This window comes from Carassius auratus, unplaced genomic scaffold (genome assembly GCF_003368295.1).
Source record: "Carassius auratus strain Wakin unplaced genomic scaffold, ASM336829v1 scaf_tig00215913, whole genome shotgun sequence".
Taxonomy (NCBI): domain Eukaryota; kingdom Metazoa; phylum Chordata; class Actinopteri; order Cypriniformes; family Cyprinidae; genus Carassius; species Carassius auratus.
Window position 1 is genome coordinate 144,180 of NW_020528307.1, and position 142,100 is coordinate 286,279.

Here is a 142,100-nt window from a genome sequence, read left to right on the forward strand (position 1 = left end):
CACTGTTTTCCAAATGAATGTTGTTCAGTGCTTTGGCGCAATGTATTTTGTTTAAAGCACTATATAAATAAAGGTGATTGATTGATTGATAAGAATTTCTAGGAGTGTCCTTAATTGAGTGTCCTTAAAAAAAAAGATCAAAAGGATTAACAATGCAGATTCATTTTCACAGCCATATTTACATTTACATTTACATTTAATCATTTAGCAGACGCTTTTATCCAAAGCGACTTACAAATGAGAACAATAGAAGCAGTCAGGTCAACAAGAGAACAACAACAGAATACAAGTGCCATGACAAGTCTCAGTTAGTCTAGTATAGAACGCATAGCCAGGTGTATATAATTTTTTTTTTTTTTTTTAATTAAATGAAAAAGACAAGAAAAGGAAAAGTACTGGTGTTAGTAGGTTAAGTGCAGGCGAAAAAGATGAGTCTTAAGATGTTTCTTGAAAATGAGTAAAGACTCCACTGTACGAATTGAGATTGGGAGGTCATTCCACCAGCTGGGCACAGTCCAGGAAAAGGTCCGTGAGAGTGATTTTGAATTTCTTTGGGATGGCACCACAAGGCGTTGTTCACTTGCAGAGCGCAAGCTTCTGGAGGGCACATAGGATTTAACCAGTGAGTTTAATCCTATGTGTTGAGGAAGCTGTCCTCAGCAAAATGTGCTGCACATAGTTTTAAATGTGGATTATAATTTTCTGGAACCGAGTTAAACATAAATTGTAACCGTTAATCTACAAGTACAGCATCCCTGGGAAGCCCAAACAAAGGTGATTGGACTCCGAGATGAAAATAAAAGCGTTTCGATGACATGGCGACAAATACTTTTTCTTCTTCTTCTTTGATGTTTAACGGCGGTTGGCATCCAACTTCAATGGTGCATTACCGCCACCTACTGTACTGGAGTGTGAACCGGAGCTAGACAGAGAGAAACTATAACTAAAATGGAGACTTCCAACTTTCTTCCCCCACCCTTTAAATAAATAATAAATATTTCCCAAATTGTGATCTATATTCTCTTTGCTATTCCTGTGTCCTTCATGAAGGTAAATATATGTGTACTAATATCATTTGAAGTGAATCCCAGAAGTTCCTTGAGTGAATTCCCTTGCACCCCCAAATTCATTATGTTCTCTTTCATCTTTATCCTTTCTCTATAATATTTTTGGCATTCAAGTACCACGTGTTCAACAGATTCAATACTACCACAAAATTCACATTGTCCTGTTACATGCTTACCTAAAATATGTAAGCACTTATTCAACCCACAATGGCCAATCCTTAACCTATTAAAAATGATTTCTTCCCTTCGATTCCTTCCAGTGATCCTCCATGTCCCAACCTTCTGTTGTATTCTATATAAATGTCTCCCTTTCTCCGCTCTATCCCAACCATTCTGCCACTTTTTCATAATTTCCATCCAGATTTTTGTTTTAGCCTCTGTTTTACTTATTAAGATTGATATTTCCACATCTTCTCTTTTACTGGCTTGTTTTGCCAAACCATCTAACATTTCATTTCCTTTAACACCAACATGAGCTGGTACCCATGTAAATTTTACCTTCACCCCCAACTGAGAAATCCTTGTGTAACATTCTAGTACCTCATACACGATGTCTAGTCTTGATTTTGACTTAAATGATTGCAAACTCTTTAGTACTGCACTAGAGTCTGAGCAAATTACTACTTTATCTGGTTTTGTTTCTTCTACCCACTGTACAGCCAACCAGATACCCATCAATTCCACTGTAAATACAGATACTTTATCAGACAGTCTCTTCTGTACCTTAATTCCCATTTTTGGTATTCCAAATGCAGCACCTGTTTGCCCAGATTTAGGATCTTTAGACCCATCTGTGTAAATATCCAGATACCCATTAAACTCCTCATTCATATGTTCACAAAAAACTCTTTGTTTGAATCCTCTTTGAATCCATCTCTGCTCTACTCTTTAAGTTTCTATTTAATAACTCCAGATCCACTATAGGTTCCACAAACAACCATGGTGGTCTGACAGGCAACAGAACGGTTGGGCTAAATTCTATACCCTCTAAACCCAAGTCTTGGCCAATAGCACCACATACCCATCCAAACTCTGACTTTTAACCCTTTCGTGCTCCCAGCAAACCTCCATTACTACTCTAGTTGGGTGGGACCTACCATGTCCTTGTAAGTTTGCCCAATAGTTAGCTGCTAACTGTTCCCTCCTTAAATGTAAAGGCATCTCACCCACCTCTACTTGCAACGCCACAACAGGTGATGTCCGAAACGCCCCACTACATATCCTAAGTGCTTGAGTTTGTATTACTTCCAGTTTAGCCAGTGTAGTTCTTGCTGCATCTCTATATGCTATACAACCATAATCTATAACAGACTTAATCAGTGAAACATCTCCATCAGTGATTGCCTGCCTCATCACATTTAATACTTTTTTGCACTTTACTAAAACTTTCTCTATGTGACCCGCCCATGTTAAACCATTCCCAAAAACCTAAACGACTCTACTTTCTCCAGAACATGTCCATATAATTTAAGATTAATTTCCTCCCCTATCTTTCTCCTTGTAAAGAAATCCACTTGAGATTTTTCTTTTGAAAATCTAAAACCCCATCTCATTGACCATCGTTCTACCTGTTCTATTGCTTCTTGAACTTTACTTACTGTGTATTTTATATTTCTTCCCCTCTTCCACAAGGCCCCGTCATCTGCAAACAGCGATCTTCCAATCCCAGGCCCTACATCTGAAAATACATCATTTATCATGATGATAAAGAACAGTGGGCTGATAACACTACCCTGAGGTGTTCCATTTTCTACCATATAACTATCAGATAGTTCTTTCCCAATTCTCTTTTCTACAAAAAATAGACCAGTCTCTCTGTTACCATAAGTTCCATAATTTTACCTACATGGGATGTCAGTGCAATTGGTCTATAACTATTAGGTTCCGAAGGATCTTTCCCTGGTTTCCTAATAGGAACTAAAATTGCTTCCTTCCAACATTTTGGAAGTTGTCCTTCCTCCCATACTCTATTATACAATCTAAGCAGTCTTCCTAACGCAATCTCACCCATAAAAATCAACATAGTATAACACAGTTCATCTCCTCCTGGTGCTGTCATCCCTGCCCGCTTAATTGCTCTCTCCATCTCTGCCTTAGAAAATGGTGCACTCAATGCATCATCCACTTCCGCTCTTTTTTTTAAGACTCCAGGATATGTCCTCAATGTCCTTTCCCTTCCTTTCTTCCATTCAGAACTGATGCCAATAATCTCTCTTAGCCTGTCGAACAGTCTTTCTTACTAATGCTTGAGCTCTTTTATATTGAATTAAATGCTCAAAATATGAGTCCATCTCAACTGCCTAAAAGCCCTATTCCTATTCCTATTCCTTACTACTCCTCTACATTCCTCTGTCCACCATGACACTGCTTTCCTTCTCCTAATTCCAGAGCTCTTAGGAATGGTTTAATCTGCCACTCCTTTAATAATTTTTCCACCCCAAAGTGGGCTGTGAGTGTTAAAGTCCCCACACCATACTACCTTTTGTCTATCCTGTCCCTCAACCCCATCCATTGAATTTAAATCCAATCTCCTACATGGGTTGTAAAAGTTAATTATTGCTATACTGTCCATCCCTATCCACACTTCCACCACCACATATTTCAACTCTTTTCCCAGTCCCAGAATCCTATATGGAAGCCCCTGTCTAATAAATGTAATACACCCTCCCCCACCACCTTCTTTTCTATCTCGACTAACCCCTACATATCCCTGTATCACAAAATCCAAATGTGGATTAAGACACATTTCCTGAATACAAATAACATCTGGATTTTCCACCATTCCCTCAATGAAAGATTTAAACTCTTGTCCATTTGCTATCAGGCTTCGGGCATTCCATTGTATAATTAAAAACATAATTAATATTAACCAACACATGAATCCTGACTAGACTGTTGCTTGAGATCATCTCTCACTATTTCCCATGTCAGTCCGGTTATATCAAGATGCTGCCATAACTATCAACTGTACCCTTTCGGTCTTAGATTTTACCTCTGTTGTTCCATTAATTACACCAGCTATAAATGTCACTAATTTCCTTACATTGACTATCATCATTTCCCCCTCATTCTCCTTTACTTGCCTTGTTTCACCTTCCACACTACCCCCACTGCTACTTCCTGCTGACTGATTTCGTACCATTTTTACTGCTTCTGCATATGATACCTTCTGCCCCACTCTTACTTGCTGCACCTGCACTGCTTCCTTCATCACCGCACATCCCCCATAATCCACACAAAATCTTCGAGCTAGAGCGCATTGAATCAGTGCGATAAAAAGCGGAGCTAGTGTGAGAGTGAGTCATTTTATCTGACCAATATTGTCAACGTCAGCTAGTATTGGCATTAGATTATTATTATTGTCATTTATTATTATTACCTAATGGCATCAATAAAGCTTCAATAAAGCCGCAAGGAAGTGTTGGGACTTCTATTCACGGACACTGATTCTGAAGGGGAATATCTGCATTCAAAAAAGTGAAAGTGAAAGTGACGTGACATTCAGCCAAGTATGGTGACCCATTCTCAGAATTTGTGCTCTGCATTTAACCTATCCGAAGTGCACACACACTGAACAGTGAACACACACACACACTGTGAACACACACACCCGGAGCAGTGGGCAGCCATTTATGCTGCGGCACCCGGGGAGCAGTTGGGGGTTCAATGCCTTGCTCAAGGGCACCTAAGTCGTGGTATTGAGGGGGGAGAGAAAACTGTACATGCACTCCCCCCACCCACAATTCCTGCCGGCCCGAGACTCGAACTCACAACCTTTTGATTGCGAGTCCGACTCTCTAACCATCATTCAGAAGATGACGGTGATACTGAAAGTGAAAGTATACCCCTACACCAAGCACAAATGGTAAATCCTTTGCCCAATGTAAATGGTTCTTTGCCAAATGTCAGAGGTGTGAACAATGTTTGCAGGGGTCGGAGTGTTCATCGCGAAATTAGCATGCATGTTATTGTTGCATTTTTGGGGCGAAAGAAGTGCTGCATTTTATTATTTAAACGTGACTTTTCATGAAAATTCTATAATTCAAGATGGCCACCCCCTTATGACGTCATAATATGCAAATTAGATGGGAAATGTAATCCCTACATAAACATTGGATCATCCTTAATATTTTTATAATTGACAGAAAGTCTCTATCTTTTATACATTTTAAGATATAGCCTTTTGAAATTAAGATGTCAAAATCGAACGTTTTAGGAAAAAACCTCTTGCGCCTAAAGGGTTAAACTTAATAATTACTTTTTATCATCTCGTTCTTCTAAAGTACACATATCACTCTCCTCTCCTCTGAAATCCGAGTTACTGTTAATACCTAGTGTATTTGCCTTCCCTTTCTTATTCTGATTTTCAATTTTACTCCCTATCTGCTTTCCCTTACCACTTTTCTCCTTATCTAGTCCTCTTCCATCTCCTTCTTCCATCTCCGGTCCAGTCACAGTATAGCTGTGCCAAACTGCCGTCTCTCTCTCAAAAAACCCTCCTGTCACAGCTTGTATCGTCCTCCTAAACGCGACGGCTCCCGACTGAGTGAAGCTAGCGACCCCAATCGCACTTCTGTTCGAGAAAAAATAAACTAGCTGTCTCGGCGACAAACACAAACGCAGCTCTTCCTCTTCTCCGTTGGAGAGCAACAAGACCACGCCCCCTGTTTGTGAATTCATGTGGGCGGAGGTTATTCAAAAAACTGTTTTAGTGACGTCATTAATGCAGGAACTAAAGGGATGTAGTCCAAACAAGTCATTTTTTTTGTAGCCGAATTCTTTTAAATAAAATATCTTGCTTGGCACTGAACTTTGAGCTTTAGAATTTTACAGAAATTATTTATACTCTAACAACAACATTACACACTAACTAAAGTTTAAAACATGGGATCACGAAGAACATGACCTTTAATGTGTTGTAAAGCTGTGTAACTGGCTATGCTGCATCTCTAGTACATGATGCACTACAAATATGGCAATTATTTTTCTCTCTAAATAAAAAGACAAAAATATCAGTGCTCTGTGACAATTGAAGTTTATTGCCACATCAGCTTCACACAGACTATTTCATGGCAAAGATTATACATTAAACATATAGTAGAACACAAAATACAAATACAAACAAACATAAATTAATTAATAACAGTTATATAACAAAGTATAACACAGACATTTCTATAAAAATATTTTAAATTTACTTTTGAAATAAGTTGTAAAAAAAAAAAGTCCTACAGAGGTTGTCCTGTTGATAATCTTTGTCTCATGACATTAAATATTGCACACACCAAAAGCACATGTTTCACTCTCACGTGCGATACTGCGATACTGACATTTTGGTTCTTCCTCACCAACCAATAAATCTCCATGAGTTAATCTATTATGTCCAATACACCTTTATACACTTATAAACTTGGTCATGGCTAGATTTAAAACAATAAATATATCTTCCTACAATAGAATTGATTTCAAATTGTGTTATTTTGACATTCTTTAAAGTTTTCAACACAAATATTTCACGATATGATTAAAATCATTACCAAATGGTTTCCAGTCTCATGATTGTCAGGTTCATGGTTTTATAGTGGAATTGAGTTGCTTGAGAACTGTTGATAATTTCCCCTGTGGTTTTTCATAAATTAAAAAAAAAAGACAAACTCCTTCTGGTTCCTTTTTACATCAGTAGTTATATTAATGAGATATTACATATAATATGGCAATAGATTTTAGGGTTTTGGACATTGTGTTGGTTCAGAAATGAGGATGTGTACTTTGCTAAATATATTTTGAAGTTAATACATAATATAATATACAGTAAACATTCTCAAGTTTTCTCAGATCAAATTTGAATAAGCTGTTTTGTCCTTCAGGGCACAGGTAATCAAATGCAGCATGATCACATGGTTTCTGTGATCTTGTCCTCATTTGGCCGCACTAATCCATGTGAATATTTCCCTACACCTGATTGTGCAAATCATTGGACTGGATGTAAAAGTTAGCTCAAATTATTTTGCCTATGTAAATAATGTTCACTTCCTTTATTGATAGTTAAGAAGCAAGCTGAGAAAAGGACTGCTGATGACATGCATGAAACACAAGATGTATGCCTTTTCCTTTTCCTTAAATTAAATTCAGAGTCAGCAATTTCACTCCAGAATGAGAAAACGGTTTCTGAGAACGATTCTGTTTGTGTCAGCAGATTCTTCATTGATCATCACAGGCTTTAAACAATCACCTCAGGTCCACACGTAATTGCTCCAAGTTTCAGTTTGAAAGGTCACAGGTAAAAGCACATTTAGTGACACAGTTTCACAGGGAAATCCTCTAGCTGCAGAAATTCTGAAATGCATTAAAATAATGCATAATCAGAATTTAACACTGTACTGATGCTAACAGTTCACTCATCTTCAACTTTCTCTAAATTATTTTTTTTATGAGTTGCAAAAATTAGTTATCTTTTACATCTGAAATTGATTGTAGGATGGAAAACACTAGTCTGACTACGTAAGACTTCGTAATTCTGCTCAATTTAGTTTCACTTCTGTACTCAGTCTGAGATAGCGACCTATCTCCCAGTTTTCCTCCAGCCTCAAAACAGCCGGCCAATCAACGAAAAACTAAGCGCGTAATGTAAGATTGTAGTTTAGGTTAAGGAAATCGAAAACGACAGTGGACATGGAGACATGGGATGCTATTTGAAGAGTGTTTGTTTCACATTTTGAATGGAGGTGATGTTGTGGCCCTACTCGTGACAGGTTTTGGGAAAATTTTAAAGTGACGTGACATTCAGCCAAGTATGGTGACCCATACTCAGAATTTGTGCTCTGCATTTAACCCATCCTAATTGCACACACACAGAGCAGTGAACACACACACACTGTGAACACACACCCAGAGCAGTGGGCAGCCATTTAGGGGTTCGATGCCTTGCTCAAGGGCACCTAAGTTGTGGTACTGAGGGTGGAGAGAGCACTGTACATGCACTCCCCCCACCTACAATTCCTGCCGACCCAAGACTCGAACTCACAACCAGTGGAGAAACAGAAAATTCAGGGCAGGAGAAGATATACTAAAGGGTACTTTTAATAATCATGTGAGAATAAGGGCACATCCAACATAATACAACACATAAACTTAGGATACAATATGAACATCAACAAAGAGGAACTCAAAAGATAGGGTTATTAAACATGACTGAGAAATCAGGTGAATTAACCAAACAAGAAAAGGAAGATGACCTAATAAGGAAACAGAAAGTCACTGAATGTAACAGGTGCTGCTTCACCATTAGAGTCTCTGTATTTTTTTGATAAACATGAAAAGCACTGCAACATATTTTATCAAGTTTTTTTCAATTCAACATAGCTGAAACATGAGTGACATGAGAGCGTTGCAACTTCGTGAAATACAGTCTGTATACATAATGAGATTTTGTCTGAAATTACAACAGGAGCTGTTTATGGTTTCTCACAGCATTAAACTATGTCAAGACTACCACTAATGATGGTCAATCATTCATGGACATTTGTAGTCGCTGTATGGTTGTCTCTGAAACTAATCTGGGAAAGTTTGTTGACATCCCACACTGGAGTTTTATATGAGACAATTCTGGATTTCCTATGTCAATGGCCGCTTGACATCATCTTGAGAAAGTGCCAGAGAAGTTGTGGGAAACATGGAGGAGTGATCATCAGACTTAAACCCTATCTGCAAACTGGCGTCCCACCCAGTTTATGTTATTTTCCTTCGACTATGGATTATTTATATGGTGTTTACTGGTCCTGTTGTCCTTGCCTCAATACACCGGTCCCTCAGGCCTTTTCGGATTCTCAAGATCGTTTATATCCTCGGATTAGCCTTTAGCGTCACGCGGTGGGACTAAACCCTGCTAATCTTGAATCTGTGATTAAAACCCAGGTTCACAAAACACTCTGTGTTCTCCAAAAATGGTGCTGATCCACCGTAAATCTCTGGTTAACAAGACCTTCATTCTTAATGATTTTATGTCCTCTTACAATCTGGACTTCTTGTTTATTACTAAATTTGTGGGTGAAGAAATTAAATGTAAGCCTCTATTCTGAACTTGTTCCAGCAGATTACTGTTTTTACCTACATCTACTGGTAGGGGAAGAGGATTGTCTATTATCACAAGGAAAACTTTTAAATTTTACTGTCATCTATTATCCTCTGCCACAAATACAAGCTTTGAATCTCAATGTTTTTTGTGGAATTTTCTGAAATTAGTAAAGACTCGGCTGTTCGAATTGAGATTGGGAGGTCATTCCACCAGCTGGGAACAGTCCAGGAAATGGTCTTTGAGAGTGATTTTGAACCTCTTTGGGATCGCAGCACAAGGCACTGTTCACTTGCAGAACACAAGTGAAAGTGAAGTGAAAAGTGAAAGTGAAAGTGAAAGTGACAGTGACATTCAGCCAAGTATGGTGACCCATACTCAGAATTTGTGCTCTGCATTTAACCCATCCGAAATGCACACACACAGAGCAGTGAACACACACACACACTGTGAGCACACACCCATTTATGCTGCGGCGCCCGGGGAGCAGTTGGGGGTTCGGAAGTCATGGTATTGAAGGTGGAGAGAGAACTGTTCATGCACTCCACCCACCTACAATTCCGTCCGGCCCGAGACTAGAACTCACAACCCTTCGATTGGGAGTCCAACCCTCTAACCATTAGGCCACGACTTCCCCCTTAAAAACACAAGCTTCTGGAGGGCACATAAGTTTGAACTAGTGAGTTTAGGTATACTGGTGCCGGGCCAGTGGTCGTCCTGTATGCAAGTCAAAGGCAGGACCAGGTCATTGTAGCAATATGGTCTGTGAAGCTTAACTGATAATTGATCACAACTCCTTGGTTTCTGGCTGTCCTGGAAGGAGTTATGGTTGATAAACCATACGGACTTTGAAGTGACTGAATACCTCATATCTGACCACCTTCCCAATGTATTTATTATGTCTTCCTGAGATTCCTGATATAAGACAAACTTGCATATACTCGGCACATTTTTGCAAAGATTTTACTGAGCTTTACAATAAACTGTTGAGTTATCATTTGCTGATCTTGATGCTGAACATCATTTCAATTCTTTAAATAAAGTTTGGACTAACATATTAAATTCCATTGTACCTTTAAAGCATCTTAAACTAAAACCCAAATCAGAACCTTGGATTGATAATAACATTTGCTTCTTGAAACAATCCTGCAAAAAAGCAGAAAGAAAATGGAAAAAAAGACAAATTGCAAATCTCTTTTGATATTCTGAAGAATTGTTTGTCCTTATATCAGAGAGCTGTGAAGGAAGGCTTTCTATTTTTTTTAGATCCTATTGAAAAGCGTCACTGTACTCCTAAAATACTTTTCTCTGTTATTATATCTGCTCTATTTTTTTCTACTTTTTAAAACTCCTTCATTTGCACTTTCTGACAGTGTCAGAGAAAGTTACTTTTAAAAATAATGCATTACAATATTGTGTAACTCCCTTAAAAGTAACTAATTACGTTACTTACAGTAGTTACTTTTTATGGAAAGTAATGCATTGTTACTTTTGTGTTACTTTTTCAATCTGGACAGGGCTTACTTGTTTGTTTTTAAAATAAAAAGTAATATTGTTTGGTAAATGTAAAAGCCCTTTCACAACAAAAGCTAAATTAATAAGTTTCCAGCTGAAGAGAAAGTATTTTCACACCTGGACAACGTGAAAATTCAAGTTCAACACACTTAAGCAATAAAAAAGAAGCACAATGTATTAATCTCACATCTCTCCCAATGTTCGAAATCTGGGTGTGGTGTTTGATAATTTCTTAACATTTGATAAACAAATTAGTGCTGTAGTAGGATTTAGCTTTTTCCATCTTCGCTTCCTTTCTAAAATCAAGTCATTTCTCTCAAAAAGCTCTCTAGAGGTTGCTATCCATGCCTTTATTATGTCTCAGCTGGATTATTGCAACACCCTCTATTATGGTATATCAAAGTCCCAATCTCTCATTTACAAATAGTTAAAAATGCAGCAACTAGATTCTTGATGGGGTGTAAAAAGTTTGATCATGCCACTCCCCTCTTGCAATCATTGCACTGGCTGCCAGTTCACTATTAAATTGTTTAAAACCGTGCTGTCTATTAATCACTTCCACAATCACAATCAAGCTCCATTTTATTTGTCTAAATTACTCCACCCCTATTCTTCGACGTGGGGACTAAGATCAGAGAGCAAATTGTGCTCCAGACCCCTAGAACCCGATTAAAACCAAAGGATCTAGAGCCTTTGAAGTGGCTGGTCCCACCCTCTGGAGCAACATTACGGGGAAGTCATGGCCTAATGGTTAGAGAGTCGGACTCGCAATCATAGGGTTGTGAGTTCAAGTCTCGGGCTGGCAGGAATTGTAGGTGGGGGGAGTGCATGTGCAGTGAGCAAGGCATTGAACCCACAACTGCTCCCTGGGTGCCACAGCATAAATGGCTGCCCACTGCTCCGGTTGTGTGTTCACAGTGTGTGTGTTCCCTGTTGTGTGTGTGCACTTTGGATGGGCACGAATTCTGAGTATGGGTCTACATACTTGGCTGTATGTCACGTCACTTCACTTACCAGTTCACATCAGAATGGCTTCCACTTTATCTGAGTTTAAGTCATAGAAATAGCACATAGTACTGTAATATATTCTTTTGAATTGTTCTCGTTGTTGTATGGGTTTTGAAGTGTTTGTGTATGTTAACTGATTTTCTCTGCATTATATATTACTGTCTGCTGTGCAGCAATTTGGTGGGCTTTGTTTCGTGCTTAAATAAAACTGAACTTGAACTATATATATATATATATATATATATATATATATATATATATATATATATACATATTTTTACAGGCAACATGTGCATGGTACTCTCCTTTACATTTTTCTTTCAAACATAAATTGTACAGGTATTGTACACTTAATACACCCTTTTTACCCATTTAATATATTTTAGTGTTTCTTTTAAATTTCAGAGAACTCATAGCAGTAAAATATAGAACAATAGTCACCATATATATGCATATACAAACCCGATTCCAAAAAAGTTGGAACACTGAATAAAAACAGAATGCAATGATGTGGAAGTTTCAAATTTCAATAATTTATTCAGAATAAAACATAGATGACACATCAAATTTTTAAACTGAGAAAATGTATCATTTTACCAATGTTTTCTGGAAGTATTCCTGAGCCCGTGTTGTGATTTCCATTACAGTAGAATTCCTGTATATGATGCAGTGCTGTCTAAGGGCCTGAAGATCACGGGAATCCAGTATGGTTTTCCGGCCTTTACCCTTACACACAGAAATTGTTCCAGATTCTCTGAATCTTTGGATGATATTATGCACTGAAGATGATGATAACTTCAAACTCTTAGCAATTTTTCTCTGAGAAACTCCTTTTCTGATATTGCTCCACTATTTTTCGCTGCAGCATTGGGGGGATTGGTGATCCTCTGCCCATCTTGACTTCTGAGAGACACTGTCACTCTGAGAGACTCTTTTTATACCCAATCATGTTCTCAATTGACCTAATAAGTTGCAAATTGGTCCTCCAGCTGTTCCTTGTATGTACATTTAACTTTTCCGGCCTCTTATTGATACCTGTCCCAACTTTTTTGGAATGTGTAGCTCTCATGAAATCCAAAATGAGTCAATATTTTTATGACATTTCAAAATGTCTCACTTTCAACATTTGATATGTTATCTATATTCTATTATGAATAAAATACAAGTTTATGAGATTTGTAAAATATCACATTCCTTTTTTACTCTCAATTTGTACAGTGTCCCAACTTTTTTTGGAATCGGGTTTGCATATTTTTTATATCCTCGCATAATGTAAACATCACTTGGACTGTTAAATAACAGACTGTTACAATCGCTTTGTTTTAAACATTCTAACTTATTAGCACTTCAGGATGCCATTTGTATTTTTTTTATAAAACTCCATTTAATCAACTCTTTAACTATTAGAACACAAAGGGTTGTCACACTTTGGTTAACTTCAAATTCAAGAACCTTTCAAGGACTTTCCAGGTCAAATACTCTCAAATTCAAGGACTTAAACCACATAAGCACAGGTAAGTTTTTTGGTATTTTCACCTAAATTTTAATGTTTACCCTACAAACATAAAAAAAAAAAAAAAAAATTAAAAGGTTTAATTTGAAAGAAAACCCTTTAAAATACAATATATGGGTGAAATTCTTTATAAATAACATTATATATGTTTCAAACATTACAATAAACACAAAAAATGCGCTTTCTGAATTTGAAATTGTTTTTAAATTTTTTTATCTGTAATTTAGGTTCTATTAGGAACATGTTAATATGTCGTTGTCAAAAGATATGAATTTGTGGGAAAATCATATTAACTCGTGGTAAGTTCATATTATGTCGTGGCCACAATATCATTTTGATGAGGTAATGATATTATATTTAACAGAATTCGCCTCCAACGAATGACCCGTTTGGACTACATCCCTCTAGTTCCTGAAGTAATGATGTCACTAAAACAGTTTTTTGACTAACCTCCGCCCACAGGAATACACAAAAAAATGGGGGGGGGGGGGGGGGGTCTTGTTGTGCTCCGACGGCAGAAAAAAATATGCATCATACATACATTTCTTAGTTAATGTTCAAACTGTAATCTAAACACATAAATCTTTAATTTAGACCTAAATATATTTTGAATGTTGTGTGATTAACCTCACAAAAGAAGATATCAATCATGTGAAGGAAAATAATGTTGAAGGAAAACATTCCAGTTGATCCTTGTCACAAAAAAGTGTCTTTCTGAACACTTGACAGTGTTAGGGACCTCTGTTTCCTTGTTTTACTTCTGTCTTAGTTTCTGTTTTCCTTTTTTTGGTCATGTATCCTGGTCCTGTTTGGTTGATTGATTATTCCTCTCAGCTGTGTTTGGAATTATTCTGTCGTTATTAGTTCCTGTCTGTTCTTTAGTTGGTTGTCTGGTCTACTAAGTTACTAAGTTATTTTTTTTTTGTGTGAGCTTGCTGAAAAGTTTCCTTTGTTGGATTTCCCCAGCGTGTTTGTATTAAAAACTGTTCAAATGGATTATTGACTCCTGCGTTCTCCCTGCAACTGTGCACACTGTGACAAACTCTAATAGCTTACAGCAGTGCTTAAGTCTGCATCAAAACAGCCAAAAATGAGATCTGTCTGAGATCTCTATGAAGTGACGGCTCTTTGTTTGACATTTGAGCAGATGATGTACACCTGTGGAGCACCTGATTTACATCCTGCCTGAGATCATACAAATACACACAAAACAACATGGAAATTATCAGTGATTAGACTGATGGAGTGGAAATCATGAACTAAAGGTCTGTGTGTTCATCTGGAGCTACTATAGTTAACATACTGTACATCAAGTCAACATAGAGAAGATATTATGACATGCAGTATAAAGGCGCGGTCACACTAGACTTTAAACGTGCGACATTATTTTGGACGCCGCTGCGAATACGGGTGGGAGCAAGATAAAATGGTCTATCTTCAATTATCACAACATGGATTAATATGTGCTTGTACTGTGTCTTTTGCGACGGCGTCGAAAGTGTCTTATATTGTACTCTCTGGGCCCTATTTAAACGATCTGAAACGCAAGTGTCAAAGCGCGAAGCGCAAGTAAGTTTGTGGGCGGGTCTCGGCGCTGTTGCTATTTTCCCGGCGGGATAAATGGCCCCTGCGCCCGGCGCAAATCTAAAATGGGTGGGTCTGAAGTAGCTTCATTATTCATAGGTGTGGTTTGGGCGTAACGTGAAATAAACCAATCAGAACGTCATCCAACATTCCCTTTAAAAGCAGGTGCGCAAGTTCCATTATGGATTGCTATTATTATGGTGTATTTACCAGGCGCACGCCAGGAGCGGTTCACAGCCGAGGAGACTGATGTTCTTGTAAGAGCAGTGAAAGACAGAGAAGTTGTGTTGTATGGGGATGGGAGAAACCCACCCAAAATAGCGTCGGTTAAACAGGCGTGGGAGGAAATAGCCACAACTGTTTCATCGATTTTTTTTCCTGGTTCTTGACGGACAAACATATTTGTCAGATGTCCTTATATACATATATGTATTGCCACTATTGGGCAAACAGGTCTGATCCTTAATTACTACAATTAGCCTGAATAATTTGTAAGCAAGATTTATGCCTATTTTTTCACATCTTCGTGGCACACCACAATGATTTCCGTCATCTCATGTGTTAATATTTTTTTAGTGTAACAATTTATGAATCTTAATAAAAATCTGTGTAGATTATATGAGCAAAGTGTATGCGCGTTGTGCACGCTATATACATTAAGGTCAAGCATGCGCCCTTAAAATAGCATAATGAACAGCGCGCAACGCGCCACTGACTTTAGACTAGGTTTTTTCTGGTCAGTGGCGCAATTGTTTAATGGAACAGCAAAATAGCACCAGGGATTGTTTGCGCCGGAACACGCCTCCTTTTTTGCGCTGAACCGCCCAGGGAGCGCAAGTTCATTCACTAGTTTAGCGACGTGCTTCTGTGGAGGGAAAAGCGCGCTTTGCGCGGGTGCAAAATAGGAATGACACATGCGTCGGTCTACAAAGTCAATTGCGCTGGGTGCAAGATAGGGCCCTCTGTATCTCTCTCTATATAAATATATACACCCTAAGCAATAAAAAATTATAATACATCCTCATTCAAATGTATCATCTGTTCCTGTTGACACTACAAACCATGCAGCTTCTTTTTTTATTTTATTTTTATAATCTTTTAAATATGTATTATATAAAATAGGACGCTGCTCTACAGCTAAAGTTATATAGCGCTTCCTTCATTTTTGAATTTCTGTACAGAGAGGTCACGATCACGATCTTCTACTGGTCCCACATCTCCACGTGATGCGAATTCACAGGTCAGAGTTCACAAAACTTGAACTTTGGAACGCAGTGAAATGCGACATTTTTCGCATGAGCTTGCGTTTCCGGTCTGACGCATTCGCATGCGTATGAATGGAAGTCAATGGAGAGAAAAGTGCAGTGTGACGCCCCATAAGTCATCATCACAGTTTTGTGAGCTGGCGAGTGTGCCAATATTCTTTTGTTCCTTGTAAATATTGTAAATAGTACTGTAGGGATTTGGTGCCAGTTTTCTTTATTGTTTTTTTATTGTTTTTTTTAAATATATACTTTATTTTAAGGGTTTTTCAAAAATAACACACAACAGACAAACAACAGTGTCTCGGACTACACAAGCGAAAAAACAAAAAACAAAACAAGTAGTACTGTGGTAAAAACCTGCAAGGTGCCCAGAAAGATGTTCAGCTTGAGCCACTAGGTGCTGGTTGATCAGTTGATTTGTCCAAATGGCCCAGAAATTGACCCCAGACAGCGGAACATTTTTCAATGGAATTTGTCATCAAGAATTTGAGTTTTTCCATTTGATTAACAGAGATCAAGTCCATAATCCACATTCAAAATGAAGGGAGTGAGGTTCAAAAGGAAGGGAGTGAGGGTGACTTCCAGTTCTTAAGCACAAGTCTCTTAGACACAATCATACTTAGGCCGGGCATACACTGTGCGATTTTCATCCGATTTTGAGTCGAATTCTGACTTGTGCGACTCTTTTTCGGGTTGGGCCGAATTTCAGCATTTTCGTGCATCTTTTGTCGTGCAGTGTTCGTGCAGTGTACAAGGGGAAACGAGAGGCGATAAGCCTTGACATGTCAGAAATTTTGGTCGCCTCTCGTGAGGTATCGAACTATTGAAGCAGGGCTACGAACCGATTTTCCGCGTTTCCCTCACTGCGCGTGCGTGAAACCATAAACGAAACCATGGTGACACCTGACACAGCTTGTAGTGTGGACTGAAGTGATGGAGGGATAACTTGTGGAGTTATGGCAAAGAAAAAGAAAAATAAAAGAGGGGAAAAAACGCCTGCTTCCCTCCAGTTCACGTTGCAAAATTGATTGACCATATTGGCCACGTCTTCCCAGCCAATTTTTTTTTTTGGACGTTTCAGCACACATAATTGCGCTTTGCGCATATCACCAAAGCAGTGTGTTTATCCCGGGAAAGCATGTTTATTCTGAAACAGCCACAAACATCTGGGTTCTGAGGGATCCTACCTGTTGATTCGGTTGATTCCTCACGTATAGTGTGAGCAGTCAAATCACAACTCTGCAATCGGACCGTACAGTGAGCGCACAAAAACGTGAGCTTTGGCTTTACATCGCATGCGATCTACCCGTACAGTGTGAGTTGGTAACTTGCCGAAATCGCACAGAAATCGCACAGTGTATGCCCGCCTTTAGGGTTAAAGACTGTTGTATTGTCCCTGGGATGCAGGAGGTGTGCTGTGAAAACCAAAGATAGCAAGTCCTGCATCTGGTGGAAGATGCATATTGTAAACCTTCGAGTACCAGTCAAATATGCCTCACTAAAGCCCAGACAATAAAGGGTAAAACCAGAAATGATTATAACAAATATATGCATATGAACAGAGGTCGCTGGACAAGACTTTCCTCACCTGATTTAAGTTTTTTACTGAATTCGTTAACACAAAATTTCGTTCTGGGCCTATCCAACTTGGAGAACAGCATGGCTGCTAAGGAAGTGCCAACAGCCAGGCCAGTCTCTATTTGTACCCACAGTGGGACATCAGGGGTCAAACTGGTCAGAGTCCCCTCCACCCAATACATTAAAGCCCTAACATTGGTGGCCCAATAATAATAATGCTTAAATACAGGCATACACAGACAACCTCCAGATTGGAATTTTTGTAGATGCATTTTAGAGATCCTACTGTATGTGTCTTAAAGTTCCAAACATAAGAGAGGATTCCAGTGTTTCCAGTACACCGATCGTGACAGAAGGACTCCGGCACCCTAGGAACCAGCGGTATGTCGTTTTTCCGTGCCCCAGCCAAGATGGCGGAGAGGCGAGCCAAGTATCTTAGGTTAACCGCCCTCCGCCAAGAGGGCAATGAAGTGGGTGCCCTGGCTCAGGTGTTCTGGTCCCTGGCCGAGGGCATGGGCTATAATGATGCGGCCTTTAAGGACTATTTTAATGACGGGCTGGATGATCCAGTGTCTCAGGAGGAGATGGCGCAGTTAGAGACACTGGAAATCTGGGAATATGTGTGCTACCTGCAGCATCGGTGTCGGTGGGATGCCCCAGCCACTCCTGGCGGGGTGGTTGTCAGCCCAGCACCACTGCCCAGGATGGCTACCAGCCAAGCGCCACAGCACAAGATGGCCGCTAACCCAGCGCCAATGCCCACATTGGCCACTGGTCCAGCGCCACAGCCCAAGATGGCCGTCAGCCTAGCGCCACAGCACAAAATGGCCGTCAGTCCAGCGCCACCGCACAAGATGGGCGCTAACCCAGCGCCAATGCCCAAATTGGCCACCGGTCCGGCGCCAAAGCCCAAGATGGCCGCCAGCCTAGCGCCACCGCACAAGATGGCTGCTAACCCAGCGCCAATGCCAAATTGGCAACCGGTCCAGCGCCACAGCCCAAGATGGCTGCCAGCCTAGCGCCACAGCACAAGATGGCCGCTAACTCAGCGCCAATGCCCAAATTGGCCACCGGTCCAGCGCTCCAGTACAAGGTGGTCGCCAGCCCAGCACCACAGCACAAGATGGCCGCCTGTCCAGAGTCATGGCCCAAGATGGCTGCTTGCTCAGCGCCGCTGCACAGGATGACACTCACAGCTGACCCTCTGGAGTCGAGTCAGGTTCCAATTGACCCTCCAGAGTCGAGTCAGGTGCCAGTTGACCCTCCAGAGTCGAGTCAGGTTCCAGTGAACTCTCCAGAGTCGAGTCAGGTTCCAGTGAACTCTCCAGAGTCGAGTCAGATGCCAGTTGACCCTCCGGAGTCGAGTCAGATGCCAGTTGACCCTCCGGAGTCGAGTCAGGTTCCAGTTGACCCTCCGGAGTCGAGTCAGATTCCAGTTGACCCTCCAGAGTCGAGTCAGGTTCCGGTGAACCCTCCGGAGTCGAGTCGGGTTCCGGTGAACACTCCGGAGTCGAGTCGGGTTCCGGTGAACACTCCGGAGTCGAGTCGGGTTCCGGTGAACTCTCCGGAGTCGAGTCGGGTTCCGGTGAACTCTCCGGAGTCGAGTCGGGTTCCGGTGGACTCTCCGGAGTCGAGTCGGGTTCCGGTGGACTCTCCGGAGTCGAGTCGGTTCCGGTGGACTCTCCGGAGTCAAGGCTAGTCACCACTGACCTTCCTGAGTCAGGGCGAGTCACCGCTGACCCTCCAGAGTCAGGGCTAGTCACCGCTGACCCTCCAGAGTCAGGTCAAGTCACCGTTGACCTTTCAGATTCAAGTCAAGTCACTGGTGATCTTCAAGGACTGAGTCAAGTCATGGTTGATCTTCTAGGACTGAGTCAAGTCACTGGTGATCTTCAGGAACAAAGGCAAGTCACCAATGGTCTTCATGAACAAATGCCAGTCACCAATAATCTTCTCGAGCAGAGTCAGGCCAGCACCGATCTTCTGGAGTCCAGTAAAGACACCAGGGGATTACCAGAGTTTCGTAGTCTCGTTGGTCCGGCCGCACGGAGGTCTGCTCCGCCTTGGGGGGCTCTCGTCCTGACCACATGACTGTGGTGGTCTTCTGCTTCGCCCTGGGGGGCTCTCGCCCTGACCACACGGTTGTGGTGGTCTTCTGCTCTGCCCTGGTGGACTCCATCCTTGACCACAAGGATGTGGTGGTCTTCTGCTCTGCCCTGGGGGGCTTCCGCCCTGACCACACAGTTGTGGTGGTCTTTCGCTCCGCCCTGGAGGACTCTGGCTTCGACCACAGGGCTGTGGTGGTCTTCTGCTCTGCCCTGGGGGGCTTCTGTTCTGACCTCACAGTTGTGGTGGTCTTCTGCTCTGCCCTGGGGGGCTTCCGTCCTGACCACATGGTGGTGGTGGTCTTCTGCTCCACCCTGGGGGGCTTCCGTCCTGACCACATGGTTGTGGTGGTCTTCCACTCCCCCCAGGAGGACTCTGGCTTCGAACACAAGGATGTGGTGGTCTTTTGCTCTGCCCTGGGGGGTTTCTGTCCTGACCTCACGGTTGTGGTGGTTTTCTGCTCTGCCCTGGGGGGCTTCCGCCCTGACCACACAGCTGTGGTGGTCTTCTGCTCCACCCTGGTGGGCGCCACATGATGTCCTTCATGGACTTCTGTTTTGTGTTCTTGGTTTCTGTTATGTTTCTGTCTGTTCCCCTCAGTTAGTGTGGCTCTCCGTCCCTCCCCCTGAACCTCCTCCAGTCCTCCTCCCTCCTGGTCTCCCTGTTTTGTGTTTACACTTCTTGTTTCTGTTCCCCATGTTTTTCTTTTCCGGCCCTCCGTCCCTCCCCCTGAGCCTCCACCTGTCCGCCTCCCTCCTGGTCTCTGTTTTGTGTCTTGTCATGGAGCGTCTGGGAGCCGCTCCATAGAGGGGGGTATTGTCACAGTGTCTGGGTGGTGTTCCCTGGGGTTCCACTAGATGTCCTCCTTTCTCACGGTGTCTGTCACCTTATCACTTCCTGTTCCCTTATTTGGTCACCTTCCTCCTTGTTGAGTAATTGATTGTTCCCCACCTGTCTCCTGTTCCCTCATTATCCTTCCGTGTATTTATACCCTGTCTGTCTGAGTCTGTGTTACAGAGTCCTTGTTTAATGTTTGAAGATTAATTCATGTTCGTCAATTCTTGCCTTGCCTTTGCCTTGTGTTCGTGTCTTGTTTATGTTGTTTGGATCTTCTGGTTTTGACCCTGCCTGGATTGTTTACCCTTTTGGATTACCCTTAATAAATGACTTACCTGCTATTGGTTCCCTCTCCCGTGTTTCCAGTACACCGATCGTGACAGATCCCCATTAGCTGCTGCAAAAGCAGTAGCTATTCTTCCTGCGGTCTATAGACTTATAATATAAACATATTCTTATAATATAAATCAATGCATTACACAGACAAAAATGGAGTGCACACATTCATACATAACAATACAACAACGTACTAAAAATAAAACAATAAAACAACAAAACAACAGCTCTACATTATTCATTATCACAGTGCACAGTTACAGCTATACTACTATAGGGTTCATAATTTTCACAATGTTTTCCCTCTCTTCAACCATTCATATAAAAAAGCAACAAATATTAATAATAACAATTATTCTAATGTAAATAAATAAAGTCTTAATCTTTTACGAAAAGTCATTGCATTCATTCCCAAAGTCAAAAACTGCGGAAGAGAATTCCATAACACCAATTGCTCTATACAGCACTGTCCTTTGCATGAGGTTAGTTCGACACGGAGGTAACAAAAATCGACTCTCTGTTGACTGGCTTGCTTAGTTGGGGCTTGCTTAGTTGGGGTCACTTCATCTACAGCGATATCGTTGACTTGATTGCAAATAAATGCACAGACACTATTTAACTGAACAGAGATGACATCACTGAATTCAATGATGAACTGCCTTTAACTATCATTTTGCATTATGGACACACTGTTTTCCTAATGAATGTTGTTCAGTTGCTTTGACGCAATGTATTTTGTTTAAAGCGCTACATAAATAAAGGTGACTTTGACTTTGACTGACGAGTGGAATATTGATGCACAGCACTAAAAAAGACTTTTTCTTTTTTCTAACAAAGTTAACAATACAATAATTAATCCTACTTTTTACACTTAGCCACAGAGTCCAGTTCCCATAAGAAAGCAGAGGTAAGAAAAACAGGGAGATTCTGGCAAAGATAAAGGAATCTGGGAAGATAAATTATTTTTACTTGACAAAGGTAAAAGTTTCCAGTGCCTTATATTGAGTTGACTCTTTCAGTTTGATGGTAATCTATTCTACAAATTTACGCAGGTTATTTAAAACTTGTACCGATGCATTTCCAGGGGGTGGACGGGTTGATTGTTTGTCTGAATAGGGGTCTAAATAACTATTTAAATGGAAGTATGTCAAAAACCTTCTTGTAAAAATTAGGATCGTCAGTATTTGGACAGTAGATATTTAAGAAAGTCAAGGGGAAATAATTTATGGTACCAGAAGCAATAATATATCTAACATAAGGATCTGTAAACATAGAAGAAAATTAAAATTGAATATTTTTCCGAAAGAGAATGGCCACCCCACGGGCGTGAGAAGTGAATGGAGATTGATAAACTTGAGATATCCAACTGCAACTTTTGCTGCTCAGTTGTTTTAATATGAGTCTCCTGTAGAAAAATCACATCTGCTGATAATGATTTAAGGTTTCTAAATACGTTTTCTCTCTTTTTAGCATGTCCTAGCCCCTTAACATGTTCAAACATAATTGAGTTAACTTTCCTTAGTTCACATCGTACCTTTCCATGAATCGTGCTGCCTCCGTCAGATCTTCAAGTATTGTAGGTGCCTCCGCTTCGTGTGAATGGATTTGCAGCCTGGCTGGGTATCGCAGCGTGAACTTCTTTCCCTTTTTGCAAATGGTTTGGATCATATCCTGAAAAGCCTTCTGTTGAGACATCACCTCAGTGGTATAATCAGGAAAAATCAGGAGTGGTGGCACTGTCTCGCGATGCAGAATCAGCTCCTCTTGAAAGTGGTGAAAGCGCACCAGGATTGTGCGCGGTTTCTCACCAACTACCAGTTTAGGCTGAGAGAACGATGTGCTTGATCCACTTTAACCAGGCAAGGAAAATGCTCTTCTCTGAGCTGATGGGGAATCAGCCTGGAGACAAATTCAGTGAGTTTACCCTCCTCCTCGCACTCTTGTATCCCCACAATCTTAATATTATGCCTTCTTGACTGAGCTTCTAGATCCAACACTTTAGCACAGAACTGATTATTTTGCTAAGACAGCTCTGAGTATTTGGTTTCCAACTCTTGCATCCGTGCTTCATAGTTGTTCGTAGCCAGCTCTTCATTAGCCACATGAGCCTTTAGCTCAGCCTCCGATGTCTCAAGCTTCTGGAAGTTGAGTTTGAAAGCATCAAAGTGGGGTTAACTCCGCAAGATTGACTCGGACATCTCTTTATATACTGTATCTCCTTGCACAGAGCATAAGCATTATCCGGTATTTTTTCCACCGTGTCAAGTGAGCTAGCTTTAGTGTTAGCTCCCGATACTTGGTCGTGAGAGTTCTTTACTTTGGAGGCATTTGACTTCAGCATTATTGAATTGAGACAGAAATTCACATTAAATAGCAAAGTAGAAACTTTTTGATCACATAAAACTAAATAAAAACATGGATTATTAAAAACTCTGTTAAGGCCTTGGAGAGGAGCCCTAACAAAACGAGCGTCTGTACCTCAGACATATCACAACCGGTTTTCTTTATTGTAAATGTCATTTTTTTCTCCTGTTTATGCTTCAGATCGGGATTTGGCGGAGACTGCTAACATTTGTTTCTTTTTCTTTGGCATAGGCTACTTAGAGTCCCTGGGTTTAGTTAGTGACATGTTTTGTTTATTATTTTATTATTAAAAAAAAATTCCCCAAGATGGAAACAGCTCAGATTTCCCATAAAACATGAAAAACAACTGTATGTGTGTTTAATATAATTGGAATTACATGGGAATAAAAACACAAATACTGTTCATGTCAAGCTGAAAAACTATAGTAAAAAAAAAAAAAGATTTGTTTAGTAAATCAGACTTGACCTGAGATGTCTGCTGAGAAAAGGATGTCTGGAGTTCCTATGATGTGTGAAATATATTCAGCAAACATCCAGTCAGATTTTCCTAAGGGTGGAGACTCAAGCTGCGAAGAGAAACACAAATAAAAAGAGGGATTCATAGTAGAAGAGAGAGCAGAAGGGGAAACTCACACCCTTGTCATATCTGACCATCACAGCTATTTGATTAATGTTCTTTAAAAACAAGATGGAGAGACTCTCTTATCTGTTCTTACTTTTGGGTGAGTAAAAATGACACACATCAATCAAATTATGTACAATTATAGATGCAGTTTAGCTATTCTTTATGAAAATATTTAAAGAATCAAATACAACATAAACTTGATCCACATCCCAGAAAGCAATGGAAATATTGTGTTTTTGTAACAGGTGTCTTTTCCATTCAGGGGAGTTCAGAAAACTTGAAAGGTAAAAAGTAGTAACTAATGTCCCATTAATTTACATGCATCCATTAACATCCAAAAAAAAAAAAACTTTTTTAATGTTGGTTAATAAAGTACAACTGCTCATTGTAAGTTCATAGTAAGTGTAGATCCATTCAAATATTAACTTCAGATTTTAATGTAGTAGTAAATGGAAATAAGTGTTTTGGGTTGGAATTTAATATCTGAACCCAAAATGTAATGTACTGAAACTTCACACATTTGAGTCTTGAACTCAAAGACTTAGAGTCACATTTCCAGCTAAATGACTCCCGACGCATGTTGCAAGGACTAAGGACCATCTGTGACTTTGGAAATAAATCCTCTGCAGAGGTGAGAGCAGATCCGTCGCTGGCTGACGAGCTAAACACTTTCTACGGCCGCTTTGAAAGCAATCTAAGCAGTGTGAGTCTGCCGATCAGCGAGTCAGGAAGCAGCAGTCAGAGCAGCGATCACCATGCGATCACCGTGTCGGAGGACGAGGTGCGGAGGGCACTAAAGCGAGTGAATGTAAGGAAAGCAACTGGACCTGATGGGATTTCTGGCCGTACTCTGCGGTCCTGCGCTTATCAGCTCGCTGGTTTGTTTACATCCATTTTTAATGAGTCTCTTGCTACATCGGTGGTTCCCACCTCATTCAAAAAATCGGTCATCATCCCTGTGCCTAAGAACAATAAACCCTCTTGTCTGAATGACTATCGTCCAGTAGCCCTCACATCAATAGTCATGAAGGTCTTTGAGGGACTGGTTAAAAACGTCATCTGCTCCTCCATCCCGGATACTTTGGACCCTCTTCAGTTTGCCTATCGCCCAAACAGATCCACAGATGATGCCATCTCTCACATCCTGCACTCTTCTCTCACACACATTGACAGCAATAACAGGAACTATGTAAGGCTGCTATTTATTGACTATAGCTCAGCTTTTAAAACTATAGTCCCCATAGTATGATCAGTGGGACCCCTGTGGAGAGGGTGAGCAGCTTCAAGTACCTTGGTGTAAACATCTCTGAGGACCTGACTTGGACTACTCACATTCAAACACAGGTTAATAAAGCCAGGCAAAGACTGTACCATCTGATACAGCTGAGGAAATTCAGGGTCTCACCAGCAATCCTGAAAACTTTCGATTCTGGGGCTATAGAAAGTGTATTGACTTAGTGTATCTCAGTGTGGTATGGGAACAGCTCCAGTCAAGACTGCAAAGCCCTGCAGAGAGTTGTGCGCTTAGCTGAGCGCATTTCAGGGTCTGCTCTCCCCTCTCTGCAGGACATCTACCTCAAACGCTGCAGAAGTAGAGCTGCAAAAATCATCAAATACTCCACCCACCCCAGTAATCATATTTTCACTTTGCTGCCATCTGGTAAGCGCTACCGTAGCCTGATGGCAAAAACTGAGAGACTCAGGAGGAGTTTCTTCCCCCAGGCCATCAGGCTCCTAAACTCTAAACCAGCCTGTTAACATCCTCATGCCTCAACTTAATGTTCACTTTATCTTTTTACTATATTCACTACCTCACATAGACACACTGACAGTGTCGCCCTGTTTTGCACATTTGCTTCTTGTACATTCCTGTGTATCTTACTATTTAAGACTACAGTAAAATGCATATATGCACATTGTACATCCCTGTACATCTTAATATTTAAGACTACAGTTTACATTCATGCACATTATTTTGCGTTCTATATTTAATTCTACAATATACATTTTTTATATTTTATTCTTATATTTTTATTGTTTACTTTTGTTTCATTCTTACATAGCTATATTTATGTATATTTTCATCTGTGTTGTTTTCTTCAATAATTTCACTGTCCATGGAGCGGACCTGACTCACATTTCACTGCTGATTATATATGCTATATATCATTTTGTATGTGACGAATAAAAAAAAAATCTTGAACCTCTGTCTCTTTAAATGTTTTCAGAGAATTTGTCATTAAAAGGGATGTTCTGTACAGTCATCCACATATTACAGTTCTGGAGCTGCACAGGCCATCGACGGCATCAGATACTCTCCTTCAGGTTCAGGTACACCCAGTTCAAATGAAAGCCATACATACTGCTCAATCACATCAAATCAACTCAACCCGTGGTGGAGGCTGGACCTGCTGAATTCTTACAACATTTACAAAGTGACCGTCACCAACAGAGCCGACTGCTGTCCGGATCAAACGACTGGAGTAGAGATCCGCATCGGAAACTCTCTGGAAAACAACGGCAACAACAATCCCAGGTGAAGTTATGAAAACAGTTATGAATGTGTCAGGAGAACTGTATTTGAGCAGGTCAGCTGATTGTGTTGTGGTTTCTCTCTTTCTCTCTGTAGATGTAGTGTCACTTCACTTGTCCCAGCAGGCAGTTCTGTCAGTTTCTCTTGTGGTGGAATGGAAGGTCGTTATGTGAACATGTACATTCCTAACATCCAGCAGCATCTCACACTGTGTGAGGTGGAGGTTTATGGAACAGGTAATTTCTGACACCTCAGTCTAGATTGCTGTTGCATTAGTGGAATTTCACGTGGAAAAACATAGGTCCATTGTCAATAACATATGTAACACAATAGTGATGTACGAAGCACAGCTCACAAAGTCTAAAGTATCAAGCCCAAAGAAATATTCTTTATAAAAGTTAAGACTCGCCATGCCCTCCCAAAATGCCTTGTTTTAAAACACCCCCACGTTTACTGACTGTGGGAAGATTTGCATAACGCCGCCCAAATATTCACGCAGAGAAAGAAGGCGTAACTTTAATTCTCGCTGTAGTACTGTTGCCACCGCCGTCATGTAGTGGAGACACTGTTTCGTTTGGTCTTCCAAAAGAGGACACAACTAGAAATCAGTGATTAAGTTATGTTAATAACACTGTACCAGAATAGGTCAACCCAAATATTTGTGTGTGCATATACATATATATATAATATATAATATAAATATATATATGTTTTTTTTTTTTATCCAGCCTCCTGTGAAGAGTCCATATGACCCAGGACCTGTGAGTAGATGATGGCTACCCTGCAAGGACTCCAGATACAAAATTATGACATTTTCATTGCTTTAAAATGCACAAGTTAGCTTGAATGCATATCTTGTATTTGTAAATATTATAATTTCAATTAGATTTAGATTTCAACTGCTCTTTCTGATACAAGCTCATATAAAGACTATAAAGGATTTTGAAAAACGTGCATTTTCTGTAAAGCTGAATATGTCTCAGTATGTGTTGTGAAATGTGTAATACAAAAAAAAAAAAAATGAATTAAACTGAATGAGCCATTGCATTGTTGTTATCTCCGACATTTTTTTTTTTTTTTAGTTTCCCAGGGGGATTTTTATACAGTGTGCTTGTTCATAAAAAAATATATAGGCTACACACACAGACACACAGCAGGATGGACTATTGTAATGGGCTCCTCACCAGCCTTCCCAAAAACACCATTAGACAGCTACAGCTCATCAAGAACGCTGCTGCCAGGATTTTGACTAGAACCAGAAAATCTGAGCATATCACACCAGTCCTCAGGTCCTTACACTGGCTTCCAGTTACATTTAGGATTGATTTTAAAGTACTTTTACTCATATATAAGTCACTAAAAGACCTAGGACCGAAATTTATTTCAGATATGCTGTCACGTAACGTGTTAAGGGAAACACAGGAGAAGGAACCAATTGCAGGTAAGTATCTTTTATTAAGGGATAATCCAAAGGGGTAAACAGTCCAGGCAGGGTCAAAACCAGAGAATCCAAATCCAACATAAACATGAAAGCAAGACAAGACGACAAGGCAAGAGTGACGGACAATGAATAACATTCGACATTAAACAAGGACTCCGTAACACAGACTAAGACAGACTGGGTATTTATACACAGAAGGATAATGAGGAAACAGGAGACAGGTGGGGAAACAATCAATTACACAACAAGGAGGAAGGTGACCAAATAAGGGAACAGGAAGTGATCTGGTGACAGACACCGTGAGAAAGGAGGACATCTAGTGGAACCCCAGGGAACACAACCCAGACACTGTGACAGTACCCCCCCTCTACGGAGCGGCTCCCAGACGCTCCAAGACAAGACACAACACAGAGACCAGGAGGGAGGCGGACAGGTGGAGGCTCAGGGGGAGGGACGGAGGGCCGGAATAGAAAAACATGGGGAATAAACACCAGAAATGTAACATAAAATGGGAGAACCAGGAGGGAGGAGGACCGGAGGAGGTTCAGGGGGAGGGACGGAGGGCCAGACTAACTGAGGGGAACAGACAGAAACATACCAGAAACCAAAACAACACACAGAAATCCATGAAGGACCTGTTGAGGCGCCCACCCGGGCGGAGCGGAAGACCACCACGGCCTTGTGGTCAAAGTCAAAACCCTCCAGGGCGGAGCGGAAGACCACCACAGCCTTGTGGTCAAAGTCAGAGCCCTCCAGGGCGGAGCGGAAGACCACCACGGCCTTGTGGTCAAAGTCAAAGCCCTCCAGGGTGGAGCGGAAGACCACCACAGCCTTGTGGTCAAAGTCAGAGCCCTCCAGGGCGGAGCGGAAGACCACCACAGCCTTGTGGTCAAAGTCAGAGCCCTCCAGGGCGGAGCGGAAGACCACCACAGCCTTGTGGTCAAAGCCAAAGTCCCCCAGGGCGGAGCAGACGACCACCACATCCACGTGGTCGAGACAGGAGTCCCCCAGAATGGAGCAGCAGACCATCCAGTGACTTGACTTGGCTCTGGAGGGTCCAATGGCACCCGACTCGACTCCTGAGAGTCCACCGGAACCTGACCCGACTCCGGAGAGTCCACGGAACTCCGAATAGACTCTGGACTGTCTGTGAAGACCTGAGGTGCCTCGGCTTCGGGCACTGCCTCTGGAACGGCCTCGGACACCACCTCGGTAACGGCCTCGGGAGTGGCCTCGAGCACCGCCTCGGCCTCTGGAACAGCCTCGGGCACCGCCTCGGCATCAGGCACCGCCTCGGCATCCGGAACAGCGTCGGGCACCTCCTCGGCCTCCGGAACAGCATCGAGCACCGACTCGGCATCGGGCGCTGCCTCGGCATCGGGTGCCACCTCGGCCTCTGGAACAGCGTCGGGGCACCGCCTCGGCCTCTGGAACAGCGTCGGGCACCGCCTCGGCCTCTGGAACAGCGTCGGGCACCGCCTCGACCTCCGGAACAGCGTCGAGCACCGACTCAGCATCGGGCGCTGCCTCGGTATCGGGTGCCACCTCGGCCTCTGGAACAGCGTCGTGCACCGCCTCGACCTCCGGAACAGCCTCTGGCACCGCCTCGGTAACTGCAATGGGAACAGCCTCGGGCACTGCCTCGGCCTCCAGAACAGGATCGAGCACCGCCTCGGCCTCCCAGAACAGCAACGGGCACTGCCTCGACCTCGGACACCACCTCGGCCTCCGGAACAGCCTCGGCATCGGGCGCCGCCTCGGCCTCCGGAACAGCGTCGGGCACCGCCTCGGCCTCTGGAACAGCGTCGGGCACCGCCTCGGCCTCTGGAACAGCGTCGGGCACCGCCTCTGCCTCTGGAACAGCGTCGGGCACCGCCTCTGCCTCCGGGACAGCATCGTGCACCTTATCTGGAGACTCAGGCTTTGAGTCGGCCATCTTGTGCTGTGGCGCTGGCTGGTGGCCATCTTGTGCTGTGGCGCTGGGCTGGCGGCCATCTTGTGTTGTGGCGCTGGGCTGGCAGCCCTCTTGTACTGTGGCGCTGGACCGGTGGCCAATTTGGGCATTGGCGCCGGGTTAGCGGCCATCTTGTACTGTGGCGCTGGGCTGGCGGCCATCTCGTGCTGTGGCACTGGGCTGGCGGCCATTTTGTGTTGTGGCGCTGGACTGGCGGCCATCTTGTACTGTGGCGCTGGACCGGTGGCCAATTTGGGCATTGGCGCTGGGTTAGCGGCCATCTTGTACTGTGGCGCTGGGCTGATGGCCTTCCTGGGCAGTGGTGCTGGGCTGACGACCACCCTGCCGGAAGAGACAGGAGTGGCTGGGGCATCCCACCGACACCGAAACTGCAGGTAGCGCACAAATTACCAGAACTCCAGCGTCTCCAACTGCGCCATCTCTTCCTGAGGCACTGGATCATCCAGCCCGCCATTGAAGTGGTCTTTAAGGGCCGCATCATTGTATCCCATGCCTTCAGCCAGGGACCAGAACACTTGAGCCAGGGCACCCACTTCGTTGCCCTCTTGACGGAGGGCGGTCAACCGAAGATACTTGACCCGCCTCTCCGCCATCTTGGCTGGGGAATGGAAAAGTGACATACCGCTGGTTCCTACGTTGACGGAGTCCTTCTGTCACGTAACGTGTTAAGGGAAACACAGGAGAAGGAACCAATTGCAGGTAAGTATCTTTTATTAAGGGATAATCAAAAGGGGTAAACAGTCCAGGCAGGGTCAAAAACAGAGAATCCAAATCCAACATAAACATGAAAGCAAGACAAGACGACAAGGCAAGAGTGACTGACAATGAATAACATTCGACATTAAACAAGGACTCCGTAACACAGACTAAGACAGACTGGGTATTTATACACAGAAGGATAATGAGGAAACAGGAGACAGGTGGGGAAACAATCAATTACACAACAAGGAGGAAGGTGACCAAATAAGGGAAGAGGAAGTGATCTGGTGACAGACACCGTGAGAAAGGAGGACATCTAGTGGAACCCCAGGGAACACAACCCAGACACTGTGACATATGAACACTGAATATAAGCCTAACAGACCACTCAGATCATTAGGATCGAGTCAGTTAGAAATACAAAGGGTTCACACAGAACAAGGGTAGTCCTCCTTTAGTTACTATGCCACCCGCAGTTGGAATCAGCTTCCAGAAGAGATCATATGTGCTAAAACACTAGTCACATTTAAATCTATACTTAAAACTCATCTGTTTAGCTGTGCATTTATTGAATGAGCACTGTGCAATGTCCGAACTGATTGCACTACATTTTCACCTTTTTTAAATTTTATTTTATGTAAAATCATTTTCCGTTTTAAATTCATTTTAAATAAGTAAAATATTTAATAATTTAAAAGTTTTAAAATTGCTTGTTTTATTTGTGTTATTATTTTTCTTCATGATTATTTTTCTTTCTTTTATGTAAAGCACTTTGAATTACCATTGTGTACGAAATGTGCTATACAAATAAACTTGCCTTGCCTTGCCTTGATCATATCACAGTCCCAAAACACATGCATGACCGTACCAATATTAGACTTACATATGAAACACAGTTGGGAAGCATTAGGAAAGATCTTGTGGAGGCGAATCGGCATTAAATAAGTCCTGTAAATTAACTTGAAACTTTGCTCATGGTTTGATCTTGATGCGCCTCTAAAGTAGATGCCAGAACAGGCCGAAACCCAATCCTCGTCACTGAGATTAGTTCCAAAATCTTTTTCCCATACTAGTTTCAAAGGATCTAAGGAGGAGGAACCGACATTAGACAACATGCCGTAAAAAAACAGAGATCCTATTTTTAGGAGAAGCTGAAGAGTAGTTGTTTTTCTATGTCAAAGAGATCTAAGCGTATTCTCTCGTCCTTTAGAAGTGATTCCAGAAAATGTCGTAGTTGCAAAAATTTTTAGAAATCGTTATTAGGTAAATTAAATTCCTGTTTTAACAATTTAAAAAATTTGAGATGGACCTTGTCAAATAGCTGACCTAGCTCCAAAATTCCCCTCAATCTCCAAGAACAAAGACCAATGTTCTGGATAGCAGGGGATAGATCAGGGTTGAATGAAATTGGAGATTTTAAAGATGGGATGCTTGGAATGTTCAAATACTTTAAAATATCTTTCCATGCTAGGAGAGTGTTTGATACAGTAAAAATATTAGATACTGATTCAATTTTATGTACATTGTAAATAAATGGTAGGGAGGGTACACAACAAATTTGCAAAACATCGCAAAGCCTCAATCCCTACCCACTGTGAGTCCATTCTGTTTAGAAACTAATTGATCATATTTTTAATCTGGGCAGACCAAAAATATAACTGGAAATTAGGGAGTGCGACCCCTCCTAATTCTCTGGGTTTCAGTAAACTAGAAATTTTTTTTAATTCCAGATAAATTTTGATATACTGAAATTTACATTTTTAAAGAAAACAGCAGTTAAATAACAGGGCAGATTTTGAAATAAAAAGTTTAACCTAGGTAAGATGTTCATCTTTATGACGTTAATCTTGCCCAAAAAAGAAATAGGGAGATTTGACAAGTCGGACAGGTCCTGGCAAATTTTGGTAACTAATGGGATGTAATTAGCTTTGAATAAATCACACAAATTGGGTGTAATGTTTATTCCTAAATATTGAAAACCTGAGCGAGCAGAGCGAAGAGGAGAGCCCAAAGCAGCTTCGTGGGAAGCATTCAGGTATAAAGCCTGAGATTTATTCAGATTAATTTTATACCCAGACAAAGTACTGTATTCACTAATAATTGAGAGAATTGTGTCAATGGAATTCTCTGTATATTTAAAATATAATAACACATCATCGGCATTAAGAGAAATACGATGCTCTTCTGAGTCTACTCAGATACCCTGTATATTAGTATTGGCCCTCATTGCTGCAGCCAGAGGTTCAATTACCAAAGAAAATAAAAGAGGTGAGAGTGGACAACCTTGGAGGCAGCCTCTACCAACCGGACATCTGCCAGACACTAGGCGGTTCGTATTAACCGCCGCCATAGGCTGGGAATAAAAGAGTTTAATCAAATTAACAGAGATGGGACCAAGTCACACATGTGCAAGTCTCAAGTAAGTCTCAAGTCTTAACCTTCAAGTCTCAAGTAAGTCCCAAGTATTTTTTTCTTGGGCAAGTCAAGTCAAGTCAAGTCACAAGCTATGTCAAGTCAAGTCCAAGTCAAGTCACCTTAATATTGTTATTTTACCTGCAGAATCTGATCTTAATAAAGTTAAAAGACAAGATATAAGTAACTGTCAGTAAATTAAAATAATTTGGATTTGCATTGTAAATACTCATGTTCAGTAAAATACATCATGGAATCAAACAAAATTGTAAGTTCCTAAAATTATTTATTTTTCACTTCTGCCAACAGTGTTTGAAATGTTTTACATATTCAACATTGAGTCCATAAAACTAAACATCCAACAGACTCCTCTCTGAACACCTCTCTCTCTCTCTCTCTCAAACACAGTTTACATACAACATTAAACTGTTACATTTCTCCTCTCTCTCTCTCTCTCTCTCTCTCTCTCTCTCTCAGAGTATAGAATATAAATATGACGTATTTTCAGTTGTTTCATACTTTTTTGTTATGTACAGTACAGACCAAAAGTTTGGACACACCTTCTCATTCAAAGAGTTTTCTTTATTTTCATGACTATGAAAATTGTAGATTCACACTGAAGGCATCAAAACTATGAATTAACACATGTGGAATTATATATGGAATTATATACATAACAAAAATGTGTGAAACAACTGAAAATATGTCATATTCTTGGTTCTTCAAAGTAGCCACTTTTTGCTTTGATTACTGCTTTGCACACTCTTGGCTTTCTCTTGATGAGCTTCAAGAGGTCGTCACCTGAAATGGTCTTCAACAGTCTTGAAGGAGTTCCCCGAAAAGATGCTTAGCACTTGTTGGCCCTTTTGCCTTCTGTCGGCGGTCCAGCTCACCCCTAAACCATCTGGATTGGGTTCAGGTCCGGTGACTGTGGAGGCCAGGTCATCTGGTGCAGCACCCCATCACTCTCCTTCTTGCTCAAATAGCCCTTGATGCCTTCAGTGTGACTCTACAATAGTCAATAGTCATGAAAATAAAGAAAACTCTTTGAATGAGAAGGTGTGTCCAAACTTTTGGTCTGTACTGTACATAACAAAAAAGTATGAAACAACTGAAAATACGTCATATTTATATTCTGTACTGTATATATATATATATATGTATGTAATATGCACTTGTCATGACTGGGTAATCGCGGCAGCTACATTTGTTTTTCTGATTAATTGTTTTGCTCTATGAGAAAGACGAGGTAACAAAATATTCGGGGCTTATACCCCCTTAGCCCAGCCCTAGCGCCGCCCCTGGAATGCGTTTTTTTGACGGCCTGCTAGCGGATCATTAGGGGCCGTTCACATCACATCTTTTGTGCGCGCAAGTTCGTTATTTCCAATGTAGGCGCGCGGTATGCGCGCTCATAATGGAAGCAACGCGCTCAACATCTAAACTTTTCAGAATGCCGCAAGCGCACCGCAGGTCATGTGACAATAACTAACCAATCAGCTTCATCCTTTCTCGTATCAACGTTGAAAGCTCAGCTAAGATGAAGGAACAGCTGTTCATAGCTGTATATGGATTGCCATTTTGAAATGAATTTAGTAGCAGAGCTACTGCGAGCGATTTTTAGTGCTGCAAATCCATTTATCCTTTGCTGATATTGTAGCGGCCCCTCGGATATAGATTGTTCAAGACGCAGAGAGTTTCAAACTTGTGTCAATTTATTTCTTCCTCTCAACGAGCACCATGCACCTGGACACCGTGAAAACTACAGAATAAACAGAAATACAAAATGCTTCCATGTAGTTTCACAAATAATTTGCATATAAATAATCTTCACATATTAATCATGTTTACACCCAATACAAATTATTTTAACAAATGACCAATATGAAATATGAAGTGTGTTTAAGCCTTTATGACAAATGAAATATCACATGCTTCTTTTAAATTGAACAGAATATATTATAATTGACGAATATACGTTTTATATTGATGACGTGCAATAAACCCATAAGCAAATGAAGTACTGACATTCTCTTTTTTCCTTAAATAATATCCCTTTTGATAATAATACAAACTCCACAAATTTTCCTTCATACCTCATTCCGCTTGTCCAAGGGCGCTAATCAAAGAGTTTCTGCCATCAGCTACCATGTGCTCTAGCTTGACACACCCTCACAGTTCGGAGCTCTTAAAAATAACATGTACGAGCAATACAAAAATAATAAAGTAAATTACAATGTAAACTCTTTCTTTACAAGATTCAAATGGATGAACATGATAAATAACTTGAGTGTTTAAAGGTTTTTACCGTTCTTCCGACGATATGTGAACACCACATTGTGACGAGAGAATAGCGGAAGTTTAGCGTCACAAAAAAAAAACATCCGAAGAAGAAAACAGCGCTTTTTCAAAATAAAAGCGAACAGACATAGCGACACTGTTAAATATAAAATGCCTTAAAATATTAATATAAAATGTTATATATGTTGTATATATACGGTGTAGGATATTAATGCGATTTATAAAGACATTTACACTCCCACCAAATCCTGGTACAATGAATGAACGAATATTCAAAGAGTAAGTGAATTGTGCAGGATTTCTTGCTAAGAAATTAATAGCCTGAAGTTAAGCTATCAGAGGCGTAACTATATGGCATCATGCATAATAAAGCAGTTTGTGCAGTGTTGTGAATCGCTTTCTTTTAATCAGTTCTCTAGGAGGAGCACCAATTTTTGATTGGTCTCTCAATAACTGAGGGCTTGGAGGGTGGATCTTGTTTTTTATGAGGTTTCCGCTCACCAACTTGCACTTTAACTCGACGAACCAAGCCATCACTACTTTGAACAGTTTCAATCACCCGTCCAAGTTGCCACTGATTTCTTGGGAGGTTATCGTCTTTAATAATGACAATGTCATCGACTTTGAGGTTGCGCTGAGGTGAGTGCCATTTCTGTCTCAAGGATATGTTCAGCAGATACTCCTTTTTCCAGCGGCTCCAAAACTGTTCGATGAGATACTGAACTCTTCTCCACCTTTTTGACGCATACAGGTCCTCCTTGACAAATACTCCAGGAGGAGGAAGAGCAACTTTAGATTTCATCATAATGAGATGATTCGGTGTTATAGTCTCCAGTGCCTGTGGATCATTTATCCCATCCACTGTTAACGGGCGGCTGTTAACGATAGCCATGGTCTCATATAGCAGTGTTCTGAGGGAAGCGTCGTCAAGTCGACCTGGGCACTGTACAAAGGCGGCATTCAGCACATTTCTAACAGTTCTGATCTGGCGTTCCCAGACACCACCTGCAGGACTGTCAGAAGGAGCATTGAAGACAAATTCGCACTGCTTCTCTGTCAGGAAGATTTCCAGAAGCTTAATGTCACATTGTTTAAGTGCTTCCTTGAGCTCATTCCTTGCGCCAACAAAATTAGAGCCTTGGTCAAAGCGAAGTTGTTGAACAGCTCCTCTCAGGCTGATGAAGCATCTCAATGAGTTGATGAATGAGTCTGTTGACAAATCTTCGAGCATTTCAATATGAACAGCTCTAGAGTACATACATGTGAAAATCACGCCGTATCTTTTGTATTCTTTGCGGGCTTTCTTTACAATGAAAGGACCGAAACAGTCCGTGCCGCAGTATGTGAAAGGTGCTGAGGCTTCAACGCGTTCTGTGGGAAGTTCAGCCATTCGTTGTCTTTCTGTTGGCCTTCGCAGTTTCCTGCAAAGCACACAAGTGTGTATCACCTTAGCAACCAACTTGCTCCCACCAATTACCCAGAATCCATTGGCCCGAAGCTCCATTAGAGTCTGGGCTCGACCCTGATGGCATGTCTTAGCGTGAAAATGAGACACAATAAGCTTAGAAATGTGGCTGCTATTCGGTAGGATGACTGGGTGCTTGACTTTATGACAGAGCGATGACTGGTTCAATCTGCCACCAACACAGAGGAGTCCTTCAGACCAGATAGGGTCGAGACGGAAAAGAGAGCTTGAGTTTGGAAGGTCCTTTTTACCCTGAAGCATCTTTATCTCTTCGGGGAAAGCTTGCTGCTGTACGATCTTAATCACTTCATCTGCAGCCTTCTCAATCTCCTTAACAGTCACATACTCACTGTGTTGTCTCTGTTTAGACCCCAGCCTCTTGATTCTTGCCACCACCTTAAGAATTTTTGTCCAGGAGGAAAACTGACACAGACGGCTGAGGATGTCATTGTAGTTTTTGATTTCTGTTGCAAACACCTGAATTGTCTTGACTTCAGGATCACCAACAAGTAATTCTGATGGAGCGTTGGGTGCTAGAAGTAAATTACTCTCCCAGAGAAACTTCGGTCCTCGAAGCCAGTTTGTTGAATGAAGGTCTGAAGCACTAAGACCTCGGGAAGCATGATCTGCCGGGTTTTCTGCGGTGTCCACATAATGCCACTGACTGGGATCACTGTTATCCCTTATCATCTGAACACGGTTCGCAACAAATATGTGGAACCTACGGGCATCATTCTTAATATACCCAAGCACCACCTTTGAATCGGTCCAGAAAACCTCTTCATCAATCTTTATGTCAAGTTCACCTTTTAACATGACACTGACTTTCGTAGAAACCACAGCTGCTGCAAGTTCTAGTCTGGGGATACTTGTGACCTTTGAGGGTGCAACCCTTGCTTTCGCCAGCACGAGACTGCAATGGACTTCATCCTTGTCATTTTTTAACCTGAGGTAAGAACATGCACCATATCCCACGCAGCTGGCATCCGAAAAATGGTGCAACTCTACTCTGACAATGTTATGGAAGTCATATGGGTGGTAACATCTCGGAATTGAAACCTCTTTCAACCTCTGAAGCCCATTTATCCACTCCTCCCACCGTGGCCTCATATCTTCTGGTAGTGGATCATCCCATCCGATGCCTCTGTGACACAGCTCTTGAAGTATACGCTTTCCAGTTAGGCTGAATGGAGCAATGAATCCAAGTGGATCATAAAGAGAGGCAATGACAGAAAGGCAACCACGCCGGGTGGAAGGCTGATCTTTCAAGCTGCTGTTAAAACTAAAAGTGTCAGTTTTAATCGACCATTGAATGCCGAGTGCACGCTCTGATGGAGTTGGATCCAGTCCTAGAGGTTCAATGGTTGCTGCTCTTTCTGAAGGATCTAAGCAGGCGAGGGCTGCTTCCTCATTAGAGTTGAATTTATGAAGGCGTAGGCCTCCTCTTTTGCACAACTCCTGTGACTCAGTGATCAGTTTCTTGGCTTCCTCGACCGATGGAACACTGACTAGCCCGTCATCAACATAAAAGTTTTTCTCTATGAATGTTGATGCTAGTGGATAGGTAGCTTTGTGTTGGCGTGCCAGATGTTTCAAGCCAAAGTTGGCACATCCTGGAGACGAGGCAGCTCCAAAGAGATGAACTGCCATCCTGTATTCCTGTGGTTCTTTCTCCAGATCTCCACCTCCCCACCAGAGGAATTTCAGATAATTCCGGGATTCAGGAGTGACAGAGAACTGATAAAACATTCTTTCGATATCACAAATGATCGCTACAGCCTCCTTCCTGAAGCGGCAGAGAACTCCTACCAGAGGATTGATAAGATCAGGCCCAGTCAGTAAAGTGTCATTTAGAGAAACACCATGGAATTTGGCTGAACAGTCGAATACAACTCTCAGCTTGTCTGGTTTTCTGGGGTGATAAATGCCATGATGCGGAAGGTACCACTCAGTCTCTCCTGCAAATGTTGTAGGGGCAGGCTCTGCATCACCCTTGCTAATTGTTTCTTCCATGAATGTTTTGTACTGATCATAATATTTTTTATTGGTCTTTAACTTCTTCTTAAGACACTGTAGGCGAACTGTGGCTAGCTTCTTGTTGTTTGGTAGGTTGGGTGGACTGTTGCCCTTGAAAGGGAGGGGCATCTCATAATGTCCATCTTTCTTCTGCGTGATGTTGTCACTGAGGAACTGTATGAAATGAACATCGTTCTGGGACACATATTTATCTTCATATGTTCTCTCGGTGAAGTCTGATTCTAGGGCTTTTAGAACATCTGTTGTCGATGGAATTGGCAGTTCTTTTACCGTGAGCCGATGCACAAAGCTCTGACTTCCTTGTCAGTCTAGGTGAGGATTTGATGAGCCTATGATACTCCATCCTAGTATTGATCTCTGTGCAAACGGTTGATCTTTGTCTCCAATGATAACCTCAAGAGGAGTTAATGCTGCTGGACAGTCATATCCTATCAGGAGCCCTACATCACAGTCTAGAAGGGGTGGTAGCTTATCTGCTAAATGTCTGAGATGAGGCCAGAGTAAGGCGGTTTCATTTGTTGGAACGTAAGACTTGTCCACTGGTATAAAATCACGGCTGTAGGCCTGCTGTAATTGAATGTGGTCCTTAGAGTGCAGTCCTCGAACTTGTAGACCACGGACGTTCTTGCTAGATATGATTGTGTCAATAGCCGTCATAGTACTCAATTTTAATTTTACTGGTTGGGCATCAACATTCAGTTTGTCAAGTACATCTTCTAAGACAAACGTTGAGTCACTCTGTGTGTCCAGTATTGCATACGTAAGTACTTCTCTGTGTGGCTCTTGTATTGAAGACACAAGGACTGGGACGATACTTGAGGTAGCTGAAGAACGTTGCGTTGATGCATGGGATACGACATTGTGAGTTTCCAAGCTTGCATGGTTTTCTGTGGAAGTGGAACTATTCGTTGTTGCTTCCACAGATCTTTGTTTCCTGTCATCGTGCAAGCAGGTTGGGTGACGACGGCTGCATATGCTGCATGTGTGTCGTCTCTTACAATCTTTTGTCATGTGACCCTTCCTCTAGCACCCAAAGCAGAGCCGATTTTCACAGATGAATGCCTTTTTATCTTCAATACTCTTTGCTGCGAAGGTGGGACACTTGGTGATGTTATGATCTTCACTTTTACACATGAAGCAAGGTGATTTTGGTTTACTACCATTTGTTTCTTGTTTCTCCTGAGCGAAACTCTTTGTTTGTGTATTTGTGTTGAGAGCTTTGGCTCTCTTTGGTGATCTTTCATTTGTGGCCCTGAAGTTCATCAACAATGGAGAAGCAATAGGGTTACAGGCTATCCGTGCCTCTTTGCTCAGGAAATTTGTGAAGCATGCAAGATCTGGATAGCTTCCGGATGTGTCAAGTTCCTCCACAACAACTCGACTCCACTTGCGCACGATCCATTCTGGTAGTTTTCTGAGCAACTTGTGGTTTTCCTCACAATCGTTAAGGATAGCTAGTCCTTTGACGTGAGGCATCGCCTCAGTGCAGCCTTGGAGGAAGTCAGCAAACTCTTGTAGTGCTAGTGGATCATTTGTGTTGATCTTTGGCCATCTCATGAGCTTATCTCGGAAAGCTTTTTGTATGATGAACGGGTTCCCATATCTGTCTTGTAAGACTTTCCATGCTCCATTGTATGCACTTTCTGAATCTCGATAAAAGAAACCTTCTACTGCTTTACGCGCCTCTCCAGCAAGATAATTTTTTAGATAAAACATCTTCTCACTTGGTGGGAGGGGTTTTCTGTCAATAAGAGCTATAAATGACATCTTCCAATCTGTAAACTGTAGAGGGTCACCACGGAACGTAGTTGGTTCAGGGACCGGCAAGCGGTTCATGCTTAATGAGCTGGCGATTGCCTGGGCTAGACTGACAGACTCCTGGGCCATTGTCACCTCAGGAGCAGTTTGGTGAGGTTGGAATGATGCGGCATCAGGATTTAATCGAGGTTCATTTTGATTTCTGTAGCAAGCAGAGTTAGTTTGGTCATTAATCTCCTCATCATGGTTCTCAAACCCTTCAAAATTGTCATATGCTCTCACACGAGCTGCTGCTATGGCAACGTCTTTTGCTGCTTGTAACTGCTGCAATTTGGATCTCTCTTGTTCCAACTGTTGTTGCATTTCCCACTCTTTTTGCTTCATTTCTACTAACATTTTTGCTTCTCTAAGTTTCCATTCACCTTCTAACTTGTGAAGATATGCTTGCTGAGCTTGGATTTCTTTTATGGCTTTTGATTGTTCCAGCTTAGCCGCAAACTCTGCTTGTGCATCTACTCTACTGCTGTGAGTACTGGCTGAGCTGGAGTGGTTGCTCAATCTCTCCGGTGACTTTGCTGAACTTACCGTTTCAGTTTTAGTGTGGCCAAAGACAGACCCATATTCATCTTTGTTTAAGATTTCTCTTACCCTTTCCTTCTCAAGTTGATCATTATATTCTTGATTAACAGTCTCTAGACGGTTACTAATAAGGTCAAGAATGTCTTTTGTTAGCGTAACACAGGCATCCATCTTCTTTACAATCTCTGGTGTGGTGTTACTGTTACGAAGTATAGGTTCATACTGCTGGGCTACACCATCATGCTTTGCTTGAATGTCTTGCTGTAATTTAATAAGGTCTTCTGATGAACAGAGGGTTTTTAATTTTTTCCTAGTCTCCCTAGCTACCAGCTTCCAAGTGTCATAGGACTTGTTAAATGCTTTCTCACGTTTTTTGGTGTCTTGTTCATGCATCTCTTGGCCTTTCTCTGTTAGCTTTCTTTCTCGTGAGCTGGACCTGCAAGGTGTATCTTTAAGTGACATCTTGTTTGTTTGTGCTGCTGCTTTAAGTCGAGTGTAGCCTTTGATTTTCCAACGCCTGAATTTACACTTGTAAGCTGTAGTTATCCTTTACTACAGAGTAATGTTTATGCTACGCATTAACAGATAATGGACATCTAAAAGGATTTTTAGCTTAAAACAGTAACAACAAAACACTCCTTTTAACCTTTTCATAAACAGATATGACCAAAGAGCATGGGCTAGTTTCTTTCACCAGTTTTAGAAGCTTTAAGAACGGAGAATTAGTTTGCAAGATATTTTGACCTTATAATACCATATTATTATTAAGTCATTCAGTTATGCTGCAAGCATGTGTGTAGAAATTGTCCCTTTTCAGCTTTCTTGCTCCTTGGCATCCAGTGTCTCTTTTTGCAGCACTAGCTGTACCTTAAGTATGCTGTCCATTTTAAGTCTTGCCTGTGTGCAGGAGTTCAATGCAAGCGAAGTAAACTGGCTTGGTATTAGGTTGGTGTTTGGACCTCAGATGTGATGGCCTCAACTTCTCAGCAGAGATGGCAGGACTGGTGCAGCGATGAGTTTTCACTATAGCGGCCCCTCGGATGTAGATTGTTCAAGACGCAGAGAGTTTCAAACGGGTGTCAATTTATTTCTTCCTCTCAACGAGCACCATGCACCTGGACACCGTGAAAACTACAGAATAAACAGAAATACAAAATGCTTCCATGTAGTTTCACAAATAATTTGCATATAAATAATCTTCACATATTAATCATGTTTACACCCAATACAAATTATTTTAACAAATGACCAATATGAAATATGAAGTGTGTTTAAGCCTTTATGACAAATGAAATATCACATGCTTCTTTTAAATTGAACAGAATATATTATAATTGACGAATATACGTTTTATATTGATGACGTGCAATAAACCCATAAACAAATGAAGTACTGACATTCTCTTTTTTCCTTAAATAATATCCCTTTTGATAATAATACAAACTCCACAAATTTTCCTTCATACCTCATTCCGCTTGTCCAAGGGCGCTAATCAAAGAGTTTCTGCCATCAGCTACCATGTGCTCTAGCTTGACACACCCTCACAGTTCGGAGCTCTTAAAAATAACATGTACGAGCAATACAAAAATAATAAAGTAAATTACAATGTAAACTCTTTCTTTACAAGATTCAAATGGATGAACATGATAAATAACTTGAGTGTTTAAAGGTTTTTACCGTTCTTCCGACGATATGTGAACACCACATTGTGACGAGAGAATAGCGAAAGTTTAGCGTCACAAAAAAAAACATCCGAAGAAGAAAACAGCGCTTTTTCAAAATAAAAGCGAACAGACATAGCGACACTGTTAAATATAAAATGCCTTAAAATATTAATATAAAATGTTATATATGTTGTATATATACGGTGTAGGATATTAATGCGATTTATAAAGACATTTACAGATATTTCAGCGTCTTCATTGAGAGAGAGTGTGTCATGGATGCTTAGCAACGACAGACGCCCCAGGAGCACTTCTGTCCGAGCGCTTTGGAAAGAAGTAGAAAGCGGCGCGACTAGCGTTTTCCACGCGTTTTTAGGCGCGAACTATTGAAGACAAAAGCGATGACCCTCGGTACCTCTCAGGCTGACATGTTGATGTGATGTGATATCTGATTTAAGTGGGCGTGGTGTGTGTAAGGTAAAGAGGGCATGACTGATGATAGTGTCCTGATCCAGTCACGACGCTATTCTCAGCCTGCGCTCCAGCTGAGTAATCAACTTTATTTTAAAAAATAATTTATATATTTTATATTCAAACTGAAAACATGATGTAATTAACACTCAAGTCATTCAGGTCATCGTGTCTCAAGTCAAGTCAAGTCCCGAGTCTTTAACTTCCAAGTCCAAGTCAAGTCTCAAGTCCTAAAAATAGCGACTCGAGTCGACTGGAGTCCAAGTCACCAAGTCACAAGTCCCCATGTCTGCAAATTAATAAAATTTTGCCCTAAATTTATCTTCTCCAATATGGCAAAAAGAAAAGGCCACTCCACCCTATCGAATGCCTTTTCGGCATCAAGCGAAACAATTAATGTGGCATCTTGGTCATATGTACATAATCTAGAATATTCAGTAATCTACGGATATTTTCAGAACCATATCTAGATTTTACAAACCTGGGCCCATATGTATAAAACTTCTAAGAAATGCTCTTAAGAATAGTCTTAAGCTTTCACTTAAGTGTCAGAAAATACTTAGTAAAGAGTAGGACTTTTCTAAGAGTAGGAGACATTTATAAAGCAGCTAAAAGCAACTTTCAGTAAAGTATAAGACTGATTCTTAAGTGCTGACTGAAGTGGGACTTAAGTGCTGTGAACTAAGGACTACAATGATGTGAACCCAAAATGTCCGCCCTGAACCTTTGAATCAGCCAATAGTGAGCCTGCAAGGGTGAGGTCACAGCAGCATGACACAATTATTTAATTATTTTATCAAGACATAACAATTTTTTCAATATTTCAATTTATTTAGAATAATTCGTTTTTGCTTTGTGCAAAAAAAAAAAAAAAATTACAAATAAGTACATCCATTTATTTCACACAATTTTAATAGAGTTTCAACATATTAATTAAATGGACAAATGTGATGCTATTTAAGTAATTAGGCTGATGAATCACATAATTCAAAATTGCACTCACAGCTGTATATAAAGGGAAGACAAAAGTTGCAAATTGTTTAAAAAAATGGATGGAAAAAGAAAACCAAACTGGTCCAAGGAAGAAAATCTTCTTCTAGTGCAGTCAGTCCTTAAATGGAAGGATGTGATAAGAGGAAAATTCAGTCCAACTTTAACAAGCAAAGAAAAAAAAATGCATGACAACAGATTGTACTGACAGTAAATGCAGCATTTCCTCGGACAAGACGTTCAGCAGAGGATTGCGAGAAAAGGTGGTACAATGTGTTGGCAACAACACGCAAGGAAATTGCAGCATATAAAGAAAGCATGCAAGCCACAGGTACATTTTATTTTGGCTTATTAAACCATTTTTTATTAAATGATTGTCTCCATGTGGTCAGCAGCTTCTTGTCAAACAGGTGGGGGCCCTTCATGTAAACCTCTGTCTGAGATTGGTGAAATAGTAGAGGAGATACTTGGAATGGCCAATCCATCTATTTGTGGCATTCCAGATGCCCCAGACCCTGCACTTCTCAAATTGAAGGAGTTACAAAGATGGTAAGAAGAAAATTATGCATGTAATAATGTATGCATGTAATGTGTCTTTTTAATAAATTGATAGTATTTCAGTCACCACAATGAATTGAATAAACATGTTTGCACTGTTTAATATTTTCTGCATGTGAATATAGTGTGGATAATTCTGGAGCCGGTCGATCAGATGCATCTTCTCCTGTATCATCTCAGGACATCTCCGTGTGTCCTCCAGATGAGCCTTCTGCCTCACAAGACACTGGATTTGCACAGGGCACAGCCACTGAGGATGACATTGAGTCCCTTAAAAGAAAAAAGCTCAAATTGCAAAATAAGTTGCTGGAAATTCAAAATGAATATTACTCATTAAAACTGAAAAGAATTAAGAATACTCAATGATTGTACATATGCTTTGTGTAATAAAATTTTGTAAGGAAATATTTTGTTTGTTGTTACTTATTGTCTACAAGTTTGCTTACCCAAAATGTGAGTTAGCAAAGCAGTCCCTGAATGATGCTCTCTCCGAAATGCTTTGTAATGTGTATTCGGTGGTATTGTCATCATTCTCATCATAATCATGATCACTGTCATCATCACCATGGTTGTCATTTTCATCGTCATCATCATTATCATCATCATCAAGCAATGGGAGGTTATGAGCTTTGCAAATATTGTGCAAAATGCCACAAGCCATAATAATGCGACAAGCACGCTCGGGTGAATGTCGAATCTCTCCATGAAGAACATGGAATCTTCTCTTCAGCTGTCCAATTCCTCTCTCCACCACGGCTCGTGTTACTTTGTGTGCTCTTCATGACGCAAAAACAATAAACGAACATAGGTCAGATAAGTCAAGAATTGAACAAAATTGGTATCTTGTCTACAGTTCAGTCCAGTACAGTACCTGTTATAATTGAGCTGCTGTTCTCCTTGAGGTCTTCTGTAAGGGGTGAGAAGCCAGTGTTTTAAAGGGTAACCCGAGTCTCCCAGCAGATGACATCCAGGGCGAACATAATTTTGTTCGAATAACCCAGTGAGGCCACTCTGGGAAAGAACCCGAGCTTCATGTGTTGACCCTGGCCATTTTGGCACAAGATCGAGGATCTTGTAATTGGCATCAAATACGACTTGAACACTGATGCTATGGAATCCTTTTCGATTGATGTATGTCTCCTCATTTACAGTTGGAGCAATGATCCGTACATGGGTGCCATCGATGGTTCCTAAAACTCCAGGGAAACCCGCAATCCTCATAAAATCTGCTTGCTTTTGCCGTATAGTTTGGGTCAGTTGGGAGGTCAGTTGGGAAGTCAATGAACTGCCTCACTATGTCTGGTATGGTTAGTGCAGCAACAGTGGTATTTAAGACCCTGCTAACTGTGGACTGTGATGGCCCCAAGTCATCACTGGTGCACTGCTGCATTTTTCCAGTTGCCAAGAAAAGCAGTGTCATTATAACTTTCATTTCAGCAGTTAAAGCATAGTTTCTTACAGTGGGAGAAGTTATTGAATTTCTAACTAGGTCAGTAACAAAAAGAATACCCTGACGATCAAGCCTGTATCGTTTGATCAACTCTCTGTCATCATATAATTCCAACACATTCTTACGTTGTTGGAAACTGCACGGCCTCCTCCTCTCTGCTGCCATCTTGTTACTCCTAACTGGTTAGGAGACCTCTCCAGCTTTCTTAAATAATTTAGGAGCAGAGACCTAGTCTTAACACTTAGGAACCTTTATGAATCACACTTATTCTTAAGTCTAGGAATAAAAGTAAAATGACGTCATTCTTAGAATTTTGACAGACTTGAGACTAAATTTTTACTCTGAGTGGCTTTACACATACGGCCCCTCGTCTGAACAAGGGAAATGATAGAAGGAAGGACGGATTCGAGGTGTCGAGACATTGCTTTAACTATGATTTTGTAATCAACATTCAATAAACTGATTGGGCGGTAAGAGGAGCAACCCAAAGGGTCTTTATCTTTTTTTTAAAAAGTGGCTGATGATGGCAGAGGACCAAGACTCAGGCATTGAGGTTTGGCTAATATCTTGCCAAAATTGCTTGTAGAATTCAAGCGGGAACCCATCTGGGCCTGGGGCTTTGCCTGATGGCATGGACTGAATAGCTTGCCAGATTTCCTCCTTAGTGAAAGGGGCATTTAAAAGAACTCTGTTTGTTTCAGAAACAACAGGAAGAGAAAATTACACAGATAATCTGATACATCTTTCATTAAACAACAGCCTTCAGCTTTGTATAAAGTCCTGTAAAAATCTGAAAAAGTATTGTTAATTGTCTGAGGATCAAAAGAGACCTTGCCCTCTGGTGTCCTGATTGCCTTTATAACTCTTTCTTGTTGTGTTTTTTTTAAGTTGATATGCAAGTAAACTACTAGGTTTATTTCCGAATTCATAATATTTTTGCTTACTAAAAAAACAGTAATTTCTTGATATGCTCTGTGTGGTCTAAATTTAATTTTGCTCTTGTCTGTTTAGCTGAATCCAATTGATTTGATTTGGTGTTTGTTTGTGTTGATTTTCTAGGTGAATCACTTTGGTCTAGGTGAAGACACTTGAGAGTTATGGTTTTCCTGCCAGTACTGAACTATTTTCTGTTTTAGGAACATACAGAAGCTGTCATTATTCAAATGTGAAATATTAAACTTCCAATAATTGGATTTAGGAATGGACAAATTGATATCATAGTCTAAATATACAGGGCTGTGGTCGTACAAAGCAATGGGGCCAATTTAGCAGGATTTCACTTGGTGAATACATTTAGATGGTGCAAAGAAATAGTCCAACCTGGAATAAGAATTATGAGGGTGAGAATAGAATGTGTACTTTCTGTCTTTCGGGTGTAGCTCCCTCCAAATATCTGCTAGGCCTAAATCTTTACAAACATTCCATAAAGTACGGGAGGATTTGTGTCCTGTCGTGGTCTGCGGAGTGGATTTATCCAAATTATTATCAATTATACAATTAAAATCAACACCTAAGAACCCTAGGTTTCCACAAAACTGGTTAAAATGCAAAACGGTCTCAGATATAAAATTGGGGCAATCAATATTTGGGGCATATACATTTCCAATCGTGAAATGCACACCGAAAATATAGCCCGAGATTAGTACAAATCTGCCCTCAGAGTCAGACTCTACATAATCCAGATTAAATGGAATGTTCTTGTGAATTAAAATTGCTACCCCCCTACTATTTGACGTATAAGAGGAGTAATATATCTGACCCACCCAATCTCTTTTGAGTTTACAATGTTCAGTGTCCGATAAGTGGGTTTCTTGTAACAAAGCAATGGACACATGTTCCTTTTTGAGAAATGTCAAAATTTTCTTCCTCTTCATGCATGTAAACAATTTTTTTTTTTTAAGATGCTGATGAGCTGATAATGATAAACGTAGATCTTGTATATAAACGACATCAAGTTTGAACAGAACAGTACCACAAATTGAACACTGAGTTACCCCAAAAAATCCACCCCCCAGGCCCCATCCCCAAATGATAAGGAACAAAGAACATCAAGTCACAAAATGAAATAGGGAACATAAATAAAGATATCATCTTAATAATGCCACTGAGGAAAAAAGCCCCCTCAAGAATCACTCCTATATAAATAAAATGCAATACGTAATTAAAATTACTGAGCCCAGTAATTAAAAAAAAGAAAATAAATAATAATAATAAATAAAAAAGGGGGTACAGGAAAGGGAAAATTGAGCCTACAACATCTAGATCCCCTTTAAAAAAAGACAGTGATCCAAGGTAGCGAATATTACAAGCAACACAAAGTAACAACAAAAATATAACCTTAAAAAAATAAAGTATATATATATATATATATATATATATATATATATATATATAGTGGGGCTCGAAAGTTTGGGCACCCCTTGCAGAATCTGTGAAAATATGAGTACTTTTCAAAAAATAAGAGAGATCATACTAAATGCATGTTATTTTTTATTTAGTACTATCCTGAGTAAGATATTGTACATAAAAGATATTAACATTTAGTCCACAAGACAAAAAAAGTGCTGAAATTATTAAAATAACCCCACTCAAAAGTTTGGGAACCCTTGGTTCTTAGTACTGTGTTCTGTTACCTGTTGATCCTCGACTGTCTTTCTGTTTTGTGATGGTTGTGCATAAGTCCCTTGTTTGTTCTGAACAGTTAAACTGAGCAGCGTTCTTCAGAAAAATCTTTAAGGTCCTGCAGATTCTTCAGTTTTCCAGCATCTTTGCATATTTGAACCATTTCCAGCAGTGACTGTATGATTTTGAGATGCATCTTTTTAGACTGAGGACATTTGAGGGACTCAAACACAACTATTTAAAAAGATTCAAACATTCACTGATGCTCCAGAAGACAACAAGATGCATTAAGAGCTGGGGGGTGGATCTCGCCTCCTACTAGATCCACGTTTTCGCATGGGGGGGCGCATTTTCATGAGGACCTTGGTCATGATCATGCAATGATCTGTCCTGCATTCCGCACCTCTCTGAGGTCACAACGTCTCACGGAGACATAATCAATCAGGTGCCAATGTTTGGAACATGGGTGCATCCATGATGTTTTGTATTCGGTTCTTTGCTGGAAGATGGTGTTGGTTATGATCAGGTTGTGCTCAGAGCAGAGGGTAAGTAACTTCATGCCATTTGAGTTGGCCTGACCAATCCCATGCCTGCCAAGTACTCCTTTCCATATCCCACTGTTCTGCCCAACACGAGAATTGAATTCTCCAAGCAGGAGGATCTTGTCGTTCTTGGGGATCTGGAGGAGAGCCTCATCTAGTGTTTGGTTAAAAGAATCTTTAGACTCACTGTCAGATGGTAGAGTTGGAGCATTCACACTTAGAAGTGTGGCATAGCGGTTCTTCACCAGGGGGGATATGGAGAGTCATAGGTCTTTCACTGATGCCCACAGGAGTTTCAGTGAGTCTTGGCAGTATTGTGTTCTTAATTGCCTGTCTCACACCATGCAGATGTTGTCCACCTGTGGGATAGCCTTTCCAGTAGAAGGTTTAGCCCATGCCCTCCTCTGCTAGAGACACCTCATCAAGGAGCCTGGTTTCACTCAGGGCAGCAATATGGATATCATAGCGGTGCAGCTTGGCTGCAACCAGCGTTGTCCTTCTATGGGGTCTTTCAGACCTGCCATAGGAGTCCAAGAGAGTTCTTATGTTCCATGTTGCCAGTTTAAGGTTGTAGGATTTGTTTCTTCTGTTTCGCCCGCAGAAGTGGAATGACCCAACAGGTGGGGTATGCTGTCCAGGTATGAGTTGAGTGGGCATTTTTTAGGCCACCTTTTCTAGACCCTTCCTTAACTTGAGGTGAGCAGTGTGGTCCCTGAATAGGGCTGCTCAGTCGCACAGGGGTCTGCCGAGAACAGCTGCCACTCAACCCCAGCTCTTAGCGACCAATACCCTGTGCCGCTGACGTGCAGGGCTCTGACTAAGAGCTTCCAGCCTATGCAAACCTGCCCCCGTTGTCAGACACCCCATCGCCGCCAGACTTCAACCAGATGTAGATCCAGGTAATATTCACCATTACCATTACCATATAGTAGAAGACAAAATACAAATACAAACATCAATTAATTAATAACAGTTATATAACAAAGTATAACATTTCTATAAAAATATTTTACATTTACTTTTGAAATAAATTGTAAAAAAAAAAAAAAAAAAAAAAACATTATAAAATGTCTTCTGAAACATGTCCTTCAGAGGTTGCCCTGTTGATAATCTTTGTCTCATGACATTAAATATTGGACAGACCAAAAGCACATGTTTCACTCTCACATGAGTCCTGCGATACTGACATTTTGGTGCTTCTTCACCAACAATATGTCCAATACACCTTTATACACTTATAAAATTGGTCATGGCTGGATTTAAAATAATAAATATATCTTCCTACAGTAGAATTTATTTCAAATTGTGTTATTTTGACATTCTTTAAAGTTTTCTACACAAATATTTCATGATATGATTAAAACCATTACCAAATGGTTTCCAGTCTCATGATTGTCAAGTTCATGGTTTCCCACAGAATCAAGTTACTTGAGAACTGTTGATTATTTCCCCTGTGGTTTTTCATGAATTCAAAAAAAAATGACAAGCTCCTTCTGGTTCTTTTTTTACATCAGTAGTTATATTAATGAGATATTACATATAATATGACAATAAATTGTAGGGTATTGGACCTTTTGGTGGTGTAGAAATGAGTATGTACTTTGCTAAATATATTTTGATCACTTAATACATAATATAATATACAGTAAACATTCTCAAGTGTTCTCAGATCAAGCTGTTTTGAATAAGCTGTTTTGTCCTTCAGGGCACAGGTAATCAAATGCAGCATGATCACATGGTTTCTGTGATCTTGTCCTCATTTGGCCGCACTAATCCATGTGAACATTTCCCTACACTTTTTTTTTTTTTTTTTTTTTGCATCTGTGCAAATAATTGGACTGGATGTAAAAGTTAGCTCAATTTATTTTGCCTATGTAAATAATGTTCACTTCCTTTATTGATAGTTAAGAAGCAAGCTGAGAAAAGGACTACTGATGACATGCATTAGAAACAGAAGATGTATGCCTTTTCCTTAAATTAAATTCAGAGTCAGCAATTTCACTCCGGAATGAGAAAACAGTTTCTGAGAACGATTCTGTTTGTGTCAGCAGATACTTCATTGATCATCACAGGCTTTAAACAATCACCTAAGGTCCACACGTAATTGCTCCAAGTTTCAGTTTGAAAGGTCACAGGTAAAAGCACATTTAGTGACACAGTTTCACAGGGAAATTCCTCTAGCTGCAAAAATTCTGAAATGCATTAAAATTATGCATAATCAGAATTTAACACTGTACTAATGCTAACAGTTCTTTCCTCTTCAACTGATTTTCTCAAATTTATTTTTATTATGAGCTGCAAAAATCCTTGGGATCTCTTCAGATGAGTTCTCTTTTACATCTGAAATTGATTGAAGGATGGAAAACACTAGCCTGAATACGTCAGACTTTGTATTTCCGCTCAATTTCATTTCACTTCTGTACTCAATCTGAGATAGCGACCTATCTCCCAGTTTTCCTCCAGCTCCAAAACAGCCAGCCAATCAACGAACAGAGGGCGGGCTTAGAGCCATGACGTAGATGCTAAATGTGTAATGTAAGATCATAGTTTAGGTTATGGAAATTAAAAATTACAGCGGACATGGAGAAACGGGATGCTATTCGAAGAGTGTTTGTTTCACATTTTGAATGGAGGTGATTCTACTCACGACATGTTTTGGGAAAAGTTTAATTTATCAACTGTTACAGATCGTCAGTGAGAAACTGGGGAGGCCAAAGTCTGGTAAGGTGATAATTGTGATTGTGTCCCCCTTGGTTGTTCTTATGGAGGATCAGGTTAAGGAGGCAGCGAAACTTGCTTGATGGTTTTGTTTTCGTAGCATACATTTGTTTACAGCGGAAGTTCAAGGCTGCTGAGCCTTGAAGGCCGAGCCTTAATAAAACACAGGACACCGAGCTGCTGCTTCACCATCAGAGTCTCTGTATTTTTTTGATAAACATTAAAAGCACTACAACATATTTTATCAATTTTTTTTCAATTCAACATAGCTGAAACATGAGTGACATGAGAGCGTTGCAACTTCATGAAATACAGTCTGTATACATAATGAGATTTTGTCTGGAATTACAACAGGAGCTGTTTATGGTTTCTCACAGCATTAAACTATGTCAAGACTACACTGTTGATCGTAAATCACTCCTGGACATTTGTAGTCGCTGTATGGTTGTCTCTGAAACTAATCTGGGAAAGTTTGTGGACATCCCACACAGGAGTATTATAAGAGACATTCCGGATTTTCTTTGTCAATGGCCGCTTGACATCATCCTGAGAAATTGCCAGAGAAGTTGCGGGAAACATGGAGGAGTGATCATCAGACTAAAACCCTGCAAGCTGGTTTATTGTCCTTTGCCTTTGACTATGGATTATTTATGTTTTGTGGTTCGGTATTTACTGGTCCTGTTGTGCTTGCCTCGATACACTGGTCCCTCAGGCCTTTTCAGATTCTCCAGATCGTCTATATCCTTGGATTAACTGGGACCGGCGGATTAATGGGTGAATGAAAAACGGGCTTTAATTTGGATACATTTAACAACGGATTAATTCTCCTCTACGCCGGAGGGAGTTTGAGGCGGACTGCCACTTGACTAATAAATTTGGTGACAGTAAATGGGCCAATAAATTTGGGTTCAAGCTTATTACTGACGGATCGGAGAGGAATATTCTTTGATGAAAGCCACACTTTTTGAACTGCGACATAGACGGGAGGTTTCGACCGGTGGCGATCAGCCTGGACCTTGGTGCACGCCCCCACCCGGAGCAGGGTCAATCTTGCCCAGGTGCATCGGCACCTCTGGATAAATGTGTGGGCAGAGGGGACCGCGACTTCGGATTCCAATTCTGTAAAAAGTGGTGTCTGGTACCTTAAACTACACTGAAAAGGCGATAGGCCCGTAGCTGAAACTGGTAACGAGATATGTGCGTACTCAACCCATGAGAGCTGCTGGCTCCAAGAGGAGGGGTTCTGAGAAACCAAACATCGCAAAACTCATTCTAGATCTTGGTTGGCCCTCTCCGTCTGACCATTACTCTGAGGATGAAATCCAGAAGAAAGACTAACAGTCGCCCCCAGCAATTAACAAAATTCTCTCCAAAATTTGGAAACAAACTGAGGCCCCGTGTCAGAGACCACATCCATCAGGAGGCCATGTAAGCGATAAACGTGATGCATGACAGCAACCGCTGTTTCTCTGGCAGAAGGTAATTTAGGCAGAGGAATGAAATGAGTTGCCTTTGAGAACCGGTCCACCATGGTCAAAACCACCGCGTTTCCCTGTGACGTAGGGAGGCCCGAAACGAAATCTAGCGAAATGTGGGACCAGGGTCTCGAAGGAGCTAAAAACGGCTGAAGGAGTCCAGCAGGGGGTCGATTGGAAGACTTCGAAACAGCACAGACAGAGCAAGCCAAAACAAAAAGACGAATGTCACGAGCCGTGGCTGGCAACCAAAACTGCTGTTTAACGGGAAACATGGTACGATTAACCCCAGGATGGCAAGCTACCTTAGAATAATGACCCCATCGGATAACTTCATACCTTAAAGCCTCTGGCACAAACAACTGACCCGGTGGGCCTCTGGGCGGTGACATTACCCCAGAAATAATGGCTTTCTGCGGTGCAATGGGTTCGGAAAAAGATGGGTGATCCGAAACATAAAAAATACGGGATAACGCGTCTGGTTTGATGTTCTTAGAATCTGGACAATAAGAAATAGAAAAATCTAAATGATCAAAAAAAAAAAAAGAGCCCACCGAGCCTGCCTAGAGTTTAATCTTTCAGCGGACTTGATGTATTCAAGATTTTTGTGATCGGTCCAGACAATAAAAGGAACCCCCAAACCTTCCAACCAATGACACCACTCTTCCAAAGCGAGCTTGACTGCCAACAGCCCTCTGTTACCAATGTCATAATTACACACAAGTATGCATCTTACCGTCCGTGAAGGAATGCTGGGATAGAACCGTGCCAACCCCCACCTCTGAGGAGTCAACATCCACCACGAACTGCCGGGAAGGATCAGGGGCAATGAGGATGGGAGCTGAAATGAAGCAACTTTTCATTTTGGAAACTCAGTCTTGAAGGAGGTTAAGGAAATCAAAGGGGCGACTAGCTGGCTGAAATTGCGAATCAACCGCTGGTAGAAATTGGCAAAGCCCAGAAACCTCTGCAGGGCCTTACGAGTCTATTCATGCGCACTCCCTAGGCTGAGATGATGTATCCCAAAAAAGGAACAGACTGTGCATGGAAATCGCATTTCTCCGCCTTGAAAAAAGCCCATTCTCTAACAGCCTCTGAAGCACTCGCCTGACATGTTGAACATGTTCCTGTAGAGAATGAGAAAATATCAGTATGTCATCCAGGTATACATAAATGAACTGATCTACCATATCTCTCAATACATTGTTGACAAGTGCTTGGAATACTGCAGGGCGTTAGAAAGGCTAAAAGGAAGAACAAGATATTCAAAGTGCCCCCTGGGGGTGTTAAAAGCGGTCTTCCATTCATCCCCCTCTCTTATGCGAGATAAATGATAAGCGTTACTTAGATCCAATTTTCGTGAAAAATGACGCCCCCTGCAGCAAAGGAGAAGTATTCTTCACCTTGATGTCATTCAACCCTTGATAATCAATACAGGGACGAAGAGAGCCGTCTTTCTTTTTTACAAAAAAAATTCCCGTACCCGCTGGAGAGGAAGAGGGGCAGATGATCTTGGCTGCAAGAGAATCAGAAATATATTTCTCCATGACCTCCCTCTCCGGGAAAGTGAATATAATTTGCCTTTAGGCGGAAACGTACCTGACAATAACTCTATAGCACAGTCATAGGGATGATGCAGAGGTAGAGAAGCAGCCCGAGACTTACTGAAAACTCTCTTCAGGTCAAGGTACTCACATGGGACGTTAGACAGGTCAGTGTGATCATCCTGAAACACAGAACAAGACACAGGAGAACATGACAGAATTTTTTCCCCATTTTATGTGGGGATTATGGAGCACTAGCCAGGGATGCCCCAAAACCACAGGAGCAGCAGGAGTGTCAGTTAAGAGAAAGTCAATGTTCTCAGTGTGTTGTCCAGAGATGATGAGTTTGACGGAGACTGTGGAATGTGTGACAGAGGGTAACGGCTGACCATTTAGTGCCATCGCAGAGATGGGCTGAGAGAGTTCTACAAATGGTATCTTAAGTCTTTTTGTGACATTAAAGGGTTAGTTCGCCCACAAATGAAAATTATCCACCCTTATGCTGTTCCAAACATGTAAGGCCTCCTTTTATCTTCGGAACACAGTTTAAGATATTTTAGATTTAGTCCGAGAGCTCTCAGTCCCTCCATTGAAGCTGTGTGTACGGTATACTGTCCATGTCCAGAAAGGTAAGAAAAACATAATCAAAGTAGTCCATGTGACATCAGAGTGTCCGTTGGAATTTTTTGAAGCATCGAAAATACATTTTGGTCCCAAAATAGCAAAAACGATGACTTTATTCAGCATTGTCTTCTCTTCCGTGTCTCTGTGAGAGAGAGTTCAAATCAAAGCAGCTGGATTTCCAGTTCGCGAATGAATCATTCAGTTCACCAAATCGAACTGAATCATTTTAAACGGTTCGCATCTCTAATACGCATTAATCCACAAATGACTTGAGCTGTTAACTTTTTTAATGTGGCTGACACTTCCTCTGAGTTCAAACAAACCAATATCCCAGAGTAATTCATGTACTCAAACAGTACACTGACTGAACTGCTGTGATGAACACCGAGCCGAGCCAGATAACGAACAATAGACTGACTCGTTCACTTTTTTTTTTTGAAAACGAGTAAAGACTTGGCTGTTTGAATTGAGATTGGGAGGTCATTCCACCAGCTGGGCACAGTCCAAGAAAAGGTCTGTGAGAGTGATTTTGAACCTCTTTGGGATGGCACCACAAGGCATTTTTTCCTTGCAGAACACAAGCTTCTGAAGGGCGCATAAGTTTGAACTAGTGAGTTTAGGTATACTGGTGCTGTGCCAGTGGTCGTCCTGTAGCAAGTCAAAGCAGGACCGGGTCGTTGTAGCAATATGGTCTGTGAAGCTTAACTGATGATCGATCATAACTCCTAGGTTTCTGGTATTAGTTGGTTGTCTGGTCTACTAAGTTACTAGTTTGTTTGCTGAAATGTTTCCTATGCTGGATTTCCTCAGCGTGTTTGTATTAAAAACTGTTAAAATGGATTATTGACTCCTGTGTTCTCCCTACAACTATACAAACCGTGACAAACACTAATAGCTTACAGCAGTGCTTATGTCTGAGTCTGCAGAAAAACAGCCAAAAATTAGATCTGTCTGAGATCTCTATGAAGGGACGACTCTTTGTTTGAGCTTAGAGCAGATGATGGACTCCTGTGGAGCTCTTAATTTACATCCTACCCGAGATCATTCAAATAGACACAAAACAACATGGAAATGATCAGTGATCAGACTGATGGATAGGAAATCATGAACTAAAGGTCTGTGGGTTCGTCTAGAGCAGGGATAGGCAACTCCGGTCCTGGAGGGCAACTATCCTGCAGAGTTTATCTTCAGCCCTCATAAAAACTCACCTGGCTGTCTCGATCTAGTAATCCCGAAAACACTGATTGTCTTGTTCAGGTGTGTTTAATTAGGTTTGGAGCTTAACTCTGCAGGACAGTGGCCCTCTAGGACCGAAGTTGCCTATCCCTGGTCTAAAACATGGGTGTCAAACTCAGTTCCTGGAAGTCCCGAGCCCTTCTGAGTTTTGTTCCAACCCTGCTCCACAATAGAGAGCATGTAGTTTTCAAATAAGCCTGCATCACTTGATTGATGGGATCAGGTGTGTTTAATAAGATTTAAATCTAGACTCTGAAGGGCTCTGGCCCTCCAGGAATTGAATTTGACACCCCAGATCTAAAGCTACTATAGTTAACATACTGTACATCAAGTCAACATACAGAAGATATTATGACATAGAGTATAATTCATTGGGCAACGAACAAAATCAACTTTCTACAGCTGTCTACACTTTGTTCTTCACGATTTGCATAGTTGTTACAAGAATTTTAATCTGCTAATTATATTTTTCAGTGTATATCTTTGTCTTTTGCTTGCTTTTAGGTGACTCCACCCTAATTGGGTGTGAAAAAGAGGCACCTGCTGATTCATCACCCGAAGTCCAGCATCTTTTGAAATAACAGGATGTAACAAGGTGGAGGAGAAGAGAGCAGAGTAGTTGTGGTTGCTGTGAATTAGAGTCTCATATTATTATTGCGTTTAAAATTCTGTTGAGTAAATATCTGATTTTGTAGACCTTACTTTTTCTTTCTGTTTATTGTTGCCAAAGCCATTCAGCTACTTTTTAAAATCCCCATTTCTTTCTTTCTGTTGAGTTTTGTGATCTTGCAAGTGTGCCACTATTCCTTTGTTCCTTTTAAATATTGTACATAGTAGTGTAGGGATTCTGTGCCAGTTTTCTTTATTGTTTTTTTTTTCTATTTATATATACTTTATTTTAAGGGTTTTTCAAAAATAAATACAGAACAGACAAACAACTGTGTCTCGGACTACACAAGCGGAAAAAAAAGTGGTAAAAACATACAACATACAACATACCCCTTTTGTGCTGATATGGTAGCCTAGGATTTCAACAGCGGTCTGGTGGAAGATGCATTTCTCTGCCTTCACAAACAGGGAGAACTCTCGGAGTTGATGGAGTACTTGGATAACGTGATGCTGGTGTTCCCTTTCTTTGCGAGAGAAAATTAGTATGTTGTCAATGTAGACAAGGGCAAAACGGTTCAGCAACTCTCGGAGGACCTCTTCCATGAAACTTTGGAACATGGAGGGGGCGTTTACTAGACCATATGGCATTACTAGATATTCGTAGTTCCCAGCCGGGGTGATGAAAGCCGTTTTCCACTCGTCTCCCTTCCGGATTCTGATTAAGTTGTATGCACTTCTTAGATCTAACTTAGTGAATATACGGGTGTCATAGAGCAAAGCAAAGTAGGAACACTTTGATGGCATAAAACTAAGTAAAAACACGGTTAAATAATAACTTTGTCGAGGTCTTGGAGAGGAGCCCTAACAAAACGAGCATCTGTACCTCAGACATATCACACCCGGTTTTCTTTATTGTAAATGTCAAATGTCCTGTTTATGCTTCAGATCTGGAGTTGGGGAAGACTGCTAACATTTGTTTCCTTTTTCTTTGGCATAGGCTACTTAGAGTCGCTGGGTTTAGTTAGTGATATGTTTTGTTTATTATTTTATTATATAGTTTTTTTTTCCTCTCCCCATGACGGAAACAGCTCAGATTTCCTATAAATTATGAAAAACAACTGTATGTGTGTTTAATATAATTGGAATTACATGGGAATAAAAACACAAATACTGTTCATGTCAAGCTGTCATTTTTTAAGCATGCATTCTTATTTTGAATATCTTCTTAATCACACAAGTATTTCTAGACTATTTATCCCATTGCTTTCATTCAGACGATACTTTACCACATTGTTTTTCTCATTCAGTATGAACTTCTAGAATTAACAGCATTTGTTTAGTAAATCAGACTTGACCTGAGAGGTGTTCTGAGAAAAGCAGTTCTGGAGATCCTGTGATGTGTGAAATATATTCAGCAAACATCCAGTCAGAATTTCCTAAGGGTGGAGACTCGAACTGCGAAGAGAAACACAAATAAAAAGAGGGATTCATAGTAGAAGAGAGAGCAGAAGGGGAAACTCACACCCTTGTCATATCTGACCATCACAGCTATTTGATTAATGTTCTTTAAAAACAAGATGGAGGGACTCTCTTATCTGTTCTTACTTTTGGGTGAGTAAAAATGACACACATTAATCAAATGATGTACAATTATAGATGCTGATTAGCTATTCTTTATAAAAATATTTAAAGAAGCAAATACAACATAAAATTGATCCACATCTCAGAAAGCAATGGAAATATTTTGTTTTTGTAACAGGTTTCTTTTCCATTCAGGGGAGTTCAGAAAACTTGGAAGGTAAAAAATAGTAACTAATGTCCCATTAATTAACATGCATCCAATAACATTAACCAAAAAAAAAAAAAAAAAAAAAAAAAAACCTTATTAATGTTGGTTAATGAAGTACAACTGCTCATAGTAAGTTCATAGTAAGTGTAGATCCATTAAAATATTAACTTCAGATTTTAATGTAGTAGTAAATGGAACTGAGTGTTTTGGATTGGAATTTCTTATCTGAACCCAAAATTAAATGTACTGAAACTTCACACATTTGAGTCTTGACCCTCTGTCTCTTTAAATGTTTTCAGAGAATTTGGCATTAAGAGGAACGGCTGTACAGTCGAGCACATATTCCACCTGGGGAGCTGCAAATGCCATCGATGGCATCAAATACACTCCAAGTTGCTCCCACACAGAATACGATCTCAACCCGTGGTGGAGGCTGGACCTGCTGGATTCTTACAAAATTTACAACGTGACCGTCACCAACAGAGATGATAACTGGCTGGATGAAACAGCTGGAGTAGAGATCCGCATCGGAAACTCTCTGGAAAACAACGGCAACAACAATCCCAGGTGAAGTAATGAAAACAGTTATGAACGTGTCAGGAGAACTGGATTTGAGCAGGTCAGCTGATTGTGTCGTGGTTTCTCTCTTTCTCTCTGTAGATGTGGTGTCACTTCACTTGTCCCAGCAGGCAGTTCTGTCAGTTTCTCTTGCGGTGGAATGGAAGGTCGTTATGTGAACATGTACCTTCCTAAGATCCACGCATACCTCACACTGTGTGAGGTGGAGGTTTATGGAACAGGTAATTTCTAACACCTCATTCTAGATTGTTAAAGTGTGGTCACATTAGTGAAATTTCATGTAGAAAAACACAGGTCCATTGTCAATAACATATGTAACGCAATAGTGATATACAAAGCACAGCTCACAATGATGTCCCTTTCAAGCCCAGCATCTTTCTGTTGGTTGAATTTGCATGATCAACTTTAACATGCAGTGAAATCTGTGTGGGGAATTTTTTGTTAGGAGGTAAGAACGATGGTAGACCAGGGCGGGGTGCAATTGACAGTCTTTAAAAAAGAAAATAGTCTTTCACAGCATAAAGATAACAAAAATCACGGACTTCTTTCAGCCAAAACAGAAATTGCCAGACGACAGGGTCTAAGGGAAAAAACTACATAGATCTCCATGAGAGGAGAGGCAGGGATCCCGGGATGCCAACTCCCAGTCCAAAAACAGAGAAGACCGCCGGCGGTGTGAAAAGCCAAGGGCAGGTGCTGCACAGGTTCTCTGCAAACAGGCACAGCCGGATAATACACAGTCCAACGACAGTATAACTCACAGTTGCAATAATGACTAAACAATCCACGGACAAGACAGGACAGGACTAGGAAACAGACGTGTCTCACGAAAGGTCATCGAATAATCCGACAATGAGACAGGGCTAGAAAGAGAGAATAAGAAGCAGAGACAATCAAGGGCAAAAGAGGGACAGGTGAAGGAATGAAAGGGGAGACAGCTGAAAGTGATAATGAGCGGAGGAGTGTGCGTGATAGAGTGAGTAAGTGATCACAAGAGGGAGACAGAGACAGAGGAAAAGACCAGGATCATGACATTTTTGACATTGTGGGAAACTCCGGTATTCTTGTTCTACGAGACTGAATCCAGCTTCTTATTCATAGATTCTTATGGATGGTATCCCTTCCAGCTTAAAAATGTGATGCTTCCGCGCTTCATATTCATGTAATGTGTCATTTGTGTCTCAGTTTCATAAACGAACGACAAACTATTTTAAAGGGGTCATATGATGCCTTTTCAAGTTTTCCTTTCTCTTTGGAGTGTTACAAGCTGTTTGTGAATAGATAAGATCCCTAAAGTTACAAAAACTAAAGTCTCAAACCACAAATATTCTTGATAAAAGTTAATACTAGCCATGCCCTCCCAAAATGCCTTGTTTTAAAACAACCCCACGTTTACTGACTGTATACAAATGTTCACGCAGAGAAAGAAGGCGTAACTTTAATTCTCGCTGTAGTACTGTTGCCACCGCCGTCATGTAGTGGAGACACTTTCGTTTGGTCGTCCAAAAGAGGACACAACTAGAAATCAGTGATTAAGTTATGTTAATAACACTGTACCAGAACAGGTCAACCCAATTTTTTGCGTGTGTGCATATATATTTATAAATATATATATATTTTTTTCTTTTATCTAGCCTCCTGTGAAGAGTCCATATGACCAAGCACCTGTGAGTAGATGATGGCTACCCTGCAAGGACTCCAGATAAAAATGATGACATTTTCATTGGTTTAAGATGCACACACAGTTTGCTTGAATGCATATCTGGTATTTGTAAATATTATAATTTCAATTAGATTTAGATTTCAACTGCTCTTTCTGATACAAGCTCATATAAAGACTATAAAGGATTTTGTCTCAATATGTGTTGTGAAATGTGTTATACAAATAAATGTGAATTACATACCTGACATACCTTTCCATTTCATTTGTAATCTACTGTATACATATTCATTTTAATACTTTTACTTCAAAATCAACATTCCTTTTGTTTTCTTCAGTAAAGGAACTAAACAAGCATATGAGAGTGAACATACACAGACAGAAGGGAACAGGAAATGCAAATAATAAAATGCAACTGATAAAATAATTATAAACATCTTGTCGTTGCATCCTTTGTTTTTGACATTAAATCAAATAACCTTTGACATTGTCTACAATAATCTACAGAATTTAGTGCAAATGCATCTGTCATTTAAGAATGATTAATGGGTGCAACATGAAAAGATTGTGTAGTGATCCTCAAAAATCATGAACAGAAGTAAACAAAGTTAAACACTAAGTAAGAATGGATATGGTTTAATGTTGAACACAAATTTCTGTGTATTGAAGAGCATGAAACTTTAGAAATGTCGCATTTTAAAAACAATAAATCAGTTACATCCCTGCATCTTGGAGTTCAAGTGATTTGCAAATGATTTGAATATGGTGAGTTTCAAATTATAAACAAAAACATCCCTCACATTTTTTTTTTCAAATGATAAGGATTTTTCTCATTATATTTGTGTATCAGCTTTAATGCACTTATCAAAATAACAAAAGCAGTCAAATGTCAGTTTTTTTTTGACAAATATAAGTATTTAAGATTTATTATTAAACTTAGTCTGAAAACCATTTGACTTTTTATAAACAGACAAATAAGTGAATAATTGCATGTACAGATATAGCAGAATACAAGACTTCTTCACCTTGCAAATGGTTCTCAAAAGCAAAAATGCTACAAAAAGCATCATATCTTGTGAGAAGTATTTTGAAATCAACAGCCCAAAATGAGTAATTTCATTCATTAATAGCTTTATTTTCCGTGTTTGATCACACCTTCTCCATAGACCTCCACCTCACACAGAGTAAGAATCCTTGAATCTCCAGGAATGATCAGATTCATGTATCGACCCTCCATATCGTTACAAATGTAGGTGGAGGAAACACCAGCTGGAATGCTAGAAATCACAGTGCATCTAAAGAGAATCAAAGAAAACATTATTTAGACTTCTAGTCTTTCTTTATGTGTGTTTTCAGGGATTTTTATGGATATTAAGCCACTGAAAGAAGATCTCACATGGGATTGTTGTTGCCGTTGTTCTCCAGAGAGTTTCCGATGTGAATCTCCGCTCCATTTATTTTCATTCTGTTTGTTATTAAGATGCTACTTATTCTGTAAAAATAACTTTTTGTTAATTTGTGAATTTGTTAATCCTGGATTGAAATCAATGGCATGTTCAGCAGACCAGAGACCATAAGTTGATGACTGTGACTTTTCTTCCAGCTGCCAAATTATCTGGAAGATGTCACAATGTCAAGAAAGAGTTTGTAAGCAAATGTAATATTTGAAAGTGTTTCAAGAGGTTTACTTAAATCTATAATGCATTTCCATCAGATCTGTCTGAACTGTCGCACCTTAAGTGACCTTAAGCTTGACAAAGTCCCTTTCAAGGAATATCTGGCAACCAGAGCATCGCAACTGCAGCTGCATTCATGCAATGACTATTAGTGATTGGCTCGCTATCTGGGTATATTTCTGAAAACTACAGACATCGACTAGAACTACTCATGTTATAGCTCATGTAACAGCATCAATTTCAGTCTCAGAAAAACCTCCATGTTCAATTTGGTGAGCTACACCTGAGAAGGTGAGTTTATCCTTCTGCCAAGAGTTCTTACTAGAACCAGGAAGTATGACCATATTAGCCCGGTCCTGTCCACACTGCACTGGCTCCCTATCAAACATCGTATAGATTTTAAAATATTGCTTATTACTTATAAAGCCCTGAATGGTTTGGCACCTCAGTATTTGAATGAGCTCCTTTTACATTATACTCCTCTACGTCCGCTACGTTCTCAAAACTCAGGCAATTTGATAATACCTAGAATATCAAAATCAACTGTGGGCGGCAGATCCTTTTCCTATTTGGCGCCTAAACTCTGGAATAACCTACCTAACATTGTTCGGGAGGCAGACACACTCTTGCAGTTTAAATCTAGATTAAAGACCCATCTCTTTAACCTGGCATACACATTACATACTAATATGATTTTAATATCCAAATCCGTTAAAGGATTTTTAGGCTGCATTAATTAGGTAAACCGGAACCGGAAACACTTCACATAACATGTACTTTCTACATCATTAGAAGAATGGCATCTACGCTAATATTTGTCTGTTTCTCTCTTGTTCCGAGGTCACCGTGGCCACGAGATCCAGTCTGTGTCCAGATCAGAGGGTCACTGCAGTCACCCGGATCCAGTACGTATCCAGACCAGATGGTGGATCAGCACCTAGAAAGGACCTCTACTGCCCTAAAAGACAGCGGAGACCAGGACAACTAGAGCCCCAGATACAGATCCCCTGTAAAGACCTTGTCTCAGAGGAGCACCAGGACAAGACCACAGGAAACAGATGATTCTTCTGCACAATCTGACTTTGCTGCAGCCTGGAATTGAACTACTGGTTTCGTCTGGTCAGAGGAGAACTGGCCCCCCAACTGAGCCTGGTTTCTCCCAAGGTTTTTTTCTCCATTCTGTCACCGATGGAGTTTCGGTTCCTTGCCGCTGTCGCCTCTGGCTTGCTTAGTTGGGGTCACTTCATCTACAGCGATATCATTGACTTGATTGCAAATAAATGCACAGACACTTTTTAAACTGAACAGAGATGACATCACTGAATTCAATGATGAACAGCCTTTAACTATTATTCTGCATTATTGAGACACTGTTTTCCAAATGAATGTTGTTCAGTGCTTTGACGCAATGTATTTTGTTTAAAGTACTTTATAAATAAATAAAGGTGATCTGACCAGATATCTTGAATTCTCTATTCCATGTCAGCATATCTGGTCGAGTCGATGCTGAGTGCCAATTTAAGTTGGCATTCTGTTGTGATTCTTGCTGTGGGTGTGGCACTAACTCTGCTGAGTGCTTGTAACAATATTTCATTTTTACTTAATTACTTTTTTTGGGATATTGGCCGTGGCCGCCAATTAAGGAGAAGAAGACGTGGAAGAGAAGGAAGAAACGAACAGCAATTACGTTAACGTTAGATAGAAGAAGCATAGAAACAAACAAACAATATGCATAATGCAGTCGTGGGTAAAAAACAGAAAGAAAAGGGTGGGGCTGAGAAGGCGAGAATTTTTTTTCTTCGGAATTTAGATACTGAAGCAGCTAAATGTGCCAAACTAACTGAAATATATACCGTTTTTTTCGGACTATAAGTCGCATCTGAGTATAAGTCGCATCAGTCCAAAAATACGTCATGATGAGGAAAAAAACATATATAAGCCGCACTGGACTATAAGTCGTATTTATTTAGAACCAAGAGAGAACATTACCGTCTACAGCCGCGAGAGGGCGTGTAGACTACAGGAGCACTGAGCAGCATAGAGCGCCGTCTCGCGGCTGTAGACGGTAATGTTTTCTATTGGTTCATTTCTCTTGGTTCATTTCTCTCGATTCATGTCAAATTAATTTTGATAAATAAGTCACACCTGACTATAAGTCGCAGGACCAGCCAAACTATGAAAAAAAGTGCGACTTATAGTCCGGAAAATATGGTAGCAATATTTTCCAGTAGCAGCACCTCGCAGTTAAATATTATTTTCTGTGCATTAAGATTAATAACTGCATAAATTAATATGATTAAGTAATAAATTTATTTCAAGACAGCATGGAATAGATTGTATAATATGATGTTATAACAGCATATTATTCAATTCAATTCAAGTTTATTTGTATAGCGCTTTTTACAAAACAAATCGTTACAAAGCAACTTTACAGAAAATTATGTTTCTACAATATTTAGTAGTAGCTAGTAGTTTGTGCACATTTGACAGGATTTTAGAAAAACTAAAAAATAATAATAATACAAGACGTAGTCAGCTAGACGATGAACTATCAATATTATTAATTAAGTTATTATATGATTAAGTCACACATTTAGGAATAATTGTTAGTTCTGTTTGTTCATTCAGGGTTAGCATCATCTGAGGTCCTCTGAGGGTCAGCATCATCTCTTCTCAGGTGTTCTGGATCCAGACTGGAGCTTGTGTAAATCCTAGTTACCACGGGATGTGAATCCCGTGGCAAAACATAGAAACAAAATACAGACATCATTAGCATAGCTGCTGATCCAACAAAGTAAAATTAGTTTAACCCAAGCTAATGAATAAAAATGCATTATATAAACTATTCCATGCTATCTTGGAATAAAACCTTTTTATTTTTTTATCCATTCCATCGTTATTTATTCAGGTTGAGCTTAGACCAAGAGCAGAGAAAGACACCCACTCCAGCTCAACATCTATTAAACTTCAGTGCTATTGCTATAATTTGGATGGTATAGTATCATGAGCCACAATTAAGTCTTGTGACACTCATGTCAGGCGTTATTGTTGTTGTTGTCGAGTTTACGCATGACGCGTGACGACGGTGGCAGGTAAGAGTTCTGTGGAGGACTTCACATTAATATGTAAGTAGGCTTTTGTACTTTCATCCAAAAAAACAATAAGACAACCTCTAAGACAATGGTCTTTCTCTTCGTTGGGTTTTTCAAGTGCTGTCATGCAAGAGATGTCTACAAATGTTTTAACCAAACTTTAACTTTAGCACTTCAGTATTTTGTATGCATGGCCTGCTGTGTCATATTTTCTATTGTTAAGATTACAAACCTTTCTTTATATTTTTTATAAGAGTTTCCATTTTGTTTTGTTTTATTACTATTCTGGAACGAGTGAGCCTGCTGGGAAAGACATAAAAATACAAAGTTAATTTTATTTTATTTTTTTATTTTTTTCGGAAATTCATTGTGATGTTGCTGTAAACAGGCATGGTTTATTTGCTAAGTGTCCTGGGACAGGTGAGGGAGCAAGTGGAGCTGCTCAGGGAGGACATCAATCTCCAGAGAGAGAGAGAGAAGAGCGTAAGTTTTCTCTTCTTAAGAGAATGCATAACAAATACATTCTTCATTAGCGAAGAGATAACAGTAGGAAAAAATGGGTATATTACAGTTTTTCAATATATTTTTTAATGTCATATTGTCAATGGAATAACCTAATTTCTCTAGTTTATTTTTGTGATGCAAGTTGAAAATGAAATGCATAAGTTGTATACATTTTAATTTTTTAGTGTAATTTATTAATAAATATGAGGACTTTCTGTACATTTTGTATTTTTGTTTTTCATATTCACGTGTAATATGACAATGTTTATTACAATGTACAAATAACTCTTGTTATTTGTACATTGTAATTTTTTTTAATGCAGCTTTTTACACAAAAAATTCTGTTATGTGTTAATTTTTTTGTCTTGTACATTTTTTTTTTACACATTAAAACAAACTTTTCTATACATAACTGAAAGTACTTTTTACAACCATTTACTGCATAGCTTCGGTTTAACATCAGAAAAACAACATCAGTTTGAGCCCAGCGCTGTCTCCATGTGTTCTGGGGTCTTCAGGAGGTCAATCTCTTGGTGAATGTTCCTCAGCTACTTGGAGGATAATGGGGTGACAGTGGAACGAGGCACATGTCAAACTCTCTAGAGAGCATCTTTATGATGTGCCATTGGCAAACAGATCAGAAACACCAGGGTCTGGATTGTGGCACCCATCACTGTAGGTGTTCACTTTTCAGAAGTTCCACTGTCAGGGCCTCGCTCCTCAGCACAAAACATTTAAAACCAGTCCAGCGTTGGTACATTCAGCTCTATCCTTCAGTACAGGGGTCTGGTCTGATTTAGGGAAGAAAGGAAAAAAGAAATTGTTTAGAGCTATGACAACATAATAAGTACACAAAATATTGAGATACTTTAGTAAACTATAATAACTACTAATACCATACTGGGGAAAAACTACTAGTTGTCATATTTAAAATCTTAGAAAGGCTAGAAAGGCTTAGCTAAAGGGACAGTTCACCCAAAAATAAAAATTCCAAACCTGGAACAACTGAAGGATGAATAAATGATTACAGAATTTTCATTTTTGGCTGAACTGTCGTTTAAGTAAAAGTATTATCTTGCATACTCTAATATACTTAAGATATTGAGAGTAAAACTGTTGGGTAGTTTAATTTACAATACATCATGTTGTAAAAGACCACATTTCTTTAGTGCTGCTGTCCTGTGAGAAAGAAAAAATTAAATTTGTTCGAGTATACTTTATACTTGAAATTCACTATAGCATCTATAAAGACATCCTTCATGCTTTTAATGTGAAACTAGCCACAGCTAGACAGAACTTCTTCTCAAACCTAATAAACAGTAACTTAAATAACACTCGCACTCTTTTGCCACTGTTGAGAGACTGACAAACCCCCCAAGTCAGATTCCCAGTGATATGCTATCAGACAGCAAATGCAATGAGTTTGCTTCTTTCTTTTCTGAGAAGATCATAAATATCAGGAAGGCGATTAGCACATCTTCAAGTAATGCAGAGGTCAGACAGATTCAGCCAAAATATCAAAAAGATACTATGTCTATTTTTGAAACAATTGATAGCAAAATTCTGGAAGACATAGTGCAGCAACTAAAATCATCAACCTGTTGTCTTGACACACTTCCCACATCTTTTTTCCAAAGTGTGCTTGACTGCTTAAAAGCAGATCTCTTAGAAGTGGTGAATGCCTCACTTCTTTCTGGGACATTTCCAAACTCCCTAAAAACTGCAGTTGTAAAGCCCCTCCTGAAAAAGACAAATCTTGATAACACAATTTTGAGCAATTTTAGACCAATATCTAATCTTCCTTTTATAGGCAAAATAATAGAAAAGGTAGTTTTTAATCAGCTGAACAAATACTTAAACTCAAATGGATACCTGGACAATTTTCAATCTGGTTTACGACCACATCACAGCACAGAGACAGCACTCATTAAGATAATAAATGATATTCGCTTAAATTGTGACTCTGGCAAAATATCGGTGCTGGTATTGCTAGATCTCAGTGCTGCGTTTGACACAGTTGATCATAACATACTACTAGAGAGACTGGAAAACTGGGTCGGGCTTTCTGGGATGGTACTCAAATGATTCAGATCATACTTAGAAGGGAGAGGCTATTATGTGAGTATAGGAGAGCATAAGTCTAAGTGGACGTGGATGACATGCGGAGTCCCATAAGGGTCAATTCTTGCACCGCTCTTGTTTAGCCTGTATATGCTTCCACTAAGTCAAATAATGAGAAAGAACCAAATTGCCTATCACAGCTATGCTGATGATACCCAGATTTACCTAGCCTTATCTCCAAATGACTAATTGACTCCCTCTGCCAATGCATTGATGAAATTAATAGTTGGATGTGCCAGAACTTTCTTCAGTTAAACAAGGAAAAAACTGAAGTCATTGCATTTGGAAACAAAGATGAAGTGTTCAAGGTGAATGCATACCTTGACTCTAGGGGTCAAACAACTAAAAATCAAGTCAGGAATCTTGGTGTGATTCTGGAGACAGACCTTAGTTTCAGTAGTCATGTCAAAGCAGTAACTAAATCAGCATACTATAATTTAAAAAACATTGCAAGAATTAGATGTTTTGTTTCCAGTCAAGACTTGGAGAAACTTCTTCATGCCTTTATCACCAGCAGGGTGGACTATTGTAATGGACTCCTCACTGGCCTTCCCAAAAACACCATTAGACAGCTGCAGCTCATCCAGAACACTGCTGCCAGGATTTTGACTAGAACCAGAAAATCTGAGCATATCACACCAGTCCTCAGGTCCTTACACTGGCTTCCAGTTACATTTAGGATTGATTTTAAAGTACTTTTACTCGTATATAAGTCACTAAATGACCTAGGACCGAAATATATTGCAGATATGTTCACTGAATATAAATCTAACAGAGCACTCAGATCACTAGGATCAAGTCAATTAGAAATACCAAGGGTTCACACAAAACAAAGGGAGTCCTCCTCTAGTTACTATGCTGCCCGCAGTTGGAATCAGCTTCCAGAAGATGTGCTAAAACACTAGTCACATTTAAATCTAGACTCAAAACACATCTTTTTAGCTGAGCATTTGTTGAATGAGCACTGTGCAATGTCCGAACTGATTGCACTATATTTTCACTGTTTTATTATTATTATTTTTTTTTAATGTAAAATAATTTTCTAACTGTTTTTAAATGTTTTTAAAAGTTTTAAAATTGCTTGTTTTATTTTTGTTATTATTTTTCTTCATGATTATTTTACTTTCTTTTATGTAAAGCACTTTGAATTACCATTGTGTACGAAATGTGGTAAATTTTAATTTACTGAAATTTTAGTGCAAAATTTGCATGTAGACAAAAAAAAAAAAAAACACACACAAAGGTCCTCTGGGAAAATCCTAATAGGGCCCCAAATGACCAAACTACTATGGGCCCCGTTTGGGCTAACCCACAGAAAACCATCATGAAGGCCCAAAATAGCAAAACAGCTATGGGGCCGGCTTAGGATAACCCACATGTGGCACACGTGGGTTTGCTCTGACCACAACTGTGCTATTTTTCTTGGTTTCACACATTTATTTATTTTTGAACCACCAAACTAGCATGAGAATTATGCCTTTTTATTATATAAACTAACAAAACAATGAAAACCAATCAAATTTGAAGAAGGTTGCACATATTTATGTATTTGTATACATATTTTGTATATTATACAGTAACAAATTAATAAACTTAATTTAAATTGAATGCCTTTTTTTGGTCACACATGATGTTTCAAGAAGTTTAACTAATTTAATTTGTCTTAATGTTTAACTGGATCAAATAGATGCAAATAGTTAATAATAAACTATGTCAAGTTTTTTTAGTGCAAAAAATAAAAAAAAACTGAACTGTTTTATTTATGACTGAAAAAGTATACATCACTAATAAGTTTAAGTTAATGTTAAAACTGTAATCCAAACACGTACATCTTCAATTTAGATCTAAATATATTTTGAATGTTGCGAGATTGACCCCACAAAAGAAGATACCAGTCAGAGTAAGGAAAATAGTGTAGCAGGAAAAAATTCCAGTTGATCCTTGTCACAAAAAAAGTGTTTCTGAACACTTGTCAGTGTAATGGACCTGTTTCCTTGTTTTACTTCTGTCTTTGTTCCTGTTTAGCTGATTGATTATTCACTCACCTGTGTTCATTAATTCCTGTCTGTTCTTTAGTTGGTCATCTGGTCTACTAAGTTACTAGTTTGTTTGCCGAAAAGTTTCCTATGTTGGGTTTCCCCAGCGTGCTTGTATAAAAGACGTAGAAGTGGATTTTTACTCCTGCGTTCTCCCTGCAACTATGCAAATTGTGACAAACATTTTAAGCTTAGAGTGGGGCTTATGTCTGAGTTTGAGGCAAAACAGCCAGAAATGTGTACAGTCTGAGACCTGTATGAATTGATGGCTCTTTGAGAAGATGATGGACTCCTGTTGAGCTCCTGATTTACATCTTGCCTGAGATCATTCAAATACACACAAAACAACATGGAAATGATCAGTGATCAGACTGATGGAAATCATGAACTAAAGGTCTGTGGGTTCATCTAGAGCAAACTCTAGATCAAGGGTGTCAAACTCAATTCCTGGAGGGCCGGAGCTCTGCTGAGTTTTCTTCTGACACAGAAACCATGTAGTTTTCTAATGAGCCTGAATCACTTTGATGTGACTTTGTCACTTTGATCATTGATGTGATCATGTGTGTTTAATGAGGTTTGATTCAAACTCTGCAGGGTTCTTGCCCTCCAGGAATTGAGTTTGACACCCTTGATCTAGAGCTAGTATTGTTAACATACTGTACATATGTCTATACAGAAGATATTATGACATACAGTATAATTCATCATTGGACAAAGAACAAAAGCAACTTTCTACAGCTGTCTACACTTTGTTCTTGGTGATTTGCATAGTTTTTACAAGACTTTACATCTGATAAATCTGGTGATGTATTTTTCAGTGTTTATCTTTGTCTTTCTCTCGCTTGCTTTTAGGTGACTTCTCCCTAATTGGGTAGTTGGCATTGTTGTGTGTTGTGAATTAGAAAATCATATTATTATCATGTTGAGAATTGTTTCTGTTGAGTTTTGTGAGCTGGTGAATGTGCCACTATTCTTTTGTACCTATAGTACTGTAGGGGATTTGGTGCCAGTTTTCTTTATTGTAAACTGTTTATACTTTAAGTCAGAGAAGACTGCTGACATTTGTTTCCTGTTTCTTTGGCATTGGCTACTTAGTGTCCCTGGGTTTAGTTATATGATTTGTTTATTATTTTGGCATTGCCCAATCCTGAAGCGATTGTTTCTTTACTGTGTCACTTCAAGACAGAAAAATGTATTTACTGGAACGGTAGCAAAGGGTTCAGATTTTGTTATTTGTTATCTAGTGTTGTAACACATCAATGGCCAAAACACATTCTCCTGGATACAACCTGGCAAAGCAATAAAAATTTGATTTAAAATAGACTGAACAAGAAAGGTGTAAAGGGATGAGCTCACCCATGACTTACTGGACGAATGGTTCCTGCCAGAGACCCGCCAGTAGTCCTACCACCAGCACCCAGTCGTCCATGACGAGCTTACCAAGGCGTGGCGAGCCCCATACTCGACACGGGAAAACCCCTCTACTGCAGCAGCTCTCACCACCGTTGACGGTGCTGACAAAAAATAATACACCAAACTTCCTCCCCTGGAGGAAATGATCGCCGCACATCTGTGCCCGCCCTCTGCCCTCAGCTTAAAGGGCCATGCACCGTATCCATCTAAGCCCTGCAGGACCACCTCAGCTATCGCCAACAGAGCTAATGCAGTATCCGGACAGGCCGGCTCGGCCCTGCACACAATGGTGATTCTCCAAGTGTTTCAGGCCAAACTTCTCTGCAGTATGGATGAGTCTAGCCAAGAACACCAGGAGGCCTTTATGGAGCTGTCCACAGCAACAGATCTCTCCCTGCACTACAAAGAACACAGCACAAGCGATCAGCAGCAGCACAAACATTTTACCGCTGTGATAGTGGACCTAAATACTTTAAAGAGCAAAATTCCTCATCCTCACACGATCACTTACATGAATGTAGACTTCCCGCTTTTTCAAGGTGCGCTCACGTTCGAGAAAATGAAACCTCTCGCCTCCCATTATACAGCCTGGCTAGCCATTCCGGGAATCTCGAGATGGGTTTTGGAAACAATTTGATGAGGCTACTCACTGCGGTTCACTCGCAGGCCGCCCAGTTTAAGATGAGTTGTTTAATCTTCTGTCCCGGACAATGGATCTCATTCACTTATAATTGCATATGTTTTTCGTATTTATATCCATATTTGAATTTCTCACGAAAATGTTCTGCCTAATTTACAACACGTTCGTACGCACATGAGCTCGTTCTTATACTTGTTCTTCTGTTAGTGAATTTGAAGTCTTCTAAATGAGCGCCCACGTGCACAAGATTAGTAATTAGCATAAGACACGCCCAAACCAGCTCCATATAAGGGCTTTCCACAAAGCAGCACTAAAGGACAATTAAGAGAAAGACAATTAAGGGTGTTTTCACATCTCTAGTTCAGTTAATTTGGTCTGAACCAAGGGCAAACAATTATACATTGGCACATTTTTGTCCAGAAGCAGGTAGCCCTGGGCAATTGGGTGCTGCATCCTCAGATGTTACAGCGAATTTGGGCGGTATTCGGGAAGGCAAAGGTAGACATCTTCACCTATGGAAGACAACTCTAATCGCCCAATCAAGGAGGGACCTTCTCTTGCAGTTGAAAGGCATGATTTAGCATCCCCGCCCATAGTAGTGGAGCCATCATATCTGGTGCCTCGACTGGAGTCTGATAGGCTCCCAGCAAGAGTAAGCAACACCATTTTTGAGGCAAGGGTGCCGCCACGTGATGGCTCTATGGCCAGAAATGGTCAGTATTCCTCAATTGGTGCACTTCATGGCAAGTTCACCTGTTTTCATGTGACGTGTCCTGCGTGCTAATTTTTCTGCAAGAACTGCTAGATAAGGGGCATGCCCCATCCACAATCCAAGTAATCCATGTGGTGGCCATCATGGCGAATTAATCTCTCGAGGCCGGCTATTCAATAGGCAGAAACGATTTTGTTTTTAAATTTCTGAAGGGTGCGAGGATACTAAATCCCCCTCGCCCTCAGACTGTGCCGCGTTGGGACATATCCGTGGTCCTAGGCGCCTTAAAAAGGCCCCCATTTTATCTGCTCAATTCAGCGGACTTGCGGCCCTTATCATTTAAAATGGCCCTTCTCTTTGCGTTGGTGTCTGTTAAGCATGTGGGTCACTTACAAGCACTGTCGGTCAATGCCTTGTGTTTTGAGTTTGGGCTCACTGACAGCAAGGTCATTTTGAAACCAAAACACAGCTATGTTCCTAAAGTGCTCTCTACTCCCTTTAGAGAACAAGTAATATCCCTATTGGCATTCCCCTCTGCAGACGGCGAGCAGGGACCAAACACTCTCTGCCCTATTAGGGCTCTGAGAGTTTATGTTGAACATTCTAAACTGTTTAGCCAGTCTGAACAGCTGTTGCTTTGCTTTGGAGGCTGCCAGATGGGTCTGCAAGTCACTAAGCAAAGACTGTTGCTGGATTGTTGATGCTATAGCTCTGGCATGAAAGACTGACATGCTCTATTGGTGTGATAGACCACTCCACAAAGGGAATGGCTGGCCTCCTCATGGGCATTGTCCAGTGGCATATCTCTTAATGAGATCTGTGCAGCTGCCAGCTGGTCGTTGCTGTCCACTTTTGCCAGATTCTATAACTTAGACATCCCCGCTCTGCAGGTGTGGATTCTATCTGTTTAATCCTCCCATGTGGGTAGTGGTTTCTCATGCCCTCAGCTAAGCTTGGGGCGAGATAATGCCTTAGATAAGTCCCTTAGGGCCCTTATTAGTGCTCTAACACTGGGCTTGCAGAGCAGCATGTAATTGTTGCTTGTAGTACAGTGTGATTGGTTAGTTCCCATACATAACAGGAGTTAACGTTTGAAAAGGAATGCTTTTGTTACTTAATGCAACCTCGGTTCCCTGAGATAATGGAATGAGCATTATGTCACTTGCCACACTACAAGCTGCATGAATCGATGATTGGTGCTTCAGTCGAATGATCTGATGAATGGTGCTACGGGCCAACTTATATAGTGTTCAGCCCTGCCCCTTTTGGCGGGCTGAAGTGCCATTGGTTTGTGCAGCTACACAAACGTGAAAAAAAAAATCAGGCTTCAGCAGAAAGGGTAAAAAGGAGTTTTTCCATATATAATGCTCATTCCATTATCTCAGGGAACTGAGGTTACATTAAGTAACCAAAGCGATTTGAATTTAGACTCTCAATTTAACCTCTCATCCTATATCCTTTAGCTGCCAGCCAACATTAACTGAAATAAAACACAGATCAAAACTCACACTGCATCCATGACCGATACGCAAACAGAATACATCAAATGTGTGCCTGGGGAAGACAGATGCTTATTCCACAGCAAAGCTATCCCTTGGCAAGAGCACAGAAACAAGCGCAACGCACAGAAACAAGCACAAAGCACAGGAGCGACTGCATCCAGCTTCTCTCCAAACAATACGAGAAATGCACATGCAAATAAACTAAAAACTAGAACCAAAATAAAGCAAATAGATACCATACAAGACATTAACCCACAAGTCACAGTCGAAGCACAGGAAGAAAACTACCTCCTGGATATATGACGCCGGCCTAGTTAACCTACGCCCATGACTTTTATAAGTCCTCAAAAAGGCATCAATTTATGACATCAAGAAAATTCCCACCCCAGCCATTCGCTATCCTTACCTATCATGCCATGTAAACAAAATAAACTCTTACTGAGGGTTTGAAAAGAAATGTCTTAGCCTTACCAAGCTTCAACAGACAAAGACCAACTCTTCCCTTACTCCCCTCTATTAAAACAGAAGAGACGACATGAATCTTCAAATTAATTGGCATTCTCCTCCCTACAAATGATCCACCAATAACATAACTGAGCCCATAACTTAAAAAGAAACCTGGCCACACCGACTAGCCAGGGGTGGACTTAACCAATAAGCGAGGTAAGTGGCTGGTTAGGGCCCCAGGGGAATCTGATATTGTTATCAGTATAAGACCTAACCCTTGAAACAGTAACTGGAAACAGACGCCAAGAATGACTATCCCAGACACAACGTCTGACTTTAAGTGTACCTGATGGAAAGGAACACACACCCCATCTTGATACCACCTATTAGTACATCAGAACTGGTGTGTAAATTCTGCGAGAAGGGAAGCAACACCTTCAGGATTAACCCCCTAGGCGCCACGGTCGAGTTTACTCGACAAGATGCGGCACTGAATAAAACGGTCGATTTTGTCAAATAGGGTGTCAAATTCATTTTAATTTCACCAAATGGCAGACATGTAATACTTCATCTCTGACTCAAAAAAAACGACATGCTTCTATACAAAATATTTGAGCTAGAGCGCATTGAATCAGTGCAAACAAAAGAGGAGCTTCTTTTTTTTTTTAAGAGTGAGCCATTTTATCAGAGCAGTATTGTCAACGTCAGTTATTATTGCCATTAGATTATTATTATTATTATTATTATTATTATTATTATTATTATTATTATTATTATTATTATTATTATTATCTAATGGCATCAATAAAGCTTACGAGGCGGAAGATTTTTACCACACTAGACATGTCTTCTGACTGTGTGCCTTTCCACAATCGCGGTGACAGTATTGTGGTGGAGACTTTGTATAATGCCACTGGGTATGTTAGACAAGGTCAAAGTATTCAAAAGACAGTTAGAGGGCAACGTGGAGGCAGGGTGGGGAGTCGCAATGACAATGAAAGTAGTCCCGAGGCGATGTGACACGGGGCATAGCTTTTGAACTAAACAGGTCTTGTCTACTTGTGTTTGTGTGTCATATGAATAATATATATGTGCCCCATACATGGAATCAGAGTGCCTGCTGCATGTAGTAAATTGAAAATCTCTACAGCAAAAGGCCAACCACTACATGTATTCGGTTTGTTTCTACCATTTATTAGTAATGCTTTACACAGTTTGTTTTCTACTTACTATTTACCTGAGCATTCCGTATTGTGCAATATAGCACACAGAAGCTGAGGGACATTTTTGGGGGGAAGAAGTGCTGCATTTTATCATTTTAACATGTGACTTTTCATGAAAATTCTATAATTCAAAATGGCCGCGATAATATGACGTCATAATATGCAAATTAGATGGGGAAATGTAATCCCTACATAAACATTGGGTCATCCTGATTATTTCTATAATTTACAGAAAGTCTCTATCTTTTATCACTTTTAAGATATAGCCTTTTGAAATTAAGATGTCAAAATCTAATGTTTTAGGAAAGAAACACTGGTGCCTAAAGGGTTAAATGTACCATATGCAAAAATTGAGGTAGAAATATCCATAACATGACCTACACGCATCAAAAGAATGAGAAGAAATAAGGGCGATGATGTCATAAAAAAAATGGTAAGTTATAGTGCTGCAGAGATATCAACCTTAATACATTACTAGCCCCGGCCCGACAGGTGTCGTAATACCAGTTTCGGCCATGGGAGGCGGTATGCGGGCAACATAACCACCTGCCAACCTGCAATAGACGAATAACTCGCACGGCTTGTGGGCGTGTACTTGAACCTGATGTCAATCGTGTGGAAAGTATAGCACACTGCTTCATTTCAGTTTAGGGAAGAGAGCGTCACCTGCTACAGGGAAACAACCGCGCTCGGAAACACAAATCAAATCCGATAAGAAAAGGACCAGAGTAAACATCAGCACTGCTTTCAATCGCTGGAGAAAACTGATGGACCTGAAAGAAACGAGGTTCCACTCCGAACTTGCAACATTTCTTTTTGATTGGTAAGCTAACGTTAGATGCTGTTAGTATTTCGCTAGAAGTTTGTTTTATATGTTTGTGTATTTGTTTTCAGGAAGTTATAACATAGAAATGTAATAAAAGGCTGTTGGTTAAACGTGCTAATGTTAGCGATGGCTAATCGTAGCTGCGTTTGATAATTAGCTATCTATAACTTACCCGTTGTTTTATTTCATAACTAACCTGCTCTGTCTAGTCTGTTGGTCTCCATGTCCTCTTTGCTTCGTGGTTTTTCTGTGGGTGAGAAAATTGATGTGTGGCATGAAAGCGTGTGAAAAGAGTCAATTGTGTGTGTCTCAGGGTGAATGCTTGAGAGTTGGCAGCTCTGGTTACGTTGGTTGGCGCTAGCTTTGATCAGCTGTCTGATGTTGACCAATGATGTTGACAGAATGCTGTCTGTCAAATTAATTTAATTCAAATAATGTGTATATACAACTCAAAATGTAATATGAACAAAACGAATAGGAACATATTGACTGGTAAAGGTGAAAGGGAGTAGCTTGAAGAAGTCATGTTTCAATATCACTTGACATCACCCAACATTCCTCTGGAGGCAAAATGTCCTCTAATGCTGTAGGGTTGTTGTGAAGGTAGGGGCGGAGCATAGAGACTATGCCGTTTCTCGTTTGTTACTCTAGAGTAGACCAATTCACACCAATTCACTCAGATGCATACTGCCCCCATCTGGTATGAAATGTGGAGTATGACTTGATTTTTTTTTTTTGCCAGACATGACAGATGGCACCTTTAAAGACTGCTCTGAACCAGTATCTCACAAGATCACAGCAGGTTGATGATCTGTGTCAGACAAGAAAACACTACCAGTATGGATGAAAGGCTGGATGGACTTATTCAGTATAAAGTACTTGAATGATAAACAAAAACAGCCTCATACAAGAAAACAAACACTAAATTTTTTTGATGATTCCTTTTAAGAGATAATCTTAATTTGAATCAACAATTAAAATGAAACTCATGGATGCACACAAGCATGAAAACAAAAAAAAAAAAACAATGACAATCATTCTGAAATACTAGTCATAAAATAATTTACATTTCACCAGATTTGTTTAGTAAATCAGTCTTGACCTATTATGTGTGAAATATATTCAGCAAACATCCAGTCAGATTTTCCTAAGGGTGGAGACTCAAGCTGCAAAGAGAAACACAAATAAAAAGAGGGATGAAGAAGAGAGAGCAGAAGGGGAAACTCGCACCCTTGTCATATCTGACCATCACAGATATCTGGTTATTGGTCTTTATAAAACAAGATGGAGGGACTCTCTTATCTGTTCTTACTTTTGGGTGAGTATAAATGACATGCATCAATCAAATGATGTACAATTATAGATGCTGATTAGCTATTCTTTATGAAAATATTTAAAGAATCAAATGCAACATAAACTTGATCCACATCCGAGAAAGCAATGGAAATATTGTGTTTTTGTAACAGGTGTCTTTTCCATTCAGGGGAGTTCAGAAAACTTGGAAGGTAAAAAATAGTAACTGATGTCCCATTAATTAACATGCATCCAATAACATTAACCAATACACAACTTATAGTATTTTTTCATCTTTGTTAATGTTGATTAATATAATATAACTATTCATAGTGAGTTTATGTAAGTGCAGATTTTAATGTAGAAGTAAATGGAATTGAGTGTTTTGGGCTGGAATAGAAATTAAATGTAATCAATCTTCACATATTTGAGTCTTGACCCTCTCGACCCTTGACCCTTTGAGTCTTGACCCTGTCTCTTTAAATATTTTAAGAGAATTTGGCATTAAGAGGAACGGCTGTACAGTCGAGCACATATGGCCGGGGAGCTGCAAACACCACATATTCCACCTGGGGAGCTGCAAAGGCCATCGACGGCATCAGATACGCTCCAGGTTTAGCCTCAAGCTGCTCCATCACAGGATATGAGCTCAACCCGTGGTGGAGGCTGGACCTGCTGGATTCTTACTCCATTTCCAACGTGACCGTCACAAACAGAGGCGACGGCTGGCCAGAGCAAACGGCTGGAGTAGAGATCCGCATCGGAAACTCTCTGGAAAACAATGGGAACAACAATCCCAGGTGAAGTTATGAAAACAGTTATGAATGTGTCAGGAGAACTGGATTTGATCAGGTCAGCTGATTGTGTCGTGGTTTCTCTCTTTCTCTCTGTAGATGTGGTGTCACTTCACTTGTCCCAGCAGGCAGTTCTGTCAGTTTCTCTTGCGGCGGAATGGAAGGTCGTTATGTGAACATGTACATTCCTAACATCCACGCATACCTCACACTGTGTGAGGTGGAGGTTTATGGAACAGGTAAAACCGCAAAAAAATAGGTCCATTGTCAGTAGCGTAAAGATGTACAAAGCACAGCTCACAACAATGTCACTTTCAAGCTTAGCATCTTTTTGTTGTTTGAATTTGCATGATCAACTTGAACATGCAGTGAAATCTGTGTGGGGAATTTTCCAGTACTAAAAAACAGTAGTAAGAAAACTGCTGTATTCTTATTCTACGAGGCTGATTCCAGCTTCTTATTTACAGCTTCTTATTGACACTATCCATTCTACCTTAAAAACGTAATGCTGCTGTGCTTCTTATTTACGCTCAATTTAGGGACCCTATCTATCTGTGTCCCTTTTTCAGAAATCAACAATAAACTATTTTAAAGGGGTCATATAAGTTTTCAAGTCCACTCCCTCCTATAGCGCCTCATTTAAACACACCCCCATGTTTACTCACTCTAGGAAGATTTGCATAACGCCGCTCAAATGTTCATGCAGAGAAAGGAAGAGCAACTTTAATTCTCGCTCTAGTATTATTGCCACCGCCGCCATGCATTGGAAACACAGTGTGTTTTTTTTTTTGAAAGAGAAAATATTATTCCAAAAGGACACAATAAGAAATCTGTTATATTTACAACAATGTTACGGAACAGTTCAACCCAAATATTCAGAAGCGTTCGGTGAATTTTATGGACTGTTTTCTGATCCTGGGAGAGTAGCCTAAACTGTCTTGTTCTGACTCACAGCCGGTAATTATGTTTTCATATTTAAAGAATTTGCCACTGATGATTCAAACGTTAGTTTTGAGCAGTGTAGAGTATCTTGATGTTTGTCGTTTCTCCGATCACAAATGCAGACATTGTTTTATATTTACGTGACACAAGGTACCTTTAATGCAACACATAAAAAGACAGTATAAGTCATTATAATCAGTACTCATGTCTACACTGGATGAAACAAATGCCTCGTTTGTGATGTGTTTTAATGTTTTTGTCTGGTCGTGCTGGGAGACGGCTTCACAGAAGGGTGAGAGGCATAACATTTCTGTCACAAACTTGAGGCACTGAGCCAATCACAACTCACTGGATAGCTGACCATCAGAGCACATCTCACTCTTCAGAATGATTATCTTTGTAAAAAAATCGGTGCTTCAGAAAGGCTGGGCATAGAGGAGCAAAAATAATTACAATTTTGTGTCAAGTAATGTGTTATCTTGACCTTACACTACATAAACACATTGCATTACACCAAATAATGTCATGTTTTATTTCACCATATGACCCCTTTAAAATGTAAATATATATATTTTTTTAAATCTAGACTCTTGTGAAGACTCCATATGACCCAGCACCTGTGAGTAGATGATGGCTACCCTGCAAGGACTCCAGACACAAAATGATGAAATTTTCATTGGTTTTAAATGCACACACAGTTTGATTGAATACATATTTGGTATTTGTAAGTACTATAATTTGAACTGTAATTTTTGATACAAGCTTCTATAAAGACTATTATGTCTTTGTAACAGATAAACTTGCATTTTCTGTAAAGCTGCAATTAAACAATATGTGTTGTGAAATGCATTATACATATAAATGTGAATTAAACTGAATGAGCTATTGCATTGTTGTTGTCTCTGAGGGAGTGTTGAAAGTTTCACAGGGGGCATATACCCATTGTGCTTGTTCATAACAAAATAAATAAATAAACTTATAGGCCACACACACACACACATATATGAGAAAAAGTAGTTAATGGTGCTTTTCCACTGCATGGCATGGCACAGTACAGCTGTGTATGGTTTACTTTTGGAGGGTTTCCATGTGAACCATACCATTACCAAAATGTAACGTGTATACTTTGCTATCTGATACTTTGATCACTGATTGGCTGGAGAGAATTTTCACTCCCTGTGTCACTGAACTTGTGACACAAACAAAACCGCTAGATTTAAATCAGCACAGCCAGCAAAGGATCGATCAAAATGGGTTTGAACGAGCGCACCTTTTTTAACAACCAAAAAGTGTCCGTTTCGTTGTCTGTTGAGGAAGTACAGATGTTCCTCTTTTATATTTTTACTTAATAAATTATGAAAATGAACAAAAAATGCAGTTTTGGTTAATTTATTTTTGCTGCGAAAAAAGGAAACCGACGGCAGAAAGCATCCTATCCTACTTTTCTTTAGGCTTATTTTAAGCCTAAAGATTTGTTTTTATTGTGAATGTAAAATGAGTAATTGCTTCCACTGTTAGAAAGGAAGACTGAAGTGATTGCTGGCGCTGCATGCATGCACACAGTTAAGCTTTGCTACTTTGACAATGCAGCCTGTTCATTATCATAATAAAATTCAGTCAGTCAAACATGGGTTAAAAAAACAACAACACACTGCTTAGTTTAAATATGCAGTAAAATCAGTGCCGTTAAGTGTTGTCACCGTACTGCCATAATGTTATGCAAAATATAATGGTTATTGGAATGCGAGTGAAGTACACAAATAATTTGGCATTCAAATTCTTTCTGAATATGGAAACATTTTAATTTATGTCGTATGAGAGACACAACACTGTTTTCAGTTTCATTTTATCCAAAATGAATTCCTTTTGGCTTGTTGTTTATATTGCTATAACTTCTAAAAGGCCTATAATTAATTATTTTCCACCAAGCAAGAGTGTTGTCAAGACCGCCAGCTGATGAGTGTTGTTGTTACGGCACCTCAGTGGAGGTTGCTGCTTGATCTCGGTGTGATGCAGCTTCCCATTCTGGGGTCACGCTCCTCCTGGGCACTTCTCATTGTTCTCATTGGGCATGTTCTCATTGCAGGAACTTGGGTATTGCGATGTTGCAATCATGGCTCCTCTTCCCGGAAGTACATGAGGAGGTTACTAGGCTTGGAGGGCACCTTTTTCTTCCAAAACAGATCCCCCAAGTTGAGCACACTATTGCAATGCAGTTTTGCCTGCAAAGCACTGCCACATGGCGGGGTAATCTGCACCTCCCGTCCAGGGCCTTTAAGTTCTCATCCGCCCTGATGGCCAATGCTTATGGAGCTGCTTGACAGGCCATTTTGGCATACAGCTCATGAAAACCCAAAATTCCTATCTCAAAAAATTAGCATATCATGAAAAGGTTGTCTAAACAAGCTATTAACCTAATCATCTGAATCAACTAACTAACTCTAAACACCTGCAAAAGATTCCTGAGGCTTTTAAAAACTCCCAGCCTGGTTCATTACTCAAAACTGCAATCATGGGTAAGACTGCCGACCTGACTGCTGTCCAGAAAGCCATCATTGACACCCTCAAGCGAGAAGGTAAGACACAGAAAGAAATTTCTGAACGAATAGGCTGTTCCCAGAGTGCTGTATCAAGGCACCTCAGTGGGAAGTCTGTGGGAAGGAAAAAGTGTGGCAAAAAACGCTGCACAACGAGAAAAGGTGACCGGACCCTGAGGACCGATTCCAGACCTTGGGGGACCTGCGGAAGCAGTGGAGTCTGGAGTAGAAACATCCAGAGCCACCGTGCACAGGTGTGTGCAGGAAATGGGCTACAGAGAAGCAGCACTGGACTGTTGATCAGTGGTCCAAAGTACTTTTTTCGGATGAAAGCTAATTTTGCATGTCATTCCGAAATCAAGGTGAAAGAGTCTGGAGGAAGACTGGGGAGAAGGAAATGCCAAAATGGCTGAAGTCCAGTGTCAAGTTAAGTGTCAAGTTCTTTAAAATCATATTTTGGTAAGATTTAAGTCATTTAATCGCTTTATTTTGTATTTTTTCATTTCATTACAATAAAGTAAGTCAGAATCCAATAAAGTATAATTTGGTAATTAGCAGTCCAAAACTAACAATTTAGGCTCCAGTTATTGTCATTTTCATTAACAATACGCCACAGCGCTGGCTCAATCATGAAATCCTGCGAAGGCTAGACTCGGAGCGTGCTTTGAAGACTTTATTACTGGACCTGTCCTCCGAAGGAAGCAGTCTTTGTGGGACACTGCTACCGTGGCGTGAAATCAATGTAATGAAACAGCGAACTCTGGTGGATAGCGGACGGAAATCCATGAACCAGATTCATGACAGTGACATTTGCGCAATCCCAAAAATTATTTTGTCCTTCTTCTCGAATCTGGGTAAAAAAAAAAAAAAAAAAAAAAAGTCTTCATTACTAAGAAACTAGTTATTTAATTTCCAGTAGCCTCGCATACCAATGTTTTTTATATCACAACTAGAGAGTACCTAAACAAGCATTTTATGATCCTAAAAAGGCAATAAATAACTTCAGTAACATATTGGACAAATCCTGGGTTGATTAACCATAAATCAATCATTGACTGCAAAGAGTGACTCAAAGAATAAAAATTTTCATTAAAATAAAAAAAAAAACCTCCAAATATCCACTATAGAAAGATAGGTAGAAAGGTAGAACATTTATATTTTGAAGAAGGTATCGAATGCGGAGGGAAACGATCGAAGAAATCATCTGGTACATCATTCAAATATCTGCTCATTTTCAACAACAAAAAACAAAAAACACCTTGATATTTCCTCATCAACACTGATATAAAATGTGTGACCTCTTTAGATATTTTTAGCTTGGACTGAAGAATTGGCCATACAAATTTCTTAAGACAAAAATAGAGTTCAAAAACTATAAGTAACAATCTACCTTCTTTTAAAGTAACCAATTCTGATACTTAACCTTTAAACTTATTTTTGAAGAATAGCGACACCTGTTGACTGATGAAGCATGATAACAAAAGATTTGATCTCCACATTGCGAACGCCACCATTTAACATCAGTTTTGCACAAATTAGACACTTTAATATTAGGAGTGTAACGGTACGCAAAAATCAGGGTTCGGTAAGTACCTCGGTTTTAAAGTCAGGGTTCGGTTCATTTTCGATACAGTATGGGAAAGAAATGGAAATATTAAACTGCAGGTTGTTCATAACTGTAAACTTAAAAAAAAAATTAGTTTACACTTTTTTAAAAATACTTTTAATATATATATATATATATATATATATATATATATATATATATATATATATATATATATATATATATAATTAAAAATAAATAAATAAATAAAATACTGCTGAAAAGTTCTCCACTAAATAAAATACTCTGTCTCAAACCAATATCATATAATAAAATATAATGAAACATATAAATAAATAACTATGATTACAGTGCAGCATTACCAATCCAAGGTTGTAGGCCTGCTCATATTTAAAAAATATATATAACTTTTCCGAAGTGTAAAGTGCAGTGTCAACAGTTTCAGTTTTTAGACCTGCTCAGATTTCGTTATTGCGTTGGGCTGATCGGAATTAAGAGCAAAGGTCTGATTAAATGACGGAAGCTGCGTTTGAATTACAATAGTTTTTTCCTAGTTGTAGTGATGTTCACACTCACGTGATGCCTTTTGAAAACCTTAGGCTGGTGACACACTGGCATATTGCCCCTGTCAAACATAGTCTATTTTGCCGTCAATACTGTTGACGGTGTCCTTTATCTGTGGGCTTTATATTTATGCTCAACATGAAGTATAGATATTGTTGTTGTGAAGACAAGATCAAGCAGCAGAAACGCCACGCACACGCCACGCAGCCAGTGTGTCACCGGCCTTAGAATTAGCTGCAGGGCGGGATTTGCGCTGAACGCACTTAATATGTTCATTTGGAAACACGAAAATGTACCTTTTTTCCACACACAAAATATTGCATTCGGTGCACACGTGCACTGTACCGAAAGTCCTGTACCGAAACTGTCCGGTACGAATACACGTACCGTTACACCCCTATTTTATATATATAAAATTATATATATTATATGTTTATGCTTGGACCAGTTTTTTCCTTCAGAATGCCTTAATTCATTGTGGCATAGATTCAACTAGGTGTTGGAAACATTCCTCAATGATTTTGGTCGATATTGATATAATGGAATCATGAAGTTGCTGCAGGTTTGTCGGCTGCACATCCATGATGCAAATCTCCCATTCCACCACATCCCAAAGCTGCTCTATTGGATTGAGATCTGGTGACTGTGAGGCCCATTTGAGTAAAGTGAACTCATTGTCATGTTCAAGAAACCAGTCTGAGATGATTTGAGCTTCGTGGCATGGTGCATTATCCTGCTGGAAGTAGCCATCTGAAAATAGTTACATTGTAGTTATAAAGGGATGGACATGGTCAGCAACATTACTCAGGTAAGCTATGGTGTTTAAACAATGCTCCATTGGTACTAAGGGAACAAAACTGTGCCAAGAAAATATCCACCACATCATTACAACACCAGCAACCTGAACCATTGAGACAAGGCAGGATGGATCCATGCTTTCATGTTATTTACGCCTAATTCTGACTTATCATCTGAATGTTGCAGTAGAAATCGAGATTCATCTGATCAGGCAATGTTCTTCCAATCTCCTACTGTCCAATTGAGCCTGTTCTTAGCTGACAGGAGGGGCACCCGGTGTGGTCTTCTGCTGCTGTAGCGCATCTGGTTCAGGGTTTGACGTGGTACCTTGATTGTAACGAGTGGTTATTTAAGTTACTGTTGTCTTTCTATAATCTCTAATAGTCTACCCATTCTCCTCTGACCTCTGACATCAACAAGGCATTTTTGTCCACACAACTGCCACTCATTGGATATTTTCTCTTTTTCGGACCATTCTCTGTAAACCCTAGAGCTGGTTGTGCGTGAAAATCACAGTAGATCAGCAGTTTATCAAAGTGTGTGTGTGTGTTTGTGTGTGTGTGTGTGTGTGTATGTATATATATATATATATATATATATATATGTGTGTGTGGCGAATGGCGTCAGGTACTGGAGGGAACTGTAAGAAGCAACCACAATTATATAAAGTTCAACTACGCCGGGAACTACCAGCCCCAAGGCAGGGAGCACACAGGTTCGTTACCGAAAAATGGGTGAGCAGAGAGACATAGGCCTGGGAGTACAAAAGTGAAGCAGATTTATTCAAATACAAAATTTAAAATCATCAATACATTACCATCAAAGGCTAAATATTAACGTCTCAAAAAAAGAAAGAAGAAAAGAATAAACACTTTACAACACTTCAATAAAAAAATACATACAACATAATACAAATACACAAGAAAGCTTAAGGGAGGTAGATGGCTTGCTGTGACCCTCAATTCTCACACACACACACAACACGCTTAATACCCACACACACCCACTCTGGTTAGGTAAGGTCACACAATAAACACAGCACTCAACGTGAACCCCGTTAAAAAGCAGCTAAACCCCTCCTCTATACACTTTCCTTGGGACAGAAATAAAAAAATAAAAAAGAGAACAATAAGGAAACAGTCAGTTCACAAACAAAACAAGGCCTTCTGGCCTGGACTCCCCTCAGCATGGCGTCGTGGGTATACTGTTCCCCATAGCGACACAGTTCTAAGTTCCCTTGAAAGGGAACATCTCAGGTTATAAATGTAACCATGTAAGCTTCAGATGAAAAAGTGAATGTTGTATTCACCCAGTGACATCAGGGGCTGGCGCCGGTCAACTCATTGGTTTTTTTTAATGTATGCTTCAAACACGGGTGTTCTGGTGTTCACAGGTGTTCCCCATAGTGACCCCTAGAGGAAGCAGTGTCTTGTTTCCTACTCAGGGAACCATGGTTACATTCATAACCTGAATAGTTTTCTCTGATTAATAACTAGACGGTGCTCTCTTTTTCTGTGTGGTGAGCATTAAATTATTCAATTTTGGAACTTGTACTTCTCAAAGCCTTTCTATAGTCTGATGTGTTTTACCTACAGTACATCATGTCTATAGAAATGACTTCCTCTCTGGATTTCCTCCTCCACTTTGTCAATATTTGGAGTTGGAGGTTATAATTAATACAGTTCTGTTCAAATTTTGCTTGTCTCCCGTGACTTTAAAGCAGACATTATAATTTTGAGCATTCACATTAAAGTCATTCAAAAATCTTTGTGCAAGGGTTTTGTTTATGCTTTTAAATGGCTCACTAGCTATTGAAGTTTAATTAGCTAGTAAGGCATCACTGTTAAATCTAAAGCGTTCTTATCCTTCTGCAAGGTTAATGTATCAAGATGGATTTTTCAGTCATTTTAATATTTCTTTAACTTTTATTTCATGTGATCTGGTTTCTTTGAAGGTTTACTCGTCGGGTTCCTATGGTTAAATGGAGTATTGTCTGCAGAGTCTACCAAGCTTTTGTCAGAGTTAAGCCAGAGAATAGTCCTTCCTCTCTATTGCCTATCTATAGATTATTCTTGCTGAGGAAGTTGAGATCAGTAGGAAGCTTCTTTGTGTTGGATTTATTTTTTTATTTTTTATTCAGGGAATCATGGTAGGTGTTTAGTTTTATGCAGTGCTCTGCTGGGGATGTAGCATCACTGTCGATGATAAAAATAGGATTAATAAATGGATTAGAAAGGCTGGAACGGTTATTGGCCTCAATCCTGATTCACTTGAGGTAATTATGGAAAAGAGAACAAGGACAACATTTTTAATTATTTTGTCTTAAAAAGGTCATCCACTACACTGTTTTTTAGTGGACTTGGAAGATTAGTGATGCCTCAGTGCTATACAGAGCTATTTAGAATGTCTTTTATTCCTGCTGCAGTTAGGTTTCTAAATTAATTATTATTAAGAAAATGTGTATGTTTCTATTTGTGGTGTTTGTATTGTGTAATCTAATATCAATACTTGACCTATAGAACTGAACTATTATAATTATGACTGAAAAAAATATACATCACAAATGTTCATAAGTTAATGTTAAAACTAATCCAAAAACATAAATCGTATTCTATATCTAATCCTAATATATTTTGAAGGTTGGTTGATTGACCTCACAAATGAAGATATCAGCAATGTGAAGGAAAATAACATTAGAGGAATTATCTAAGCTAACAGAGTATGTTAATAATGTAAAAGATTGGATGACCAATAATTTTCTCCAATTAAATTCGGATAAGACAGAGATATTAATTATTGGACCAAAAAACACTACACAGAATCTTGTAGATTACAATCTGCAACTAGACGGATGTACTGTTACTTCCTCTACAGTCAGAAATCTGGGTGTCATATTAGACAGCAATTTGTTTTTTGAAAATCATATTTCCCATGTTACAAAAGCTGCATTCTTCCATCTTATAAACATTGCCAAGCTACGAAACCTGTTATCTGTTTCTGATGCAGGAAAGCTAGTTCATGCATTCATGACCTCTAGACTGGACTATTGTAATGCACTTCTAGGTGGTTGTCCTGCTTCGTCAATAAACAAGCTACAGGTAGTCCTAAATGCAGCAGCTAGAGACCTTACCAGGTCAAGAAAATATGATCATATTACCCCAATTTTTTTTACAGTCTCTGCACTGGCTACCTATTAAGTTTCGTATCAGTTACAAAATATCATTACTTACCTATAAGGCCCTAAATGGTTTAGCTCCTGCGTTCCTAACTAGCCTTCTACCACGTTACAACCCATCACGCACCCTAAGGTCACAAAACACTGGACTTTTGGTCGTTCCTAGGATAGCGAAGTCCTCTAAAGGAGGTAGAGCTTTCTCACATTTGGCTCCCAAACTCTGGAATAGCCTTCCTGATAATGTTCGGGGTTCAGACACACTCTCTCTGTTTAAATCTAGATTAAAAACACATCTCTTTCGCCAAGCATTCAAATAATGTATCTCTTTAATTGTGAGTGTAGTTGCATCTGATCAAATGTGCATGTTTATTCATTAGCTTGGGTTAAACTAATTTTACTTTGTTGGATCAGCAGTTATGCTAATGATGTCTCTATTTGTCTCTCTGTTTTGCGTAACTAGGATTTACACAAGCTCCAGTCTGGATCCAGAACACCTGAGAAGAGATGATGCTGACCCTCAGAGGACCTCAGATGATGCTGACCCTGAATCAACACACATAACATAACAGATATCGCTACAAATGTGACTGCATCATATAATAATTATTAATAATTAATAAAATTAATAATGTTAATTGTCTGGCTGACTATGTCTTGTATTAATGTTTCTAAAAATCCTGTCATACGTGCACAAACACACAAAAGTGACTTTCTGAACACTAGTAGCTTACAGCGGCACTGATATCTGAGTTTGAGCAAAACAGCCAAAAATGTACAGTCTGACATCTATATAAATTGACAGATCTTTTGAGTTTTGAGCAGATGATGGACTCCTGTGGAGCTCTTGATTTACATCCTGCCTGAGATCATTTAAATACATACAAAACAACATGCAAATAATCAGCGAGCAGACTGATGGAGTGGAAATCATGAACTAAAGGTCTATGGGTTCATCTAGAGCAGGGGTGTCAAACTCAATTCCCTCCAGGTCCGGAGCGCTGCTGAGTTTTGTTCTGACACAGAAACCATGTACTTTTCTAATGAGCCTGAATCACTTGATTGATGGGATCATGTGTATATAATAAGGGTTCTGGCCCTCCAGGAATTGAGTTTGACACCCCTGATCTAGAGCTACTTTAGTTAACATACTGTACATCAAGTCTATATACAGAAGATATTATGACATACAATATAATCCTAAATTGTACACAAAACAAAAGCAGTTTTCTACAGCTGTCTACACAATGTTTTTGGTGATTTGTATAGTTGTTACAAGAATTTCCATCTGATACATCTGGTGATATATTTTTCTATTTATCTTTGTCTTTCTCTCGCTTGCTTTTAGGTGAATCCTCCCTAATTGGGCGTAAAAAGACGCACCTGCTGATTCATCACCTGAAGTCCAGCATCTTTTGTAATATCAGGATGTAAAGATCTCTGATTATCTAGACCTTCATTTTTCTTTGAGTTAATTGTTGTTTTTGTTGTTTTAAATCCCGATTTCTTTCTTTCTCTTAAGTTTTGTGAACTGGCGAGTGTGCCACTATTTTTTTGTACCTTGTAAATATTGTAAATAGTACAGTTTTCTTTCAAGCTCAAGTTCAGGTTGAGCTTTATTGTCATTCTGCTACATGTTTGGACATACAGTAGAACGGAATGTCGTGGCTCACAGGTCCTTCATAAATACAACAATGAAGTAAAACCTATAATAACCTATACCTAAGTATAAACCTAAACAAATCTAACCTACTGACAGATTTTTACTATACATATTCTACAGGTGCAAAAAAAAGTTGAATCATTGCACACAAACTGAAATAGTTTTTTGTTTTAATTCTGATGGTTATGACTTAAAGCTTAGGAAAATTACAAATTTAGTATCTCAAAATTTTTTATATTTTCTAAAAGATCAATCAATCAATAAAAAAAAAAAAAAAAAAAGATTTAAAACCATGAATGTTCAAGATTTCCAAAGAGAGTTTAATTATATGCAATCAATTGGTTGGGGCTCCGTTTGCATGAATTACTGCTTCAATGTGGCATGGGATGGAGGTGACCAGCCTGACATTGCTGAGGCGTTATTGAAGCCCAGGTTGGTTTGATATCAGTCTTCAGCTCCTCTGTATTGTTTGTCAGATGTTACTTATCTTTCTCTTCACAATAAGCCATTGATTCTCTGTGAGGTTCAGGTCAGGTGAGTTGGCTGGCCAAGCACATAATATCATGGTCATCAAAACTATAAATGAAATTACAGAAGTAATTAAAGATAATTTGAAAAAATTGAAAAATGAAAAATATAACTTGCATTATATATAAGATCACTTAAACTTAGGGACTCAATTACAATATAAAAAGAATAAAATAAATAGACAAATTGCAAAACAACTGAAGTTGGACACAACTAAGACAACCAAAGAAAATCAGGAATCAATTATTTTAACACAGTCTAATTAAACATATTATGAATGCAACAAAACAGACAAACACGCAATCTGTAAGAGGCCAAATATTCAAACAAAAGGGTGACTCTTGTTGGACGGGTCCAACCACGCGACCTTAACCGAAACCACACAGAAACACAATACAAGTCAATGTAGAACAAGACAGCAGCGATATCCTCACTGCCATCTATACAAAAGAACAATTATTAACATAAAAAAAATCTAATAAACAAAATGAGAAAACAAACATCCACTCAACCACCAACAGCTGAGGTAACCTGGATAAATCTGAATGTTTAACATTAACTGAAATAAAACACAGATTGAGACTCACACTACATCCATGGTTGATAAGCAAACAGAATACATCAATGCGTACCTGGAGGAAGACAGATGCTCATTCTACAGCAAAGCAGAACCACAATCAATGGCACAGAAACAAGCACAAAGCACAGGATCGACTGCATCCAGCTGCTCTCTTAACAAGACGAGAGATGCACATGCAAATCAACTAAAAACTAGAACCAAAATAAAGCAAACGGATATCATACAGGACTTTAAACCACCTGAAGTGACCAACAGTCACACTTAGCTGAAGCACAGGAAAAAAACTACCTCCTGGATATATGGTGGCTGCCTAGTTAACATACAGTACACCAGTTACTTTTATAAGTCCTCAAACAGGCACCAACCAATAATTTCAAGAAAATGCCACCCAAACCATTCACTATCCTTACCTATCATGCGGGTTTGAAAAGAAATGTCTTAGTCTTACCTAGCTTCAAAAGAAAAAGATGAACTCTTCCCTTACTCCCTCTCCAATGTCCGGAATATCATTCCATACTAACCAGCTGCCTACCTGACTTATTGTTTAAGTCCACCCATGGTTGCTCGGCGTGGCCAGGTTTATTTTTAAGTTATGAGCTCAATTTTGTTATTGTGGAATCATTTGTAGATAGGAGAATGCCAATTATTTTGAAAATTTGTGTTGTCTCCTGTGTTTTAATAGAGAGGGAGTAAGGGAAGAGTTCGTCTTTTTCTTTTGAAGCTAGGTAAGACTAATACATTTCTTTTCAAACCCGCATGATAGGTAAGGGTAGTGAATGGTTGGGGTGGCATTTTCTTGACGTTATTGGTTGGTGCCTGTTTGAGGACTTATAAAAGTAACTGGTCTACTGTATGGAATCATACTCCGGACATTTTTCAAAAGGAATTGCAAATTGTATTTGCAATTGCGTTTTCAATTTTTGAACGCATAAAATGTGAAATTATCCAAATGCAAATTAAAATTGTGCATTAAGTGAGTGCCAAATTTAAAATGGAAATGCAAAGTCCGTTTGCAATTGTGTTTCCCATATCTTATGAGCTATGAGCCTGTCATATTTATACAGCAATATTAATTACCAATTTTTCTTCACTCTCTCTGCACTGCACATGTAAAGTGCCAAAACTAAACTGGAATCGCAATTCCTTTTGCATTTGAATTTCCAACTTCTACACGGAAACCTGTCAATCAAGTGACAGGGGTGGGGCCATTTTATTGGGGAAACAGTTCGATTCCATTTGATTTTTGGCAGTTCACATGCACAGTGTAGAGAGAGTGAAAAGGCAAATGTGGTAATAAATATTGCTATTTAAATATGACAGGCTCATAGCTCGTAAGATATGGGAAACACAATTGCAAATGGACTTTGCATTTCCATTTTAAATTTGGCAGTATGCATTTCCATTTTCAATTTGGCGTTTGCTTGAACGAGAATGCAAACAGTAATGCGCGATTTGTATTTGCGTTTGGATTATGCCACATTTTATGCGTCCACAAACTGAAAACGCAATTGCAAATACAATTTGCAATTCCTTTTGAATTTTGTCTGGAATATCATTCCATAGGTTAGGGCCCCTTCAAACGGTAACTGGAAACACACGCCATGTTCGACTATCCCAGTCACAACGTCTGACTTCAAGTGTATGTGATGGAGAGGAACACAATCACACCCCATGTATTAGTACGTCAGAATTGGTGTGCAAATTCTGCGAGAAGGGAAGCAACACCTTCAGGATTAAAGATTGCAAAGACTGAACCAGTATCTCATAAGATCACATCAGGTTGATGATCTGTGTCGGACGTGGAAACAGTACCAGTATGAATGAAAGGCTGCATGGACTTATTCTTGATTACAGATATAGTTTTTTTTGTTTTGGTCTCCACAAGGATAAAATTTCCCATAAAACTGTGTGTGTGTGTGTTTAATTTGATTGAATTTACATGAGAATAGAATAATTGATACATTCACTCCACATGAACTGTTACTGTTACTTTCCATGTCAAGCTGACAATGATAAATAAAGTTAAACACGTTTCTTATTTTTTAAACATGCATTCTTATTTTGAATATCTTCTTAATCACACAAGTTTTTTAAACTATTCATCCAATTGCTTTCATTCAGATCTTCTATATATTGATTTTATTTTACTTTATCACAGTGATTTTTGTCATTCAGTATAATCTTCTTGAATGATAAAAGAATACAGCCTCATACAGGAAAACACAACACTACAAAACACCATTGTTATGTTGATTTAACTTTTTTATTTTTCAGATGATTACTTTTAGGAGATTATCTTAATTTGAACCAACACTAAAAATTTAACTCATGGATGGATGCATGATATAGCATAAAACACAAACAATCAAAAAACAAACTAAAAAAAAAGCAACAAATATCCACCCCCCTTACAAAACAAAAACAAACAATCAAACTACATTTTAATTTGCATTTTGCCAGATTTGTTTAGTAAATCAGACTTGACCTGAGAGGTGTGCTGAGAAAAGCATTTTTGGAGTTCCTATGATGTTTGAAATATATTCAGCAAGCTGCCAGTCAGGATTTCCTAAGGGTGGAGACTCAAGCTGCTAAGAGAAATACAAATAAAAAGAGGGATTTATGGTACAAGAGACAGCAGAAGGGGAAAATTACACCCTTGTCACAGGTATCTGGTTAATGGTCTTTAAAAACAAAATGGAGGGACTCTCTTATCTGTTCTTACTTTTAGGTGAGTAAAAATGACACGCATCAATCAAAGGATGTAAATTATAGATGCTGTTTAGCTATTCTTTATGAAATATTTAAATAATCAAATGCAACCTACAATTGATGGACATCAGAAAAATAAATGTAATATTTTGTTTTTATAACAGGTGTCTTTTCCATTGAGGGGAGTTCAGAAAACTTGGAAGGTAAAAAGTATTGGTTACACTTTAGTATAGGCTCCAATTCACACGAATAACTAGTTGCTTATTAGCATGTCTTTTATTAACATTTTGGCTGATTATTAGCAGGGCCGGCGCGTGCCTATATTTAGGGCGGCAGCTCAGCCAGGGCGGCAAGAGTGAGAGAAGGCGAGGGAGAGAGAGAGAGAGAGAGAGAGAGAGAGAGAGAGAGAGAGAGAAGGCGAGAGAGAGAGAGAGAATTATTAAATTATTTGTTTGTTTCACATAGGTTACAATTATGGCACTTCAACAGATTTTTTAGTAGCTATAAAAAAAATAAAATAAAAAAAAACAACTTTACATTTCGCCCTATTAGTAGGTCTATATATGCATGCATGCAAAATACTTTACTGTATATTCAAAAATGTCAAAACTAATAAAATATAATAAAATTATCTGGTCATGAGTAATCGCCTCCGTGGAAGAGCGCTTTTCGCTGCTTAGAGACCATGGCGCCCATGGTATTTGGATTTTTATATGACATCGCATCTCTCAAATAGTTCTTCAGGATTGCTTAGGACTGGAAAAGGCCCTGACTCATGGAGACTCGCGGGATGTTGATGGGCATGAATTGTTTGAAGAGCTGACTGCTTTGGGTGGACACCTGGTTGCTGGATCTAAACCACTGGATGCGCTTAAATTCATCTGTGAAAAAGGGATGGAAAACAATTTTCCAAATGTTTTTGTAGCATTGAGAGTGCTTCTCATTCTCCCCGTCACTGTGAGCTCTGGAGAACGCAGTTTCTCAAAGCTTAAACTGATAAAAATTATCTCAGAAGTAGCCTAAGTTTAAACTCGAGGACGCAATCAAAGCGTTTGCCGCTGCGAAAGCCCGACGCGCACGCTCCTGAAATGTAGGTGTGTGAATGTGTGTATCAGTCAAGAAAAAATCGAAACCTCCAGTTTTGTGAGCTAAAGAGTTGTGTGCATATGTTTAGTTTTATTCTGTACACTATCTATTAGCATAAAACATTGCAATGCATAAAACAAAATGCATTGTGTCCCCTTTCACCTTTTTGCAGAATGAAAAAAAACTCTGAAAACATGCTTGCACGTTTTTATTTTAGTGTAATTTCATAGATAAAAAAAAGTTTTTTACATGAATCTTTAAGGTGGGGGCGGCACGATTGTGCTCTGCCTAGAGCGGCATTTGAGCTTGCGCCGGCCCTGATTATTAGTGCTTATAATGTACATATAATGCATGACATTAACAACTAAACTTAACAACTACCTTATAAACTATTAATAAGCAGCAAATAAGGAGTTAATTGAGGCAAAAGTCATAGTTAATGGTTAGTTAATAGTGAGAATTGGACCCTAGAATAATGTGTGACCAAAGTAGTAACTAAGGTTCCACTAATTAACATGCATAAACTAACATTAACCAATACACAACTGTGTTAATGTTGGTTAATAAAATACAACTGCAAAGTTAGTTCATGTGAGTGCAGATACATTAAACATATTAACTTCAAATATTAATGTAGTAGTAAATGTAATTAAGTGTCTTGGGTTGGAATATAATATTTGAAACCAATTAGAATGTACTGAAATTTCACACATTTGAGTCTTGACCCTCTGTCTCTTTAAATGTTTTCAGAGAATTTGGCATTAAAAGGAACAGCTGTACAGTCATCCACATATTCCACCTGGGGAGCTTCAAACGCCATCGACGGCATCAGATACGCTCCAGGTTTAGCCTCAAGTTGCTCCCACACAGAATACGATCTCAGCCCGTGGTGGAGGCTGGACCTGCTGGATTCTTATCACATTTACAACGTGACCATCACCAACAGAGCCGACTGCTGCTCGGAGCGCATGACTGGAGTTGAGATCCGCATTGGAAACTCTCTGGAGAACAACGGCAACAACAATCCCAGGTGAAGTTATGAAAACAGTTATGAACGTGTCAGGAGAACTGGATTTGAGCAGGTCAGCTGATTGTGTCATGGTTTCTCTCTTTCTCTCTGTAGATGTGGTGTCACTTCACTTGTCCCAGCAGGCAGTTCTGTCAGTTTCTCTTGCGGGGGAATGGAAGGTCGTTATGTTAACATGTACCTCCCTAACATCCAGGAGTATCTCACCCTGTGTGAGGTGGAGGTTTATGGAACAGGTAATTTCTAACACCTCATTCTAGATTGTTAAAGTGTGGACACATTAGTGAAATTTAATGTGGAAAAAAAATACGTCCATTGTCCGTTGTCAGTAGAGTAGAGATGTATGATGAACAGAAATTAACAATCAACTATTTTAAAGGGGTCATGTGATGCATTTTCTAGTTTTCCTTTATCTTTGGAGTGTTACAAGCTGTTTGTGAACAGATAAGATCCCTGAAGTTGCAGACTAAAATCACAAACCCAAAGAGATAGTATTAATAAAAGTTAAGACTGGTCCACTCCCTCCTAAAACACCTTGTTTAAACATGCCCTCACATGTCTACAAACTGTTGGAAGATTTGCATAAAGCCGGCAAAATGTCACGCAAAGAAAGAAGGAGTAACCTTGATTCTCGCTGTACTATTATTGCCACGGCTGTGTGTTTTGTTGTGAAAGCTAAACTACTTTTTTGATCTTCCAAAAGAGGACACAACTAAAAATCAGTGGTTAAGTTGTATTTGCAGCACTCTTCCAGAACAGTTGAACACAGATATTTAAGTTTTACGAAGGACTCTTTCCTGACTTAGGAGAGTAGCCTTCAATGCTGGTGTAACGGAGGGCAGCGAGTAGGTGCTGTGCAGGTAAACCTCACCCCGGTCGCAAGAGACACACTAGCGACACACCAGTGGCTGCAGTCATTTAGCCTCCTTGTTAGAGCGTCTGCCTCCAACGCCGGAGACCCAGGTTAAAGGTCCACTCAGAGCGAGTGTGAGGACCCAAGAGAGAGGGGTTACACCGGCTGCTCTTACTCACAGCCTGTATCTATGTTTTAATATTTAAAGAATTTGCCACTGATGATTCAAACGCAAGAAGAGAAGTGTAGAGTAGCACTTGTTGTTTGTCGTTTCTCTGTTCACAAATAACAGGAAAAATAGCATTAGTGCCCCAAATGGTAGCACTATATTTCAGATTCCTTTGAGGGTGTGTTAAAATTCACTCATTTTTCATCTCAAGCTCATCTTCAAAATAAAACATTAGTTTAAATGTCAACTGAGAAAAACTATATCTTTGTTATTGTACACACTAAATTTTTTTAAAAATAGCCAAAACAGTAACCCAACTATGGGTTGGTATAGCACCTTCCCATCTGTGGGTTATTTCGTTATTTCAACCCAATGAATTGGGGTAAAATCCAGTTGGGATAAAAATTGCCAAAAAGTTGAGTTAATTATTTATATTAATTAACATCATTATTTTTTTTTTTTATAAAACACAATATATATTATGAAACTACTTTTTTGTCAATTACAGATTTTATTTAGACCAGAACGCAAGGGCACTTTAGCATCGGACCTTAAAGGGGCAGGGGCTCGAAACCCGCACAGCGCCCCCCCTTGCCATTTCTCTGATCACAAATGCAGACATGGTCATTATATTTATGCAATGTTTTATGCCATATGTCCCCTTTAAAATGTAAATAACACTGAGAAAAGATCGAAACATAAATTCTAATTATATTATTGAGTAATTATTGAATGTGTCATCCTTTGAGTGCAGTACTGAATATATATATATATATATATATATATATATATATATATATATATATATAATATTTTTTTTTTTTTTATCTAGACTCTTGTGAAGACTTCATATGACCCAGCACCTGTGAGTAGATGATGCCTACACTGCAAGGAATCCAGACACAAAATTATGACATTTTCATTGGTTTAAAATGAACACAAAGTTTGCAATGCGAATGCATATCTGGTATTTGTAAATACTATAATTTGATTTAGATTTCAACTGTTCTTTCTGATACAAGTTCATATAAAGACTATTCTGATTTTGTAACAGAAAAGCGTGCATTTTCTGTAAAACTGCTTTGAAACAATATGTGTTTTGAAATGTGTTATACAAATAAATGTGAATTAAACTGAATGAGCCATTGCATTGTTGTCTCCGAGGGATTGTTGAAAGTTTCAATATATATATATATATATATATATATATATATATATATATATATATATATATTGTTTTCGCGAATGAATCATTCAATTTAACCAGTTCTTCTTGAACCAGTTCACCGAATCAAACTGAATTGCTTGAAACGGTTCGCGTCTCCAACAAGCATTAATCCACAAATGTCTTAAGCTGTTAACTTTTTTAACATGGCTGACACTCGCTCTGAGTTAAAATTAACCAATATCCCAGAGTAATTCATTAACTCAAACAGTACACTGACTGAACTGCTGTGAGAGAAGAGAGAACTGAAGATGAACACAGAGCCGAGCCAGATAACGAATGAAAGATTGACTCGTTCTCGAATCAAGAACCGGTTGCATCGGTTTTTCGGATATCCAGTAGTGATGGGAAGCTCGGTTCTTTTCGGCGAACCGGTTCTTTCGGACAGTTCGATTCGATAATATCATTGACGATGATCGCCCTTCATTCAATATTAGCATAGAATCAGTTCAGAATCAATCCCCAAAAGAACCAGTTTGGTTCAGACGCGCTGTGTGTCAGTCTGCTTCACGCTGAATCACGCATGCGCAGTAGGCACAGCTCATCGGTTCTCGAATCGGACGCGTCTGAAAGAAACGGTTCTCGGTTCAGTGTACGAATAAATGACGAATAAATTCGTAATTATTATTGTTCTGTGTAGTTTGAAGAGAAATATTTTTTAATCTTTATCCCGGATATATATATATATATATATATATATATATATATATATATATATATATATATACATATATATTAATCAGGAAGAGGGTGGGGGGCGGGGGTCAAGGCGTTTTTTGGCACCCTGACGCCGCTGGTGAGCGTGGACAACGTTTCAAAATACAATTCGGATGTATGACTGAGTATTTATATGCCAAATATCTTACTTCCAAGTTCTGAGAGTTTTTTTTCCATTGTGGCTCTTCATGACGTAGATGAGGGTGGAACTCCTTATATGGGCATTTCTTCCAGAAAACTGCCCCCACATATCAGCTGGAGTGAGAGCAAGATCGCGTCCATCAACAAGCTTCATCTGGTGGAAGTGCTGCACAGGACTTGCTCAGAAAGAATGTCTCCAAAGAAGTGAGTTTTTGGTTGTAAAGGAATGAACTTTGTTTATCTTCCTAAAGATGGAAAGATGGGGGCAAGTGCACACACAGCAGCTTCTCTCTCTCCCATCAAAACGGTGCTTTTTTCTTGTGAGTTGCAGTGTTTTTGTATGTCTTCGTAGCATCTACCTGTCTTGAAACACACATACAGTTGTGAGCAGGGCTGTGCACAGACATTTTGAGGGGCAGTGGTCCAAACCAAAAAAGGTGTACTATGGAGGGTGTGCTTGTTACAACTTATCCAGTTGTTACAAATATACAATTAAAAGAGAAGACAGCATACTCTGTAATCATTTCAGTCTGTATTGTAGATGCTTTGATAAGAGTGAGATCTACCTCATCTTCATAAAATAAAGTAGGGGAGAGTGTGGTAAGTTGACCCGCCCCCTGTTTATTGACAACTGTACACTTTTACTCTCATGTGACCATGTATTTTGGAACCACCCATCATTTCTGCCAGAATGTGAAAAGAAGAAACACATGAGAGGAATGCAAGGCACCCATTTACTTTAACATTTTTTTTTTTTGCATAACAGATTCAATTGTTACATCAAAGATATTTTTTTTTCAAGTCTAAAACTATTTATGATACATATAGGTGATTTGACAATGCATAAAGCCATGCAAATCATTTAGCTAAATATTAGCCTGAACTTGTAAGCAACAACTGCTATTTGTTCCAAAATGGCAGCCATGGTGCAAAGTGGGCCAAATATTGTGGGTTAAATTGTGTAAGCATTTTAACTTACCCCACCATAAGGCACTGTAGTAAAGTTACATCTCTGAAATATAAACTGGCATTTTAATGTGATATTATTGGTTTAGTTTATCATGAATACATATTTTCTTTGATAGGGACAGTGTTCGGTGTCCTTCTTTGATAAGTGCTTTTCATCACATTACAATCAGATATATCTTTCCACCTGTAGTCCCATAATGGCCGACAAACTTTAGTCTGTTTTTAGGAAGGGTAGAACTTTGGTGTTCAACATATTGTTGTTAAAATTAACTTAATGAAAAGAAATATGACTGTTTGTAAAAGGAAATTATTAAATTTGTTAATTATTATTATTATTTTCATTTCACATTGGTTTGAATCAGATTTGGTCAGATGGTCATTCGCATAGTAAGATCAGCTGAGAAGATTGTTGGTGTCTCTCTCCTCTCCCTAAAGGACATTTATCCCGCCACTGCATCACAGGTGATCCCACCCACCAGTCACACAGCTTCTTCAGTCTGCTGTCATCAGGGAGGAGAATGTGGAGTCTCCAGGCTTGGACCAGCAGTTGTGTGTCTTCATATATCCAACTTTGATAAGTTGGATATATGAAGGATGCAGTGCTACTCTATAGATTAACATACTCAAGATTAATATGAGATTGGGTTAAACTGGGTGTAATGCCCCCTTTAAACTGCTCTGAAATGGAAAAAAACAGCTTTCAAGTAGTGACGATACATCAGTGTGGAAAAGCCTGAAAGCCAAGATCTGTGAAGAGGATGTATGCAAAGTCTTTAGAAAGCAGGAGATAAGGAAAGCCAAAGGCCCAGACAGTGTCTCTTCAGCATGCTTTAAATCCTGTGCTGTCCAGTTATCATCCATCTTCACACTGATCTTCAACAGATCCCTGGTGCTGTGTGAAGTTCCCTTCTTCTTCAAACACTCCACCATCATCCCTGTACCCAAGAAACCAAAAATCATTTTGCATTTTGACCCTGTTTTTAATCTAGATTTAAACAAAGAGAGTGTGTTTTAGGCCCAATCCAAATTATACCCCTTAGCCCTTCCCCTTTGTCTTGATTCTCTTTTGGTTGGAGGGGTAGGGGTAAGGTGAAGGGCCAGATAGCCCTTCAAACAAAGATTTTTCGGGACCACACTTCAGACGAAGGGGTATGAAATACTGAAAACATTGTTATAAATTAAAGCAGCACCTCCCCCTTTACCTTTTGGACGTGGCTCATGTTTATAACAGTAATATTTGGCGGTACTCATTTAAAACAATGAATTCATCAGATTTTAGTAAGGTCAAACAGAGCACATCTAGATTATGATCAGTGATCATATCATTTACATAAAGTTATTTCGTAGAAAGGGACCTGATATTTTATAAGCCAAGCTTTAGCATTTATCTGTATTACGCCAGTTTTTTATTTGTTGAACCTCAATGAAATTGTTACTCCTAAATTGGTTAGGATGTTTTTTGTATTTTCTAGCTTGGGGAACAGACACAGTCTCTATAGTGTGATATATAGGTGAAAGAGTCTCTATGTGCTGAGAATTAACTGACTTCATATGTTGTGCTTATTTTGCACAGCTTATCAGTGAACATGGGCTCAGTGTAGTTAATGTTGCTCCATGTGAAAGCATGCAGGTGATGGAGATTTACTGCTGATTACAGAACAGGCTTTATTGACAAGATGTGCATTAAATATATCATGCGATTTATCGTGCAGCCTTAGTATGTAACTATGGTGCCCTGAGAAGGGAAAGAGACATTTTGTCCTCTAGAGGTCACTATGGGAAAATGCCCATAGCGATCTTTAGAGTATGCAGATCAAAGATTCCGTGAAAGGCATCTTTCTATGCATGTGCAGAAGCAGAAGGAGCTAAGCGATACCCGTTTTTTCAAAGCTGTGTAATGAAAAAACACAGCACATTCTTCAAAACAGTCTTCTGTAAGAGTAATCTATAATAGCATAAATTAATAGTAACTGTCAGTATATAAGAAAATAGTACGATTAAGACCGTCCACATAGCCCATGTCCAATACAATTAAATTCAATTACAATTTATTGGAATCTGATCTAAAAATTGTCTAGCATCTCTCAGCATGTACTGTCTTGCATCAGTTCACATCAATACACTTTCACACCAATTAATAAACAAACATTACAATAGACAACTAAATGCAATATATATATATATATATATATATATATATATATATATATATATATATATATATATATATATATATATGTATATGTGTGTGTGTGTATGCGCTACATAAACATGCAGCTACAGTGCATTAGTGTAGTCTTTTCTAGTTCCAAATCTGTTAAAGAACTTCACCTGCTGTGTACTAGCATCTACAGTAGCTACATAGCTAGACATATGTGGTGGGATGACCTTAAGGGGTCAATAGTAACCAGGCGAAAGGGGCCATTATGCTACTTTGACAAACAGGCAAATTTTTATTCAGACAGGTCAAAAGTATTGAAACATCACATCACCAATCTTTGATGCAAAAACTCACATGAAAACAAAATCAAAAGGAATAAATAAACAAAAGAAACCAACTATATATGACCACAGGTTAACTAAAAAGTGAAGACAGAAGTGGCACGAGCAAAAGTGTTCTCACAGCAGTCAAGCTCATGGCAATCACACTGCAAACCTACAGAAAAAAACAAACCAAGATAAAGTGATCAAACCACCACACAATCCCAGCCACCTCACCACCGCCATCCACACAGTGAGGGCAACTCAGTGGTCACCATTGGCTTAAGAAACCAAAACTGAACCTAAAAAAGAAAAGAATAAACAACTTAATTAACAGTGGGCAATGCAGGTGATACAAACCAAATCAGCATTTTAACACAATCACTATTAACCCAGATTCTTTGGGGCCAACTCTCTCCTCTGACCCTCTGGGTCTCAAATTCACAGAACAAAAGAAATAAACCAATAATAACAGTTTTAAATCTAAAGTAAACAGTAACCGTGCATCCCTCTAACATCCACTATTTTTGACTGGGACAGTCAGGCAACAATCAGGCAGTCAATAATCCAGCCACAACACTCCTTAATCGGTACATCATATGTTCAGTTCTCAACGAAGCTCCAGCAGTATTTAATATAACTACTTTCTGCTTCCATTCTTTTAAGTGCTCTATCTTTCTAAATCTGCCACAACATACCAAAAAAAAAAAAAAAGAAGACAATCTTCACCACCTCCTTATATAATGCCAGGGCTGCTTGGAATTGTAGTGCCCAAACCATGGTCCAATTACACATATTTTGAAGTGACTTGGCATTGATTCTAAATTACCATCTTAAAGATGTTTTCTGTATGTCTAGGGGTGGCGAACATCGGTCATGGAGAGCCACGGCCCAGCAAGGTTTGCTTCAGCCCTAATCAAACACAACTGAACAAGCTAATGAAAGAGCTTAAACATGAAAAATGAAAAAAACACATGATGAGCTGTTGTTTCAAAGCTCAAGACACTAGTACAGATGCAATCATAGTGTGCTTTTAAATATGTTCGTGTTCTTCTGAGTCAGCAATTTGAGAACATTTACATTTACATTTACATTCACGTTCATGGTTTTTGGAACAGGCTTTCAAAGCAAACGACTCAAAGAAAACTCATCGGGTATAAGAAAAACATCTAAGAAGTGAACAGCAGTTTGAAGCAAATGGCAAAAGGGACAAAGATTTACTACATTGCTATATGAACAACTAAGGTGAATATTAACATTTTAAAGATGATCAGAGACAGATCTTCTCATCATGTCAGAACAGATGCAGGACTGTGTTCGTGTGATTTCAGGTAGTTTTGACAGGCAGCTTTCATGCATAAAAAAACAAAATGCAAATGACTTTTGATCTTGAGATGTTCATAAGAAGAGAAAGAAAAGACAAACTGAAACATGGCAGGTGCAGCAACATGCAGTATGACAGATCTAGACTGGAGAAATGGTCATATGAACCACTTCTGTGGCACTGTTTTCGGAGCTTGACAGTTTCAGTTCTCATTAACTTCAAAACCTCATCCATGGTGTTTCACTGAAAGAATGTCATACAAGTAAGAATGATATGGAATAAAATTTGTAACACAGTTAAAGTAAAAATGTAGTACAGCTGAATTTAAATACAAAAATAAATACAAATGTAGCTCAGGAAGATTGTCCCCCAGTTTTCTCTCAGGAGAGGACAGCTGACAAACTGTTTGGTGGATTTTGCTATTGCTGTTTACATCAATATTCAATGTTAGCATGTCAACATGAACTTCATCCTTTGACTTGCTTCAGATAAAAGTGACCACCACAATTTCAACACTGACATTTTTCGACACTGACATCACTAAAAGTTGAAGTTGCATGTTATCATTATTTTCAGTAAAAATGTGTGTGTATAAAATCTTTCCAGCACCAGTCAAAGTGAAAAGTGGGAGGGGAGACAGTATCATGTGACTGATATAAAATTAAACTAATGTGTTTCTCTCAGGGAAAACATTCATTCAAACTTCCTCAAATGAAAGCAGAAAGAATCACAAACCTCCTGAAATGAACATGAGGGACTTCTACAAGAGTCTGTGTTTTTTACTGGGTAAGTAAAACACAATCTGTTTAATATCTTAATGACCTTCAGTCTGCTTTTTTAATATTTTCTAAATACCCTTAAGCAATATACTTTTACTTGAGATGCTAATTACATAAGTCATTAATACATGATTTTAGAAGTCATACAAAATTTTACCCAACTGGCAAATATTTGTAAAGTATAAATCTAACAGAACACATGTTTATATTCATAAGAAAAATCTATTTAAGTTGCAAAATACTTATCATTCTGTGTTTCTCATTTTAAGGCTTTTTCTCAGTTCAAACGGAGGCAGAGAAAGAAGGTGAGATTTTGTGAATTAAACACTATTTCATCTTTTATTAGTGAGTTTGTACTGCTGTGAAACATTTTCAGACATGTGGTAAAAACTCATGGACTTAAATAGCCCGACAGGGCTATAAATACTTGTAAAAAATAATTATAATTGTAAATAAGGTTTTCTTTTGAATTATTCCAGTGAATGTAGCAACATGGGGAACAGCCAATCAGTCAACATTATATTATGACTGGTATGCCGAAAATGCTCTGGATGGGTCGAACTACACCTGTAGCAGTACTATGTGGGAAAGTGACCCGTGGTGGAGACTGGACCTGATGAAGACGTACAACGTGAACATAGTGACCATCACTGACGTACCCGACTGCTGTGTAAACGGAGCAGAGATTCGGGTTGGAAATGTTTCTTCAAATGTTTCCAGTAACCCTGTGTGAGTTCCTCTGATATATACTTATATACAGATTCTGCTCAGCTGGTTTCAGGCTTTCGAGGGGTGAACATATGTATGCAAATCCTACAAAACCTAAAATATAAAATATTGAGAGAGCCTTCTGTTATGTGCGCCGGAGGCTCAACCCTGGACAACACCAGCACTATTTTACCCCTGTAGCACCCCCAGTAGTACTCTTGTGATAGAAGTCTGACCGTAGTTCTTTTAGGATCTGATATCTGCTCATATGTATGATATTTTAATAAGAGCAAAATATGAAGATTGCAGGTGTTCTCAAATGATCATACAGTAGTAAAGAGAAACAAATTAACTGAATGCAATATGTGCTTTATAATAGTGCTGTCAAAGGAAAAAAAAAATATCACACATTTTTTTTTTCTGAAATTGTGAATTCTAAATGCATGGTGTGTATGGTCTGCTATGCCCACAAGAGGGCTCAATAATCAATTATAAACTAAATCAAGCATCTTGTGTAAGTGCATCAGTAACCTGAGAAAATAGGCTTCAACAGATAGCGTAATGTTTGTACTACATGAACACAAAATAGCAAACTGACATTCAGAAACAATTCACTCACCCCTCGTCATAACATTCTTGAGAAAACTTCTCGTGATGGCAAAGAATGCATGTGCGTTCTCAAATTAGATGTTGAGGAGTGAAATAGCAACCGTTTCTCACACAATTGCGTGATTGAATAATTTCACCTCTGACACTCCAGAAACCAAAGAATGGCCACACACTTTTAAGATATTTGGTGTAAGCAAGATTCTCTCTGAATCTGAGTCTTTTTCTGTCATTTTCAAATGAATAATGCACCCATTAGTGATGGCCACTTTTGAAACACTGCTTCATGAAGCTTTGAAACCTTTGCAAATCTGTAATGCCATATCAAAATGCCAAAATCATGTGATTTCAGTACAAGAGGCTTCGTTACATCATTACTGTTTCAAAATGTCCTCCTTGGGGGAAGTGGGGTGGGGGGGTGTCTCTGTGAACCCGTAAATCATGTGAGTTCACTGAAACTGCCCTGCAGCTGTGAACCACTGCGACAGAGTCTATGGTTATACAATCTCAGATCAGTCTGATCAATTTGTAGACATTTTTGATGATACATCAGTGTAATTAAAAGGATGAGTAGTAATTAATAGTATCTTACTGGCCTGTTTAGACAAACTCTCTCTATAAAACAAACAAAGCAAGCCCTTGCAAATTAATAATAGTAATTTTAAAGATGCATAGGCCTATTATACAGACACTTCTTTTTTAATGGTATTTTATTATTTTGTTTGCATTTACTAATACTAATATATTATGCTTTCTAAACTGCCAGATCGCGTCACACAAGCAATTCCCTTAGAGCACGAGACAGGGTCTTTAGTGATCACAGACTGTATAGAAGCCACCCCATTACAATCAAGTACATCACTGTACATTGTGTCGGGACAGAAAGTTAGTAAATTCTCTCAGTAGAGGGTTAATTTCATTACAAAATTCCTTTCTGAAGCATCACGCAGTCTAAAGCAAGGGTAAAGCAACTGGGTGCCAATAGCGTTACTGCAAGGGGGTCCGTCAATTAATTTTTGATCACAAGTAGTTTTTTTCGTAATAAAATAAAATAAAACATAGGTAAAAAAAGAAAAAAAAAAGAATATATATATATATATATATATATATATATATATATATATATATATATATATATATATATATATATATATATATATATAATATACAGGTCCTTCTCAAAAAATGAGCATATTGTGTTAAAGTTCATTATTTTCCATAATGTAATGATACAAATTTAACTTTCATATATTTTAGATTCATTGCACATAATTATTTGAAGGTTGACTTTTTTTTGTTTTAAAAACACTTTTCTTTTATTGGTCGGATGAAATATGCTAATTTTTTGAGATAGGAGTTTTGGGTTTTCATGAGCTGTATGCCAAAATCATCAGTATTAAAACAATAAAAGACCTGAAATATTTCAGTTGGTGTGCAATGAATTTAAAATATATGAAAGTTAAATTTTTATCATTACATTATGGAAAATAATGAACTTTATCACAATATGCTAATTTTTTGAGAATGACCTGTATATATATTACAGATGCTAGTCATATAATTAGAATATCATCAAAAAGTAGATTTATTTCACTAATTCTGTTTAAAAAGTGAAAATTTTTGACACTGACATTCATTGACACCTTGTACAAAGAGGGCAAGACACAAAAGGTCATTGTAAAATAGGCTGGCTGTTCACAGAGCTCTGTGTCCAAGCGCATTAATAGAGAGGTGAAGGGAAGAAAAGGATCTGGTAGAAAAAAAGTGTACAAGCAATAGGGATAAACGCACCCTGGAGAGGATTGTGAAACAAAACCCATTCAAAAATGTGGGGGAGATTCACAAAGAGTGGACTGCAGCTGGAGTCAGTGCTTCAATAACCACTACACACAGACGTATGCAAGACATGGGTTTCAGCTGTCGCATTCCTTGTGTCAGGCCACTCTTGAACAACAGACAGCGTGAGAAGATTCTCGCCTGGACAATAAGGACTGTACTGCTGCTGAGTGCTGATGTTCTCTGATGAAAGTAAATTTTGCATTTCGTTTGGATATCAGTGTCCCAGAGACTGGAGGAAGAGAGGAGAGGCACAAAATCCATGTTGCTTGAGGTCTATATATATATATATATATATATATATATATATATATATATATATATATATATATATCACATTGTCAATTGTAATTAAATATAAACAACTTGAAACAAAAGGAGCACCCTCAGTGCATACTACAATTATACACTTTTACAGATTTAGCAAACACTGCATTGCGTCAGCAATGGGCCAGGCAGTGCTTTAAGCGGACATACTCATGTTGCTCCTTGGCAAAGCCCCGGCCCCAGTCACCTGCTGGTACAGATCAAAATAGAGGTTAGAACTATTGGGGGTGACTCACCATCTTTGGGGCACCATCCAGGTGGCGCTGAGATGGTGACATGACACGCCGAAACTTCTCTTGTGTCGCCGTGCACACAGGTGATTAGCAGCTTCGCCTTGGTTTTGGCTTGTGAGGGCAACTACGATGTGGCAAGCTCGAGTTCTGTTTCCCCTTGTTGGGAGGCCATGTGCTCCATAATTTGCTGCTGGCGGATGCTCACCTCTGTAAGGTGTTTCAGCAGCTATTCCATCGTTTGGGGAGGAGCACCACCTGGGGAAACAGAAAGTGAACGTGAACCAACAAAGACAAAAGAAAAAAAAATGTCCGGATCAATCCAAGTGGGGTGATACTGAATGTGGAGGGGTCACTTGTCATTGACTTCTTCACTGCTATACCCGCATTCTCCACCATTGTGACAGGGTGAAGAAACACACGACATGAGGATGTAGGTAAGTTCCCCGAAGGGTGGATTTTATTGGCAAGGGTGAAGGGAAACAAAAGGCTAACATGAGGCATTTTGGTGCTCGGTGCTCAGCTTCTCTCTCTCTCTCTTCTTGTTGTGGTGCACTGTGCTGTGTGGGTCCGTCCTCTCCTTCCATGATGGGGCTGGTGGTCACACACACTGCTATCTGTGGGCACAATAGAAGGGATGGTTAGCCGAGTCTTGTGGAGACATCTCTCACCTCTGTGTTCGTTTGCCGGGTTTATAAAGCCAGAGCTTGATGGGGCGCAGGTGTGGCCGCTAAGCATGTTTACATGTTTACAGCCTGGTTCAAAAATTATTTTGGTCAATATAGCTAATTTAGAAATTCATGACAACTGTGAGGTGGGTGAATTCATATGTTTAAATTATATTTAAAATAATTAAGGGCATGGCTTGAGCGACAGGTGGATCGCCACTGCTGACACTCCAGTTAAGCTAGGTGGGCGTGGCTTCAGAAACCTCCTACAGCCTTTTTTTTGATTATCCATGATTGACGAATGGTAACACACTGCAAAGATGGCGATGGCCCGCTCCACCCACTTAGAATTAAAAAAATGTTCTTCAGAAAACTACTGGTGACGTGACGTACACTATGTTCATGTTTTATTGAGTCTATGGTGCAAATAGGCCGACCTTGTTGGCAGAGTTTATCAACACTAACTCTGACCACCAACATCTGAATATAAAATGATAAAATATACATCTTGTTGTAAAAGAAAGAGTTCATCATCACTCTTTCATCTTTCTCCAGATGTGCTGTAGTTTCTAATATCCCAGCAGGAGCTACCTACAGCTACTCGTGTGATGGGATGGAGGGACGTTATATCACTGTTAATATTCCTGGAGATTCAGTATCTCACTGTCTGTGAAGTGGGAGTCTATGTGATTTTTCCAGGTAATTCAAGCTACTTAACTATCTGGTCTAAATCTTCTCCGGGTGAATTTGATTTTTTAAGAAATTCTCATTTCATTAAAGTGGTTTTTAATATAGTTCCAAATAAATGAGCCAGCTGCTGGTTGGTAAAGTCATCATCATGTCTGTGCAGCTGTCTTTACTGGACCAGCCTGAATTAAAAGATTTTATGATGCTATTTGAGCACATCAGAACATTTATGGGACAGTTTATGTCAGATTTTATAGCTGATTTTGTGTTATGTTTTATGTTATTTAAATGCGAGTGTGACAGCCAGTTTTTGAGTTTTCAGGATTTCTCCATTCAGGTAGATAGGACTTTTTCTCAAATGCCTGATTGAAGATAATCTCCCCTCAAAACAGGTTAAAGGAGTATAAAATGTGCATACTAAAACTGTTTCTTGCAACTATGACATCGTCCAGGTAATTTGGCAACAGAAAGAAACGTCACACAATCATCAACCAATGGCAGCTTGATCTCTGAACAGGCCATTGATTTCAATCCAGGATTCACACAACCGTCATCAGCATGTTCCTCAACCAATGTTCAGACTAACCCATGGTGGAGGGTGGATCTGAGTTTTATTTACAGAATAAGTATAGTCGTAATCACAAACAGACTAGACTGCTGTCCTGAACGAATAAATGGAGCGGAGATTCGCATCGGAAACTCTTTGGAGAACAACGGCAACAACAATCCCATGTGAGTTTATCTTTTAGTGGCTTAAAATCCTTAAAAATCCCTGAAAACACATATAAAGAAAGATAAGAAGTCTTAATTATGTTTTCGTGGATTCTCTTTAGATGCACTGTGATTTCTAGCATTCCAGCTGGTGTTTTCTCCACCTACATTTGTAACGATATGGAGGGTCGATACGTGAATCTGATCATTCCTGGAGATTCAAGGATTCTTACTCTGTGTGAGGTGGAGGTCTATGGAGAAGGTGTGATCAAACAGATTTAATGTTTTGGGAAACGGCTACTAACTGTCACACCTGGAGACATTTAATGTGTTTTTGCCCGTGACCCAGTTTCTGTCTTTCCGTGTTTGGTTTGATTAGTTCCCAGGTGTGTCTATTATCTTCCTCATGTGTTCCAAGTCCCTGTTAATTTAATCATGCCATCCACCTGTGTTTCCCCAATTATCCTTTGTTCATAAGCCTTGTCCTTTTAGTTCTGTTTTGTCGGGTCTCCTCACTTGCCACTAACTTACGTGTGTCTATCGCTGTGCTCCATGAGTTGAATATATTAAAAGCCTTATTTCGTTTATCCTCGGCTCCGTGTTTCTTCCGGCAGCGTAAACCGTGACAGAAGACCCGACCTCAAAAAAGAAAGTAGAAAACTGCGTGTTTTTCCCTCCGTTTTGTTTTCGTTTGTTCTACAGTCTTTTCTTTTCGTAGTCTCTATGGATCCCCTCTATCGCCCCGAATTCCTCATCCTCCTGCTGAAGCAGGAAGGACGTTCTCTCGAGGACCATACCAGACAGTTTCTTCTATTAGCTAATGCCACCAGCTACCCGGACGACGCGCTCTGCACCTTCTACAACACCAGCCTGAACTCCAAGTGCAGAGCATTGTCGCCCGAAGATGGTCCTCGGGAGGATTTCGCCGCATTCGTGGAGTGGACTCTGGCGAGAAATGGCTCACCTTTCACCGTCTGCCCCATTGAGGATCTCGCCAGTCCCACTCCCGACCCAGAGACCAGCCAGCCACCATCTCGCTACACGGAGCCAGAGCCCACCGCAGCCGCAGAGCCCGAGCCATTCACCGACAGGGAGCCGGAACTCGAGAGCGCGACTGACCAGGTGTGTGAGCCGGCCACACCGTGCATCGTGGGAGTCCTCGTGGAGATCGAGGGCGTGGAGGAAAGCCCTGCCCACACTCCTGCGACTGAGGGTGAGCTGTATACAGTCTCTGAAGGTCATATGGAGCAAGTTCTGGATCTGATGGACTGGTCTATGGAGGTAATCCCTAATTTTCCTGTTTCCCCGCTGGTTCCGTCCAGCCCTGATTCCCCTGTATACCCTCTCAGTCTCCCACTCCTACCTCCTCCAGTCATTTCCTCTGCTCCATTTCCGCTGGTTCCATCCAGCCATGAATTTTCTGTTTCTCCGCTGGTTCCGCCCAGCCCTGAGTTTCCTGTTTCTCCGCTGGTTCCGCCCAGCCCTGAGTTTCCTGTTTCTCCGCTGGTTCCGCCCAGCCCTGAATTTTCTGTTTCTCCGCTGGTTCCGCCCAGCCCTGAGTTTTCTGTGTCTCCGCTGGTTCCGCCCAGCACTGAGTTTCCTGTTTCTCCGCTGGTTCCGCCCAGCTCTGAATCTTCTGTGTCTCCGCTGGTTCCGCCCAGCTCTGAATCTTCTGTGTCTCCGCTGGTTCCGCCCAGCTCTGAATCTTCGGTGTCTCCGCTGGTTCCGCCCAGCCCTGAATCTTCTGTCTCTCCGCTGGTTCCGCTCCCGCCCTGAATCTTCTGTCTCTCCACTGGTTCCGCCCAGCTCTGAATCTTCTGTGTCTCCGCTGGTTCTGCCCAGCCCTGAATCTTCTGTGTCTCCGCTGGTTCCGCCCAGCCCTGAATCTTCTGTGTGTCCGCTGGTTCCGCCCAGCTCTGAATCTTCTGTATCTCCTGTGTTCCCTCCCGGCCTCCCTCTCCCACCTCCTCCAGGACCTGCTGGTCCCTCTGCTCCACTTTCGCTGGTTCCGTCCAGTCCTGATCCTCCTGTCCTTCCTCCCATCCTTCTCCTCTCTCCTCCTCCTAGACCAGCCAGTTCCTCGTCATCCCTGCTGGTGCCAGTCAGTCCCGCAGCTCACCCTCAGTCCGCGCCATCGGGGCGCGGTGGTTCGCCGCTGGACTGCCAGTCTCCAGCTCCGCCTTGGCATGTTAAGGCCCTGTCTCCGCCTCCAGCCTCTGAGCCCTGGACTCCTCCTCGGTCCTTCGACCCAGCGGCTCCGCCTTGGCTCTTAGCTCCCTCGTCTCCACCGTGGCCTGTCATCCCACCTGCTCCACCGGGCTCCCTCGCCCCTTCGGCTCCACCTTGGTCAGTCGTCGACCATCCGCCGCCTCGGGACTCCACTCCTCCTGTTCCACCTCGTCTTTCCATCCCTCCGGCTCTGTCAGGCTCCTCCTTCCCTCCGGTTCCACCTCCATCCTCGGTCGCTCCGGCTCCACAGCGGTCTGCCAGGACCCCACCTCCGCCTTGGTCGCCTGAGCCTTCTGCTCCACCTAGGCCCTCCGGAACCTCGACGTCCCCCTGGCTCTGCGGCTGTGCTGCCCCATCTTGGGCTCCTCACCCACCGGTGCAGTCTCCGCCTGTCGGCCCCCTGGTGTCGTCGACCCCTCCTTCACCATGGCTCCTCCCGCCGTCGACTCCACCTTGGATCTCCGTCCTGGCTGGTCTCTGGTGCACCATCTGGCTCCTCCTGCTCCTGTCTCCTCCCTGGCTCCTCCCTCCGTCGTCTCCTCCCTGGCTCCTTCCTCCGTGGTCCCTGTCTGCTGGCCCCCTCCTGGGAGTCCGTCCTCCACCGGAACCTCCTCCCAAGTTCCCACCCACGCCTCCCTCGGTTGTTTCTACGGTGCGAGGACGCACCTACCGGGAGGGGGGAGTACTGTCACACCTGGACTCATTTAATGTGTTTTTGCCCGTGACCCAGTTTCTGTCTTTCTGTGTTTGGTTTGATTAGTTCCCAGGTGTGTCTATTATCTTCCTCATGTGTTCCAAGTCCCTGTTAATTTAATCATGCCATCCACCTGTGTTTCCCCAATTATCCTTTGTTCATAAGCCTTGTCCTTTCAGTTCTGTTTTGTCGGGTCTCCTCACTTGCCACTAACTTACGTGTGTCTATCGCTGTGCTCCATGAGTTGAATATATTAAAAGCCTTATTTCGTTTATCCTCGGCTCCGTGTTTCTTCCGGCAGCGTAAACCGTGAAACTAACAGCTTTATTATTATTTTTTATGCAATTTATTAGTTGAAAATGTGAAACTACAACAGTTGCATTCTCTCAGCTTTCAGTAGTTCACTACATGAAACAATTTTTTATTTGAGAAAAAGCTATGTCTTATTGCAAGTGAACCGGTTTTTAATTTAATTTAGGTCTAGGTCTTTTTTGTTGTTATTGTTTTACGTTATGTATTTTTCTCTGTATGTTCACTCTCATGTGCCCTTTCAGGTCCTTTACTGAAGAGAACTTTCCTGAAGATGAAACTGAAGTCCAGTTGGAGTCTGTCTGATCCTGCGGTGAGAGTCCAGCTCCTGTCACAGGTGAGAGAGCTCAGGAAACACAGATATCTGAGCTCACTGAGAGCACTTTTAAGAGATCTGCTCATTTCAGCTCCAGTCTGTTTTGGTGGAACGAGGGTTTTCTGACGTGACGCTGCAATGGACTCAACCGCCAGAACAGGAAGTGATGCGGAAGGAAGCTGCACCAGGTGAGTGTGCTCATACAAACACTGGAAAACTGAAAAGGAATGTTGATTTTCAATTCAAATGAAAATGCAAATATTATAAATGAACTGGAAAGTGATGTTTTTATGATTTAATGAACTTTTTTATTTGCAGCTAGATGTGCTGTCAGAAAGAGAAGATGATGATCATGATGATGATGATGATTGGGAAACCTAAACTCTCTTCGGTTCAGCTTTGATGTTTCTTTATTTACAAGCGTGAATGTTCTCCAGTCCTCAATGTTGATCACACTAAAGGTGTACATGAAAACTGATACAAATTGATTTCTGCAAAGCTGTGTTGAGCAACAAGAACAGTTGCTTTGATGACAATATATTATACATTATAAAATATTACATAGTTTCCAGCATGGGCTCAGAATACGTGGCCTAGAATATAGAATATGCATAGTCTATTCTGTTGTCAGTGCAGTTTGGTCACGTCTTGGGTGGGTCCTGTCCCTTTCCTGTCATGAATGTCATACCTGTTCTCTGCTCAGTTCTCCTGCTGCTTGCAGTGACTATTCCTTTTGTTGTCTGCAGTTCTGAATCTGCCAGATGGGAACATATCTTCTATCTCTGCATGTGGCTGACAACCCTAGACTGTTTTCTACTAACTTGGCCTGACAAGTTTATTTACATTTACATTGTTTAGTCATTTATCAGATGCTTTTATCCAGAGCAACTTACAAATGAGGACAATGGAAGCAATCAAAATCAACAAAAGAGCAATGTTATGCAAGTGTAATGACAAGTCTCCGCTTTAAGTTAGCTTAATGCAGTACAAGTTTTTTTTGTTTTTTGGGGAGTCTCATGCTACAATTATAAGTTAGGTAGAGCACTTTCAGCTGTGAGTCCCATAATGGGGGGCTGCTGGCTAACAGGTTAAAAATAAATACGTGTGCAGACAAAATTAAAAAGAGAAGTATCAGATAGGATAAACAGATAGATCAGTAAGAAAACAGAAAAAAGAGAAGCAAAAAGGGAAAAAGAAAAATAAGGAGTAAGGAGTTAACGAAAATGACAAACACCTGCTCCATTTTCCGGTCTCGAGTCCCACAGAGGATCTCCAGAAGGACAAAAAGAAGAGGAACGACAGTGAAGGAAGAGAGAGAACCAGGCCTGGGTTTTATTTTGTTTTGGTTTTGTTTGTGCACGGCAGTCGACTGCGAGGGGCTGTAATGCTGTTGTGTGCTTATTATTAAAGTTTTTATTTGAATGTTCGCCAGTTCCCGCCTCCTCCTTTCTGACTTACTTACTGTGTTACATCGTTGCCGAAACTCGGGAGGAAGGAGAGACACACTACCAAAGATCCCTCTCTGCTGTGGTGAATCCGAGGTGCCATCGTGCATGGAGAAGCAGTCTGCCGCCATAGACGCTCGAGGCGGTGGGCTGGAGTGAGTTACCGGGGAGATGGAAAAGGTAGCTGCTGGGCGCCTGGGATATGGAGGGACGGCTGGCATCCGACATGATGGGGAGGAGCAGGGAATGGGGGACTCCCAAGTAATTACTCTAATTTTAATTACTTTTCACTGGAAAAGTTAAGGATTTCTCTTATTTTTTATAACTTAAGTACAGTTATTTCTGATGTAAATGCATACAGCATACAGAACAACAATGCATATTTACTGCATGTTTTAACGTGTATTACTGATCAAACAGCTTTAAATGTCTCAGCACTAGAATTATTGCTAGTGATATTTTCATGTTTAATGTAGGAAGAAGTTTCATAGTTCAACTAATATCTAAAATTAATTTTTTAGATTTATAGATTTTTTAAATTATTTTTTTACTCTAGTTATTACTTTTTAATTAACATTAATGACATTGAATAGAATGATTGTGTTTCCTAGATTATTCTAGACAATCGTTCATGTAGATATCATTTAACTCCACCGCTAATCTGACCGACTCCAACAATAATGGATAATGTGCTTAAAGAGGTGAGAACATGGTGTTTGTCTATTATCGCAGCCCAATGCATCATTATACTTAAGAATTGTTAAGTGCAGTTGAAGTCAGCGCTGGCTCTGAGAGGAATCACTAATGTGAAGCTGAGCTGGTCTCAAACCCCTGAAGAAGCAGCGATCCTCAACGTAAAAAGAGTGAGTCTGTTCCTAAAACCAGTGATCTAGACTGAATCTACTGTGTAAAATCCCTCAGTCATGAGGTTAAAGATGAGGAACATATGAATTTTGTCCAACAATGTAAATATTTTTACTGTCACTTTTTAACAATTTAACGCACCCTTGCTGAAAACATATTTCTTAAAAAAATATATAATAATTAAATTCTGACCCTAAACTATTGAACAGTTGAATATAATAAATATAGATTCATAAAACAGAATAATGACCAATTATAACTACATCAGAACATTAAGTAGATGTTATAGATAATTATAGATAAATCAATTCCCCTAAGGAGCACCATTAGAGCTCTGCCTGATTTCTGATCGTCTGGTTCTTCTGCTCCCTCCACCGTCCCAAGTCTCTTATGTTACAAAGCCACTTTAATTGAGTCTCCATTTTAGATGCTGTGGCCTGGCTTCTTTTTGTTCCAGAATCTACCTGAGAAAGAAACGGAAAATTAAAATTAAAAACCCTAAACCCCAAGTTTCTACTTCAGGAAGTCTCCCAGGACACTATTATTTTTTGTGTAAAAATAAATGTATGCTTTATTGATGGAGTAGATATATAGAGAGTGACAGAGTGTGAATGAACTGCATGACTAAATGAGACAATGAGAGAGCAGTGGTTGATTGAGATTGAGAGTGAGATTAAGGCAAAGCACTGAATGAAAGACCAAAATAATTAATTTACAACATTTTCACATTTCAGTTCTAAACACATGTTGACTCAGTTGCTGTTGGGAAATCTAACATATCCAATATGTGTGTCTTGTGTTATTTTCCCCCCCTTCAGCAACAGAAGGTATTATCGAGTACATAATTAAAGATGGTGTTAACACAAGTTTTTACTGTATAAACTTTATATGTTATGGTGTTTGTTCAGTTTGGGACTGTGTCCCTAGAGCAGGGCTTTGAACCGGTTCAAAGAACAAAAACGAAAACCAGAAATGAACAAAATTTGGCAGGAACAGAACCAGAACCAGAAACAGAATCAAATGTTATAGTTCCAAACAGAATCAAAAATTTAAAATGACCATTAACCGGTTAATAACGTTATTTTATCATTCCATTTAATATTTTTCATCCAATCACGAATTACAGTAGTTCGTCCTATGCAAATGTGTTGCTGAAGCCAGCGAGTGAAATGTCCGCTCAGCTGTGAACTCATCATAGGTAAGAGTTTATCTGAGGATAGTGTGAGATGAATTTAACGGATTACACGCACCTGCAGTGCTCTGTGAATGGAGACAACAGAAAAACTGTAGGATTACATAAAAAGGAATATAGGCATATACACTAAATATATTTCACTTAAATCATATTGACAGATTAACTAAATGAAAGAAAAAATGTGCTAAATTACAGTTCATTGTGACATGTTCCAAAGTTTTCGGAAAAGAAAACGACAGAGAGTATTTTTTTTTTAATTAACAAAAGCTTTACTGTTTTAATTATTTTGCAAAAGCTTGACATGATCATCGCACCGACACAACATAATTTTGCTATATTGAAGCCTGTTTATTATCAAAATAAAATACAGTTAAAGAAACAAATAAAAAGTTGCACTGCTCCGTTGTACAGAATGTTGTGTTCAGCGTTACCGTGCTTCACTGTGCTGATAAAGCCGATGTGAAAGATGATGTTTTATGTTGTTGAAAGCAAAAACACTACATAATAAATCATATTTTAGCATCCAGATACGTCGGGAACATGGAAACATACAAGTGTTTTTTTGTTCTTGATTTTTTTAGCAATGCTGCAAACATTTTTAAACATATAAAAAATACTTTGATGTCTTTAAAGTGTTGATATATTTTTTTATATTTTTTTATTAGCTTACATTTGGCCGAAATCTAGAAAAGATGATCCTGTATTGGCTGTGACTAAGCGCAGCGGGTTATTGGCTAATCTTAGATCTATTTTTTCCTTTTCTTTTTGAGTAAAGAAAATGCTGTAATTTATTATTATTACATTATTATTAGGCAAATTATAGGCAAAGAATATGGTTTTAAAAAAAACACCCGAACTGGTTTCGGAATGGTAATAATATCAGATGAACGCAGGAACAGAAACATTAAAATATTGATTCTGCTCGGAGTAAACCGATTAAATTTTTTGTTTTCAAGCTCTGCCCAAGAGGATGTCTGAGTCACAGATGAAAATGGCGTATTATTGTAATACACCAAGTAATACAGGTTTGAAACAACATAGAGTGAGTAAATGATGACAGAACTTTCATTTTTGGAAAAACGGGCCCTTTAAGAAATTACTAATGACTTTAATTTGATGCATGAATATGAAGCTTTAAATAAATGTAAGTGTACCTTCATTACAAAAGATGCAGTAACCTGTTTCTGGTGGCTCTTTATCTGCATCTGACACAAACCAAATGTAGAAAAATAGGAAAAATCAATGAATGAGTAGCATTCAGATATTGAAGAAAAAACAAACCTTTTCAGTCAAATGTTACATAGGTTTGTATGAACAAACGTGCTGATTAACTATACAGTCAAAATAAATAATAGTTACATGAATAAGTTACCTTAATATTATTTCCTAGGCTATATTTTTACATTCAGCAACCGTACAACCAGCAGCCATATCACCCTGGAGCCCAAGACCGGTTTCCCACTGAAGCTAAGCAGGGCTGAGCTGGTCAGTACCTGGATGGGAGACCTCCGAGAAAACTAGGTATCTGCTGGAAGAGGTGCTAGTGAGGCCAGCAGGGGGCGCTCACCCTGTGGTCTGTGTGGGTCCTAGCGCCCCAGTGTAGTGATGGGGACACTATACTGTCAACAAGCACCGTCCTTCGGATGAGACGTTAAACCAAGGTCCTGACTCTCTGTGGTCATTAAAAATCCCATTAGAGGTGTGACCTCGGCATCCTGGCTAAATTCGCACATTGGCCTCTGACCATCATGGCCTCCTAACAATCCCCATATCTGCTGATTGGCTTCATCACGCTGTCTTCTCTCCACCAGTAAGCTGGTGTGTGGTGGGCGTTCTGGCGCAATATGGCTGCCGTCACATCATCCAGGTGGATGCTGCACACTGGTGGAGGATGAGGAGATTTCTCCTTTCTATGTAAAGTGCTTTGAGTGCACAGAAAAGTAGTATACTGTAGTATGCACTTTTAGTATAATTGCAGTACAAACACCAAACATAGAGGTAAAATAGTGTACTCAAAGCTTGCTACTGTTATACTTAAAGTATACTTTTATATACTAGAAAGTGGGCCAATTTAGTCCCAAGGAGCATTGAAACAGTACACTTATAAGTATACTACTAGAACACTTATATTTGTACTTGCTACATAAAAAGGTATAATTAAACTTTACTAAAGTATACTTAGTAAAAAACATTTAGTATACTACTTTTTTTTAGGGTTCACTGTCTACCCAAAGATTCACAGCCCTAATACATACAGTAGGCTTTCATATGTATTACATACAGTATTTTCAGTAAGGAGTTTTTAAGCTTTACTATGGCAGTAGACAGCTTAATACACCATAAGTCTTAATGTGTAAAAGTTTTCATCCCTCCAATGAAAGTCTATGGGATTTTCAGTGGTTATGATAGCCTGGTTTACGAAAACCGTAAGCCAGATCAGTTGACAAGAAAGCAGACTGCAGGTCTGGGCGAGTTTTGTGGTTGTCGATTTAAAAGTCTAGGAGACACATTTTAAAATTTGGTCTCAGAAAAAAAGAGGAAGAAGTTTAAAGTCAAATCCCCTTTATTTATATAATACTTTAAACAAAACCAATTGTGTCAAAACAACTGAACAACATTAATTAGGAAAACAGTTCATCATTGAATTCAGTGATGTCATCATCTCAGTTCAGTTTAAATAGTATCTGTGCAATCATTTGCAATCCGATTTCAGTATGTTGGCTTTTTCAAGTCAGCTTAATAAACCAAATGAACAACAAAATGGACATAAAATAATTTAACTGAACAAATTCATGTACAATTTGAAAGAATATAATACAAGAGATTACCTCAGAAAATGATCTGAAGGGGCTAACATTAGTTGGCCATTTAAAAATGAGACAAGCAACACTGATAATAAAATGTGTTTCTACTAAAATCTTGACAAAATGTAGTAGAAAATTCAGAAATTAACTAAGAAATGTAAAAATCTTACCCAGTTAAAGGTGCAGTAGGGAACTTTTGTAAAAAAAAATATTTTTTACATATTTGTTAAACCTGTCATTATGTCCTGACAGTAGAATATGAGACAGATAATCTGTGAAAAAAAATCAAGCTCCTCTGGCTCCTCCCAGTGGTCCTATTGCCATTTGCAGTTACAGACCGCTCCCGGTAAGAAATCAACCAATCAGAGCTGCGGTCCATAACTTTGTTTGTGTTCAAAATGTAGAAAAATGTATATATGAAGCGAGTACACCATGAATCCGTTTACCAAACCGTGTTTTTGGCTTGTCCTGAATCACTAGGGTGCACCTATAATAAGTGTTTATATTCGGACTATTTTAGATTGCTTCGGGGGTACCGCGGCGGTGTAACCCAGTACCTTTGTGATTCTTTTTATGATTATTTATTTATTTTCCAAAGTTGAACAAGGTCCACAATTGTGACCACATATAACTATGTACAAGACCAGGGTTTGCTTTAAAAAAAAAAAAAAAAAAAAAATTAAATTAAGGGGTGGAAAAACAACAACAACACAGCTCCAGGATTTCCACTGCTCCTCCTTGATAGCGCTCAGAAGTAATCCATACGGAAGACCTATTGAGTTATTATCAGTGATAGCTTTGTAACAAATTCACTCCAGGCCCTAAGTGTTTTTGGTTTGGCTTTATTAATTCTTGCTGTAGTAAGTTCTAAAAGTGCAATGTATTTAGTTTCTATGAGCCACAATTTACCTGCTGGAATTGTAGGCTCATGCCAAATCTTAAAGATTATTTTTTTGGCTGCAGTTAGAGCAGTGTGAAGAATCCTACGCTGGCTAACAGTAAGATCGAGATCTGCATCATCATTCAACAAAAAAATGACTGGGGTGATTAAGGATTACCTTATCACATAATTCTGTCACAACTTGAAATGCCTCATCCCAAAAGTTACCAATAAGTTGGCATTCATAAAACATGTGCATATAAGTACCCACAATATTTAAATTACAGAGTGAACAAAAGGGGGTAGGCAAGCGCTTCATTTTGTGCAAGATATTTGGAGTAGCGTATGCCCTATGAAGCAGTTTGTAGTGTATTAACTGATGGGCAAGATTTTTTGACATTGTTGGAATAGTGTCCCATATCCAGTCCCAATTAAGATTGCAAGGAGCCAGTTCCTTTTCCCATATCGTGGTGATGGGGAGCTTTCTACAGCTGTGCTTGAGCAGTCTTTTGTAAATGAATGACACTGCTCCTCGTGTCTGTGAAAAGTTTACACAGTCCATCAAAGGGTGAGAGTCCAAGTTGCAGTTCCATGGTACTCCATAAGCACGCATAGCGCTTCTCAACCTTAAATACAGAAAATAGGAATGTCCAGGAAGATTATAACACTCTTTCAGATCTTGAAAAGACCTTAGCCCCTGATTATTGAATATATCACTAAGGGTATGTATACCTTGATCGGACCATGGCTTAAAAACAAAAGGTCTGTTGTCAGATTGCAAATTATGATTATGCCAGATCGGCGATTCGGATGTAAACTTAGATGAACTTCCCATAAATTTGCACACCTCATGCCAGATTTTAAGAGAATTGGACACAGTTGTATTCCCAAACCTAAGTTCTTTCTTCGATAAACCCGTGAATAAAATGTCCTGAAGCCGATGTGGAAGCACAGCTGATGCTTCCGCGTCCCGCCAGGCGATCTGTGAGTCAACCTGTAACCAAATCTTGAGCGAGCGCAGCTGACATGCCCAAAAGTACAATTGAAAATTCGGAAGAGACAAGCCTCCTTTGTCAGATCTTCTCTGCAATGTTGAGAGTTTAATTCTTGGTCGTTTCTTATTCCAAATGAATTTTGTAATCAAAGAATTCATTTCTTTAAAAAAGTTTATACGGGGAGATAAAGGAATCATGGAGAACAGAAATAAAAGTCGAGGGAGGATATTCATTTTAATGATTGCGATTCTGCCTTGTAATGAGACTAGAATAATGTCCCATCTCTGTAAATCTTGTCTGATAGTAGTAAATAAAGAACTATAATTTTCTTTAAGGATAGCCTGCAGTGATGGAAAGATCTGAATTCCCAGATATTTAAATGTCTTACTAATTGGGATCGAGGAGGACGCTAATGCAGTATTTGTTGATGTAGACAAGGGCATTAACACAGATTTTCCCCAATTAATTTTGTAACCACTTATGACGCTAAAGTCATTAAATATTTTAAGACACTGAGGTAGAGAAGAGGAAACATTGGACATGTAGAGAAGGATATCATCTGCGAAAAGACAGATAGAATGCTTGGAGTCACCAACAGTAATCGGGGAAATAATATGGTCCTGCCGAATTGCCTGCGCTAAGGGCTCTAAAGAAATTGCAAATAACAAGGGCGATAAAGGGCAACCCTGTCTAGTGCCTCTATTCAACGGGATTGCATCCGAACAACACAACCCCGTTGAAACCCATGCAGAGGAGTTAGCATATAGGGTCTGAATCATATGAATAAAACGAGGGCCAAATCCAAAACGGGTTAAAGCGGACCATAAATATGTCCACTCGACCCGGTCAAAGGCTTTCTCGGCGTCTAGCGAGAGAATAGCACGTTGTTCGATAACCGGGTCAGGTGAGTCGATGATGTTCAAAAGGCGTCGCACATTATCCGAAGCAAAACGTTCCTTAAGAAATCCTGTCTGGTCGTAGGCAATTAGGAAGCTGGCGACTGATCCCAGACGATGGGCTAGAACCTTAGCATATAACTTAACATCCTTACCAATTAGTGAAATCGGCCTGTAGCTAGAGCAGCATAAGGGTTCCTTCCCTTTTTTCAGTAGCAGAGAAATAAGAGCGGTGTTCTGATCTCTATGGAAGCAACCCGAACCGATAGCAAAATTTATGGAGTCAAGGAGAAGTTGTCCAATCAAATCCCATATCGCCAGGTACAGCTCCGGGGGTAAACCATCTAGACCAGGGGCCCTACCCTTGTTCATAACCTCTAAAGCCTCCTTCAATTCTTTTAATTCTATTGGAGAATCAAGAAAAGCACATTGCTGCTCACTTAATTGAGGTAGATCTAAATTTGACAAAAAGTCAGTGATAGGTTGTTCATTCACTCCCACCTCAGATCTGTATAGATGCTCATAAAATTCCTTAAATATCCTATTTACATCACCCGGAGCTGTGTGAAGAACATCTGCATTGTCCTTAATGGCAGTTATTGAAGCCAAGGCCTCGTTGCGTTTCAACCTTAATGCCATTAGTTTGCTTGGCCGCTCTCCATTAAAATAGTAGTTTTGTTTGGTACGGTGCATCAAAAATTCTACCCTTTTTAGTAAGATCGCCTTGTAGTCAGTTTTTAAATTCCCCAGGATTCTGCTTTTCTGTTCCGTAAAGGTTTTTTTAAGATCCTTCTCTACACATTCAATCTGAGCCTCCAAACTGGTTAAATGTTTTACTCTGGATTTATTTACATAAGAGGCAAAAGAAATACAGTTTCCTCTCAAAAAACACTTGGTTGTTTCCCACAGGATTTGTGGATTAGTATCTGAGCTCGAATTTTCCTTAAGAAACAAAGCTAGTTTAGAACACAGCTGTTTTACAAAATCTTCATTTAGCAAAAGAGTTGTATTCATACGCCACCTTTTGGAGTTTAAAGGAATAATCAGAGGAGACAGATTACAAATCACAGCAGAGTGATCTGAAATCAGTATGGGTAAAATATCAATATGGTTTACACTTTGAATAAGAGATTTGGAAATCAGAATATAATCTAACCTCGAAAATGATTTGTGGCGTGCTGAATAAAAAGTATAATCTCTACAGCTCTCATTCTTCACCCTCCAGATATCGCATAAGTCGATATCAGCAATGAGTTCGTTTAGCGACTGCGAAGCCTGATCGCCATGGACAGAGACAAGGGATCTATCGATTAAGGGGTTACAAACTGCATTAGCATCTATTCCTACGACCAAGTTGTAGTCGACAAAATTAAGGAGGGATTTGGTAAGAGATGGAAATATACTGAGAAAAGTACCATTTTCAAATTATTCCATGAACCTGACGCATATGTAACCCGCCCGTTTTCATCCCCTCCCTCTGTCTCAATTAGAAACGGGAATTTTCTGTTCTGAAGAATAATAACTCCCCTTGAGGCACTATTATACGACGAGAAAGCTATCACTTTGAAATGTCTATTCTGAAAGCGGGTAACATCAGAAGCCTTGAGATGGGATTCTTGTATTAGGGCAATGTCAGCTCGTTTGCGATGCAGATAATCTAGGCATTTGGATCTTTTAATGGGAGAGTTTAGACCGTTAACATTCCACGATATCACATTAACGTCCCTCATTCAGTCACAATATAATTATACATGAGACAAAAGTAGCCATAGCAACCACATACATCAATGAGTATTTCACCCCATGAAACATAAATAATACAACAAAAACAGCAAACCCTGGAAGTTCTAACATTGTAATGGATAAAAACAATAAAAGAAATTCAAAAAACAAAATACGATCGGCAGCTTGCAGAGAGGAAGAACACACTCTCTTATCTGCCTGGAAAGAAAATATATTCGAGGCCATGCACTCGGACTATAAGTGGCAGCAGATACTCAAAACATCAGCATCTCTCACCTGAGTGTCCATCACAGCTAAGATTAAACCTATATCCCTACTCAAAGTGTTATAATACGAAGCAGAGAAGGCCGAATTTACTCATCAGACATCTCTATGGGCGCAGTGCTGACCGTTTCCGTAGTGACGTTCAGAGACGCGATGAACCGCTCCAGGTCTTCGGGGGTTTTGAAAAGCAGATGCTCCTGACCATTACGTACTTTGACCGATGCCGGGTAAAGCAGGAATGACTCGATGCCTAGTAGTTGTAGGCGTTTCCTCCCTTCGGCCATAGCTTTCCTTTTTTGGACGTTCCCTGGCTGAAGTCAGGGAAGAACCGTAAAGTACCCCCTTCATAACTTAGCGGTGATGCGCTTCTGGCTCCTTGTAAAATCGCCTGTCGATCATTGTAACGAAGGAGTTTGAAAATCAGAGTGTGCGCTCTATTCCTGGAGGAATCCTCGTTCACGTAGAGACGGTGCGCCCGTTCAATCTCGATCGTCTTCCCTTGCAGAGCAGGAATCCACTTGGGAATATGGGTCTGCAAGAACTGAATTGCGTTCCCTCCTTCAGCTCCTTCCCGTAGGCCCACCAACCTTAGATTATTTTGTCTGGATTTATCTTCATAAAGAGATAGTTTCTCCTGAAGCTCCTCTAGGCAAGACTTGTTAGCGATCGAGTCCCTTTTAACATCCCGCACCGTAGCCTGGATGTCATCACATCTATTGCCGAACGATTTAACATCCTTTTCCAACGAGTCCAATCGTGCTGTAATCGTTGAGATTTCCTCGCGAACGATCGTCGACATACTTAGTTTTATGGCGCTCAGTTGCTTATCGAGCATTTCAGCAATGGCGTCGTGAAGGTGCTCGTCATCTTTATGCTTTTTCTTCGCCGGGGAGTGTATTAAATCTCGTTTAGATGCCATCTAAAGTGCCACTAAAACAAGGAATTTACTTAGGATTCGGCCGAAAACTTAGTGGGGATAGATAATACCGAAAAAAAAGACGACTGAGGTAGAGCGTCAATATTAAGCAGCCATCATCGTCCGCTGCGCCGGCCGCCCCTCCCTTTGTGATTCTTCATAGACATAAAAAGAGAGAAGTAGTTCCGGCTACAATGTTCTTCCGCAAGATGCAAGCAGTTCAGTTTATTTTACCGCTAGAGCATCAAAAGTTCCCTACCGCAGCTTTAAGTGGAGCTGGGTGGGAAAAAATGTAAACGCAGTGACAAAAACAAAAAAAAATAACACAAATTTATTTATTATGTATATATGTTTAGCAATTTGCACTGGCTACCAACAGCTGCTCGCACAAAATTCAAAGCATTTATGTTTATCTACAAAACTACCACTGGCTCTGCACCCATTGACCTAAATTTATTACTTCAGACTTATGTGCCTCTAGAAGCTTGAGTTCTGCAAGTGAACGTCGCTTGATTGTGCCATCCCAAAGTAGAACAAAGTCACTTTTAAATAAATGTTCTCTCCTGGTGGAATGACCTGCCCATTCAATCTTTAATCTTCAAGAATCCACTGAAAACACATCTCTTTCATTTTTATTTGACCCTCTAATTGCATTCTAGTTTTATTCTTTAAAAAGAAGAAGCATAAAGAAAATAAGTATTGCGAAGTCTTGATTTGCCTCGGCTGTCAGTTCTGAGCGTTATTACCTGTGTTTTGTTTTCCTTCTCTTGACCCTGGACTGTTTCACATTATTGATTGTTCTCTGCATGCCTCGACTTTCTGTCTGATTTGTCAATTCTGTCTCTGCCTCGCCCCTATTGCTCAGTTTGCTGTCGATTGACCCCGCCTGTTTGACTATCCCAAATAAAGAGCTGCAAATGGATCAAACTCCATCTGGTTCTTCCCAACACATACATTTATTATGTACAACAACTTTTAGTTTGGATGTGATTAATGGTGTTTAATCATTTGAAAGCACTAATATATACATACGTATATAAGCAAATTAGTTTGGCTGTGATGCTCAAACAGTTTGCAAAATAGAAAAACCAACATGAAAAAGAATTGTCATAAAATCATGACATAAAAATAATAATAAAAAAGATTTGTTATATTTTTATCATATCACCCACCCCTAGCCGAGGGGGAACAAACCCATACAGTGTTAAATATATATATATATATATATATATATATATATATATATATATATATGGGGAGTTAGCGACTACAATGTAATATACAAGGTGATTGTTGTTCTAAATTTCACACTTATGAATCATGAAATCTAAAAAAGAAAACACTAAAATATATTGAAAGGGTGTATTAGGTGTTGGAATTCCTGTACAATTCATGTTTGAAATAACACTGTAAAGGAAAGTACCATGCACATGTTGCCTGTTAAAAATAGGACGTGGTTTTCCAAAAAAAAAAAAAACTTTTTACTTTGATTTCAGTTTAATAAGAAATAATTGAAGTCACATGAATCACTGTTTACACAACTCGCTTATATTACTGCTCATTTATATCACATTCCTCACTTACATTACACTGCTCCCTACTATCCATATGCATCTTTGCTCTTTCATGTTTTTTCACCTTCTCCGAGAGATGATGCATTTCGGTGACACCTGTAGTTGTCCATGCAATGTCCGTCATGCTCTCGCGATGTAACAAAATGCAGCTGTAAATTAACAGAATAAAGCGTCAGCTACTTTGCAGCCTATTAGCCTTTTTCTCTGCTCATACCACTTCCTCGAAAATACTTGTTTATATGCCTTCCCGCCCTTTGTAGATACTTGTTTGATGTTTAAATTTGGTCTTGGTTTTCCTAATTCTTTAATTGCCAATTCATCCTTATTGCTACAACGAATGAATGGTATTTCTTTCAGTGACACGATAGAACTACACTGAGGTAACGTTCCCCGTGATGTTGATCAAGTACAGCTGACAACTGAATTTGCATAGCTGTCCTCGTCTTTCTGTTTGTTTTTTTTTTGTTTTTTCACATTTGATAAAGATATTAAAGTAGTTTTTAATTTTTTCCTTGTTGTTAAAATTAAAAATAGTTTTAATATTATTGGATGTCACTGTTCCCACCAGTAGTTGCACAGGTTAAGGTTACGCACGATGACAAAAGCACGTTTGGGCTAGCCCTCCCAGAACTCATTGAGATTGCATTGCAGTGGCTGCAGTTCTAAAAAAAGATCTTTGAATGGAAGTCTATGAGAGCACTCTGGGCGATTCACAGTTTGACAGAAATCGCCCAAAAAGGGCCAGTACTACAGAGAACACGACTCGACGCTGATTTGACTATTTAGAGGCAGCAAAAACAGTCTAGAATAGTGAAAGCTAGCGTAAAACTGTTGTTGAATGTAAAAAAAAATAAAAAATCCCTCCCTTTCCTTTGGTGGTGCGTCGCCCAATCACTCTAATGGAGAAACCGCCACTGCTCTCATGTCACTCATGTTTCAGCTATTTTGAACTAAATAAACCTTGATAACGTGTTGCAGTGCATTTAATGTTTATCAGAAAATACAGAGACTCTGATGGTGAAGTGGTGTTGTGGAACCAACAATGGTCTTCTTAAATCTTAAAATAAAACTGAAGAAACTGAGTTCCAGAAGCCAAATGAAGACTTTACTGAACACAGCAACAAAGCTGAGATGACAGCTGCTGCATCTGAGTGAAAGTTTAAAAAAAAATGGTTGACTCTGCCAAGTATCACCTGTAAAAAATAGACCAGGTGGGCTAGTAATAAATTGTGGCAAGCCAGACAGGCATAGCCAAATAAAAACCGTAACTACCCATTATGGTGAGAAAGAGAGGTATAAATATATGTGCCTGGACAGACAAAGACTCTGCTGCCTCCTATTGGTTGGTGGTGATTCCATGAGACATTCATTCAAATCTAGTTTACATGTTCCTGTCATACTCTGGAAATCACCCAAGGTTCATGGGATTAATTAAATTCACTGCTGTAATCTATCAGTACTGCCCAATGGAAGGCCCCTAATGCAGACGAACAGGGGAACCACATCAAAACATTAAAGGGACACTAAGTAGGAATTACTCCCATCTAGTGGTGAAATTGTATTTTGCATTCAATCTAATTTTGCTCTCCAGCGCCTCGCTTTTTCAAATGCGCGTTGCATCTACGGTAGGCGATATGTACCAAAAAGCTTTGACGGGATGTCTTCTAATAGCACTTCGTCGAGTTTTCCTTCAGGTGAACAGGTGTGTTATTTCAAACAAACTGCAACATGACCATAAACAAACGAATGTTACAGTATGAATTACTGACTGTGGAAAACATGAAATATTGTAATTAGTAGTTATGTCTTCTTTATTCTGGACCTCTGGACAAACGCGTGAGCGGAGGGGACCCGATGACAAGCTAACTGACGCCCCTAAAAATTTGCAAAACTCCTTCCAAAATCTGGATATAAACTGAGATTCCCTGTCTGAAACCACGTCTACCGGGAGGCCATGAAGCCGAAAGACGTGATCTAAAACAGTGACCGCTGTCTCCTTGGCTGTCGGTAATTTGGGCAAGGGAATGAAATGTGCCGCCTTCGAGAACCGGTCCACTACGGTCAAAAAGACTGTCATGCCATTAGTGGGCGGGAGGGCGGTTACAAAATCTAGAGCGATATGGGACCAGGGTCTCGAAGGGACAGACAGCGGTTGAAGAAGCCCATCAGGAGGTCGGTTAGATGACTTACCGCTGACACAAACTGAGCAAGCCAAACAAAATCGCGGACATCGCGAGCCATACGTGGCCACCAGACATCTAACCAACCCATGAGTTCTACTCATCCCTGGGTGACAAGACACGTTAGAACAATGACCCCACTGGACAACTTTGGACCTTAACTCCTCCGGCATAAATAAATGTCCTTGACCTTCGACTCGACCTCCCATACGAGTGCTGAGACCACTGATTTCTCAAGCAAAATACACTCGGGAGTAACGGGACGGGCGGAGGGATCAAAAGAATGTGACAAAAATGTGAGAAGGATGTGACAAAGAATCGGGTTTGACGTTTTTGGAACCCATGCAGTACGGTAGGGTAAATTCAAAACGACCAAAAAAAAGTGCTCACCGAGCCTGCCTGGAATTGAGTCTTTTGGCAGGTCTGATGTATTCTAAATTCTTGTGATCGGTCCAAACAATAAAGGGAACCCCTGAACCCTCCAACCAGTGACGCCACTCCTCTAATGCTAATTTGACCGCCAACAACTCTCTATTGCCAATGTCATAATTACGTTCGACAGGAGATAGTGGATGTGAAAGAAACGTGTAAGGGTGTACCTTATCATCCGAAGCAGCATGTTGGGACAACACTGCTCCTACCCCCACCTCTGACGCCTCAACCTTTTTTGTCAAAGTGCCCTCTAGGGGTGTTAAAGGCGGTTTTCCATTCATCCCCCTTCCTGATACGAACCAAATGATAAGCATTACATATCGGGCTGGCTCTTTTACCGGGCATGAGTAGGTGTTATGAGAAGAGCCTCCACAGTACAAGCACAGTCCTTGGGACCTCCGCCGTTCCCTCTCCCTCCGGGACAGCCGAGCTCTACCCATCTGCATGGGCTCGTGATCATCCACAGAACCGACCGTGTTCTCTCGACTCAAGCGCCCCCTAACAGGAGAGATGGTAGATCTGGAAGGACTGTGTTGGTGGCCCAGGCGATTAAACCTAGCATCAACTCGTAACGCCAGTTCAATTAGTCCATTGAGAGTAGGGGGCAGCTCGAGGAGGTAGATCTCCCGCTGAACACGGTCGGATAACCCATGCAGGAATCTATCCCACTGCGCCGCCTCGTTCCACTGGCACGCGGCCGCCAGGGTGCGGAACTTGATGGAGTAATCGGTGACGATGAGAGGCGATGGGCCCCCTCCCTGATGGTCGCGGCCCGGTCGAAGACTCTCTTCATCTCTTCTGATAGGGCGTGGAACGAGGCACAACACGGGTGTTGATTCTGCCACACCGCCGTCCCCCATAGGGCAGCCTTGCCAGATAGTAGTGTGAGAGTGAACGCTACTTTAGACTCTTCAGTAGCGAAAGTGCGGGGCTGTAGGGCGAAATGCATCGAACACTTGGTAAGAAAGGTTCTACAAAACGCTGGCTCACCCGCATAGTTCTCCGGCGCCGGAAGTCGTGGCTCTGGCCGGAAGTGGTCCTGGGGAATCTCCCAGGGGATGGATGGCGCAGGCGGTGCGATGGGCGCAGTGGGAGACGTGAGCTGATGGATCTGCTGGGTGAGCTCGGACACCTGTGCCACCAGCGCTTGGACAGCGCTTCCGGTGTTCGAGATGCTCTCCTGCTGCTGATCCATTCTGATCCATTCATGCACCACACTGTGGTGCATGAAGTCGGTGAGGGTATTGGTGCTTGCTGCTTCCATGGTGGTGAGATCGTTATGTGACGGTGGGTGAAAGAACAGTCTGGAAGCGAATGCAAGTATACTATTTTAATGAGAAGATATAGAATGAGTACATAAACAAACAATGACGATTAGACAGCGACACTCCGAGGGGATGGTGAAGAGGTGAGGAATCCAGCTGATGACGGAGAGAAGGTGAGTAATCCAGATGATGACGGCGTGAGGCAGCAGGAGAGGATGTCACAGGAACTGCGGGGAATAGAACCGAAGGTAAGTGTCCGTGGCTGAGTGAATGTGCGGAGAGAGGATGAGGTTCTAGGGAAACACAGACATCCAAACGCAAACGCAAACAACACTGAGAGCCAAACGAACAGGGGAACCACATCAAAACATTAAACAACGATCTCACAAACACAAGACATGAGACAAGCCATTATAAAGTGGATGAGTAATGAGTGGCAGCTGTTGCTGATACAATTAATGGAGACGCCCACAACTAATCAGTGCAGACGCGGGACACACAGAATTCACCACAAAGTGTAAACACCCTGAGATCACGGTTTACCAACCGTGACACATTGAGTCTGGAGGAAAATCATGCACTGAGGTTTATCATCGATACCTGGAGCGTTGTCATCTTTCAGAAAACTGGAAGTGATAGGAGCGTTGCATTCATTGTCAAGAGAAACTCTTGTGAAATTGTGGGATTTTTGGATATTGAAAAGAGCGAAAATGCCATCAACAAAAGTCCCTCGTATGTTATTTGTGCCCTTGTGAGACATCTTGAGATGGAGGGGTTAAGGTAACGGGAAGAAGAGGGCATGTCAGAACTTTTCTGTGTAAGAGACAAAATTTGTGTACTTCAGCAGGATAGTGAATATATCTCAGAACAAGGGGCAACACGGGTGGTCCAGCAGGTGCCTGTAGACACAGAACAGGAAAAGCTACAAAATAAATTGCTTTTGCAATTAGCCATGCAAAAAAAGTAATTAAGTAAAAATTAAATATTGTTACAAGCACACAACAGAGTTTTAGTGCCAGACCCACAGCAAAACTCACAACAAAATGCCAACTTAAATTGGCACTCAGCATCGACTCGACCAGATATGCTGACATGGAATAGAGAATGCAAGATAATCCGGTCAGATGGGCAGAAGGATAAACTCACCTTCTCAGGTGTAGCTCACCAAACTGAACATGGAGGTTTTTCTGAGCTTGAAATTGATGCTGTTACATGAACTATAACATGAGTAGTTCTAGTCGATGTTCGTAGTTTTCAGAAATATACCCAGATAGCGAGCCAGTCACTAATAGTCATTGCATGAATGCAGCTGCAGTTGCGATGCTCTTGTTGCCAGATATTCCTTGAAAGGGACTTTGTCATATGGAGCCAAAAGAGTCTCAATAAAGATAAATGCACACACTACATTCACATATGCACACATGGGATTCATACATGCACACACATAATTCATAAATACACACACAGGATACACAAATGCGCAACAAAATTCACAAATGCACACACAAAATTTTAAAAGCACAGAAGATTCACAAATGCATACAAAATTCACAAATGCACACAACATTCTGAAATAAACACACAATTCAGAAATGCAAACAATATTTACAAATGCACTCATGATTCACAAATGCACAGGACAAGATTCAGAAATGTATTTCTGATGCACACACACATATATCTTGATTTACAAACTGCTTGCGGTCTGTGAACTTCACTGCATTTGTGTGTGAATTTTGAGACTCCTCTGACTTGGCTCGACACACAAATGCCTTTTTTTAAACAGGGAATGATCAGCAACCAATCAGATATCTCCCTTGTTTTAGCCAATCACAAGAACACACTCCAAGTGGGGGATTGTTTACTTATAAGCCAATCACATGAACGCGTTCACACAGCAAGATATGCATGTGGTGCAGCATATTATAGCCTACTTATTTATGAAAATACAGATGTTTAGAATGATTACAATTCAGGTTTATTTTTTATTATTTTTTACAAAATATAAATAATAAAATGTCTCAATACATATAGCCCAGTGACTGCAGAAAAAAGTTAACCATGGATTCATAAATTTGCAATAGGCAATTATCTCATTGTATTGAAATATTTTAAAGTAAAAAAAAAAATACACCTTTTTGAATATTTAAATATATATAAATGTTCTTTTGGATGCAATATAGAAGTCACTTTAATTATAATATTCGGTCCCTACATGAAGAGAGAGTCAGTGGTCCGCTGAGAGAGGAAAGTGACTCTCCAGCTGCGAAAAGTGGGTTTCCAGCTGCGTGAGGAAAGTGAGTCGTTTGCTCAACTTCGCTGCGTGAGGAATGTGAATCGTTCGCTGAGGAAAGTGAGTCGCTCGCTGCGTGAGGAAAGTGAGTCGTTCGCAGCGTGACTCGTGAGGAAAGTGAATCGTTCGCTGAGGAAAGTGAGTCGCTCGCTGCGTGACTCGTGAGGAAAGTGAATCGTTCGCTGAGGAAAGTGAGTTGTTCGCTGCGTGACTCGTGAGGAAAGTGAATCGTTCGCTGAGGAAAGTGAGTCGTTCGCTGCGTGACTCGTGAGGAAAGTGAATCGTTCGATGAGGAAAGTGAGTCGTTCGTTGCGAGAGGAAAGTGACTCTCCGGCTGCGGAAAGTGAGTCTTCTGCTGCACAAAGTGGGTGTCCGGCTGCGCAAAGTGGGTCGCCGGCTGCGTGAGGTAAGTGAGTCGTTCGCTGAGGAAAGGGAGTCGTTCGCTGCGTGAGTCAAGTGAATCGTTCGCTGAGGAAAGTGAGTCGTTCGCTGCCTGAGGAAAGTGAGTCGTTTGCTGATTGGCTTATAAGTAAACAATCCCCCACGTGGGGTGCATTCTTGTGATTGGCTAAAACAAGGGAGATATCTGATTGGTTGCAGATCATTCCCTGTTTAAAAAAAAGGCATTTGTGTGTTGAGCCAAGTCAGAGGAGTCTCAAAATTCACACACAAATGCAGTGTAGTTCACAGACCGCAAGCAGTTTGTAAATCAAGATATATGTGTGTGTGCATCAGAAATACATTTCTGAATCTTGTCCTGTGCATGTGTGAATCTTGAGTGGATATGTAAATGTTGTGTGTATTTCTGAATTTTGTGTGCATTTCTGAATTTTGTATGCATTTGTGAATCTTCTGTGCTTTTTAAATTTTTTGTGTGCATTTGTGAATTTTGTGCGCATTTGTGTATCCTGTGTGTGTATTTATGAATTATGTGTGTGCATGTATGAATCCTATGTGTGCATATGTGAATGCAGTGTGTGCATTTATCTTTATTGAGACTCTTTTGGCTCCATATTGTCAAGCTGCACCTTAAGTGACAGTTCAGACAGATCTGACGGAAATGCATTATATATTTAAGTAAACCTCTTGAAACACTTTCAAATATTACATTTGCTTACAAACTCTTTCTTGACATTATGACATCTTCCAGATAATTTGGCAGCTGGCAGAAACATCACACAGTCATCAACTTATGGCCTCTGGTCTGCTGAACATGCCATTGATTTCAATCCAGGATTAACAAAATCATGGTCAGCATGTTCCTCAACCAATACTCAGACTAAATCTGAGTTATTTTCACAGAATAAGTAGCGTCGTAATAACAAATAGAACGAATAAATGGAGCGGAGATTCGCATCGCAAACTCTCTGGAGAACAACGGCAACTGTAATCCTATGTGAGATCCTCTTTCAGTGGCATAATATCCATAAAAATCCCTGAAAACACACATAAAGAAAGACTAGAAGTCTAAATAATGTTTTCTTTGATTCTCTATAGATGCGCTGTGATTTCTAGCATTCCAGCTGGTGTTTCCTCCACCTACATTTGTAACGATATGGAGGGTCGATACATGAATCTGATCATTCCTGGAGATTCAAGGATTCTTACTCTGTGTGAGGTGGAGGTCTATGGAGAAGGTTTGATCAAACACGGAAAATAAAGCTATAAATGAATGAAATTACTCATTTTGGGCTGTTGATTCCAAAAAACTTTTTTTTTTCTTTTTTTTTCTTTTTTGCTTTTGAGAACCATTTGCAAGGTGAAGAAGTCTTGTATTATCTCTATATTCTGCTATATCTGTACATGCAATTATTAATAATTATAAACCATATGTATTCACTTATTTATCTGTTTATACAAAGTCAAATGGTTTTCAGACTAAGTTTAATAATAAATCTTAAATACTTATTTTTGTCACAAAAAAACTAAACTTTGACATTTGACTGCTTTTGTTATTTTGATAAGTGCATTAAAGCTGATACGCAAAAATAATCAGAAAAATCCTCCACATTTGATAAAAAAAAAATGTGAAGGAAGTTTTTGTTTTATTTTTAAACTCACCATAATCAAATCATTTGCAAATCATTTGAATTCCAAGATGTCACGGTAGGAAATCCAGTGTTTCCTCCGTGTCATGTTTTGTGATTGTTTTTGTACTTACGTTGTCTCCATGTGCTCGTTTAGCTGATTGTCATCACCTGGGTGTTGATTGTCTCGCTCCAGCTGATCTTCATCACACCTCAGCTACTTATACTCACCTCGCTCTCTCTCTGTTGTCAGATCCTCTCTCATGTCTTCGTGTCCTAGTTGGATTACCGTCTTCCGTGTTCGTGTGCTGGAGTGGATTAAGTGTTGTCGTCCTCGTGTCAGTGTTCCGGTCTGTTCCTGGTTTCAACCATTGACCACCTTCACCTGCACCGCCGACTTCACCACCCAGCTCATCTCACGCCACCGTAGACCTTCCTTGCCATTGCCAACATCCTGGACTCTCTTTCTCAATAAACTACATCTGATCGTCTGCAATTGCTTCCTCCTCTTTTATCTGTCGTTACAGAAGGATCTGACCATCATGGAAGCAGCAGGCGACCGCTCCCCATCTCATCTGGAAGAATTTCTGCAACGAGCTGTGGGTCGTATGGATCGCCAAGACAAGGCGATAGATGAGATGGGTCGAGCCTTCCAAGCAATGGTGACGAAGGTGTCCGAGCTCGCTCTCCAGACGCAACACCAACAACAACCGTCACCCGCTGCGCCTCCCACGCCACCCACACCGCCGATCGTCTCCGGGGGGATTTCCCAGCCCGAACCACGCCTCCCCATCCCGGAGAAATATGCGGGTGAGCCAGAGTTCTGTCGATCATTTCTGTCTCATTGTTCTCTGCACTTCGCCATGCAGCCCCGCACGTTCTACACCGAGGAAATGAAGGTGGCATTCGTCTTATCACTACTTACGGGAAGGGCTGCCCTCTGGGGGACGGCGGTGTGGGAAAACCAAGACAGCTGCTGTGCCTCGTTCCACGCCCTTTCGGAAGAGATGAGACGGGTCTTCGACCGCTCCGTCGCCGGGAGGGAAGCGGCTCGCCTTCTCACGGACCTACGTCAGGGGGAAAGGTCCGTCTCCGATTACTCGATTGAGTTCCGCACCCTGGCGGCGGAGTGTAAGTGGAACGAAGAGGCGCAGTGGGATCACTTCCTGCATGGGTTGGCTGACCGCATCCAACAGGAGATCCGCACCGTCGAGCTCCCCACTTCTCTCAATAGTCTGATTGACCTCACCATCAGAGTTGACAATCGACTCGATCAAGCCACCAGACGGAGGGGGAGAACAGTTCTCGCGAACAGACCGGAGGCTCAGTATCAGCGCTCAGATGTTGCGGTCAGCCCACCGGGAGATCATGAACCCATGCAGGTGGGGCGAGCTCGGCTCTCCCGGGAGGAGAGGATCAGGCGGAGATCCCTGGGACTATGTTTATACTGCGGCAGTCAAGAACATCACATCCAGCGTTGTCCGGTAAAAGACCAAGCCCCGATAGTAAAACGGAGGCTACTATCGGGTGGGATCTCTGCCAGGAAGACCTCATCTACATCGACACTCCTTCCGGTGAGTCTACGGTGGTCCACCCACGCACTCGAGCATCACGCCTTTTTGGATTCTGGGGCAGAGGGTAATTTCATGGACTTCAAGTTCGCTTGTAAGCTTAACATTCCTCTCACCTCCCTCAAACACCCCATTGCACCTTTGCTCTCAACGGACACAGACTACCAGTCATCACTCAGACCACCTTACCTGTTTCCCCTCACCACATCTGGCAACCATACTGAGGAGATATCATTTTACATCACGGACTCACCTCAATCCCCCATCGTTCTCGGTCACACCTGGCTTCAGAAACACAACCCCAGGATCAATTGGCGCCTTGGATCTGTGGTTAGCTGGAGCGAGGAATGTCATTTGTCTTGTCTTTTGTCTGCTGGTGTTAATGTTTCTGAGTCTGTGTTTCAGGGGGAAGCAGTGGATTTGGCTAGCGTGCCCGCGGAGTTACCACGACCTGAAGGAGGTGTTCAGTAAGTCTCGTGCTGATTCTCTTCCTCCTCATCGTCCCTATGACTGTGCGATAGAGTTATTGCCAGGTACTTCTCCGCCTAAGGGCAAGTTATATTCTTTGTCTATTCCAGAGACGGCGGCCATGGAGAAATATATATCCAGTTCTCTAGCAACGGGGTTTATCCGCCCTTCTTCTTCTCCAGCGGGGCGGGGTTCTTTTTTGTGGGAAAGAAGGACGGATCCTTGCGACCTTGCATTGACTACCGAGGGCTGAACAACATAACGGTAAAGAATACCTATCCTTTACCGCTTATGTCTTCAGCTTTTGAGAGGTTGCAGGGAGCGTCCGTTTTCACTAAATTGGACTTACGTAATGCTTATCATTTGGTCCGCATCAGGGAGGGGGATGAGTGGAAGACTGCCTTTAACACCCCTAGAGGCCATTTTGAGTACTGCGTTATGCCGTTCGGGCTAACCAACTCGCCGGCAGTCTTTCAAGCACTCGTTAATGACGTGTTGCGAGACATGGTCGATCTGTTCATATATGTTTACCTGGATGACATATTGATTTTTTCTTCGTCTCTCCAGGAACACGTGCAACACGTACGACGAGTGCTTCTTGCGGTTGCTAGAGAATGGATTGTTTGTCAAGGCGGAGAAATGCGTTTTTCATGCACAGTCTGTTTTCTTTTCTAGGACACATCATTTCGACTGAGGGTGTTCGCATGGATCCTGAGAAGGTTAAGGCTGTGGTAATTGGCCATCCCCAGAGTCTCGCAAGGCCCTGCAGAGATTTCTGGGGTTCGCCAATTTTTACCGGCGTTTCATTCGCAATTTCAGCCAACTAGCCGCTCCTCTGACCGCCTTGACCTCCCCTAGTTTGACGTTCAGGTGGTCAGACGCAGCTGAGGCTGCGTTTGCCAAACTGAAAAGCTGCTTTGTTTCAGCTCCCATTCTCGTCACCCCTGATCGCTCACGTCAATTCATAGTGGAGGTCGACGCGTCAGAGGTGGGGGTAGGAGCAGTGTTATCCCAACGCGCATCCTCAGACGGAAGGTGCATCCGTGCGCGTATTATTCTCACCGTTTAATCTCCTGCAGAAGTTAATTATGACATTGGCAATCGAGAGTTGTTGGCAGTCAAACTTGCACTGGAAGAATGGCGTCACTGGCTTGAGGGGTCGGGTGTACCTTTCATTGTATGGACGGACCATAAGAATCTCGAATACATTAGAACCGCCAAGAGACTTAACTCCAGGCAGGCTCGGTGGGGCATTGTTTTTCGGTCGTTTCGATTTTACACTTTCTTACCGGCCGGGTTCCAAAAACATCAAACCCGATGCTTTATCCCGTCTTTTTGAGCGTTCCGATCGTACTGCTACTCCCGAGCCCATTTTACCGGGGACCATCATTATCTCCGCGCTCAGATGGGAGGTCGAATCGAAGGTGTTGACCGCCTTAGAAGGGGTAACGCCCCCGGCTCGTTGCCCACCGAACCGATTGTTTGTGCCGGAGGGGTTACGGTCAGACGTTCTCCAGTGGGGTCATTGTTCCAGTGTTGCTTGTCACCCAGGGGTAGTAGAACTAGATTTCTAGTCAAGCAACGATTTTGGTGGCCTGGTATGGCTCGTGACGTCCACGATTTCGTCTTGGCTTGTTCAGTTTGCGCTATTGGTAAGACTTCCAATCGACCTCCAGATGGGTTACTCTTACCGCTGTCTGTCCCTTCAAGACCCTGGTCCCACATTTCGCTAGATTTTATCACCGCCCTCCCGCCCTCTAGAGGCAATACGGTGATTTTAACCGTAGTGGACCGGTTCTCGAAGGCGACTCATTTTATTCCCTTGCCCAAATTACCTTCAGCCAAGGAAACAGCGGTAGCTGTCATTGACCACGTCTTCCGCATACATGGCCTCCCGACAGACGTGGTTTCTGACAGGGGTCCCCAATTTGTGTCCAAATTTTGGCGAGAATTTTGTAAATTGTTAGGAGCGACTGTTAGTCTTTCTTCCGGGTTCCATCCCCAGAGCAATGGTCAAACCGAACGAGCCAATCAGGATGTCGAGAGGGTTTTGCGATGTTTGGTTTCCAATAATCCTTCGTCCTGGTGTCAGCAACTCTCAGTTGTGGAGTACGCACACAATTCTTTGCCAGTGTCATCTACGGGCATGTCTCCATTTAAGTGTAGTTTAGGGTACCAACCACCTAATTTTGTCAGTACGGAATCCGAGGTTTCGGTCCCCTCCGCACACGCACTAGTCCAGAGGTTGTCACCGCACCTGGACCAGAGCTCGCAGAGCTCTGCTCCAGGCTAGGTCGCGCACCAAGGCTAAGGCCGATCGCCACCGGTCGAAGCCTCCCCGTTACGTCGTCGGTCAAAGAGTGTGGCTTTCTACCCAGAATATTCCTATGGGTTCCGTTTCTAAACAAACTTGCTCCCAAATTTATTGGCCCGTTTTCTATTACAAAGATTATTAATCCGGTTAACCGTGCGTCTTTAGCCTTCCTCCGGCGTACAGGAGGATTCATCCCGTGTTCCACGTGTCCAAAATTAAATCGGTGATTTCTTCCCGTCTTAATCCGCCTGCTTCCGGTTTCCCCCCCCGCCTCGTCTCGTTAATGGGGAGACCACCTATTCGGTTAATCGTATTCTGGACTCTAGACGGAGGGACGCTGGTTTTCAGTACTTGGTGGATTGGGAAGGTTTACGGTCCGGAGGAGAGAAGCTGGGTTCCTGTCGGACATATTGGATCACCACCTTATAGATTGATTACAATCTACAGGTAAAGCAGGCTGGAACGTCAGGTGACGTCCTAGGGGAGAGGGTACTGTCACGGTAGGAAATCCAGTGTTTCCTCTGTGTCATGTTTTGTGATTGTTTTGTACTTACGTTGTCTCCATGTGCTCGTTTGCTATTGTCATCACCTGGGTGTTGATTGTCTCGCTCCAGCTGATCTTCATCACACCTCAGCTACTTATACTCACCTCGCTCTCTCTCTGTTGTCAGATCCTCTCTCATGTCTTCGTGTCCTAGTTGGATTACCGTCTTCCGTGTTCGTGTGCTGGAGTGGATTAAGTGTTGTCGTCCTCGTGTCAGTGTTCCGGTCTGTTCCTGGTTTCAACCATTGACCACCTTCACCTGCACCGCGACTTCACCACCCCAGCTCATCTCACGCCACCGTAGACCTTCCTTGCCATTGCCAACATCCTGGACTCTCTTTCTCAATAAACTACATCTGATCGTCTGCAATTGCTTCCTCCTCTTTTATCTGTCGTTAC

General features: G+C 40.3%; 2 protein-coding genes and 1 pseudogene across 2 annotated transcripts; all 3 read left to right on the forward strand.

Annotated features, from left to right (window-relative positions):
- Positions 1–59,083: 59,083 nt before the first annotated feature.
- LOC113096416 (fucolectin-5-like) lies at positions 59,084–61,795 on the forward strand. Its single transcript, XM_026261798.1, has 5 exons — positions 59,084–59,183; positions 59,332–59,370; positions 59,661–59,928; positions 60,022–60,161; positions 61,575–61,795. Exons 1-5 carry the CDS (start codon positions 59,132–59,134, stop codon positions 61,595–61,597), a joined length of 522 nt encoding a protein of 173 aa, XP_026117583.1. The 5' UTR covers positions 59,084–59,131; the 3' UTR covers positions 61,598–61,795.
- Positions 61,796–95,624: 33,829 nt separating this feature from the next.
- Positions 95,625–99,016, forward strand: LOC113096407 (fucolectin-5-like). Its single transcript, XM_026261787.1, has 4 exons — positions 95,625–95,636; positions 96,778–97,055; positions 97,149–97,288; positions 98,907–99,016. The coding sequence occupies exons 1-4, from the start codon at positions 95,625–95,627 to the stop codon at positions 98,927–98,929; spliced, it is 453 nt and encodes a 150-aa protein (XP_026117572.1). The 3' UTR covers positions 98,930–99,016.
- A 6,617-nt stretch (positions 99,017–105,633) lies between these two features.
- On the forward strand, positions 105,634–115,412 carry LOC113096408 (uncharacterized; annotated as a pseudogene).
- Positions 115,413–142,100: the final 26,688 nt, after the last annotated feature.

Excerpts from the sequence above, each read along its gene's own strand:
- LOC113096416 (XM_026261798.1), top strand. The coding sequence starts at position 59,132 with ATGTTCTTTAAAAACAAGATGGAGGGACTCTCTTATCTGTTCTTACTT. Across the intron at positions 59,371-59,660 it reads GAGTTCAGAAAACTTGGAAG|AGAATTTGGCATTAAGAGGA; the intron begins GTAAAAAATAGT and ends AAATGTTTTCAG. Across the intron at positions 59,929-60,021 it reads AACGGCAACAACAATCCCAG|ATGTGGTGTCACTTCACTTG; the intron begins GTGAAGTAATGA and ends TTCTCTCTGTAG.
- LOC113096407 (XM_026261787.1), top strand. Across the intron at positions 97,056-97,148 it reads AACGGCAACAACAATCCCAG|ATGTGGTGTCACTTCACTTG; the intron begins GTGAAGTTATGA and ends TTCTCTCTGTAG. Across the intron at positions 97,289-98,906 it reads GGTGGAGGTTTATGGAACAG|ACTCTTGTGAAGACTTCATA; the intron begins GTAATTTCTAAC and ends TTTTTTATCTAG.